The following is a 144,179-nucleotide window of genomic DNA, read 5'->3' on the forward strand; positions in this document are numbered from 1 at the left end:
TGCAAAGGCTCACAAAAGAAAAGGCCACCAAAGCTACCAGAGAGACCACATTCTATTTGTGCCCAATAAGGAGGCTACTGTAGCATAAAGAATTACCTGCATCTGCAATACCACTTATTGCTATTATAGTTTTCATTAGACATTTCCTATTTTTCATTGTCAGAGGTGTTATGATCCATTTGAATCGCTCAAATTTACAGGTCCTCATACTCTGTAAATTAAACTTTATTTTATGAGCACACTAGGAAAGAAAATAAACACTTCAAACAAGGGCTATTTTGTGCAGAGTAGCCTAACTTGTGAATTCACTGATTCATGCCTTAATTCATGATATTTCTAACTCACAAGTTCTCCAGTTCATAACTCGCAATTCATGCACCTGTGAGCAAAATCGTTACCTCGTTGATGGTGCGAGCACTCATTCTTCCTCCTCCATCACCTTGTGGGTGTCCCCCATATCACACATGGAAGCACAAAAGCCTCAGCTCTCTGCCTGCTGTTGTATCTGCTTCAAGCATTGCAGCTCACAGCATACCTCGGGCCCTTGCGTGAGCTGCGTGTGAGCCAAAACCTGAGCAGGAATTGACTGAGCAGTCATGAGGGGTCACTTTTATTCCCAGATTGATACTGAGGAGGCCAGATAGATAAACACAACCACATTTGGGCTGGGCTGCAGGTGACTTAAGGAAAATGCTGAGCCCAGCCTGGATCTCCTCATAGAGCACACTCAGCCATGCCGTTGGTTTATAGCTGCTGACTGCCTCACAGTGCACAGGTTTCCAGTACCCAGCCCACCCTTTGACTTTCCCTTCCCCAAGGTTTGCCAGCCTTGCAGACAAAGCTTGCTCCTGAGCCTGGCCGCAGCCCTCAGCACAGGCTCACAGACCCACCTGTGCAGGGGGAGAACCCCTCTGCTGCCAGCCCATGTCCAGCTCCGGTGACAGACAGGAGGCCTGCCTCTGCCACCACTGCCAGTATCTCCTGTTGATTCCCTGCATTAGTCAACACAGCCTTGGGGCTTTCCTCTCTTATAGCTTTCTCTTCACCCCCCACACCTCCCCCCCAGGAATCTTCCCTTTGCCTCATTTTGGCCATGTTTTCCCCTCTTTATCATGCAGTCCTTGTTTTCTTTCTTCATTATTCAACTCAGCCTTTTCAACTTCGCCTTTTAGCAGCGAATAAATTCCTCTCATCTACATGTCAAAACCTCCTAACTTCTCTCAGGCACCGCCTTCCATTACAGATGCTACTCCAACGTATGTGTAACACCCCCACTCGGTACCAGCTCCCACACCAGCTCCACTAGACAGGACAATCCCTCTCCTTCCCCCAGCACTCACAGTATACTTTGACTTTCCTCTTTCATAACGGGGTTATTAATTTTGGTTTGCACAAGCTCAGACACTTTTCCCACCCCCTCAGGCCTGCTCATCTTCTTCCATTGCACCATCACTCAAGTTCAGAAGCCAGCACCAGCAGCCTCCTCCTGATGGAAAACAAGGGCAAACATGAAAGCAACATGCTGAGCAAAGGGTAGCATTGTCCTGGTTTGAGGTAAAACAGAACCAGTTTTCTGATCTGCAATTTTACTTTTTAGCTGGGCCTCTTCTAACTGACTAAAGTCTGAAATTAACAGCATATTGTTCAGAAACTGTTCACTCTCAGAGTGATAAGACCTGATTATACCAAGGAACGGTATGCACAGAGGCTCTTGCTTAGACTTATTGCTATAACAACCAAGGTCAGCTAACTTCGCTGTTTGCCCCGTTAGAGAGTCGGAAGTGGAGAAGCGTAGAGGGGTCCCACCTGCAGGGAGGAGCGGACGGGACAGGTGACCCAAAACTGACCAACAGGGTATTCCACCCCATATGCATCACACTCAATATAAAAGCTGAGGGATCAAAGGGGCACGGCTGCTCTGGCTCGCATTTTCTTCAATGGCTGACGTCTGAGGAGGATCCTGTCTGTTCGTCTGCCTTTGATACCGATCCGAGCACTCCTGACTCTAGTTCCGGAATTCTGCTCCTGTCCATCGCTGACTCCAGTCTGGGACTTTCCCTGCGTCTGCTGGTGACGCGATCATCATCCTGGGAGTTGGATATGGTTTTGTATATATTGTATACTTTTTTAAAAATTTATTTTATTCTATTATTATTTACTGTTTTCTTATTTATTATTATTTTCATTAAAATAGTTTAGTTTTTATTCTAAACTTGTAAATCTCCTTATCTCTTCCTCTCCTCTCTGAGGTGGGGGGGAGGGGGCATCTGTCTTTCTGATTGGCCAATACGGCCAAAACCACGACAAGTATATAACTCCCCATCAGGAAAAAAGGGTGGGGGGCCAGGGGTGTCATCCACTTGACAGGGCATTTATTGATTAGTTTCAGCTCAAACAAATTATCACTGGCAGCACCAGCCATTAGAAAAAGCCAATGCTTTGGCACACTCTCTGATTCTGGTTCACAAATAAGACGCTGCCATTGCTTGTGAAAGGTCACAGCTTGGTGATAAGCTAGCAGCACAGGCATCAGGGCTTGTCAAGCTTTTTCTGTGCTTTGTTTAGCTATAAAAGCAATTATCTAATGACCTGATGTCTACCACTGGCTATGTTTTTGCTTTTGCTTTGCTTTATCCAATCGCATGGTGAAATGTTTCCTATTATATGTACTTTTTGTAACTAATAGACAGTAATAGCAGGTAGTTATTCTGTGTAGAATGAACTATTTATGACCCTAAAATAAAATGCAATGTAAAGAATCAGTAGCTTGGGATGATAACAAGGGCCCTGGCGGTACAGGTGTAGGATGACCTCGGAGGCCTCAGGCTACAAAGAGCTCATCAGTAGTTAATTACTTACATCAAATGGTGCAACCTTAGCAGGTGGGTAAGAAAAATTTTAGATTTAACAAAGAAGAACAAACAAGTGCACAACATCTGTAAAATGCATCACATATAGCAAATTTGGATCTCCTGTGGAGTTGTGAACCAATGAAGAAAGAACAAGATGTGGAATGTACTAGTAAGCATGTAAAAATGACCTCTGGTGGATCATACAGTGAGAAAGATGAAATTTTCAGTTGTGCTTATCCCAGCAAAGAAGAAAAGAAACTCTCCATGCTAATGTCAGACTCTGCTTGCTGGAGGACACCGATGACTTGCTGTTACTCATGCCCTCACCCCAGACTGAAGACTAAGAGGGGTAGCGTAGTAGTGCATATAAGAGCTGAGAAAAGGGAATATGCTAGAAAGTTCAAGTGTATCAGTTTTCCTTGATATAATTTGGACTATAAGTGTCAGTATCAATGTAAGAAAAATGCATGAATATAATTTCATCACCTAATTATCTCAGCTAATATTAATTTTTTTGTTAGACTATTTTTAATAAGACTAACAATATATTCTTCCTAGGTTTACATGTAAGATGTGTTTCCTTTTGCCCATAACAGGATTTTGAATCTGACAAATTTATGGGAATTGAAGAAACCCGCTCTGTAGCTTGGATGTAACACATTGATAACAAAGGAGGCGTGCTTTCAGGAGTGCACAGACTGTTGTTTGTACTTGTCTTCTCTGAGCTGCTGGAGTGCGGGATCTGTGGAGACAGGAGTTTGGTTTTAGACTTTTTCCTCCCCAGCCCATGTCTGAGATGCGATGGCTGCATTGAGGACACAAGCTGACCCCACTCAAGAGAGACCCTCAGATGAAGAGTTTGACCTCCGTCTTTTTTCATGTTCAAAGATCCTCTAGATCTAAGGTTGCCAATCTAACCTTATTATTGATTATTTCCTATGTGTGCATATAGTGCTATCACAGCACTCACTGCTTCTTCAGTCACTTTTTACCCATGATTCATGCAACAGCCCATCCACAGGGTGACGAGTGGCTGAAATCCTAGAAGCCATCCTTGTTTTGTCCTTAGGTTTTTGTGAGAAACACTGTACAGAGTGAGTGGGCTGGTGATGCCAAGGGCTGTTGACATCCCTGGCCTCTATTCCCAGTTGTCACTTCTCTTTGCTCCAATATACTCCTTTATAAACTATCAATAAAAATACTTCCTGTCTCCTGGTGAACAACATTCAGCTTAATGACTGTTAGTAAAATGCCTTGAAATATTTAGCTAAGAGAAACACACTTTAGCAGTGGGTTTCACTAGGAGCATACTGGCCACTTAATGGGCTCTGACATGTTAAAACAATTTCCAGGGGAATCTGGGGATTCTCTTTGCTGGTACTGCGATGTTCTCTGGAAATTTTCATCTTCTCCAATGTATTAGGTAGTCAGTTGTTAGAACAGAAAGAAAATGAAAGGCAAGTAGTTAAACTGAGCCTGTAAATAGTTGTTTGGTTTGTTGTTTGGGGTTATTTTGTGTTTGTTTTTTTTTTTAAATAAAGATAGGGTTTTCTCCTTAGCACCAGAAACGGCACCTTTATTAGCATGGCTTAGAAGTAAATTTTTTCACTTTTACAATTAAGATGCAGCAAGTGGTTATAGTGCTGCTATGTAGAAGTGATTGACCAAAATACAGAAAACAAGACACAAGTGCAATCACACATGCTTTATTTCAAATTCTTATTATACTGTGGTTATAAAAATGGAAAGCAGGTTTATATGCAAGAGCAAAAAATTGATAATTTTATTAGATGATGTATACTCCGGTAGGACTGCTTAATTACTAAACAGAGATTGTCACCTTGCATTTACAACACACTGTTCAGTCCCTAGCACCCCAGAGGACTTACTTGGGAAACTTTTAATTGCAGAGTTTCTAATGTAGTCACATAAGCTGTACCAAATGAGTGTGTGCCCATGCCTGAATTGAAAGCCCCCAAAAGCCCAGTGTTCCAGGATCCAGGGGTACTCATTGAGCATACGAGGTGGTGTGAATCTTTGCTTTGTTCCACATACTTCAGCAAAAGAGCAGCCTGCATTTCTCCCCTGCCTGGACTTGCTTATTTTTAACAGCTGGTCACATGTTTTGCAGGAGGCAATGTATGGCAAGAAGAGGATCAGAAGGCAAGTCATCTCCGTTGCTTTCTCACTAATGAGACCACAAAATGACACAGCCATACACAGCAAAATAAAGCCCCAGAATTAAATGAGCATGAGGCTTCTTTTAACTTCTTTGGAAGCTAAGTTATCTCACCTGTCCTGTTAGTACGGGACATGCTCTTACACACCGTGGCCAGCAGAGAGGAGTTGCCGCGGATTGTGGCACGTGCATCTTTGCTTCATGGAAAAAGATCCCAAGAAGGATTTCAGGGGAGATGAGAGATGAACACGCACACACACACACGCTGTCCTACTGCCCTAGGATGATGGGGTACATGGCTTAGGATACAGCGGCACGCTGCATGAAAGACTCGTGGAAACCACAGATTCAGAGCAGATTCTGGGTCAGAAGGTCCTCAGGGGAGGAGCAATGCCTCAGGAGGTCCCACTGCCCCTAGCAGAGGAATATGCCGCAAGAAAGGCAGGAAGCAGATCCAGCTTGTGGAGTTTTTGACTCTCAGGATACATCTTTATTCCTTTTGCAGGTGAGTTTCTGTCCATGTAACTTCCTGGGGTTGCTCGTGTAACAGGACTTCATTCTGCAGTAGCTGTGATTCCCAGGAAACTTTCAGGCATGGCTTAGTCTAGACTCATCCCCAGGTGGCAGCTCCAGTGCAGGATATTTGCTAGGCTTGTGAGGCTGGCAGGAGAAGACCCTCATGCTGCCCCCTCTACTCCTCTCTCCTTCACCCTGTTTACCAGCTGGCAGAGCCTGGACTCTCTTCCCTGTTCTGGGGCAGGGAACACCCCAACACACACATGGGAAATGGGCTACAGGGTCAGCTCAGGAGAGAAGAAAAGGCAGAAAAGGATGAAGAGAGACCACACCGTACAAGAGAGATGTGACCAGGAAATGCAAGTTTGCTATGACGAACTCTGAGCAGGGCCTTGAAAAACTCTGGATTTTCATCATGCAGAGGAGAAGAACAGCATATCAACAGTATATGGGGTGGAATAAGGGCAAGAAATAAAGGAGTGTATGTGTGGGTGCCTGTACACGTGGAAGAGTAAATGAAAAAGTGTAGGGAAGTGGCAAGAGAGAACAAGGAGCTGGGAATATTCTGAAGATAACACAACCTGAGAGATGCTTCCAGCAAAGTGAGCTCTCCATGAAATGGAAAATTATAATACCATAAGATAAAGCAGTCCCTTTAGCTAGAAATACCTGTTTTTATTGCAGCCTGAATGATCTACCACAAGGTTGAGTAATTCAGTCTAAGAATTTATAACAGTGGGTTCTTTTTTTTCTCCTTTTCAGCGAAATATCAGGCCTTAATTAAAACTAAAGTTCAGGCTACTTGGTGAATGGAGCTTTCCAGATTCCCTTGCAGCACTAATGCAAAAGATCATAAATACAAGTGAACTATAGGAATAATATGGCCTAGAATTGCCTTTAATTACATGTATCTAATTTTAAATCATTTGCTAGCCAGGTGCTTTTTCAAATTCCCTCCAGTGTTACTGATTACTTTATCAAATTTTGTTCAGCACAAGGATGACCAAATTAACAATAAGTAGATTTCTACCTCTATATTTTCCCCTTCTAATGTGATATTTTGAAATATAGCTAAATGAGAGACAAAGGCAGCACCTTTGTTCATGGTTTCTGAATCTGGACGTTCAGCTCACCATAGACATGCCTCAAAGCATCACAATTCAGGCTTGCAATCAGCTTTCGTAACCCTGGTCGATTTGGGATGCATTTTACTTCCCAGATCAAGGTAGAGTTCATTGGGATTTGCCTGTAGGGAAAAAGGAAAGTAACAATATTGTGATCAGTCATCCAATGCTCCCAACCTCACCCACAACTGGAGAAACTGAAAGTGGACAATATAACAGGTCTCAAATTTTTTATGTTTCACTCATTCTCATAAATGTCCTATAAATTATTCCCTCCATCTTCTATTTCTCACAGAACTGACTCTGTCAAAGCCTTTTCTTGCCTTTCCTCCAGGCTAATTTTAAATTTCAAAAATGAATCGGTTTTTCTCTGCCTCCTGTCACTTCCTTTCACAATCACTTTCAGAAAGATCTTCTTTATAGCTAACGTTTTTTTCTACTTTGTAATTCCATTTTACCTGTTTATTATACCCTCTAGCCTGTTGGTGATTCCTTAAATGGTTAAATAAGTCCTTGTTACGAAGTGTCCAGGGCATTCCCATGCAAACCCAATGCAGTATGGATGAGTTGCTGAGCCCATCGCCAGCTGCTACTCTGTACCACCCCCCCACGGTGGTAACATCAGCAGACCTCCTCAATGGGCACTTCAGTTAACTTTTTCACGTCCATACAAATAAGTCAAAGTGTTCTTGCGAGTCCTGCTGTTAGCAGTTACTGTTTTACATTATGCATAACTCTTGATAACTCATACTACAAAGAAACTGTATTCTGTGCTGCTCTTGATTTCCAATTTTTCCTGCAATTCGAATGCACAGAGAGCCTTGAGTATCAGGTTTCTCTGTTTTCTCAGTGCTTTCACTATGTTCTGTGTGCAGATTTTGAAGGCTAATATTGATTGATTGATTGATTGATTGATTGGAGGATGTCAGGAGGTATGTGAAGGTTTTTTTCCTCAGCATTAAATAAGCGGATTATGAATTTAGCCAATGTTCTTATCTGACATGGCTATGGTATTCTGCAAACAACTGAATAAAGTAAGAGTAAAGTAAGCCTAAACTTTACTGTTTCAAATTCTCATCTGGTAGGATTTGGCTCTCAGATGCCATGTCCTATGCCAGGGTCAGGACAGGAATAACTGCCCAGTCTTAGTGTAAGTTGCGACAAGACAAGAAACATTAATTAGCTCTAAATGAGCAAGCCTGGCATCCTCACACCTGAATCTTTGTTTCAGTCCAAGTCTGACCCTGCTAAAATGAAAGGTATTCTAGCTCCATAGAGGTTACCTTAGGTATCTCCACATGGCGCTGCACTGCATTTTGCATATACAGTCATAGGTACCCTGGGGCATGTACTCAGTTTTAGAAAAGAAAAAACAGAGAAAGATCACATTTTTGGTGTGAGCATGTGTAGACCGCTTCCAGCAAGTGTTTTCCCTCTTTTTATCTTTTCTCTTAATGAAAGATATACTGTTCCCCTCAGCTGGCCTGCCTGCTCCACTAAATAGCCACTAAAATGGTAGCATGATAAAACAATGACTTCAGTTGCTGCACAAGGTTAAATACCTTTTTAAATTTAGAGTTTATGGGAATAATCTGCAAGGGTTTATCTGTATGCAAAGTGAAGAAGATATTATAAAAGTCTGCTGTGCAGCAAGGTTCGGTCTACTTTCTTGAGCACTTGGGGGCCAGATTCTCTAAGAATGGAGGTTTCCAGACCATGTCTTCACAGTGCCCCAGTGAGAGAGGGTAGCACCACCATCTCTGATTTATAGTACTATTATCTCTGCATATATATACATTTATATATGTGTCTATGTGCAAGAAATGTGCTACACCAGCAAACCAGACACATCTTTTCTTGTTTCTCTACTGTCCTACTTCTAGAACAACTTGCTTCTCTCTACAAATGCTAATACTAGCTGAACTTTGACATGTAGAAACACCCGAAGTGACCTACCTGCTAGTGTGAATGCATGCTTGGCTGAAATCCTTTTAACACTATCCATCACTGCCTGGTTAATTCTCATTTGTCATGCAAAGACTGTGCCCTATGTAGGAATTCTGCTGCCAAAGGCTTTTCCATAAGTCATGATCCTCATCTGTCTGAGCCTAATAGCTACATATCATTATACATATAGATATAGTCTTCATGAATGGTCAAGACTGAAGCCCCCAAGCCACTTCCTTACCAGAATAATGTTGAATCAGCTGGATCACACATACCTGTTTCATGGAATCACCCAAGTGACACAGAAAAGCTACTTTAAAAATACAGAGAGGTCAAAAGTCTCATCCCCACAAAGAATTGCAAAAGCCACATTCCATATGTGACAGTCCTTGATGGACAGGGAAGCAGTGGAAGGGTGGGGAAAGCCTAGAATAGATTTAATTCTCTTTGCAAATGGAGTAAAGCCACCCTAATCTGATTTTCTTGGGAGAGAATTCAGTGATGAATGGTTCTGCGTAGTATGCTGAGCCATCACCACACCAGAGCCATTTATCACTCTGAATGCATGGAGGCAAATGTGATTATTATTTAAATAAACTACAACTGCCCCCTGCGCTGTCCTCTGTGTGTATAACCCGTGGCCTTCATTCATCTCAGAGAAGTTAAATCTTAAAATGACTAAGCTGATCCGTTTCCATTTTAAACGATGCCAAGGGCACTACTGAAAAGGGGAAAACATGGTGACTTGAAGGAAAATGACGTTTGTTCCGTGAGTCATTTGTCTCCCTAACTTCTGTGCCTTTGATGCACGTGACAACTTCTGCATCGCTGAAGGTGAGAGCAGCCCAGGGCAGCTTTTGGGTGGAGAAGGATGCAGAACAGCAGGGGAGGCTGGCACGGCTGGGCGGCAATGAGGGCTACCTGCTGCAACTTGTCTAACTCCTGTGGACCACGCTGAGTCATGTTCAGCAGCATCTGTGACATACCACGTGCACAAAGCAACACAGTATGATGCCCTTTCACAGTCATTTTTCTATCCAGCTCTACTCTGGAGACTGGTTTTGATCTTTTTATCCCTGGCCCAGGTGCAATTGGGCTCAGACCTCCCCTACTGGCTGCAGATAATGCTGACAATTTATGCAGCTGCTGAAGCACAGGCAATTTTTCAAACTCCTTTTGCACACACCTGGGGACCATCAGCTCAGGTAATGATAGATAACATTGCTTTGGCTGCCCAAGACTAAGCTATGGCTGCAAAATTTTCCAAGAATCCCAGTTATATATCCTGGAACTCGCTAACGCTGAGCTTATATCACTGAACCCAAATGGAAAGAGGGTTTAGGAAACAACTTGCTTAGCATACAGGTACCACCATGTCAGCATGAGGTGCAACTCTTGAGTATAATGAAGGTGGCTGAAGGACTTTCCTTTTCCTCAGGCTGGGGAGCACCCTAATCCCTACACACCTCCATGCGAGGGCTGCCCTGTGCAGTGGTGCTACCAGGGGAGCTGTGTGCTCACACACCAGCTGCAGCCATCATTTGGGTCTTGACATAAGCTTGCAAAGATCATCTGAAGTACCTGAACATCTTATATAATCATAATTAACGTGAGTGGAGAAAAGCCCCTTTTGAAAAACAGCACAGGACTTGGTTTGCACATACTGAGCAAGTGGCAGTAAACGCTTCATGTGTAGGATAAATCTTTCTGTGACAGCGGCTCATAGGTGCTATTCTCAAGCGCAAAAAATAATGTAATACAGTGAAAAAGTAAACCCAGGCTGCATTAGCACCTACCCACAAACACTACCCCTTCCTCCAGCACTGGTCCAGAACAGATGAAATGCTCTCACAGTCTCTCTGGACAGCCTGACTTTTGACTATTGAGACCTATATCTCCTCTGTGTATTGAATTTCAAAGCAAGGAGAGAGCATCTGAATTGAATTACTCAGCACTGGATTACTTAAGTGACTCTTGGGAGCTTCCTCCTGTGAGCAAGCAGAGGACGAACTCCCAGCTAGTCATGCTTTCTTCCCTACCTGAACTCCTTTTTCATCGTTCTCAGCACGCCGGGTCCCTCGAGGCGGAGCGTGACGTTCTCCAGGGTTTGTTTCAGAGGATTGGTGAATTCCACAGTCACGGACATTTCTTTACCAGCTACCATCGCACCTTGCGTCTGCAAGACAAGGAAAGAGCAATTCTCCGCAAGCTGATAATAATAAAATGCCCCACGGTGAAATCTGTAGGGCTAAACGCACAGTAGTTGCAAGGAAGGAGAGGAGGGGGAATGGAGCACGCAGCAAAACACCGTAGGGCAGAGGAAGCCTAGTCAGAAGAAAATTGTTGGATGAGCCCATAGGCACCACTGCAGATTTTCCTACCTGTTGCAATTTTCCCTCAGGCCACGTGGCAGGTGAAGAGGCAGGCCCTCATTTCCATAGAGAAACCAGAAATCTGCCCGCGCAGTCCTGGAACTCAGTGCCCAACTGAGGGGGCCTCTCTCCCAGGTGATTCCCCCCTCCCCAGGCTCCCCACCAGCACTGAAGTGCATGGCCTGCTCGGGACGTAAGCTCCAGAGGAGAAGGGCAGGTCTTATTACACTACAGTAGGAACACCGGCTCACGTTGCTTGCACTCCCCAAAAGTGTTGTGCCCGTCTTCCCCCTGCCTTGCAACCGTCTCCCGTGCTCTGAAGGGTTTCAAGCCCTGCTCTCGATGTAGACCTGAGAGACAGCTGTTCTCCAAAACACTCACATAGCAAAAAAAGCAATAAATTTTACACTGGAAAATATAAAACTGTGAGACTAATGATCAGCAGTCACATTGATTTCCACGTGTATTACAGTACACAGCCGAAGGAATCTGTCTGTCCCTTCAGATCAGTGCTGGTAGTACAGCTGCCAGGAAAACACCTCCAAACGAACATGTTTTTAAAGAAAGACTACGTGCATGGGGATTTTTTTTTCTTCCCCCCGCCCCCCTAGAAACACAACATTTCTCGCAGAATATAAAAGGCTCAGGCAAGGGGTTTCCACTTATGGCTGACAGATCCCAGCTGGTCCACGGACTACTTTAAAGGGCCTTGAGAATGGTAGCTAAGAAAAACAAATATCTTGACAATAAATTTAAAGTGCTATGCTGGGGTCTGCAGCCCTACTGCAAATTTTTTAAGGAATATGACAGTTGCAAAAAGGTGGAAAGACTCTGGTCTAAGGAATCACTCTGCACCAAATGCCAATATATTGACTGGAGTAAAGAATGAGGTACTCACAGCTAAGCTTTCAACAGTATTTGGCCACCTGCATTTGCAAAAAGTTATCGGTGACATTTTCACAAGTCCTAGCCCAATTAGAGGTCTAATGTCCTCCTTATTTCAATTGCCCTTATTGCCAATTGCCCACTGTTCCACGGGGGGATACAAAATCATCCTGAACTCACACACATGTGACTGAGACCACGATCTGTATTTGCTGAGTTTATTTTTGTATACTTGGTCTCAAGCTAAATTAGAATATGGTGTAATTTCTGACATTGTTAACTCTGACAGTCTCCTTAGACCAACAGAGAAAGATCAAAGGTGTATCTGAAGACATGAGAGGAAGTACGGTTTTTAATTTTTCTCCCTTACTCTCACATTAAGTACTCCAGTCTGCCAGTCAAATTCAATGGAGAAATCTGACAAGAAGTCTAGGGAGATAAGCTTCTTCAGATTTCTTAAAAAAACAATAACGTAAAGTTTCCTATATAAATACATAGGTATATACACACGCGCACACACACATACTCTTAAAAAAATCCAGCTATTAAAAATTCACCTTATTTTTACACATCACAAAGAAGCAGTGACGAGGCAAACTCAGTTTTGCTAGAAGACATGGTTATTGGAAAACCGCCTTTCTCATATACTAAACATCCTTTCTTCATAGAGCAGGGAGGATAAACTATTTTGAAGCTGAGATTTGGGATCCTATATAAGATGTTCTGTTTAAGTATCGAATTGAAAGAACTCTCTACTTTCAAAATTTGGTTATTGAAGACAGGTATTTGAAGTAGGTTTTATCTGTCTTGTTTACCTCCTCTCTAGAATGCTCAGTAAACCAAAAAACTTTCTCTTGAAAATACCAATAGTCTGATCAGATCATAGTGACATTTCTGCAGACCATGAAATATTTTGCAAACTTCACTGTAGTTTTGATCTACATATTTTAAAAAGCTTTTTCTGCAGAAGGCTGCTGCTTAAGATTACTACATATATTATTAAATGGAAACATGAACATTTGTTCAAATAAATATTCAGGGAGGAAAATGTCTATAAACTTAGATTTCTTTCAAGGTCCTGAATTTTAGGGAACTGCATTCATGTTCATGTAAAGCTTCCTGAACAGGTGTTCTGATATTTTTTTTTTTAGTATTAGGAAAAAAGCAGATCCAAATGACATCATGCAAAGCAGATGAAGGCTCAGCACTTGAAAATGAGGCAATTTATTTGGATGCCCAGTTATGAATTGAGATCTCTAAATCTCAGCCCTGCCTTTGCCATATGACATAGGATCCTTGTCCTACACAAACATTACACTTCTACATTTTCATAGGTACCATGCCACTGTCTGCAGAAATCCTTGAACTTTCAGGAAACTCCACTGACGGTGCATTCACAGAGTGGCAGTAAAGCACTGAAATCCTGAAAGCATCGTCCCAAATGGATGCTGCCCATCCAAGTTAGGAGGAACTTTCCACAACACCTGCAGGAGCTTTCCAAGCAAATTCACAGCAGTGTCCTTCCTTCTTCAGCAAGAGGCCTCTGTGCTGTGTTGCTTTAAATGTAATAGACTTCTGAAGTAGTTTAAAGACTTGAGTGACTTGAGTGAGTAGTCTCTCTTACCCTTTGAGTTCCTCCAGCTTTTCTCAGATCTTTTTCCTTCCTTCCTTCCTCCACTGTGATGGCTTCAGCTCTCTACTACCAGTGATGCTGTCAGCCTCAGACTTCAATGTAGGAATACTCGGTACAATCTACAACATACCTATACACCCTTGTACGCTCCAGCCAGCTGCTGCTTTATAAGGCCCATGTTAGCCTGAAGGTCTAACATGCACACACACCCACAACACACACACCCATCCCAGAAGTCAATAGGACAGCCCTGTAGAGAATAGCCCATGTGCAGCATTGTGGTTGCTCCCCTCCACCCTAGCCCTGAGCTACCTTGATCCTCAGGGAGGGAATTTCCAGGACTGTTGCCTTCTGTGTGGCCAGAATCTTCCCTGTTTCATTGATCCGCGCCGTCACAAAGAAATGAAAGGAGGCTTGGTCCAGCAGGTCACTCAGGTACTCGCTTGATTTGATCACAACATCGAAAGCACTAGCTGAAGAGAGAAACAGGAAAGAAAAAAGGCATCTGAAGCAATCTAATGGATAATTGCTCCTCCCATCATGGCCACTGCCAGGTACCTAAGTGCCTTGGAAAAAAGGTGGCCCACCACCAAAGAATTACTTCGATTTTTTTGCCCAAACCATCTTAATTTCTTTACCTCACTGTTCCCTGTCTTGTCTTGCCCTCTTTTCTTTTAGCCTGTGAGCTCCCTAGGGCAAGGGCTGGGTTTGTGCACAGCCTCTACCCAGGGCCCAGGTCACTGTTAAAGGTTTCTAGGCACTACCACAAAATAAGTGAGAAGCAAGACCGGCAAGAAATAGCTACTGGGCACAAAGGTCCAAACCAGCTATTGAGTGTCAGCCCTGTAAACATTTGCTCTTTCACTTTATTCCTGCTCTTTCTCTGCCCCTCTTCCTGGCAGAGGGTTGCCACCAGGGATGCCACCAGAGCAGCCACTGGGGGTTGCAAGTCCATGCAGGCTACCTAGGAGACCACCAGCTCTCCAGGACATGTCTGGATATCTGCCTTTGTCCTACACTGAACTTGCCTGCAAAATTTAGCAAGAAGGTCATCCTGCCACCGGCACGCCCTTCAGAGAACTTTCACGTGCTCCCTGACGATATTTATTGGAAAGAACTGAGCTAGATGGTTGAGATGCAGGGAATCATTAATTTTAACCATATTGAACTGCAATTCCCAGGCCAACAATGGTGTGAGAACGTGATGCAGAGAAGCAGACCTGCTAACTAAGTGACTGGGCAGAATATACAGATCTGGAGTTCTTGCCTCTATAAACATTCATTATAACCCTAATAAACATATCAAGACCTCCCATCTGTTAACTATGATTATTACTGTTGTCCATTATTTGTACTGTATTTGTGACATACACTGTACACACTGAGATAACTGAACTCAGTTGGGTAAATGACATTCACCCCTTTTCACTCTTTTGATCCGCTCACATCAAAACCAGTTCCTTGATTTGGTTTCAAAGCTATTCCCTTGGTGACCACCTGACCTGGATTTACCAGGCCAGCCTTAAATTTACTTGATGTGTTCCCCCTCCCTCCCTCTCCCTCTGTATCTCTTGTAAAAGAATTTCCCATAATGCCCCAAACTGTAATTTATAAATCAGGCAAGGTATTTCTCATCTGTGTAAAGAAAGTAAATAAATAAATAGTTACAGTCAAAGAGAAATTTACTTTACAGTGGAAGGAAAGATGAACTTTTCTGTTTAAATTTAATCACCACAGGGAAAAAAAAGGAAAATACACTTCCATTTCTTTAGCACTGGCTGTGCTGGTAAGTTACCAGTACCACTTACTGCCCTTCAGAAAGTCAAGGGAGACACAACACCAAGCTGCCTTACAGCCTTGCAAAAAAAAAAAAAAAAAAGAAAACTAAATATAACCGAGTAGATGTAAGAGCACCTTTGAAGGCACTGGAAAGTTTAAGCTATTCAAATCCTCAAAGATGTTTTCAACCCACACAATTCCTTTAATCATTATTCTGAAAATCATGCATTCACTTCCTGTTCGAAAACTTAGTTTGCTTCATTCTTTCAGTAGCATGAGCTGGAAGAATGCCTCTTACACATCTTTATTATATTGTAATTTTTTGTTACCTCCAGATATATATACACTCCTTGCCATCAACGAAGCCTACAAATTCTGCCTGAGTGTCTCAGAAGGTATCCAACCATCACGCCCCTAACAGAGCATTCTCACACAGTTGCAAATGATCATGCTGCCTCCCTTCACACTGCCCATCTGCTCAGACACTGTTCCTGATCACGTGTGTAGTGTACTCCTTTCCAAGGCAAAGGCGAAAGAATTCATGCTCAAGACTTATGAATCACCCTCAGAGATGTAGTAACTTCTGAGGGGTTTTTGTCCTCTTGTGGGACAAAAAGCTCCACGAGTCGATGACTGCAGCTCAGACGTAAGGTAATAATTTCCGCCTTGAAAGATGGTAATACCTTAAAACATGTCTCCTTGGCCAGAAGCAGTGATGGGCACCTAAGTTTGGCACACATGCAAAAAAAAATCCATGTTCTGTTCTGTCAGGTGTCTCTCTCTAGTCTATGTTCACTCACCATCAGTAAATTCAGAGTTTCAGCACAGCTTCAAGAAGCTTTTTTACAAACCATTTACTTAACTTAGAAAAAGTGAATTATGAGGCTCAGTGATGCTTAAACGTCTATTCATTTCATTTATTGCAGAGAGGAGCTAGATGAGCCTCAGAGCATTGCAGAAGCTGTGTTTTAGGTAGTAATACCTTACACAGACCTTTGATGCAAGAGCAGACCTATGTCCTGGAACCAAGCACAAATTACAACTGGAAAGTGTAGCAGGCATTTGCACATCACCTACAAGATGACTGAATTTTCCCCCATCGAAGAAGTTGCACAGAATTTAGACCAGGCAGTTGAAATTAATTTTTCTAATGTACCTAGCCAAGTCTCAAAAAGTTTTGCAGTATTTCAGATCAAATATTTTGTAACTGATGAAAGCCACTGTAAACCCCCACAATGTGTTTTGATAGGCTGTGTTGGAACAACTCAATGCCCATTTCCAGCCTCCCCGCAAATGAGTTGGGGAGTTAGAAAGAACCAGCAAGCAGCTGTCAGGGCTTTGTTATAGACCAGAGGTAGAAGCTTCACCTGTAGGTTCCTGTAAGTGGACTTCTACTTTACAGAGATTAATCAGCTCCAAATAAAAATGTGAAATTTTAGATGATGCTCAAAGTGAGGAAGAAACCAGAGGATTTTTTTTCATGGCACAGCAGGAACTGTGGTTCCATGGGGGCTTCTCACTGAGAAAAAACTTTATGAAATGAGGGCTATGAAGGTTATGAAACCTCATGAGAGAAGCCTTATGAAATTCAACAAGGGCAAGTGTAGGGTGCTGCACCTGGGGAGGAATAACCCCATGCACCAGTACAGGTTGGGGGCTGACCTGCTGGAGGGCAGCTCAGTGGAAAGAGACCTGGGAGTCCTGGTGGACAACAGGATGACCATGAGCCAGCAATGTGCCCTTGTGGCCAAGAAGGCCAATGGCATCCTGGGGTGCATCAAGAAGAGTGTGGCCAGCAGGTCGAGGAAGGTCATCCTCCCCCTCTACTCTGCCTTGGTGAGGCCGCACCTGGAGTACTGTGTCCAGTTCTGGGCTCCCTGGCTCAAGAAGGACAGGGAACTGCTGGAGAGGGTACAGCAAAAGGCTACCAAGATGATTAGGGGACTGGAACACCTCTCTTATGAAGAAAGGCTGAGGGACTTGGGTCTTTTCAGTCTGGAAAAAAGACGGCTGAGGAGGGATCTTATCAATGCTTATAAATACTTAAAGGTTGGGTGTCAGGAGGATGGGGCCAGGCTCTTTTCAGTGGTGCCCAGCGACAGGACAAGAGGTAACGGGCACAAACTTTAGCATAGGAAGTTCCATCTAAACATGAGGAGGAACTTCCTTACTTTGAGGGTGGCAGAGCACTGGAACAGGCTACCCAGGGAGGTGGTGGAGTCTCCGTCTCTGGAGACATTCCAAACCCACCTGGACGCGTTCCTGTGCAACCTGCTCTAGGTGACCCTGCTGTGGCAGGGGGGTTGGACTAGATGATCTCCAGAGGTCCCTTCCAACCCCTGTCATTCTGTGATTCTGTGAAAATCTGTCCTCTTTGAGGAGAGAGGGCTTACAGTGTCTCTTGAGCTGGGATGAGATAGGCAAGATGGATGAGAAATCTCAGAGGTCAGCCAGGGTTGCAGTGATCCAGCACCAGACCTAGATCAAGAGGCCCATCCTTCAGCCTCCCAAAGTCTTGCCACTGCCACTGTACTCAGCAGAGGTTGCTTTTGCCCAGTAGCAGTGTCAAGAAGGCAAAATCATTGCTCCTGACTCTCTCAGTAGGGAACTCAAGTGGAGGATCCTCTGACTTAGCCTCCACAAGGGCATGTTCTCTTCACTTTTGTAAGCTGGAGGCACTGACCCAGGAGCACAGGCCTGTCAGGAGAACAAGTGATTGGCAGTCACTTGTCACTAGAGAAGCCAGGGAACTACAACCAGCCTGCTCCCTAGCACTTAGGAGTACAGCAGGTCCTCAACACTTGCTGACTGATTTCCAAAGGGGGATGACATGGCTGCCATGAAGTAGATTGGTTATGTCCAAAATAAAAAAAGAGAACATCCCTCTTCCTTACTTTGAGCAGTGCAAAATCCTGCCCTCAGACGTGTGAGCTAGGCTGCCAGGAACTGCTTTTTTCATAAGAAGAGGGAGGCAGGGTCTCCCCACTGCATTCCAGAGGACACTAGGAAAAGCAAATGCTGCATCTGTAAAGATAACTCGCCTTTGGGGTGCCTGCCAGCTGACAAATTCCCCTGCTCTATAGCGGCACATTCTAGTTAACACACAAACATTTTAGATCACTGTAAACACAAAGTCCTGAACCACCCAGTCCTCCAAAGCCAGATGTGCCCTTGAACCCACTCAGAGCTTGTCAGCTTCTACCGGGTAAGACAAGATACTCACCTTTTTGTCCCTGTAAATGACACCCTGGGGAACCAGAACTTTTCCTTTGCTTGCTGAGATACTGCTAAGAGGCCATAGGCATGAAAAACAATACCTTGCAACTTAATACCTGCACTCCTTTGCTTTCTTTTGTACTAAGTAAGAAAAATTCCGTTCCCAGACATGCAGCTCAGTGTAAGAGAGCATTATGCAGGGACCAATACACTGAAGAAAACAGCCTTAGCTCTAACCGACACTGGTAGCAGGTCCAGAATTCGGAGTGGAATCTCCTGATACCCAATAGAGTATCCTACCCTTACTAGCATTGTCTCTACCTGTAAGTAGAGGCACTGGACAGTTAATGACACAGAGAAAAAATGCTAGCAGGTTTGAAAACAACTATGCAAGTCTTACATGAATAGGGTTCCAGTTTTGCACTGAAAGTGTGCTTCTTGAATTCATTTTTTGTGACTCCTGTATAAAACACTATGTTGCCTGAAAGGTAGGTAGTAGCAGTGTAGGTGTTGCGACTTTTGTTCCTGAAAGTTATAGTGACTTTAAAGTCACTGCCAAGGACTGCCTTTTGCGCTTGGAACTCCATGTCAACATCCGTTTGTGGCTGATACGAGGTGCCTTGGGTAGTTTGCTTTTTAACGCCGTACATCACAGCAGTTTCAAGAGCCAGTCTCTCTTCCTCTGAGCCTAGAAATGAACGACAATCAAATTTAGAAAAGAAACAGGGGTACTGCATTAGCCCTCTCACTGATCCCAAGGGTGCATCTTCCATAGTTTGTGGTAGCTGAAATGAATAGATGAGGACAGTGAACCTTTCTGTGGTAATTAGGAGAACTTCACAGCTTCCAAGTGAGCTGGTGTTAAAGATTCAAGTCATATCAGATAAATTGAGGTAGCTTAATTGATATTAATGGAGCTACACTGATTTACCCTGTGCAAACATCTGGCCTGAGTAAGAAACGTCTAAACAGCTGTACAGAAAGCCTTGAATGGTTTTGAATGCTTTCATTTACTCCATGACTACCTTTTATTTTCACTGCAGCTTACTCAGTCCAAAGCATTTCTGAGTAGCAAAGTCTGTGCTCTCAAGGCATCTGCAGTGTTTCTGCAATGGAATTACAAATAAAGAGTTCCAGAGGGCAGTTTGGCAGCTTTTCATGAAGCTCCCTCATTGTCAGAGTTTTGTAAATCCACCATCCAAGATCTGACTGAGGTAAAACTACTTTGGCATGGTCCCACCCCATTTCAGGTTACCTTCTTGGAACTTGTACTCCTCAGTAATCTCCATCATTCCATCACGCCCAACTTCCTTGGTCACAATTAACTGCCCAACATGGGTTGTGTCAATATTTTCTATCACTTGGGTTCCATTCTTTGCCCTTCTTAAGTAAACAATATCACTATTCACCTATAAAATTAAATGAAAAAGAATCAAGATACGTGGAAGTAGAAAGCAAGGGAAGCCAGCCTAACTCCCCTCAAAACAATGACATGCTGACTGGAAGTCCCATTAATTACTCGTGTTGAAGTCCCATGCGTAAAATTAGTCATATGCTACAATAACGACTAGAGGCATTTTACTATTCGCAGCTCCAGAATGACAGACAGCGTAAACTTGAGTAGGCTACGGAGATACCGTTCAGATTTGGGGAGCACGATTACACATTCCTTGCACCAAAAAGCTTTAGACCACAGAGAGGGGAATTCTTCGTAGATAAAATATCTTTATTCTCTTCTGTCCTAAGCAATTCAATTCCTTCTGTCCTAATACAATTCAATTAGAGAGAGAGACTTGCTCTACAGCTACTGCAATTCTGGGCACACCAGCTCTGGTGGTGCAAGAGGTTAAAACTCCAGACCAGGCCCTCCCGCTCCTCATGGAGATATTTCCCTCTCAGATCTGCCAGTCAAACCACCCATGTGAGCTCTCCTTGACCCACTGCAGCCAAAATGAACACGGTAAGCAAGAACCTCTTTAAAATCACTGCAACCATTTTGACTGAAATAAGCAAGGGAACTTTAACATAAGCAGCTTTGCTGGCAAGCCTAAGAAGGCGGTAACAGCTAACAAGGGGTGAAGATGAGCAGCTAGAGCTAGTGACTCATTTGCCAGCACAGCTGGAATCTGGGATGGATAAACGACCACAGCCTGAAGTTTCATCTGACCCAGAGCAGCTTTTTCTGCTTATTACATTGGTGAGCAGAGATTAGAGAAATCTCTGTCATTCATTACAGCTGTATCACATCTACTAGCCTGCATGTCAAAATATAATTATGAGATTTTTCTTTGACGTGGAGTACATGTGAAGTAACTTCTAAGTCCATAAATTGCAGTGGAGCCCTATCTTCTATCTCACCTATGGTTCCACTGATATCACTCAACACACTAAAAATTTTCAAGTACGTACCTCAGCATAGACAAAAGGAGCATCAAATTGGAAGCAAACGTGACCGTGTTTAATGGCTTGAACCGAGGCTGGGCCACACCTGTACATACCTGTAGGGAGAAGACAGATACAATGAGAGATTAAATTAATTAAAAACCATGTCAAAATGTTATATTTTCTCAAAGAAAAAGAATTGTTGGGGTTTGGTGAACCCTTTTAATAGTTTACAGGAACTCCTGATGAAGAAGTGAAAAGCTTAAGTTACGTTGCCAGCCCTCTAAACAACACAGACTCAAGTCTGGAACTACTTAATGGTTCAGTACCTTTAGTCTCCATCTCTGTATGTCTCAAGTGCTTGAAATGTGGTTAAAGCTGGTTTTGCTCAAAGCAGATAATTTTTGAAGGGCTCAGTTATATCACAGGCTGAGAAAGATCTCACTGCAAATTTGCTAAGAATGTCTTTTAAGAACTGTAAAATTAAGGACTGGGAAGAAATAGCAGTGGCTTTTCACTTTTTCTTTCTTGCCTACCGCCTGCTCAGGAAGTTTACTAAGGGCTGCAGAAACTGGCTGATGTATAACGAATAAGAATTAATTTGATCAGGCTCCTCTGTAGGTTCTGTTAAATTTTAGAAGCCATCTATTGGCAACATCACTACATCTCTTCTGTACCAAGCAGGGCACTTCTCATGCAGGATTTGGTGCACTTGCATCATGAGCAGTGTTATAATAAGGACAGATTTATTTTAGAGCTCAAAACAAATCAGGAGAAGGCCTTCAGCCCAGGTGAGTGTGGTAATCTGGTGCAAGAACTTGTCGCTGGCCATATGGTGGCATTGGCTCAGCTCATTGTTTGCCACACAGAACCCAAGAATTGGAAAAAGAGCTAAGGAGGACTTCAAGGAATATTACCATCACTGGTTTCTTGGGGTGTCCCATCAACAACCTGCCACCCTCCAAAACCAACAGGAAGATCAGGTCTGGTCATCCAGGCTTCATTCCAGCAATGATAGTTCCTTAGACAAGAGATGAGACCAGAATATTAAATTCTTAGAAAGAAGTATACAGACCAAAACAAACCTGTGTATTTATGTCCTGCCATTGCTTCAATAACAACATTTGCCAATTTAGGGGTCAAAAAGTTGATTCTTTTTAGAGAATAGATTTTTTGGTCTAAAAGTTTGGTACCTATCTATTAAAACCTGAAGGCCACAATCTTTCATTGTAGTTTATTGACTGCAAGTTGAAGAAGCTTTTGGATTTGTCTACTGTGTTCTGAATGTAAATGTCTTTGAGAACACTTTCCAGTGCTTGGAGATTGTTGGGGTTGCTTTTGAAGAGCTACACAAACTACAATCCCTTTCCAGGCAGACACCTCCACTTCAGTCTGTCTGCTAAAGCAAGCTTTGAATCTTCTTCAAGCCACTGAACTTGGTCTGCTTTGTAACTATTAAGACTGAAGCTTTGGTGCCTCTTCTGAAGAGATTTCAGGATCAACTCCATAACGTACAGCATGTAGCTTTGTTTTCATGGCTCAAAACAAACATGCTTAGCTGTTTTCCAAGTTTGTTGAGAAAAAGACCCTGTATATGCTTTATAAGACTATCCTCATTCTGAATTCCTTATAAGGTCTTCCCAGTCTATCATGCCAATCAGGGAGGTCAGATGTCCTAGAACCCACCCCAGCCACTGGGAGAGTATGCTGAAAGGCGAATTTCTGAGAGCGGTTCATCTAGGCGCTCAGCATTGTAATGCCCTCACTTGGCTGGATGCTCAGGAAAAGCAAAAAACGCTACAGCACCATCACAGTCTGCCCAGGATGTTTCAACGATGAACAGAAAAGACAGACAAATCTTGTAACTTCCCGCAATGCTACCGGCGCTCAAGGGAGAGCACAACCAAGAAAAAAAAGACAATCTAGGAAGAAGGTCTTGCAGTAAAGCCAGCAAAGTGTTTTAATTTCTTTACTGCAAAAAAATAAAAGAAGAAAGAAGTAGAGAAAGGGGCAATTTTGCTTGCAAATTATACATATCCTCCAGCAGATATGAATAAAATTACATCTGCGTAGCTGCTGATACAGCCCCTAGTACATGCAATGATATTAGCAACCAAAATGGGGATTGTTAAACTCTGACCATTTCATTAATAATAGGTGAAAACCAGCCATGGAGCAGAGTCGGGAGGATCTGAGACTTGTCTAACAAGACATTTCAAAGTGGAAATGAAAGCTTGGATCAGGGTAAAACTTGTCAGTTAGGAGAGTTAATGAAGCAGCACTACAGAAAAAGGAATTATTCAAGGAAAATGACGCACACTCAGAGAATTTTTGATGCTGCTGAGAGTAGTCAATGCTGAATCATGCTCGCAGAGCTTTGTTGAGGGCTACCAAAGATTGGGGACATAATTTGTGGTAGCTGAGATTTTGAAAACTGTTATGTCAACATGTGAGAGAGACAATCCCTGCCCTGAAACCTTCACTGGTTCACTTTGAATCAAACTCAGATGTGTCATTGGCTTTGTGTTCTGTGAAAGAACCCGAAGAGCAGGCAGGAGGGAAGGATGATAAAACCAAAGGGGGGATAACAGTGTGGAAAATGGCAGGTCTGCTTCAATTCTGTAACTAGGTAATGCGTTTTTTCTACATTTTTTCTCCATTCATCCTAGGGGACAGGACCTTTCTTACTGGTTTCTACTGGTGTAGTGTTGGGCGCACCAGGATGGCAATTTCTTTAGGTTAGCTGCCGTGCAAATATCAAATACACTTAAGGATATTGAATGTGAATGGACAGAAAGACATTGCTTATAAAGCACATGAGCATTAAGGAAAGGAGGATGAGGGGAACATTTGCCTCTTCAAAATGTAGCAGAAACTTCTCTCCGGTAGAAGTGAGCAGAGCTGAGGAGCTGGCTCCGCAGCCATAATTTGTTAAACTGATTCTGTAGTTTTTGTATTCTACAGCAAGTCCAAGACATTAAAGAAAGCAAGAATGGCTACACAGATCAATGTTGTGACCATTAAATATTTACAGAGATAATTACGAATAGACTAAACAAAGCAATGGGGAAATAAATAAAAGATGACCAGGTGGGTTTTATGCCTGGAAGACAATTTAAGAAGGGTACTTCATATTGCTTATGAGACAGGCACATGCTGGAACCAGCTGCTGCCCTTTCATTAGCTAATAAGCTCAGGCATTGGGGTTGAGAGAGGCACTGATAACCTTAGTGAGAAATTAGAGAAAAGTGAGCTGGAAGTGAATGTGAGAGCAGAGGTCTCAGAAGGGCTTTCTCCATGGGCCTGGCCATGGATGAACCCTCGTGGGGCTGTGGGACTTCGAGCAAGTTTCTGCTGAGGTACTGACATCGGTCTGCTTGGACCTCACAGTAGGAGTGAGTCTTGATTCCCATCCAAGAGAAATATTCTTTAAGTGTCTTTATATCATCATTAAGAAAGACAAGGAGAACAAAGTGAGGGGACGGAGGCAGTACTGATGGGCCCAAATCCGGCCAGCTTTATAAAAATAACTTTTTGCAAAGTCTGTGTAATTCTGTATATGTGTTTTTTTGTTGTTGTTGTTTCCTATCCTGAGGGAGAAGATGATCTTTAATAAAAATAAGTAAATGTCAGATAACATTCAGGGGGAGCCCCACACTCAGAGATTGATTGGACTAAAAATTCTGGCTCCAAGTATCCCTGAAGTCTGAGAGAATTTAAAATCTAGACAGATCAGCTCCAGCAGTACAAGGCAATAGAAATAATATATTAATAAAGAAAAAGAGCTTTGCTTCCAGTTTTTAGGACATTATAAATAAAAGTGAGAAATACATTTAAAAAAATCATTATAAATACCTTGATCTTGTCCTCTTAAAAAAAAAAAGAAAGAAATAAAAGAGACATTAAAAATAAAATCAAGGTTAAGACATAAGCCATTTAAAGTCGGCATGTGGGCTACCATGGAGTGTTACAGAGTAATGAAGAGAAAGGACACAGAGGAGAAATGAAAAAAGGTGTGTAATATATTAAGTCATGCCCAAAGGGTTATGTGCACCATGTACTAATAAATGCACCAGGAGAATAAAAGGATGAACATGGCAGTTTGAAAAGTAATCAAGCCAAAGAATAGCAAATGTAAGATGGGAGGATGAGATGCTGGTGTGAAGTTGCATATGGATTTCAGTGGAGCTGGTGGTCTGGCCCTGCTCCAAAAGAATAAAAAAAAAACAGGACTGAATCAAGAAGTCTTGGGAAACAGCTGGGAAGTGGAGAGGTAAGGAAATAAACAGAAATATCAAAAGTGGGTGAGAGCTGTTTCACGGATCAGGTTAGAAAAAGGGGAGAAGAAGAAGAGATGAGATGGTGACAAGTCTGAAGCACAACAATAATCCATTACTGGGTATATATGGACTGAGCAGTGGGGCAGCCAGTCACTGGGTCTTGTTTCACATGATTTATAGGCAGAGGAGTTTCAGAAGAGTGACTGTTCCTTCACATCTCTGTGAGCTGTAGAAGGACCAATGCCATAAGACGTACTGAGGTCCTGCTGCCACATACACTAGATGCAGCTTAGAAAACTGGGAAGCCCCAAGGATTCTAACAGGATTGAACAAAGCAAATAGCAGGACTACAACCCTGGACTTCAGGAGAGTAGGCTTTGCCCTGTTTAACGTTCTGCTTGGAAGAATCCCATGGGAGGCAGCACTGGACAGAAAGATAGGTCTAGGAGAGCTGGTTGTTTTTCAAGGGTCACCTTCTCCAAGCCTAAGAATGGTCCATCCCTATGTGCAGGAAATCAACTGACAGTGGAACAAGGCCGTATGGTAAACAAGGTGGTCCCAACTAAACTCAAACATAAAAAAAAGTACATAAGCAGTGGAAGCAGGGACAGGTGACCAGGAGGAATACAGAGACACTGTCTGAGCATGCAGGGACAGGTTTAGGAGAGCCAAAACTCAGATCAAATGGGGTATGTCAAGGGATGTGAAGAGCAATAAGAAAGGTAAGTACATCAGTATCAGAAGGAAGACTATGGAAAACACGGGTCTCATGCTGAATGGAGCGGAAGACCTGGTGACCAAGGACTAAGAAAAGGCCAAAGTATTCAGTGTCTTCTTTGCTTTGTTTTTTACTGCTAAATTTTGCCCTCAGAAACCACAGCCCCTGAGACCAGTGTAGAAGTTTGGAGTAATGACAATTTATCATCTGTAGAGTCAGAACAAGAGGAGGAATATACAAACAAACTGGACACAAAGAAGTCCAATGGATCTGATGGGATAGACCCAAAAGTGCTGAGGGATCTGGCTGACGTCATTTTAAGATCACTCATATCTATCTTGGAAAGGTCGTGGAGACTGGGTAAAGTTCCTGAGGACTGGAAGAAAGCAAGTATCGCTCCTTTCTTCAAGAAAGAGAAGGAGTACCCAGAGAACTACAAACTTATCAGCCTCACCTTGATCCCTGGGGACATTTCTTCTTGCCAACATTTCCAAGCATATTAAGGACAAGGTGATTGGCAGTAGACAGCATGGATTTACAAGGGGCCAGCCATGCCTGACCAATCTGACAAGCTTTCTCTGATGAGACGAATGACTGAATGGGCAAGGGGAGATCAGTGCATGGGGCTTGTTTTCTCGTTTGACTTTAGCACCATCTCCCAGCACATCCTCATAGATAAACCATTGAAGTATAGACGAGATAAGTGGACAGTAAGATGTACTGAAAACTGACTGAACTGGTGGGATCAGAGGACTGTGATCAGTGGCGTGAACTCCAGCTGGAGCCTAGTCACTAGGTGTGTACCCCAGGGGTTGACACTGGGTCCGATACTGTTTAACATTTTCATTAATCACCTGGATGATGATAACTATTATGCCCTCAGCAAGTTTCCTGATACAGAAAACTGGAAGGAATGGCTGATGGACGAGAAGCTGTACATGAGGAGAGGCTGAGACAACTGGCACCATTCAGCCTAGAGATAGGAATGCTCAACAGGATCTTATCCATGTGTGTAAACACCTGGTTAGGGAGTTGGGGGAAAGAAAATAAAGCAAGACTCTTCTCAGCAGCCCCCCATGACAGGACAAGAAGCAACGGGCACAAATTGTAACACAGTAAACTCTCTCTGAACATCAGGAAACAGATTTTTACTTCCAGTCTCAACCATTCTGTGATGTTGTGTTACAAGCTTCCGATGTAAATGAACCTAGTTGTTTTCCTTAGATTCCCTCTTGGTAGCAGATGATGAAAGTCACATAAAAGAGGTTACAGCATCAGGTTCAGTCATTTCCTCCACCACAGAATGGGTTTGTTACAGTTTTAATACAAAGACTTCCAGAGATTCTGCTGTTAATGAAACATGCTGATGAGCAGCTATGCTGATGAGTTGACGATACCATTGACACAAATCAGGTATATTAACACTGAATAGGACAAGTATCTCCTGAATATAGGAATACAGAGGTCACATTCCCTGCTTCGCTCTAAGGAGGAGAAGCTTGAGGCCAAATAACCTCACATAATTTCTGCGGAACAGAGCATATAATCAATATATGCTACACTTCTCCTGTCAGACAGGAGACAGGAAGAGTTCAAAGAGCGAGTTAGAGATCTGCCTTCTCCAAAAGAATATGTAGACTCCATTTCTTGTTCCTAGGGAGTTTTCTTTTTACAAATCTGGCAAGAGCATTTCAGTAACTTGTTTCTTTTTCAGCTGAACTGGATTTGTTTTGGAAAGTACCTACTTGCGACAATGACTGCATGTACACAATGTAAAACCAGCCTACAAATACGGGAACTTGGCAGAAGCAGAACAAGAAGGGTGTTTTTCTATAGATATTGAGGTATCCTGTTGAGCCCGGATCCAGACTGATGGAAGTGCCCGTCCCACCCCTTTCCATTTGAGAAATGACCTGGCCCTGAGGACCACAAACGTATTCCAGCTCTCCTCCAGTGTGCTTAAATGTGCACTGTATGGTAACATTAGTAATGGGCTCCCCTAGGCTTTGTCTCCTTACATGACAAGGACTTCATATTGGTCAGCCTAGTAACAACCCATTCATTCTGTTTTACATCCACTAGCAGTGTTTAATGCACAGAGAAATAAATAAACCACAGGCATTGCTGTTATGTTTTTTCTACTTATATGGTTGACATATTAAAGGCAGTTGCTAGGAGAACTCACCAGACAGAGTCTTTTGTGGTGGTGGTGTCCACTTTCCCTTCGTCATCCAGAAAGAAGTCCAACTGTAAATTGGCGTTGTTGTCATGGGCAGAAGAATAGTTGGTAATGAGTCTTGCAGGTATCCCCAAGCATCTCAGAACTGTGGCAAAGAGACAAGTGCGATGAGAATGACAAATATGAAGACTGTGGATGACAGGATGAGTAGAGAGAAACTATTAATAACTAGAATAAAATGGGAAAATTCAGTCAAATCAACCCAAATAATTCCTCCTATCTGTCTTTATATAGAATATGTTAAATATTTTATTTGGTCCTAAAATGATGAGCATTCAAGATGTGTAAGGGTACAATGGTTATAACCTAAGCAGCTGATTACCAATACTTTTAGAATAGTCTTGCAAAGTGAACAAACTGTAGCTTTTCAGGGCAAATCTGGGTGCAATGGGTCAACTGCATGACCAAATGTGGTATAAAGAAAAATAAGTTTGAGCTTGCAAGAAATGCAAAGTATATTAAGTCTCCTAGTATCAGTAACCCAGGAGAATCATGAGTCTGTGCTAAAAAGAAAATTAATAGAAAGTATCTCCTTCTGGTTGATTTGGAGCTTTCCTGTTTGACATCTGCCGTCAGAAGGGATTTGGAGAACACAAAGAATAAAGCAGAAAATTATTGTTAACAAGGGGAAAAGCTGCATTATTTGCAAGTGAAATGTCAGAGTTAGAGAGCCTGAACAAAATGCATTACATAACTTGTATTGATTGCTAAGTAACAGTATTCTGGAGTCAATAGTGACTTCCCATAAAGGATCTTAAAAGGAGGATAAAAAAAAAAAGATAGCCCCTACCCCTAAATCTCAGATCATCACAATGTAGCACTGATGGCTCTCCTTCCCATTTGACAAATGGTAAATTTGGGAAATGTGGAAATGCTATAGCTACATCTGAAGTACAGTAGTGCCTCATTAAGCTTCTGTGTTTGTGGTGCACCCTGGCTGATAAATAGGCATGGAGCCTGAGGGGAGAGTGGGGCTGCAGGGTGACCATCGTCTCAGCTTCTCCAGCTGAAATAATTTGTGTCTTAGCCAAAAAAAGTTCCTGTTTTCCAATTCAGGAGCCAACAATGTTCTGCATAAAACAGAGGGGCATTTTTGGAAAGGGAAAACATTTTTATTGAAAAAATGTTTTTATTTAAAAATAGTACCGATGCTGCAATGTTGAACAGCCCTTGCTTCTACTGCTGGGTTTTGTATATTCATTAGTGTCACTACTGTGATTCCCAATAAAGTGTAAGACTGCACATTCATTTCAAGTTCCTGGATGACAAATTACCTGGATGCATCCAATACCATATGTACCTATTGATTAAACTTAATTCAAGTGCCCTCCCAGGCTTCCAGCACATGAGCCATCAGGGCTCATTGAAAATAATTTGTCTGACAATTTCAAGATTAATGACCATTTTTCAGAATGTTTTAGCATTTTTAACAGATGACTATCCAGAGTGTACAACATAGTAACCTTGGAAAGCTGGACTGGTCACAATGGTAAAATACTGTCAACTGAGAAAGACTCAAAATCAGCTCAAAACAAGCTTTTTATCTGTGTGCGGCTGTTTGGACCTTTGCTGTCCTCTCTGTGCAGTGGTCAGCAGCTGTATGTGTCAGTGGCTACGTGCCAGATCAGCCACTGGACAACATTTTCATTTCATAATGTTCAACAAACTTTATACTTCAGCAATCCTTGCAGTACAAAGTGGCAGGTCTCTGACTTCACTACCTTAGTCAGCAAACCGAGTCTAGTTTTGCCCCAGATAAATACGCCTCTCCGTTTAACTCAGCAGGCTCTGGGCCTCTGCTGCGTTGCCCCAGTTTCGCAGTGGCCTGCAGGCAAAATACGGCGAAGCAGTGATTCGGGGCCAGTGCAGGGGGAACGTAGGAGAGCTGGTGAGACGAAGCAACAGTCAGAGGAGACAAGGTGGCCCGTGGAAGCTGCTGCGAGGAATTGCAACCATAGGAAACATTTGCAAGAGCCTTTTTGAACCCATTGCGTTGTGCAAAGGCTGAGGATCATCAAGTACAGACCATGCGACCTCAGGCAGTGAAGTGAAGGAACCTCTCAGGTTCTTTGGATGTGAGTGATTGTTCATTATCCCACTGCACCAGGAATAAAATGAACCACTTCATGTGTCAAAGGACAGAGCACTTGCTAGCATCTCTCCAAATCAAAACAGGAACCTCTCCAGATACATGAAAGAGAAGCTGCATTCCCCGATGCAGCTGTGAGAAACACGTTCCAGCAGTAGGCTAGGTGGTCACAAGACAGCTTTATTTCCGAGGTCCTTACTGTTTTGAATAGCTTTTGAACTACCTCAGGTAACCAAATTGAGTTATGAAATTCAATTATCTAGACTGGAGGAAAGTTATGTACAAAATGAAACATAAACATACAGAACAGGAAAAAATAAAGTGAAAACACAGAGATGTCCAGGGCTGCCTGGGGGTGAAGAACTAGTCTTGTAACTTGTCATTAATTATTCAATTTCCATATTTGCTGCAGAAGACAGGTGACTAATATCCTTCATTTTTGATAGAAGTATAATGTAAAGAGAAGTATAATGCTATTCCTTGAGACAGCAACGTGTGACAGTATTGAATCAGGTGAAAAAGCAAAAGGTTTCACAGAGAGTTTTTCTGTAATTTCCTTTCAATGTCTTAAATACAAGGACCAAAAATTAGACCTTCATCTGTGGCTGAAAAGTACTTGATAAAAAGTAGGCTCCAAGCCTGCAGAAATACTCATTTTATCTCCCTAGTCCTAAGCTGATCTGGTCCCCCCTAGTTTGATACTTAAATGCATGTGTTGCAAGTGCCTCTAAGGAAGATCATCTGGGTTTAAGACATTTTTAGTTTCTGTTCTGCTTCTTCTATTGGCCAGTGCCATAAGCATAGGAATGGCTTTACTGGCTCTACATTGGCACTTGACAAGGGCATTGTTTCCAAATGTCTGGTCCCCATCATCTGTATAATGCACATTTTTTATACTCACAGAGCCCTCCTTGACTCATAATATGCTGCAGTGTGTTCCAGTGTATTAGTTCCTCTGGGATGCTGCTGTTAGCAAGTGCTAGACAGTAAAAAAAATGGGAGCAATCCAACACTGAGACAATGCATGTCAATTTTGCTAGGAACAATCCTTGGTAGGTGAGATTTGGCCTTTCTGGAGCAGAAACACCATCACATATCCCGTACTGGGTAATAGTTTCATGTTGTAGGTCTAGATAACAAGCCCCCTGTTCATCTCAGATTTCCTAACAGAAATGTGGAATGTGCCAAAAGACTAACTTTCTCTCTCTCAAACATACCCTCCTGAGTGACTGAATAGATTTTACTGAACCAATAAATAGTTAACAGAATTGTGTGGAAGAGCAGTCGAGCTGAAGGAGACGCCAAAGGTTTATTTAAAGAGCATCTATTTTAGCCATGTATTTTTAAGTATCCCTACCATTTACTCCTGAACACCATAGAGCCAGGAAGTATTTTAGTTAGTTTAACCTGAAAGCTCTCTCTGTTATGCAAGAACCACATAGCAATGTGGAGCTTTTCTCATGGATACCTACATGTGTTGAAGACACCAGCAAAGACCCAGCACTGGCCATATCGCACGGGTTGCTTAGAACTGTAATACTCCAAAAGAATGTCCGCGCTTCCCGTCCAGGCAGAAGGTGGGACCCCGTTAGTGTACGTATTGTCCCAGGATCCAGCAATCACACCATTATCATCCCTGGAGTTGATCTAAAGACAAAGGAAATGAGCATTAGGAATGTCAGAGACAGAATAATACAGTGCTCTTTAACCCAGCAGATAAAGATAGGATGGGAGAGACTGAATATAGCTAAGTTTAGGCTAGAAGTAAGACAGAAATGTTTAATTATGAAGGTAGGAGATGAATAGAACAATCTTGCTAAGGGCCATGGATTCTCCATCGCTGAACAATTTTGAATGAATGTCAGACACTTAAAAATAATGGTGAAATTAAATCACCACACTGAGTATCCATGATGCTAATTTAGTAAGTTTTATTAACATTAAACATTCTTACTGCTATGTATTTTTACTAAACATGGTCAGTTATACACTGAGAAGCAACCCTCAGAAATATTAAGCTGGATTCTTTCTTAACATGTCTTTTTTTCTGTCTGTATCGGTCCAGAGATTTTAATAAAATCACTCCTGATTTACAGTGGATTGAGAGGAGAACGAGTCCACTGTTATTTTTAGAGTAGAAACTAATTTCTTCGGTCCAGCACACATGAAAACGAGAAGGAATTTGCTGTGTAAGTTTTCCCCTGGTAAGATTATACAAAGCAAGAAGTTTTGCTGACTAATGGCTATACTGATAGACATTAACGAGCAATACAGCTCCTAGCTGCAATTTGAACCAAACCAGTTGAGGCTCTGCAAAACGCTCATTCTCTTTGTACCTTTTAATTATGCTAATGTGGAACAGCCACATGCCAGCCAAATAAATCACAATTCTCATTTAAAAGCTTTTGGCTGGATTAACTACTGTTTTATAATTAGAAAATCGACTTTCTGTGAACCCTAGGACTGAATAAAGATAAGTATTTAAAGTCATAACCTAAGGGTTAAGGGGTTGTGTCCGTCTCCCTGTTGTGGGAAACATGCCAAGAAAAGAGGCATTTCAAGGACAGGGCAGTGTGTTGATCTTCAGGCTCTCCTCTGGCTGTAAAGAGAGGAAAAAAGCGGTGACTCTACCTGCTCTGCAATGTCAGGAAGCCTCAGAAGGATCCCAGCATGGGGGCACCTCCTCAGATGTGCTCAGCTCTACCACGTTTCAACTTGAGGAAGATTGAGGGTAAGGAACACAGGTGGGATATCAACACTTCTTGGACACTTCTTACAGAGGTCCAGATTTCAGATGGCCAAAACTCCCACCCAGCTATGGCCTAATCCTGCAGATTAGACCTAAAGTCCATTGACTTCTGGATTTCCAGTGGTGAATTTCATCTCCCTAAAATGACTGAGTGGCTCAAACCCTAAGTAATATCCAACCCCTCTTTGCGTTCATAAACTTTGCACTATCCTGGCCTTAGGGCTACCGTGGTACCTGCACGAGGGATCCTTTACATCTACTAGCCCAGTGAAGAGGGAACCACATTCAATCCTTACTTCTATCTGAAGGTCTGAAGCCATATTTCTAATGTCTGCAATGAAAGCACTAACCAAAAGGTTAAAAGAGAAAAAAAAGTGGGGGTGTTCTCAATACTTCTTGCTGAAGCTATTCTATTTAACACGATGCTATGCAAGATTCAGCGTGTGACACCGAGGCTGGAGATCCCATTTCAATGTCATCTAAGACAAAGAGCTCATTCTCTTAAAGCCTGGGCAAATGCTGTAACAAGTGGGCTAAAAGATCATCCATGTCCAGCAGCCATGTTTTGTGGACAGTCTATTTTAGTAGATGACTTGGTAGAACATCTAATGACACTAGCTCGATAACTAGAATATTATTCTGGAAAGCAGAAAGCATCAGTTCAGACCTCTATAAGGCAGATGAGAGGACTCGGCCTCTGCATTCCACATCCTGCATGAATCTCCCACCTTGAATATTAGAGATGGGGCTGCTTTTGCACCCACAGCATGACTCCTGGTGCCTAGCAGATGGAAAGAATGGAAATGTGGAAAGTTTTCTCCTTACTCTTTGCTTCTGGTTATTTTAGGTACTTCCATTCTGAACATGATAACTTTTGTGGACCCCGTGTTTAAGAGAACAGCTCTCGTGGTGTTTCCTTCTGGGGCCAAGGTAGCACACATAAGTGTTCTCAGCCCGACTAGGCCATTCAGGGATTAAAAATCAGACACAGTAACACCCACCATTGCAGTGTCTTAAGACCGTGTTGAGGTTAGTGCTGGAGTCCACATAAAGTCTCTCAGTTCTCCACCCCAAATTCCATCCATCATGCTGCCTTACATGGACATGGCAGAAATACCTTTCTCAATTGTCTCAGCTACCAGAAAGTGAGCACAGTGTCAAAAGAAATTTTATCATGCCTAGAGTGCAACATCTAAGAGTGGTTTTCCTACCAGTGAGGTACCATTCTCAGGAAAAGGCAATGAGCCAACATAAGTATTTCACCTTTACCAGAGTGAAACAAAATGCCAGACCCAAGAGGTCAGAATGGACAATTGATCTGGCACCTGTTGGAGTGAGCACATCAGGGAATGAGGGCCAGTTAAATGAGACTGTCTTTGATTTACGAGTCGCTTCTGATACATATTAGGCATCTATTACATACCACTGCAGAGGCAACACGGCAGATTTTGATTGGGTTTCCACGCCCAGAGAGTTCCAGTTCTGCCTTGTCCATGAGGAACAGGCAAGCATCCAGAATGTTTTCTTCAAACTAGATAAAAAAAAAAAAAAAGGAAACAGAGGGAAAATTGAGTCACTTTTTAATCTGGAAAGCAAAGGAAAAGTTATTTTTCATTGTTGTTGTAATAACCAATCAGCATCAAAATTAGCTGGTCAAGTCAAAGTTGTGAGTTTAAAAATACAAGTTTTATTCTAGAATGATTGCCCACATATAGCAAAAAAAATGTGAGAGGCTGTGAGGGAAAAGAGTGTGTCATTTTCAATTCTATCTCAGTCCAGTTTCCAGAAGGTTAAAATGACAACACAACCTTTCCGACAGGACATAAAATTTTAAGTGCTAACAAGTATATAATAGGAAGATATTGTAATAATAACTACAAGAAGCTAGTCTGCTCGCGAAGGACTTCATGTCCTTCACAGATTCCAGACCTGTTAATTTCAGGACTTCTCTGACACAGCCAGTGCAATGCTGGGAAGTTGAACAATAAATGGTTTGCTAAAGTTAATTTGAAGACACTTACATTTTAAAATTATTTTTTAAATACGTTTAAAATTGACAAGACAAAAGCTGATTATATGGATTAGTCCTGGTCTATGAAACTTAGACATCAAAAATACCAAGTGACCTAAAGTAGTCTTCTTCAAAAATAGAGTGAAAAGGTACAGTTTCTTCGATCCAGCATGAACAAGCACAAGAATGAATTGAGGGCAGAGGTGCCTAAATAGACCAGAAACCATTTGTCACAGAACTTGCCCTGTGATGTATTTCATTTTCCTTAGGAGAAACTGCATAGCAAAGGAAAATACCTCTGTCCCCTGGAAAACAGCAGGAGACAGGGACACACACGCTAATGAAACAAATATCTTCTAGATTCACTGAAAACACAATCTTATATTAATATTCAAGGCTATGACAGAAACTCCACAGAGATCATCCCCTTGTCACGTTACGCTTTATGTTCTACGTTTGCATCATTAAAGGTATGATTCAGGCTAACAGGATTTTTGCTCTCATGTTGCTACTAGAGATGGATTGGTTTTGCAGCTGTCCCGAGCTTGGCTTAGGGCTCCTTGACAGATGAAGGTAATCTGAGTTTTGCCTCCTGAAGAAAGTGAGCAAGATCCCAGAACAAGCTGCTGCTTCAGCAGCTCAGGGAGTGGCAGCGGAGAGAGAAGGGTGAGACCAGAGAGCTGAAAAGGAAGCCCTGAACAGCCAAGACTGCTGCCGATGCCACAGGGAAGATGGGAGGGATGGTGGTGAAATCCCAGGGAGCCCACGTACCCTTTGGCCTCTCCCTTACAGGCAGCAGCTGAGCTCTGGCATAAGCCAAGAAAGCAGAGGCACCACCGTTTTTCACCACCCTCAGACATTTCTTTCCCAAGGAAAGTCCTCTCTTTGCCCCTGCCTCGAGCCTGCCTGGCTCTCATCGCTCAGGGTACCCCCGCAGTACGAATCCTCTTCAGCAAACACCTCTCTCATCATCACCCACACTTGCACTGAACTATTTCCTGAGTGAACATCTGGAGCAGATGTTCACTACGAAGTACCACTTTACAGTCTGAGCAAAACTGAATTAATGGTGTTTGGGCAAGAAGGGAAAGAGGGGGTCAGTGTTCTGAGGGACCTACTTCCAATATGGTCCAGTCTCTCCAGTCCACTCCACTCGTATGTGATGCAAATAACCTCAGGTGAATGACCATGCTATGGAGACCTTCTCTCCCAGGGAGAATCCTCACAACAGACAATGTAAACTCTGGGCCCTCATAGCCGTCCTTCCTGCTTCAAGTTCCCTTTTCTTCTGGTCTGGTCCAATGATTTATCACTTTCAACAGGATCAAAATCTGCTTTCTGCACTTCAAGTCATCTGCAGTGCCTAAGACCTGAGTTAAATCAATAAGAAGTTTACCCTGCAAATTAAGTCTTTCTCATCTATGGTTTATGAGACACTGTCAATCTTGCCAGCAGATACTGGAAGAATAAAGAGGAAAGAAATTGCTATCAGGGCTGTTGCCTTCCACCTTAGCATTTACGAAATGACATGAATGCCTGTGGAATAACTGGATTAACAGGAGAAGAGATATAGGACAAGCTGTAAAGTCTGACTGCCTTACACTACTGCAGTAGTGTAGGATGCAGAGTAGCCTTAACTCTAAAGCCAGTTTTGCCCTTCTTCAATATCCAGAGGTTTAAAAACATTAAATCAAACTAAATCAGTTCCCTGCTCTCAATCTTGGCATGAAAATACTAAGTGGAGGGAAGTGGAATAGAAACATAGCACTTGTAAGGCTGGACAGCCCTGAAATGTCAGAGGAACTGGAGCAGCAGCGGGCAGCCAGGACGGGAGAGTGAACTTGGGACAGGAGCAGGTTGTCTACTCAACACAAGCGGAAATGGAAATAAACCAAAAGCAGAACGAAGGAACCTTGGCAGAGCCACCTGGTAAAGACTACAGACAGAAAACAAGGCATGAAAACACATAGAGGCAAAGGGGTTCTTCCTACACACAGACGTGTACTGTGTTACAGAGCAACACATTTAGTCAGGCTGGCCTTCATGGGCATTCTCTTTTCATGCTAACCTGTTTCTAGTAGATGACCTTCCAGTTAAATCAAAGTAAGAGGGCCTGTATCACCTTTTGCACTGGTTGAATGAGGACTGTATTTCTTACAGTCAGTTGCAAGCAGATCTGATCTCGCGTTGCCTGATCTGACCAAATGCACGTGCTGTAAAATTACATTTGCACAGTGGGCTGCAAAGCTAATGCAGCTCGATGCGTGGACAGGAGACAACTCACAATGGCAACAAGAACTCTATGCCCACCTGTTTTATTTTATTTTTCTCAGAAAAAAAGCAACGTTAAATGTTCAATACGGCATCCAACTTCTGACATTTCTCAGATAGAGAATTCCTATGCACCTACATTTCTTCCAAAGCCAAATTTCCCCTGAATCCCCTGTGGGCTTTTCTGAGTGACTGGCTATTTACGCTTTCTTAGAAGAAAAGAATCACAGTCACGTTACAAAGAATACCTCCATCCTCATTCATTACAGCCATGTTTCAACCGGTCTGTTGTTTTTTCTTCCTCGTTCCATTTTTCTTGCCTTTCCTCCTCTCATGTTGACGTTGCTTATTAAAGAGAGCAACTGCGAGAATCATCTCCCACTAGTAACCCAGTTTTGAACTGTATGTTTTTTTTCAATTTGCAACCTGAGTTAAAGCTTCCAGCTGCCATTGTTCAAAGCAAATTTTTAGCCTAAGAATATTACCATGCATAATTCTATCTGTATTTTTGTATATGACCATATACCTTTCACTTCTATGACTGTATGTGGCCTTATGCTTTTCACTTACACTGTTGTACAGGGCTATATGTCATAAATACACGATGCATACTTCTATGATATATGCATAATATAGGCCTTGCTGCTCCTATTTTTACTTGCTCACAGAAATGCTCTTCTTAACATCCAGGATTGCTGAAAATGAGGGAGATGCTTGTCTTAATGCTTGGAAATTGTCAGGGTAAGATCAAGAACATCAAGTCCTCCATCTTACTGAAAGCGAGGGAACCAGAAGAATATTTCTCCATTGCTGTGCAGTTTGAGATATCTGTTACACCCATATAAAATGATCGATTCCTTTAAAACTGTTGGCTTGGGCCCCCTTAGGTGCAGCTGCCACACTCAGTTTTCACACAGGCAAGTGACAGCAAAAGGTGCACCACAGCACAGTGTGGAAATCATGTCCTCCAATTTCACACAACACAGGAATGAAAGTACATGACAAAGGGAGATGGAACAGCCCTAACCTCCCAGCCAGAACTACCTCCTAGCAAAACCAAATAAATAATGCAGTTTCTCAAGGGAGGTTGGTGTTTGTGTCAGGAAGATGCCAGATTTGCAGAATATAAGCACCTCAGGCCAAGCCACCATAGGCCATAAATTTAGCATCTTAGGACATAAATCCAGCACCTGGTTTAAGCAGCACCGTCCACCTCCAGCCACTCATTCCCCTTTCTCCCTCCCCCTCACATCTGTCAAGGAGTGTATCCCAAATGTGGGAACAGAGCAAGCCCGAAAAATAACCCAGGGGAAGAAAAAAAAGGAAAATAAAAAATCAAGGAGATGCTTATTCAGCTAGATCAGCTCTCCAGTCTGATTCGCTGCACAGCTGCACAAGCACTTGCAGGGGGAAAGAAGGGCCAGGAGGGGGCATTTTTGGTCAACTTAAATGCACACCCAGCTTTGGCCTCAGGATCTGGTTCCACATCTCTTCTATCAGAGGCACCATCGGTTTATGGAATTCCTCCCCCCCTCCACCTTGTTTAAAGGTTATATTTAGCTCAATCAGGATGACAGTCAGACCCCGCAAACAACAGTGATGGCACAACCAAAGGAATGGTGCAGAGGCAGGAACTCCCTAAGGCAGTGCTGCTGCAGGAAAAAAGATGAAATTGTACCCTTAAATAAAGAAACAAGAGAGAGGTGAGTTCAAAGAGCTCTCCAGGGCAGGCACACTGGCAACACATCCCGCTCAAGCTTGGAGATTGTCTTTAGCTGAGGGAAAGAAAGCAAAGCAAGAAGGCCTCTTCTGCAAGGCTGCGCTGGGGTGGTGCCACGAAAACTGAATGGATCTGTCATCATAGCATTAGGGGAATACTTCAATACTTTCTTAATTATGCTGTTGTGAAAATCCAGGAGGTGAGATGAGCAGAGTTCACCATGTCCAATAACTGTCCATTGGAGCCCCTCTGAGTGACACCTTAGGGTTAGTTTTGCTCGTTTTAATTCTGCTCGTTAATGCCTTTCCCCCCATTCTCACACGACAATTTAACTCTTTCCTCCCGTAGGGATTTTCAGGCTCGTTAGTGTTTACAAAAAGATTTAGGTAAAATAGACAAGCAAGCACTAAGAGTCTGTTGTTACTGAAGGCACACCAATTGCACGCATCAGGCTGGAAGGGGGGGCTTTCCCCAGGCTGCAAGAGGCCACCGGAGATTGGTGTCGGAAAGTCCCCAGGCAGCAAAGGGAGAGGTTCCCCCCTTTGTCACTGTGGCAAGGAAATTGAAAACTCTGGGATTAAATCACAGTTTGCCATAGGAACCCTGTGGCAAACTGACCACCCCACACCCCATACCCCTGAGCAGATGAGAATAATTTCCACGGAGTTGCTAGGACAAAAAAGAGTCAAAACACAATACAATTTATTGCTGAAAAAAGTGAAAAAAATAATCTCTCTACTCTTTCACCAAATCGACTTGATCCTGAAGCAGCAATAACATAGCAGCAAAAATACCACTGCACTGTGGTAATCTCAGCTAATGATTGTAACTTTCAACGGGAAGCGTCTTAGTATCTGAAATATGCCCCGAAAACAAGATCTTTAAATATTAGCTATTATAACATTGCTTTTCTGGATTAGGCATATACCCACTTCATACAATTTTAAAATTATGCCCCTTGTTTTTTCTGAAGGAGAGACCAATAATGCACTCCACAGCCCACAGTCTCAACCACAGCCTGGTGCCAATTAAACTCATTTGCTGTCCTGCTGGGAGCAGCCAGAGAAGGTCTAAATAGCTCACCTGACCGTAACTCCAGCTTCTTAATTTTATGTCATTGATGTTTCCATGGAAAACAATACCAACATCATTCAGGACGTATTCTTCCCTTTCCTTCTCGTCATCCAGATACACGGCATCCTCTGCACCAGTTTACCGAAAATAAATGTTAACACGGTCACTTAAGTTTTTATATAGGACAGATAAAAATTCTTAGCATGTAATACAGTCATCTTTGATGAAAAGTACCCCTCTCCCATCAAACAAAGCATTACTTGCTTCAACAGAGCACAAAAATAAGGAGGTAGTGACCCCAGTTAGGAATATGGTACACAAAAGCATGCAAGATGCAAAAATGCTGACAACTCCTGCCTGTTTTCTCAGGATCTGTAAAGTATGATTAAAATGTCACATCTTATCAAGAATTTTATGATTACTGTGTACCACAAATTTAAAAGTTGGAGCACCATGACGCAACTCGCATCCGTACAAACAGATCAAAGAACAATTTCAAACCTATTAATGTTAATGGAAAACAGCTCAAGTCAAGAGATCTAAAGAAAAATCTGTAGCGCATTAAAAAAACTGGAATACAATTTTTATAGTGTATTAACAGCAGGGTTTGATTGCTTTTTCTGTACATAAGTTATAGACTGGAGTCCCCCTTCCCCATGTAACTTGACTGCCCAGCTGATATGAGGAGAAATTCAAAGGGTATATCCAGATTGGTCTTATACCAGCATATGTGTGGCCCCTCACCCTGCAAGCATGATTCACATATGTAAATAACCCATCATTAATATTCATAAATAAACCTGAGTGATGTGAAACTATTCAGAAGTTCACAGGTAAGTACGAAGCACGTTATGATTCTGTGATGCTAGAACAGTTGAGGATTTCTTTCCTGTGCCAAAGTTTGTATTTTCAGACTAAGAGATACAGCTTAACAATTAATGGTGTGGGAATTAATCAATTTGAGGAAATCAGTAACGTGGTACCAGATAGCAAATTAAAGGGAAGCAATAACCTCTGATAGCTTGATATGGGCGACTGCAAAACTACCACTCAGCACTGCCATAGTGGATTTCTTCAGCATCCCACTACAAATTACTAGAGGCTCATTTCACTTTTAAAAGCTTTTAAAGATTTGTTGTATTTTGTTGAAATGCAAATCAGATTTGTACTTCCTTGTAAACCTCATCCTCAAAAGCTTCTTTGCCCATAAAACTGCAGTTTGGATGAAAATAAGCTAAAATCTGAGCCCTCTGAAAAAAAAAATGGTGGCAAAACTCACACTGGTTTCAGCTAGGTGAAGGGTTTTGCTAGTCTACACACCTGACCCTGCTGGAAGTTTTGTTTTCTCTGAAGAGATATTTAAATCTCTATGTCTACACATGCAGAAGGAATTACCCATAGGTATGTAACATAACGACCTCCACACTGGTGTGCAAGGAATGATAGGGAAGCAGGTGTCAGATGTAAGAAACCGTTATCTCATTTGAGGAGACCAGCGCTTGCCATTACGCTTTTGACAGGGTTGCTGTACAGCCTCTGCAGACTACATCTGAATCCGAGCAAGCGGAGAAGCGGCAGGTTTTATCGGGGTTTCCCTAAGGTGGGCAGCTCTGAGACCTGCATTTGCATTTGGCGGGATGGTGGTATTCACTCGGCTTCTAAGGGTTGGATCATCAAGAATTATCTTCCTAGGGCTGTCACTACCCATGACCTAGCCAAACTGCACACAGGCACAAAGTGGAAGATTACGTGTTGTTTATATTCAGAGGCTACCAGGTGAAAGAGAACATTAAAACTTGACAGAGAATCAAAAAGCTGTCGTCATTTATCCCAGCAGGGACTCTCACACTTATGAAACTGTATTATATGACTTTTTTGAGGTCCAACGCCCAGCTCTAGACAAGTTCTGCATAACCTCCCACCAAAAATGTTGCAGATGTTACACATCACGTAGGCTCTGTTTCATTAGGCCGGATCTGCCTGATTTGCTGGTTGAACAACTATATGCATTCACTCACTGAGCTTTGGATTGCGTTAAAGCACATCTGTACAAATGGTACAGAGAACACATTCAAAGGAGGACTCACACCTTCTTCTGCACAGTTACGTATTCAGTGGAATGTGTGCATATGCCTTCTTGACAGCTGTTGTTTTCTTTCAGGGATTAAAAATATCAATATTGATCTGGTTGGTATCAATAGAGATGCTTATGTTATTTTGAGACTGCGTATTCTTTGCTAAATCAGATGAAAATTGATTAACTTCTCTGTCAATTATTTTAAAATATTTGTGTTTTTTGACAAAGTAAAAAGGGCTTCTGTGTTTCACAGAGAAGCCAGCTGCTTTGATTTTTGACAGCTTCCACTACCCTTGAGACTGTTTAGAAAAAAATACGAGGCATTTGTGACGACTTTGATGCTAAGCGTGCTCTACATAGTACAACTCCTCATTATTTTGTGCAAGTGGAGGCTCACGTCTGACAAACAGAAGAATTCCATAGAAATGTGCTGGGTGTGTTTGTTCTTTTTCTCTAGCAGTTTAGGAGTTCTTTTACTCTCTTCTTTTATCCTGGGAAATTACTAAGGCACTCGCAATGCTACAAAGAAGCAAATTAGCCTCTGTGCTTCTGTGTTTGAAGATGAATAAGGTAAAAACACACTTCACTTGAAGGCAATACTGCAAGCGAGGAATTCCCACTGAACATGGGATCCTTGTAAGAGATGAGGAGTGCAGAAACACCCCTTCAATTGGGGAAGGTGAATGAGCATGAGAAGACCCTACCCAGTATGGGGGGACCCCATCCCCAGCACAGCAACTGGCTGGAGTGGGAAATGCTATTTCTTCGTGCAGACAGTGACTGCTGAGCACAGCAGCAGCACCAGCAGACGAGGGGAGGTGGAGGTAGCAGCCTTGCCCTGAGCACCCAGCCTTCCTTCAACACACTCCCTTGGGAAGCCAGGAATGCGAGGCTGGGCTTCGCTGGAGCCACAGAGCTCCCAGGGCTCTTGCAGGGAAGACAACAGCGCTGTGGCAAACACAGGGCGGCGAGAGCTAAATACAGTTACCTACAAAACCCAGGACCAGGATCAGTATGCTGCCCTACAACTGCTAGAGCTTGCCTACATTAATGTAGCAGAAGGACGAAGCTCTGCATGAATTTTACCCATATGGAATCTATGAGACAAGACATCAAATTTAAGTTTTAGCTACAGAAAGCCAGAAAATGTTATTGGGACAAATCTGGACAACTGATAACAAATAAAAGGAGTCCAAAGTCAACCACATGTTACTAAACTTCAAACTATTGGGACATTTGAGGCACATAAGCTGAAGAAATATACAATTGACTCAATAAAGTTGCAATATATATATAATTGCTTAAAAGCGATGCACCTTGCAGAAGGCTTGGGTGAATGAAACACATGCCTCAGTCCACAGAGTCTGCAACTTACTCAGATACTCTGTGCATCTACCCCTGTGAGAGAGACACACAAGTCAATGCAAGGTCTCTTCCCAAGAAGAACTGAATGTTCCCCAGCAGAGCGTTGCTGGGGTTCGGCACCTCCTTGGAAAGTGCTCACAGCACCCAGATCAAAGGAGCCCTTCTCTGCTTTTATGTAGTCTGGTACTGCTAAGGGTTAACTTAAACTCCAAGAAGTTATCCTTAATTACTTGCCATTTGTATCTTCTGTTTCACAGCTGAAAAGGGCTCTGCATGCCCAAAAGCACACCTGTTTTTCCCAACTGTGTCAGCTGGCTGAAGAAAGGATGCTGCCTCTCCTCACAGGCTTTACTTTGCTTATTAATGCAAATTTCACCTGAGTATCTGAAGTCTCAATCCACTAGCTTGTTGAACTCCCAGATGTTTGGGTCTGGTGTATATAATTTTGCAGGATGAAGCCCTGCATCTGCGTCTTTAAAGTATACTTGCTGATCAGCCTTAAATGTAGCTAAGGGGATTAAAACGTATATAAGCATCTGATGATTTTGGAAGCAAAGTACTCGGTAGCTTGACTGGTAAAGTACTCAAACTTGTTCTGAAACAGCAGAAAAAATGCCACATCCCTGACTGGGAAGATATGTCAAAACTGAACTACAGTAAGAAAAGGAGTAATAAGAAAGGGCACAAATGCCTCTGTCTTAAAGAAAAGCTTATACCGACACATTGATGTTCCTCCAAAATGATGAGTCGGAAAGCTGCGATAGACACTGACAGAGCCCATGCTCTGCTCCCTGCTATAACAATCCCCATTCATTCCTGGCATCAGCCTTCTCTCTTTAATGAGGCTTTTCACTCAGACTTTTCTGCTTAGCTATTAACCCAGCAAACACGTCTAGGAGATTTTCAAACTATTGTTTTCTCTGCGCTTTAACTGCCTGAGTTTTTATACCCTTTTGTCACTCCACTGAACAATCTTTCCAGACAGGGGATAAAGCGTGGAGAAACGCTCCCTGGTTTTCTAACACAAGGAAAGAGGGAAAAGGCAGATAGAGGAGCCAATTAGCCCAAACTACCTAGGAGGAAGAGTAAGGGTAAGAAATGAGAATAAATCTAAATCCAAATGAAAAATACAGAAAATGAAACCTACAGTAGTCAGCAAGGGCCAATACCCAAAGTCATCGAGACACACCTGAACGTGTAAGCTGGAGACAAAAACGCGGTCCTCCAGGCGTGACCCCGCGTTGCCTCCCCTGGGCCTGTGGGCACATAGCACATCCTTGCTGCCTGGAGACTCTCTTCTGCTTTCCTAAAGCAGAACTTTTCCATTGGCCTTGCCAATGGCTGCTGCTGGAGGCGGCTGCAGCATGTCTTGCTCCCTATGGGTTTGCTCCCATGCTGTGGTTTTAATCTTGCTGGGTTTGGGCTCCCTTCAGCTCAGGTGTGAGGGAGGGAGTGCACAGGAGAGCAAAGGGCCCGTGTGCCATGAACAGATGTGGACCAGTCAGCGCACGGAGCTGATGGGGAAGGAGGTGAGAAGAAGGGATTGGTTTTCCCCTTCCACTCCCTGACTAGCACCTTGAATCAGCCTGTGTGGTCCCAGTCACACCACAGTGGGCCAGCCAAGCCCCTCATATCATTTTTTTTCTCCACATTATGGCTGCATGTAGGCCAAGCTGGTTGTATTGCTAGTCATTGTATACTAGCAATCTGAAGTAATTTAAGAAGCTATTTCTTTGGGGTTTATCCCCGTTAAGGAGGTGCTGAGCTACTGCCTAGTCACTGTGCTGGCTAACAAACTGTTTGTTATGACACTCACGACTAAAGCCAAGGAATGCTCTATCTTGGGGTGAAGAATTGCACCTCCCTAGCTGGAGCTGTGACAGGCTGATGATGCCTTCACAAACCTTGAGCAGTTTTGTCTGCTCACAGTGGGTCATAACTTTGGCAATGATTCCTCTCTTTCTGTTAAACGCTCTCCCTCCTCTCCCAGAATAAACTCTTGGCATGCTGCTAAGAGGGATCTACCTCTACGCTGCTTTCAAAAGTATCTCATGGTGTCGCGGGGCCCTGGGCCCTGCCCTTCCCTCCTGTTCCCACTTAACTAACTCCGCTTTACTCAGCATTAACATATATCTTCCTAAATAATGCATAACCTAATCATTGCTTATATTCCCTTGGACCAGGGGCAAGTAATGAAATCAGCACAAATCATTCCATGTACTGACAGTAGTGCAGCTGAATAATGGACTCTATTAATAATGCTAAACTTGCTCGTCAACCGGTAGGATGGCCCTTGTTTGGTATGGGATTATTTGATGCAAATACTCCGTTCAAAACATTGCAAGACGAAGGAAGGGTGGCGGGAGAATATTAAAGTTACCTGGTGACCTAAATATATAGCAACGTGTATGCCAGACTGGGAGCCTTACAAGTGTTGGAGGCCGAAACACAGTGCTACAGCCTGTCGAAAGGCTGAGCCAAACCTCTGCAGTCCTCCTTGCCCTCTCCTTAAGGCCACACTTGGAGTTCGTTGGGTAAAATATAATTCTGTCAGTGTAAGGGCTGATTTTACCCGGGATCCGGGGAGACTGAAAAAAAAATAAATTGTTCTTCAACCCACTGGAGTATAAAAAAAAGGCTCATTTGCAAAATGTTCTGTTCCTCACAGAGGACAGGGTTGCTGGTAATTAGTCACCACTAAAGGGGAAGTTATAAGGGCAAATATCGTGAAGCAGTGGGAAGGCACCACCAGCGATGCTGCAGCAGGTTGGCTGCATCCAGCCTGTGCAGGAGAAGCAGCTCCCACTGAAATCCTGCAGGCTTTCAGCTGCAGATGCTAGATCCTAAAGGTGTCAATCATCAATGTAACTCCGCACAGTATGGGACACTGACACATCCTGCCCCGCGCCAAATCCTGGGAAAAAACATGCCTGTATTGACTTGCCAGTTTAAGGCACACACGGGCAGGCAGGAGGCTCATGCTGATGCCTATTAAAGTCAGAGGAAAGTCTTGGAGTATATTTACTACGAGAAACAGAGCATCATTGTGCTGCTCGAGCTGGTAAACACAGGCTTGGCCTCATAAACCTGCAGGGTGCAGCTACAGCACAGGCACAGCTCTGCAGCATGGAGCCCTGCAGGGCCTCACGCAGGGCTATTCCCCAGCCTGAAAGACTTCCCTCTTGGCAGAGTTACCATATAATTTTGGGACTGAAACTGGCTTGTCTCCAGTCACCTTGGTACCAAACTCTCCTTCCTGGACCACCCTCTCCCAAAAAATGATGAGCCCAGCAGCAGAAAGTGCAAACCTCTGACTGTGATAAGGTACTTACGCTGGCACCAGGGATTGAACAGGATGTAAGTGTCGGTTGCCGAGTTTCTGTGTGTCCGGAGGATGCCAAAGGGAGTCAGGACGGCAACGTACAGGCGAAACTTCCCAACAATGCAGGTGGCAGAGGACATAATGGACAGGCGAATGGAGTTGTTCTCCTTATGGGTAATCTTGGCTCCCCACTCGCCAGGTTTCAGCACATCACGCACTAGGATCGGGATGTAGGTACCTTTGTTTTGCTGTGGGTAGCGACCTGCAGAGAGAGAGGGGGGCGTAATTCCATGAAGAGGTTCACTGTGTTTTGACAGTGTCTTCATTTCCTTGCAGTCCTCTATCCCTTTTGTCCTCTTCCAACGGAGGTGGCAAGTTTTAGTGGGCGGAAACCACCTACTCTCCTCATTGCTTCACACTGTGCCTGGTCACTTGGCAGTACAGCCACATGAATACATGCAACACCTCCCAGCCGGCAGCCTGTGCAGACATCCCACCCATCTCACTCCAGCAGGCCTCAGTCTTGCTGGCTCAGAGTGGAGCCCTGGCAGCGTGAACAGGGGCTGTCCCAGGATTTCCTTGCTCACCACTGTTTATCCTAGTGCAGCAAGCTCCGCTACAGCTTACTCCTTGCCTTGGTGTCGGCTATGCTGTTGGTAAGTGTGGGTAAGAGCCCCTTCCCCAGCTCAGATGCACCCACCACCCTCGTCGCTAGCATGCAGGTGCCCACTGGGGCATGGACCTCGGTTTTGGGGCTCTTTAGCAGAGCAGAGCCTCGTTCTTCTCACTGCGCTACTGCGCCGACAAGCAGAGACCGAGTGCTCTTTCACACAAATCCACACAGATGGAGGAAATCAGCAGATATCCAACACTCAGTTCCTCCTCAGCATCTACTCTTCACAGACGGAGCAGGAACCAACTCCGGACACCCGGAGTATAGGTGAGCACATCTGGGCTGGATAACCAAACTTTCTCTGCAAGCGATAAGTCCCAAAATATGACATACCTCCAAAGTACCGCATATGATAGTCTACCTCTTAGTAAGCCAAATCACACTGCAGAGAAGCCTATTTTATTCTGCCAACTATAAAAAGCATCTAGACAGATAGGCTACGTGTAAACATGTGTACTGCCAGGATTCAAAGTTGTGTGAGGATCTACCCTTTGAGCCTGAGGTAGAGCCAAACTATATCTGAAAACCAACCAGCAGCATAGACAGAAAAGACACTTGCGAGAAGGCTGAATTCCTTATCTCATTCTCAAGTCTATTCTTTATTTCATATTTTAGGCTGAAAGTTAGAGTCTCTTATTCAAAAATAGGGTAATGAAAAGCAACGATGGCAGACAGAGAGACAGACTTCTATATTTTTCATTCCTACTATTTAAGAACTTCAAAATTAAACTCACAAGGGCGTTGATTTCCCTGCTTGCTTATTTTTATACAGCTGATGTAAAGATAATCCCAGATCTGAACTACATTCTGGGAAAGGACAACTCCAGCTTTGACTGTGAAGCTTGCGAGCTGCCACAACATCAGTGTTTCTAAGAAATCTGGGGCTACTGTGTTTCATCCAAAAGATTATTCAGTGCACGTGAATTTCCATTTTGCAGATGTTCCGTGCACATAAATAGCCCACTTTGCCCCATCAGCCAGAGATGCTGTAACCCATGAAACCGTTGAGATCAGTGAGGGACACAACAGAAGGAAAAGACCAAGAGAAGGAAAAAGGACTAGAATAAGAGACCAAAATCAATAGAAAACACTAGAAGATAAAGCACTGGACACTTCAAATATAAGCCATCAAAGGGAAGCCAGTTTAGAGAGAAAAGCCTATAGAGGTAACAGAGATGAGAGTCTTGTGCCTGCTAACAATTGTGATCTGAGAGATGAACGTGTTCTTGTTCTTTGTAGTGCAACTGGGTAAGACCCAGCTTGCCTCTGCAGTTGATATTTTCCTTCTAGTTTTGACATAACTGGTTTTTTAAAAAAGCAGACCACGCAAACAAAGCAGCAGAGCAAACCAAGTAATTGTACTGACATCCTTGAAAACTGTTAACAAGTGCTACTTTTTAAAATACCTCCCTTACCTCCTTCAGAAAGGCAGAAGTGGGGAGAGATTACTATTTTAACGTGATTAGGAACTGACATTGTCGTCTTTGCTGGAAGCTGCATGTTGGTGTAGGAGTCTATAGGGGACATAAGAACCGGTGCTGTGGCAGGGGCTTTGCACCACCATGTCCATGTGCACCTTGTACTGAAGAATCACTTCCTGGTAAATTTGCCCATAGGAACCAGATAAGATCTCAAAGAGGGCATGAGGTCTTTGCAAGACATCTTTATGGAAACCTTGTCGCTGGCACCTCATAGCAGGTTCAGCAAAGTACCAAGCCTCTCTCACTTTTCTGAAACCTCAACACACAAAACTCCATTTGCCCTTCAAAACGAAGGTATCTCTTGCATGCAAAGCTACCTAATAGAAATGTCGCTTGACAAGAGAGCACCTGTAGCCCGTGTATGCCCCACACAGCTGCTCCCACGCAGGTAAGAGAGAGAAGCCACTGCAGTATCTTGCTTACCCATGAGGAGAAGATGCTCTGGGGTATTGCCTGCATCCCTGCAGACATAGCAAGGATGCCAGGGAGGGGATATCCTAGAAGTCAGGATAATTTATAGGTGTTAGAAACAGTAAATACAAGAGAAATTGTTTGCTTCTGACAGATGAGCAGGGTTTGGTGTTCTCTTACAGTTGCATAAATCCTGAACCCATGAGGAAGCCTGGTAAGATGGGCAGAGCCCTCAAGAGCACTGTGAGCATTTTCCAACATTTTCTTTGAAGAGAGGACAGGTTCCCTCATCTTCTGAAACAAAGACCAAAATGTAAATGGGAGAGCAAGGGAATTGTTACTTCTGACAGGAGCTTGTGGAGCTGAATTGTAATCACACATCTAGACACCTGAAAGCACCAGCCACGCTAGTCTCATATACACACATCTGTTGTCTTGATACTAGAGCAATATAAAGCTGAATAACTTTGGCATTACACGCTAAGGTTGCTGGCAAAAGAATCCTTATGTAGGTTCAGTCCTATGTTTATCAACATTATAGGGAAGTCCTCTCAGAATGGCTTGGCTATTTGACTTTTTTCCACATCTTGAGCACGCATTTGTGGCTGCAGTGGAAAAGCAGGGACAGCTTTGGCTCATAGTTGCGATATCTGTAATGTCAGCCCTTCCTCAGAAGGGATAATGTGCAATGGTGATTTCATTCCCTGGGTTAGAGTCTCTAAGGAAGAAGATTCAATGTTATCCAAAGACTCATTACCAAAAGCCTGTGAATGGCTGGCAGAGCACTCTCTGCAGGATATCTGGTGCTAACCCAACCTGCGGAGAGGCAGGAGGGTGTTTGGGTGCATGTCAGGACCAGGAGCCATGTGGAGAAGATAAACTCTTTTTATGCTGACAGGAGGGTGCTTCTGCCAGCAGCATCAGCTGGCTCAGGATCCCTCTCACTCCGATTTGCTCCAGGAGCTGGCAGCCTGAACCATGCTCCACAGCCAGTTCTTTGTGGTTGCCTCACTTCCCGATGCTCACGTGTGCTTTGGGGGAAGGAGGCCCTGGCCCTCACTCGAGGACATTTCACAGCCAATTGCTCTGTGAAATACAAAGTCATTGCATGACATCACGCTGTTGGGATGTCCCCATCTGCTCTCTCTAACAGCACATGGACATGGGAAAATCCAGCCTGAGGATTCAGAGAGGTGGATGTTGCTGCCCTGTTACCACCAGGCACAGGGTGAATTTTTTATAGGTTCCATCTGCAGTTCAGAGGATGTCAGGCACTGAATGGGGTCTGCTGACTGTCTTGCCTTCCAGACAGGAGAGAATTCACGGTGGCCCTCTTCATGGGCCTCCAACTCTTTGCATTTCAATCCTAGGTACTGAGCCACGATACTGCCAGAAGACAGTATTCACACAGAAACCTCCCTTATACAGAAAGTTTAATGGCCCAAACACATCTGTTTCCTGTGCTTCACAACACACAGACCTGCAGCCCTTTGGTACTTCTTTCTTATCCCACCTTGGTTTCTGTAGCTATCCAAGCTGGGCTCCTAAAGATCCTGCTCACTTTTGTTACAGCTCAGCTCTTCTCTACACCTCCTGGGCTTTCCAGGCACCCAGAAAAAGAGGAGAAAAACAGTTGCTGTTCTATTAAGGGAGATCAGCTCTCCCTCAGTCCCGCATCACAAGGCTTTGAAAGGAAGCAAGCATGAGTGAAGGTCTACATGGCGAAATGCGTCATGACTGAAGCATATGTGGATGTGGGCACGTATGGATGCCCCCTGCCACACACACACACACTTCACAGGGGCAAAAAGCAGAGTGCAGTGTTTGCTAAAGTTTGCCAAAGTCTTATTTATGCAGTAGCAAAGGGATGAGCCGTCTAAAACACATAACTGTAGCCACACACATATGCATTCAAAGTGAGTTATTTTTAACATATGCCTCAGATCCTTAGCATGTCAGCTCTGGGCCCGTCAGGCACGGAGGCAAGCTGTGTTTAATTCTGGGTAAAACTGCCACACCAGAGAGGGATTTACAGCAACAGAGGGAGAGCGAGAGAGAGGTACAGCAAGTTCAGTCAGCAAAACACGAACGCTCCTCCTCCAGCTATCCAAGTCTGCTGCTGTTCCTTCCAAGTGACTAACAGGGACCAGGCCTTGATCAAACCACACTCCTCCTCCTCCCCTGCCCAGTCCTTGGAAGCCCCTATCTCCATCTAGTTTAGTTTTTCCTTTGATCCCCAGAGCACATACACGTTGCTGTATGTGTACGTGGATTAAACAGCTCCTAAATGCCACTGCTGAGCTGGCACAGCCAGCGGAGGGACCGACGGGTCCTCTTGGATAAGGCCCTACACAAGCGAGTAGATGTTTTACTTTCAGCAGGGAGGAGGGCAAAATTTTGTAGCACAGAGATTAGAAATATAGTGAGCTTCGGAGGACATTTCCTCCCTGATGGAAGTAGGATACCTCATAAGAGAGGGAGGCGAACAAAGCTGTTTCTCAATAGTCTTATTTAGCAACCCTCCTTAGAAGATTGTTTTATAAAGGAGTTGAGGAATTTGTCTCCCTTTGGGACATAGATTACACACAATAAAGTTAACAATTTTCCTGTTACGTCCATTTGTTTTACCTAGATACAATCTCTCATAGAAAGGGTAAAGAATCTATTTCAATGCCAGCCCTGGAAGTATAACAATTGTGACAGGCTGATAAATAAATCTGAGCTGGGAGCCACAAGTAGAGCAGCCGTGCAGCAGAGGTAAGCCTTATTGTAGTGAGCAGCCTGGGGATGGGTGTTAGCATAATGGAACCATGCCTTATTAATCACTATGAATAACTACAACAAATGTCAGAAAAGGCAAAAGGGAAGAAGAGAAGGAAGGAGGGAAGGAGGGAAGGAGGGAAGGAAGGAAGGAAGGAAGGAAGGAAGGAAGGAAGGAAGGAAGGAAGGAAGGAAGGAAGGAAGGAAGGAAGGAAGGGAGGGAGGGAGGGAGGAAGGAAGGGAGGAAGGGAGGAAGGGAGGAAGGGAGGAAGGGAGGAAGGGAGGAAGGGAGGAAGGAAGGAAGGAAGGAAGGAAGGAAGGAAGGAAGGAAGGAAGGAAGGAAGGAAGGAAGGAAGGAAGGAAGGAAGGAAGGAAGGAGGAGAGGAGACAAAAAGTAGGAAAAAAGAAAAAAGAGAGATGGTCTAATAAAATCCCAAACAATCAAAACAAGCAAGAAGGAGAAACCAATTTTTGTAAAAAAAACAGTAGTGTCTTTAAGGCACTGCTTTAATATCACATCTGGGTTCCTCCCACCCTCAAATCCCATTTGCCTTCAGAAGTGCTGCATACAAACTTAGAAATGTAGGAAACCCAAATATCTTGAAATAATTTTTGCTTATGGCTCCAGTTAGGAATCCTTAACATCTGACCACTCAGTCCCAGGAGTGAACGTTTCTAGTACTTTACACTTGTAAAACACTGTCGGAGTCACGCACCCTAGCTATTAAAACCATTAAAAAATACAGCTAGATTTTATGTGCCAATTGATGCTGCTGCAGCAGTGCAAAAGGAGAGTATGATAAAGATTCCTTTGCATGAAATACTGCATCCCAGGGAAGCTGTGAATGCCCTATCCCTGGAAGTGTTCAAGGCCAGGCTGGATGGGGCTTTGAGCAGCCTGGTCTAGTGGGAGGTGTCCCTGCCCAGGGCAGTGGGGTTGGAACTAGATGATCTTTAAGGTCCCTTCCAACCCAAACCATTCTGTGATTGATTCATGGAGCACCTTCAGGGACTCTCTCCTCTCTGCTCCTCTGGATCCTGGCTGGGAATTCCAGAGGGGAGGAAAAAAAATACCCCAAGACCTTAATCTAGAAAGGGAATCTTGTTGTTCTTTGCTAAGAGCTGTCAAACAGGTCTCTTCTCTGTCCGGAGTCAATTTCTAGGAAATGTGTTCTACTGCTAATACACTATTCTTTCTTCCCCAAAATGGGATTCCATGTTCAGACTATCAGGTGTTTCTGTATCTTTGTTCAATTTTTATAATTCTTTGTTAAACAGAGATATAGTGATCTAATAAATTCTCAATGCTGGGATATGTACCAGCACCAACAGCGTTTGCCCCCAGCACCATAGTTGCTCTTGTATAACGCCAAGATGATTCCTAAAAAAATCAAGATTCAGGTTTTTCCAATGAGCGACTTTTTCTCAGAGGCAGAACTCTGCTCAACATCCCATCCGCAGTGCTGGGGGACACCTTATGTTCCAAACACTTCTTTAGCTACCAACTGCCGTGCCCCCAAGCTGCTGAGGAGGACAGGTGACAGCAGGGGTAGCAATACTTCCCACTAAGACAGATTTACTGTCTGACAAAAAGAACAAAACCTCAACCCTCCTGGAATAACCTGTGTCCCAACACTGCTGTGAAATTAGGGAAAGGCTGTGGACACTGTAGGATAGTATAAAGAACTCCATTGATTCTGGTGTGGGTGTCCTAAATCAGACCCCTGGTTATTTAGTTGTGCTCAGATGCCCCTCTGACTATAAGTGGGAATTTGGTGCCACCGAAATAAGCCATATGGGATCAGCTCTCACATCTTTATGTTCTTAGTTGCTTTCATGTTTTTATAACTGTTCCTCTGGAGCAGGCTTGGGAAGACTGTAGAAAAAGGAGCAGTAAGTCTCTGCTCTCATCTCAGGCCAAAAGCCAGTGATTTATAGAAGCCTGAGGAGTGCATATGGAGGGGTGGGTGGGTGTCCATGTATGCACATGTGTGGAAAGGTGATAGCAGCCTGGAGGACTGGGATTTATGATCATTCCAGAGGTATGCCAATGAATAAAGTGTTCATAATAATATTTAGGGCTAGACCAATATATATGGATTTATGAAGCCATTTAAGGAAAATACAAATAGACAACAATTTATGAGGATGTGGGGAAATATATCATTAGAGTAAGGATGCACCACATAAACTCATCAACCACTCTACGATTTACAGCCATGTACAGAAAACTACTACTAAAAGCAAGATTGAAGCCGTATAAGCCCATCTAATCATACATCTGCTTTTCAGAGAAATCACTGCCAGTGCAGCAGTGACTGTGGAAACTTTGCGGCACTCATGCCAAACTGGCTGCCGCAGGCGCAGGAGCTGTGCTCGGACAGGCTGAACCCCACACTGTGGAAAGCCAAGAGCAGCACAAAGCGTCCCCGTCATCACAAAGGCAGTAGCCAGGAGAGATCAAGATGGGTGAAGAAGTCATTGGGCTCCCTGGGGCTCCAAGCAAACTGAGATTGTTTCTGCTGTGGGGAACTGAATGTAAGCACAGCATCTACAGTTCTCTTGTGGCTCTTTCATCTCAACCCCAGACCAATAAAATGAGCATTTCCCAAGGGGTGATGCTCACCTTTCCTCTCATTAAAGCCAGGAAGTGGGCTGCAAGGAAGGAAATCTGTGGTGATGGAGCAGCTCCCAAACCACAGGTACTGAGGCAGGGCTGCAGTCCAGCACGAGAACTGGAATAACATCCCATTACTCTTTATAAATGGATATTTTTCCATGTGGATTTTTTGGCACATTGGTTGTTTTCCATACTTTGGCAGACAAGTATGGTCCTAATTTAATGAAGCATTATGTGGAAAACTGAATTATAATAATTCACATGTTAGCACTTCAGCCAGTTTCACCAATGATGACTCTATGGAAAGCAGTCTGTTAAAGCAAAAAGGACCTTAGCCATAAGGAACCGTCACAGAAGAGTATCAGTAAAAGTGACTTTCAAGAGATTGGTGTGAATTACATGTTTTTATATTTATATTTACTTATATATATTTGGTTATACAACTTAGCCCATGAATTCTAGACTCAGTGTGAATGGTCTTTAAATGGACTCTGGATTAAAAAGGGTTGTTACTAAAGATCATTCTGTGAGTGTGTCAGACGTAGTTTCACATGACGCAAGAAGCATTTGTCCCAGGTAACATTGATTCATTATCAATTAGAAGGATTAAGCAGTCTCTACTTGCTTTACTTGCTTCATTAATCATCTTTTTAATGATGTAAAAGAAGCAAAAATAGGAGCAAAAAAAGAGAAGTAAAACTAAATTTTAGGGAACAAAGGAAATAAATAGAATAGTTCTGCACACACACAAGATCAAGCCATTACCATTGTCACATTTTTCAGGAGGAAAATTAGTCTTTAATAGATAAAAATTCTGTGATGGATTAATGTCAAGGCTGGGAAATTTCCAGTGCTGGGAACTAATAATTTCTGAATAGCTTTATACAGTGCTGTTGAATAAACAGTCCTCACTGTAGGTACAGCCCTGCAAAAGAGAGGCTGAGTTTTCCCAGTTCCAGCTGAATTCCCTGGGTGCCAAGGCCAGCCGTCTCTACTAAAAGTACCTTTGTACCTTAGGAGAATAACACCTTGAAACACAAAAAAGTTTCTACAGTTCGTGGACAGCCTGGTCCACATTGCTTGGGGTAACCTCCCCACTCTTGGAGATACTCAAAACCTGTCCCTAGGGCAAGGCCCTGAGAAGCCAAAGTGAGCTGGACCTGCTTTGAGTAAGAGCTTGGACATGACACCTCCAGACGTCCCTCCAACCTAGGTTATTCTACAGTTCTGCTGCACCGTTTGAAATCTACTGCTCAGGCACAGACAGCAGTCCTTGAAAAAGTAATTTTACAACAACCTGCCAATATTTCTGTGTGTCCGTCACTTTAATCTCTCATACTCAGCACTTTCCTATGAGATATCCCCCTTGTTTCAGTGCAAAAAGACTCTCTGAGCCCAAGCTGCCTCTGCTGCAGGGCTTTTGCCTGAGCCAGTCCCCAGGCGTAGCTCTGGCCTGACAGTACCCAAGGGAGGGATTCACCTCCCCTGTCTTTGGTGATCCTAAAGTCAGAGCCTGGTCTACAGGAGAGAGTCAATGGAGGAAGAAAAAAATATCCAGAAGAGAGTTCATCCCATTTTAAGACAGCAAGGCTAAGCTGCCACCTGGAGGTGCCTGCCTCCCTCCTCTGCCCACAGAGGCAGCCAAGGCAACAGGTTTTGCACTGGGTCTGGTTTTCGGGTGGCTGGCATGATGAGAGGGGAATGCCTGCTCTTCAGACAGACAAACAGAACAAACCTGGATGTAAAAGGCCACGTCTCCCATCACAAAAGGTTTGAGAGCACAGCACTGAAACCTTGAGCACTCAGTGCCCTTTCCCAAGTACAAGAAATCTCCTCTTTCTCCCTTTCAGGGCATTAAACATTGGACTTGCCACTAAAAGAAGTAGTAAGAGTCAAGCAGATCATCTCCGGATACTTCCCTTCTCCTTTGTGGGCTGTTTTTGTTTTGCTTTCTGTTGCTAGCCTCTGAGAACAAATGTACTGCGTTTTCACCACGAGTGCGTAAAGAGAAACATTTGTGGAGCACTGAGTATCAACCAATTCCTAGAAGAGGAGCTTGAACAACCCCCAGTTGAATTTCTGTGAGCTAAATTACTTGTATCGAGAGGGCAATGGTGCTCACAGAAACAGACACTTAAAAATGAACCTGTACACACAGCACGTTCCCTCAGCTGATTGCCAGCCACCACACATGGGACATCAGCATCATCGTTCCCATTTCACAGAAAGGACAGTAACAGTAAAGAACCAGGAGGGAGAGTCAACCACAGACTCAGAGCTGAGTCCAAGTCATCATTCAGACCTGAGTTTGTTGCAAAGTCTCCCCTGTCTCAGGCTGCAGTTAACCCCATTCCTACCACATCTGAGGATGAAGGGATTTTGATCCATGCTTAGAGATTCATGGTACAGAACATAGATAGATGTGTTAGGAAAGAGCAACAGGAAAATAAGTGAATATATTCTCTTAAGTGGACTGTGCAATGTCAAAAGAAGTGTTAAATTTCTTCTTCCAATATAGAATATCTGATTAAAACAAATGCAAACTGCACACAATTCAATAAAAAACAAATGTTCCATTTTCCTCTTCTTCTTGCTACAGCTGTTTGTTTTAAACATATAAAGATTAAGGGAACAGTCTTGAATTTAATTAAATCCCAAAAGAACTAATGATATTTATGCATATTAAATTTTTAAAGGCACTTGTGGCTGTTCAGCCAATCATTCACTGGACTGTCATAACATGCCTCCCAACCCTAATTTAAATTAGAAAGAACAGACCCATGAAAAAAAATGTGCAGACAGTAACCTTTTCACTGCACATACGTTTAAGAGATAAACGCCCATCTAGGTTTAAAAGGCAACAAATCTAATAAACGGCCACATCATCATAATTCAACAGTGGAAAAAAATCAATGTTACAAATTTCGGAACTGCATCTCTGAGGAAAGTAAATTAAAACATCAATTCAAACCTACTTTAAAGAGTTTATAAGGGGAACATTGACATCTTAACACAGAAACTCCCAGATCACTCTAGATGAAGCTGGGGCTTTCCCAGACTGTGATGTAGGGACCAGTGTTCGGTGGGGCCATCTTTGGAGCACAGTAGGAAGCCCCACTCTGTCACTTGCTTTTCCCCTTCTCTAGCAAGGTCGTGCCCTTCTCTAGTCCTGTACCTTCAAAAAGTCAACACGCACATTGGGACCTGGGTCTCTGATAAAGATCTCTCAGTGAGAGGAAAAATGCTTTCTTGCTCCTTTTGCAGAAAATCCAGAAAGTCTCCGATGTGGCCCTGAGTAAGTCTCTGGTCTGAAGCTACAGTCTCTGAACCTTCTCCCTTGTTACCAAGTTGTCTGTAAATGCAGGCTGCAAAGTTGCAAGGCCTCCTATTCTTCCATCCTGCATAATTTTCCCCCCTTGCAGACTCAACATTTTGTTATCACAGTTCATACATAGTCATCTCTCCCACCTCAAACAACAGACTCCTCCTCCCTGCATCTCCTTTTATTATAAAAGATGTTTCCCGTTACACCTACCTTTCAGCATTGCCATACAGCATTAACCAGAGATAACTTTGAAAGCTCAATAAAGTACAACTGATTGTTAAACAGAAAGCCCAAATACTGCTCCTTCTCTCACAAGCAAGTCTGCTGACTTTCTTGAGTAAGGATTTAGACCCTGTTTAGAAAAGCACTTCCTTGCCTATGGTTAAGCCTGTTTTTATGGTTTATCAATTGTAACAGGAAAAGACACAGCCATTAAGTACTGCTTTGCTCCTGTTTATGAGTGACTCTTCAACCTTACTTTGCTGATATGACACAGCCTTTGCCAGGCACTTACCTATCAAATACTCCAGCCAGAATTGGTCCGTCTCTGGATTGTAGGGTCGATTGAAGTCAACCTGGATTTGGAAAGACTGTCCTCGACGCACTATCAGCTTGGGGTTGTAGTACTTGTCAGTGTGGTGCTGCTGCTTGTTAATCTCATGGGGCTCCTTGAACATGTGAACGTCCACAACACGCAGGTAATCTGCAGAGACACATAAATGAACAGAGAAGGAAGGAGTCAGTATGTTGGAATCTCAATATCCATATTAACATCATTAGGGGCCCTGTGCTCCCCTTCCCCAGTGTTGCCTCGTCGAGAAGCACTGTGCAATGCTGGAGCATGCTGGATCTGTTTGGGGCTTATGTCCTTCTGGCTGAGCGGGGACTTAAGGACTGACACTCCTCTGTCCACCTGCCATCTTCACAGGGGCTGCAAGGCTTCTAGTGAGTGGTGAAAGCAATTGCAGAAAGGGCAGGTTGCTTCAGGTGGAAAGCTGAATGTCCCCAAGGAGAGCTGGGCTCCCTATTTCCTTTGGCATCGGCTTTCTGCAAGTCTGGGTCTCGCTATCACAAGCTTATCAGTGCAACCAGTGGGCCTTCAGCAGCTGTGGCTTCATGTCTCCCTTCTTGCAGACCTTCATTTGTAAAGTGCAAATTCACAGGGGTTTTGTGGTGCTTAAATACATTAATGTTTGCAAAGCACTACTACTATCGAGTGCTGAAGAGCCTGAGAGGCAGTTAATGATCTTGCATTCAGCTGAGAGCTTGGATTGTCTGTATTAAATAAGGTTTTGGTGTACTGTATGTGTCTAGACTCAGCTTCTCAGTACACCTCCACTGCTGTTAGTGTCTTCTTATGAAAACTAAATATAACACTGCAGTATATAATTACAGCATAGAGTCACAGGCAAACAGCGGTAGGTATCTATAACATGCATGGGCAAAGCTTTGCTTTCTTCAAATTAGGGCTTTCTAAAGGGTTATAGCCTACCACTGCTAGAAGTTAATCTGCTCAGCTAATGGCCAGTGTGGGGTGACGTTCGGATAGCCAAAGGCACTTGCAGTCACCATGAGCTACATGACCATACCATACTGGGAATCTTCGTAAGGGGAGACTTCTCACACAACAAGCAACCACATGAAAACAAACTGGACATCTTTCTTTTGCCTACATGCTCGGGCAGATAATCATGAAACCTCTGCCAGCAGGACCATTACTGCTCACAACCAAGTGAGAGACAGAAGAGTAAAGCTTGATTTGCAGCTCTCAGCTTGTCTTTCCAGGTGCTGACAGTTAGAAACTAGCTAATTTCTGCATTTTATACTGACAATTACAGAGCCAAACTCATGCCTGGCAAAGAGAGGTGCACATTTACAGCAGCTGGTGGAGCTGTGTGTACTTGTGATGGTGGCTAATTTGGCCTGCCACTGAGTACACTGTGAGCAGGAATGATGCGCTCAGCCAGTGAGTCGGATATTCAAGTCACTGAGGGCTGAATACGGCCCATTTCACAGAAGCTCAGACAACAGCTTTGCACTCTGTTCTTCCTTGAAGGCGGGGAGACGCTGCCTAGAGACCGGCTCTGTCTCAGCTGTGTAGCCTCCAGGCTACAGCAGCCTGGGCATTAGCCCTGCCTTTCTGCAGGGATGTCTTCTAGACATCAGTAGAGCCCCGCAGGCAGCAACTCCCCTGGACGCCAGCAAGGTCCTTCTGCCACCCTGGCCAAGTCACCCAGCCTGGGCTCTGGGTCACAGCTAATGAGGGGGAGCAGGAGCAGGTCGTACTCGTGGGTTGCCACCATCAGCTGCCTAGCCCTGCCCTGTGGGAAGCAGAAGGAAAGGAAACTGCCTGAGGACAGGGCAAGATGATGATACTTTCAAGGAAAAGCCCTTTAGAACGGAACCCAAAACCATCCGCCTCCTGCTAACCCTAATCTGCAGAAAGGCTGGAATACCGTGTTGAAACCTGAGGTAGGCTTAAAGTCCCATGGCAATATTATTGATATTCTCTGCTCATTTCACCAGGCTTCTGAAGTAACTTCTGTAGATCCTCACTGGCTTTAGCACTGACTGAAGTTACAGAGATGGTTTTTTGTGTGAAACATTAAATGCGGTTTTGCTCAGAAATCATTCTCGTTGCCCTTCTGTGAAGTGGGGCACGTCTTTGCCTCCCTCCCTGCAAAACTTACCAACTCTCACTCACAATAGTGTAGAGAAAGCTCACAATTAAATCACGTGAGGCAGGAATTTCCCAGAGAGGGGTAAAGCAGGGGCAGGGGAGAGTCTCTCCCGTTTTCTCTCCCAATGCCTCCCAGGCTGAAAGCACTGCATGAAAAAGCTGCATATCTTGGGGCTCTGCAAGGGGTGAAGCTATTAGTAAGTTTGGCTCAGATTCTCCCTCCTTCTAAGGAGGCATAGAAATGGAGTTGTGAGTTTGTTGCATTTTCATCTCATGTTCTGAAATAAAAGGCATCAGTGCCCCTGCCCTTCGTTTGCATGTTAGCTCCTTCAAGGAACTGCAAAGCTAAGCCACCCTGGGCCATCACTTCAGTATTTGCTTCATTTTATCTCAGGACTTTACATGGCTCCTGTCAAAACATAGCCAAACACATCTGAAGAAAACACATTTCAATTTCACTGTGTGTTACAATGCATGTTGAGCTTGCCCGATGAAGATAACCTGCAACTGAGCCTCTGTTAATTACAGCAATGGTAATTACAGAGGATAAAACATGAGCAGCGCAACAGAATGTGCTAACGCCGCCACCAGAGTACGATCAAAAGGAAGGGTCCAGACGCTTTGCACGTCACTGCTCGTCTGTTCGTGGGGGACAGGTGGCCATCGAGGGCTCCTTTGAAGTCAGGTCCATTTGACAATTTGCCCGTAGCCTGGTGTGCTGCAGAAGCGGCAGCAATCTAATGCTTTCATAAAGCTTTTGCAACGTTAAGCTTGCATGGAAATAAATAAGCACAAGCTTCAGCTGTTTTCCGAATATCAAGAATAGCCTTCAAACATCAGGCTTTCTTGGAGGACCAGAGAGAAAGGGCTCTGGACTACAAACCTAACAGTGTGAGTTTCCAGAGGAGGTGCCCATCAGTGTGCTAACAGGGCAAGCACGATTCCCTGGCGAGTCACGGAACTTTGCACAGGAGGATGTATGGGGGGAGCTTGCAGACCGTGGGGGCTGCAGGGCTGTGTCCTCCCACCCAGCGGCTGTAAGCGCCAGGCCCACTCGTGACACATTGCGGCGAGATGAGCTGGCTAGGAAGAACCAGGGGGAGGACACAGCACAGGCGTGTTCACGGAGACACGGGCTTCTCACAGAAGAAGCGCTCGGGCGCTGCTCATCCTCCATGCCGAGCATCTCCCCCGGCAAGCAAGCCAGGATCCTGCAGCAGGCATCCCACTGACTGGGCTGGCAAGGCAGCCATCCCCGGCAGCCTCCACCGCTCGCTCTGGCTGTGATTCAGCAGTGTAGAAGTGGGTGTCAGCAGAGAGCTAGTTGAGCACAGGGTTTTTACCTCATCCTAGAGTAGTAGCTAAAATAGGTCAAGTGAATCACACCCTAAAAATGCCTGTTTCTCTCTGTTGGCTGCGAAGGGAAACAAGGGTGACTAGCTCAGCTGTAGACACCTACACTGCACAGATCAAGGGCAAGATTCAGTTAAATTTAGGCATCTAAATGATGTGAGCCTGGTATGTAACCTCTTATTATGGCCAGTTGGTGGCTGGTTGCTGCAGCCGGTGGAGCTGGGAAGTGACAACCGCTGCCTCCCCGGAGAGCCTGTGCCCTCACCTCCACTCACTGCACAGCTCTGTGCTGACTATGATCTGACACAGGTGAAGACACTGACGTTTGGATGTTTATAGCAGGTGTCCAAAGGCTAGAAAACACCTTAGTTGTAACAGCAAGGATAAAAGCATTTGCATGTTTTTTTTCAGTGTGTTATGGCAATGAAACTGTGGGAACCACTACAAAAGATTTGGATGGCCCAGAAGTGCAGAGGTGCGCAGGAGAAGGGGAAGGAGGTGGCACAAGCAGCCCTCTGCAAGGATGCGCTCGTGGTGCTAAGCCCTGTCGTGCTCTGCTGCTCCTGCTCTGCCTGCAGACGCTCACTTTATCCCCCAAGCACAACACTGTGAGTGCTCCGGGCAGGCTCAGCTCCCGAATGTAAGTTCCAGTCTGAGCTGCATTGGACTATAAACTTTAAATGTGGCCTGACAGGTGACTTAAGCATCCTACCCCAAAGCAGTGTGTCCAGGGACCACACTGGCAGCACAGGCTTAGATCACAGCTGACGTGCAGTGAAACAGGAACGCTGCTGCAGTCCCTTCCCTTCAGGTTACCCCTTGCACGTCGTTGCTACAAGCATCGCAGAGCTGAACTGCACAGCACAGCTGATCCAGCTGTACAAAAAGAGTTTTGCTGTTATGCACAAATTTCTTTTTCAGCCATACCAGTCCCATAGCCAGGTTTATCCTATGGCCACATGAACTCTTGCTTTGGAGAAGGGCTGTTTTTCTCACCAGCGGCATCACCTTAAGCACATGTTGGGTTCCTGCCTCAACTCACTTGACCTGACACTCCTAAGTTTCCATTGCATTTCTGAAAAGCAAGGGGCTCCCACCCACCAGCACCACACTTCATTCAGAGCCTGATGTGAAGCACATCAAAAAGCCATACGAATCTTTCTCCTGGTACTGGTGGGCTTTAGCTACACCCTTACACATCTCCAGCTTCTGTGAGCGTACTGGTTTTGAAACAATATCTAGTCAGGACCTGTATTGCATTACATTTGACAATTTAAACACACATACTTGCCCCAGAGCTACAGGGTGGTTTGAAAAGGTTCTACAAGCAAAGTTTCTACAGTCTTAACATGCCAGTTGGTTTTGCTCAGATATTGTTTAAAAGAAATGCGTTTTAAAGAAATGTGTGTGTATTAAAATGGGGGGGATGTGTGGATGAGGCACATGATTAGGATTACAGAAATAATGCTTTGCAATAAAAGTTTGAACTCATCACTTAAAAACTCTTTGCCTGTTTCCCAACGTGTAAAATGCAGTAATTAATGCTTGTCCACATTTATTAAGCACTTTTTCAACCCTGGATGAAAAGTCCCATACGAGCATTAAGTATTATTACTCCTGGCTACCCTGAGCTGCCACATTCAACAAGTTCTGCTGTTTGTTTCAAACAGGCCAAAAAATTACCATCGTTTGGTTGGTGACTTATTCAGGAGCCAATCCTAATTTCTTTTAAACCAAATCTTATCTATTTTTTTTTCAGGGTCACTCCACAAGGTTGTCACTGAGAATGTCGTTTGATTTCCCCATCCCCTACGTGATATTGCTTTGACTCCCCAGCCAAATGGTTGAAACGCTATTCACAGAATAATTAAAATTATGGGGATGCCTTTTAGTTTTGTGGTCATTTTTATGAGAAAGTTGAACATCTAGCAAAAGTTTTCCCCACCAGCCAGCATTTTGCAGTGGTTTCACAGTCAGTTTAAGGCTGTACAAACCAGAAGGGCCATTAAGAGGGGAGGGTCCTCCTGCCCCCTTCACCCCAGTGCTGCCACAGCCATGCCTGAAAGCAGCTGTTTCTAAAGTGACTCTGTGATGGTGATCAAACTTGGAAAACCTATTCTTGCCTTTTTTTTAACCACTTCCACAGTTCAAGCTGAAAACTGGTCACTCAACCTCTCCGCTCTTCACTTTCCCTACCCATAACCTGAGGTAACACTTCCACGCACATGGGTGTTTTTAGTAAGTTTTGTTCATAAGCAGCAATAAAAGCTGTCTGAGATCAAAACATGTAAGGAGCTCTAGAAGTATGTAGGACACAAATGGCAATACTAAGCAAAAAGTGATTTGGTTTTAATTCACAGACCTGGGTAGAGGTGAGTACAGAAGATGTAGAAATAGACTTATGTCTTAATTGTACACTGTACCTGTTGGATTAAATCCTCTAGGTATCAATCCAAAAGCCTCCATCTCAGGGACCTCATTTTCTTCATCATTGGAGTTGTTTGACGGGAGGGCTCTTCTCCCATTCAGAGGAGGTTTCTTCTCCTTGTCTGTTGTTTCAGACATCCTGTATATAAAATGTTGTAATACCATGAAAGAAAGAAAGAATGCAAAGAAAAAGCAAACATGAGCCAGTGTGGCACACGTAAGATGGGAGAAACCAAAAACAGTGTGGGGTGCCAGTGAGCTACACATTTTCAGACTCACATAAATAAAAACTGAGAGGCAGAAAACATCAGTCTAATGATAGAATACAGCTCTCTAAGGATTGGAAGGCATTTTGCGTTTGTCAAAACACATGAATAAGAGAAGAAGGGGGGCGGGAGATGGAGAGGGAAGCCTAACACAGAAGTATTTGCCTAGGAGAAGCAGGGCATTAAAAACATTAGGGAGTTTCAGGTAAAAGAACTGGAATATCATTCACTCTTCCACCCTCCAAAACAGCATTACTGAATCCAAAATAGCAAATTATATTTCCAGAAAGTGCATCACACACATACCTCCCCCTAATAAAATGACATTCTAAGTTATACTGCAATCATCCCAAATACTACAGCCTACAACACTCTGGAGAATTGTATTTTTGTCCCTATGCACACAAACACCCAATATCTAAAGGGGTAACTCCTGCACTCAGAAAAGCCACTTTTGAGAGAGAGAGAGAGAAAGGGAGAAGGGGGGGGGGAGGAAAAAGGGAAAGAAAAAAGCACATATTCGCTTCTTTCTCTCCCACTAATGACCTTAAGGGAAATCTCAGATGTAGGCTGATCAGAGACTTTGAGCTACTCAAAACTGCTTTCACAACTATTTCAGCGTAAGCATGTAGCAATGAAAGAGCCATGCCATCCTTCTAAGAAAATATTCATGGCTGAGAACACAACTTTTTCCCAAAGCTCCTGAAAACAGCAATTCAAAATGTAGCAATTATTTGATAGCAGTAAGCGCTTAAAGGAAGTTTTTCAGCTAGCAAGGGTACCTTCGTTTCAGATAGTCTTTTTTTTTTTTCCTTTTCTTGCAGAATTTCTGAAGTGCAATAGAAGCCTGGAAAAAGTTGAGGGCTTTTAAGTAATCTCTGTATATCCTCCTCCTTCCTGTTGCAATAGGACAGTGCTGAAAGGGTTGCCAAGCCCTCCCCACATCAGCTCGGAGGATCTGCCACCACTGCTGGCACGTCTTTGCTTATTCACTCCCTCTCCCTGCCTGTCTGACCCCAACCCTGCTCACCAGGAGCGTTTCAAGGCACTCGGGCACCAAAGTTTCAGTTCTTAGTGAGACAGAGTAGAGCTCCTCATGGCACAAGGGTATACGAAGTGGGAGACTGGAGGGGATTTCTGAGGAACACAGCCCAAGAAGCCATGCTCACCATGTTGCCAGTCTTTAAAGGTGTCTCTGCCTCAGGGTGCTAGTTTTCAGAGCGCTCCCAGGGAGACACAGTGATGGTTTCCCTACCTGGTGCCTCATGGCAATCCTTTTGGAGGACTGCGGGGCACATGGACATGGAGAGCTCATTGGTGGCCCAGCAGAGAGGATCTTTTTCTTGAGACCCTGTGCAGTTCAGGAGAGCGAAGGTATCTTCAGCTCTTGCCCATGATAATACGTGCATCACCTAACAACCAGGGTCTGGGCAGTACCTGGTAGAAGGATTTCAGCTCCATGTCAACTCTGTTCAGTTCCACCAAGCTCGAACATAACTGGGGATGGTGTGACACCTCCTCTGTCAGACATAACTCCACAGACCTGTGGAGTTACATGGAGAAAAAGCAGTGTACAGGGAAGAACTCAGGCCCACTGTCCTGCCAGCCACTGCTGTTTGGCAGCAGAGGTACAAATCACCTACTAAGAGCACGTCTGGGCAGTGGAGAGCCCCTCTTATACACATGGGAAAGCCATGGGCACTTAGTTGCCTCAGTTGCAGGGTTGATGGAGTGAGAAGACAGAATGAAGAGGACTCCTCTCTCTTTCATCCAGCTATGGCTTTCCAGACCCATCGCATCAGTGAAGCCTCAAACCTCTTCTGGCTTAACACCATTGAAATCATTGAATACGAATAGGAATATGAACAGGAATATGAATCGAGTCATACTTTTGTAATGGGAAGCAGCAGGTAAATCATTTGGAAGACAGGACCCCCATGCCGGTTCCCTGGGGATTTCCCAGTAGAGGCCACAGCGAGGTTGCTCCACACAAGCCAGGACACTTGCACAGCAGGGATCTGGGAGCAGAATGGCTGCACTAGCACGGCATTGTGGCCGGGTTAACGAGCCTGCTAGGGCTAATTGCCAAGGCACAGCACCAGGCTGCAGCGGTTTTGGCAGCAGTCTTGCTATCTACACTGCCTGCCTCACAGCCAAAGGGCTTGGGCTCTCTCCCACCTCCCCAGCAGGCTGTTAGGCATGGAGCATGGAAAGCCACCTAGCCGGGGGACTCCCCTTCCCCTGCCCTGCTTCCCCAGGAGGCAGGCACCCTGCAGGGACAGATCTGGTCCCATCGCTGGCATCCTGAGCTGTGATTTCCATTGACTCACTTTTAGGCAGATGGGCCCTGCGGTAACCATCTGGAGGGCAAGCGGCACCCCTGGCACACGGGAACACAACGAGCTTTCTGGGGGAGGAGGCTGGTTACCGATTTTCTTTTTTTATTTCCTTTTTTTTCTTTTTTTTTTTTTCTTCCCTCCACCCTCATTTCTATGTGGCGTGGTGTGCTTTGTGCCTCTCTCTCCACTTCCAGCCAGCACTTCAGTTCCCGAAATTGCAGCTGCCGCGACGACGTTACAAAAACTGATATAAATATTGCCTCGGTGCCATGCCTGCTGGAGGCCTGCAACACAAATAAGAAATGCCGTCTCTCGAGGAAGTCATGTGCTTCCCCAAGTGGCTGCGGTGCTGTCAGAGCCAGGAGGAAAACTTTCCGTCAGAGGGAGGAAGGGAGCAAGCGGATGCAGCCGAACAGATCCCGCTCCAGCCGTTGTGCTCCATCAGCCAGGGGTTGCAGATGTGTCCCTGCGCCCGTGCACATTTCTCCGGGGCTTTCGGCAGAAGCCCACCATCACGCAGAAAGCGGGCAGGCCAAAATTTTTGGCGGTCGTGGCAGGAGCAGGGCTTTGCACCCAGGGAGAGTAACGTTCCGCAGGCTGTAATTTATTTATTTTGTGGGAGTGATGTAAATTTGTGCTTATGACAGCTCCAGATGGCAGGTATTTTCTCATTACCCTGGCTTCTTAGCATTTGCTCTCCCTTGCCTATTAGACTGCTCTGACCTTAATTTAACTTCCATGGTTCGAAACGACTGACGTCAGGGCTGATGCAGGAGGGGCATGGAGAACACAAAGCCCTGGTTTTCCTGGAGGGCCTTATATTTAATGAATGATGCACTGGGATGACCAGTAAAAGAGCACTCTCTCTTCCTGAAGCCGCTTCCGCACTGTGCCCCGCAGGGAGCTGCGAGCCCGTGCCCATTTCTCAGAGGCAGCCTTCAGATACTTGTGGCCTTTGCCAAAGACCTTTGCAGTCACGGGCACTCTTCCCACTGACTGCAATGGACTTTGAATGATGGACAGCCTTCCCACTCCCACAGAAAAGCCCTGAAATGGCTGGAAAGCTTGCACCATAAACGTTTATCCAAAATGCAGTTTCCTGTTGTCGCCAGAGCCAGTATCGCTCTGTTCCAAGTCCTCCCATGCCAGACAAGAGTTTTGGGGGGGGGGAAATTCCTGCAAAACACAAGAGTCAGTAAAGCTTTACAGCCAGAGGAGAGGGCGTGCCAAGATCTGTCACAAGCGAACTGATTGACCAGGTGCTCACATAAATGGGTTGCTCTGCTGTGTGCCAGCGACTGGATGGGAGGGATATTTTGCCTACCACTACTGTAGCTACACCAAGCACTCCTCGGCAGCAGCTGAGCATTGTAAAGCTCTACAACAGGGTGACTTTTTTTCTTCCTTTTTGAATATATGACCCTCGTGCCATTTGCAGCCTAGACGGGTGTTCAGACGCACTGGGACATTATACTACAGCATGTGCAGAAGCGTACCTGCGAGGACATCCTCCTCACTCCCCATAAACCAGACTCTTTCAACTCTGATCTTCTATACATAATCATACAACATTACCTCTCTCTTGTCTTCTCAGAGCTTCACTTGGGAACGTGCACCCTTTCTTAGATGATCAAGTTTGTCTTCCCCCTCCTTCTGCATCATTACTCGTCTCCCAGAAACCGACGTTGCTCTTCCTACGATGCCCTGCCTCGTGAAGGCTGCAGGCAGAGTAGAGCAGATTCTAGCAGAAAAGATGAATAAAAAATTATATTTTTAAACAGAAGCAAATTTCAGAAATGTTCATTTGGTGGTTTTGTTTGCATATTTTGCTTCGCGTTTTTTTAAAAAACAAAACCAGCTAATATATCTGCCTGTGTGTAACAGCTCTGGCTACCACGTACAGAGGAGTATATTTTGAGTTAATGCTGAAAATTCAGAAGGCCCAGCTCTGAAACATGGCATGTGTACACACGTCTGTATGTGTGAAAGAGGGGCAGAGGCAGTAGATAAAATGGCAGCTCTTCAGATGGCAGAACATTTGGAGAAGGGGATGTAGGGCAGTTTTCAAAAGATATTGTTGCAAATGTTTCTGTTGTGGGAAGAAAAAAACCATATATATATATATTCGTACACACATTCTGCTGGGAATACGTGGCTTAGAAAATTTAACTCTTCTCTGAAAAATTGTTGTTCCAAACCACAAGTCTAAATTCAAACTGTAGATTTGTATAAGCATCTACATCTGAGCTGGCCATCTTCGGCTCCCTTTATCCTCCGCACAGATCTAGTCTCGGCAGTGATTCATCTCCTCCTACAGCAGACATGTAAATAGGTCAGATGAATCATGGCCTAAAAGTGCCTGTTCCCTGTACTGACTGCAAAGGGAGCTTGGGGTGATGGGTCCTACCATATGTGTCTACAGTGAGGTGAGATGAATCCTAAGTCTAGCCACGGAAAAAAAAAAGGATTTTATTTTGGTTTTGAGGCCTGGTGTTCTAGTGCTAAATTATCCTTTACTTTTATGGAAGATACTGCTGCAAATTATTATCAGTGGTACACAGTATACAGTTCAATACACTTTTTTCTTTCAGAATACACGTCTGCCACGGCCAATTATGTAAAACACATTTCTTAAAACAAGCGTCAGATGATGGTAAAGTACATACAAGCTCATGAGTTCAGGCTTGGGAAAACACATGCATCTTTTTATACTTGTCTGTGAAGGCGTTTAACTTCCTCAGACAGAAATATAACATGTAGTAACTGCAGCAAAATAAGAAAGCAATTGTACTGTCTGTTATGAACATATAACCCAGGTTTCCACTCCTATTCTTGCTGACATCTGAAGCCAAAGCATTCAGTTGGTTGGGTACTAGGGGCTACCCTAGTTTCTTACAGAAAGTGTAAGAGAGCGGCCAAGCTTGGGCAAGAGGGTCTTTCATAAGAGACGATATTCACAGGCTCCAGCTAAGGTTAGTGGTTTATGTTTTGCTGGAGTTGAGGCCTTAAAGGATGAAAGAACATCTCTCAAAAAATGGGATTGGGTAATTCCGCTGTGGGCAGCTGACCCAGAAGCTGACAGAGACACAAAGGCTGTGGACCGTAGATTTTTATTTCAACCCTGAAACAAAAGGACAGGACATCAAAGCAAAGCCATAACTACCCAGAGACTTAAGCAGGAAAAGCCATTTTAGATATAATATTTGTCTAAATAAATTTCACCACATGTGCTGCATGCTTGGGCCAAACAAAGAGACTTTTCTAAAGCAATAGCTTCAGTACCACTTTGTCTTCTTAACCCCATATACCCAAAGAGAAGCTCTTGGCCTAGGGATCAATCCTACTTGGTCCATCAGGCAAGGAGACTGAGAAGAGGGACTGCAACTTGAAAAGCAGGGGAAACAGATTATTTGTATGGTCCCCTTTCAGAGACTGTTGACAGATACCTACTCCCTTTTGAACCGCCATTGTGTCTAGAGGCAGGCAGAGCAAAAAATATATTCAGTCTGGTAAGCCTATCATTCTTGCTATATACTCACAGAGCTGCCTGAATTTTTTCCAATGCACCAGCCTCCTTATAGTGAATGCTGATTCCACAACACTGAAAAAGCTTGCAAGAAAATGACAATTGGTTCTGGTAAAGCAGTTAGCAAGAAGTTACCTAAACATGCTTATCTTTGATTTGGTCATTTTAGCTTTTACGTTTGCAGCCAGGCTGCAGTCTCCAGGTGCTGGGATGTCTATGGCAGGACAGGCTGGGGGAGCTCAGGGAGGGGAACCTTAAAGTTTCTGCAAAGAGCCAGCTTGGGTTTAAGTAGCTGCAGGTCAGTCCTGCACCCAGACTGGCTGCTGCAGAGCTGCAGCCCTCAGCTCCAGAGGGGCTCACCTGTCACATACAGCCTCAGATGCAAATGAGGGTCATCCATTTGTGGTGGCCCAAACTACCATGGCTCCTGGACAATGTGGAGTCATTTTGGATACATCTGGGCTGGAACCGACAAGCCAAGGAAGACCCAAACCACCTACAAGCACAAGCACAGGGTCTGTGCCCTGCGCCCCTAAAGCACTCATGTCAAAGACCTGGTACAAGACACTTGAGACAGAATCATAGAATCATATTTCAAGTTGGAAGGGACCCATAAGAATCATCAATTCCAAGTCCCCGAAATGCTTCCCAAATGCTTTTGGTGAGGTAGATGATCTATAAACTTGCATTCCTTTGCCATTCTAAATACACTCCAATACCATTCTAATACTTCTTTGGCATCTTTAAGGGTAATTATCTGAACTTTTAGTTGCTACCATTTACGTATAAATACAAGAGAAGAAATTCACCTAATAGACTAGTGGGGATATCAGAGAATGAAGTGCCAGAATTGTATTCACAATTCAGTCACTTCAGTGTCTTTCCCCCAAATACTATATAGTTATAGTCAAAAATAAAACCACAGAAAATAAAATTCCACTGACGGCAATCCTTACAGATTAAAGCACAAATCTTCAGGTTTGGATTTTAAACCAACATGTTAAACACAGCAGTTTAACACCCAAGGGAAGCAATCCAGAAATATGTTCGAAAAACTAGAACAAATTGTTTCATCTTTCATGTGTGCAAATCGATGTCTGCAATCAAAACTTGTTTTGTTTAGTCATGAAAGCAATAGCTTCATATGGGCTGAGCATACATTTCAGTGCTCTACGGAAAGACAAATTAAGGTTTTCATGGCATCATACTGTAGACCAGAATACTTCTGTCAGCTCCCTTGGCCTCCAAGGACAAAGCCTAAACTGATGTCCCTACATAAAGCCATTTGGGCTGAGGAGGGTTCAGTATGTCCAGCTGTACATCATGCACAGGTTGAACAGCAGTGTTCATGGAGCGCTGCACCTCATCCAAGAAGCTAGATCAGATCAGAGCTCTTCCTGCATCCAGAGGGAGGGTAATACACAACCCAGGCAATCCCAGCATGCTTAGTTGACAGTTGGTTCTAATTAATTTAGTAACATATGTGGACACGTAATGTTTCAATCTTAATGTCACAAAGCATTTCAACATTACTGACACACACTGTTTCACATACGCTCAATTACAAGATTTCTGGAATTAAAGATTTCTGGAATTAAAGATTTCCTAAATTTCACTTCAGGGTAAAACTTCCTGTTCCAGTTCAGAACAAAAATACATTTCAAAGTGCACGAATGTCTTGTAGAACAGCTTTTCCTCTTAATACAAACACAGATGTAGTGTGTAGGCCCATACACAACAAAACACTTAGGCACATCTTTACTTCAGTCATGTAAGTAACTCCATCTTTAGGCATATGCCTAAATCCTGTAATGGGCTCAGCTCAACCAAATCAAGGCTGTACAATATCTGTTTGTACAGAAACACTTAAGCTGCCTGTTGATGTTGCAGTTTAATAAGTCTCTGGTGCAACTGCTTCTTGACTCGTTTCAAAGATGGTTGCCAAAGTGCGTTGTTCATCCATCTTTCATTCCCAAGGCTGACCTTATCTTTGTGCAAATGAGTAATTGCTTATTTAAGGAAGTGTGCAATGCTTTGAGAAGTAGGTTCAAACATGGATTGTAAAACACCACAACTGGTTGGTTTGTTAATGGCGGATGTTCTGAAGGGACAAAGGAAATTGAAAGGATGAATCATTATCCAGATGAAGTTTAAAAGCAATTTAAAAGTAATTTCATAATCACAGATGTGTGCCAAATACACCCATCCAACACAAGCGGTAGGCTTTGATTTTTGTGAAGTCTGCAAGTTCTTTCCTTTGCTATTCCCGCTATAACCTTTTGCAGTCTGGTTCGAAAAAGGAGAATGTAAGAAATTAATGCCTTCTAAACACTCCACATAGCTGTCTCTTTCTATAGCGCTGTCCTGCATCCACAAAATTACTGTCAATGTGCACAGTGGAATACAAATACTTTTCCCTTTGTGCTCGTAGTGAGCTCATGGTTGGAGTAAAGATAAAAGTCAGATCAGCTGAGAGACACTGCATCAGATGGGCAACTCCAGCATGCACCCACAGCAAGGTCCCTGGATGCTCAGCTGATGGTGAAACCCTGCTTTAGGAACAATAGGCCTGCACAGTATTTCTCTCAAGCGTCAAGAAGCTGTTTAAATCCTGTCAAAGCCGTACAAAGTACAAGATAATAACCATGGTGAACAGGCGCCCTCTCCATTTGAGGCTTATCCATCTCTTCCGCAATTCCACCTCTGGTTGTGCGCCCCTAACAGATCAACCTCTACAAAGTTTTAGGCTGGGAGCCTCCAAGAAAACATGCTAGGACAAAGCTCTGCAGGCAGGTATCTTCTCCTTGACTCCTTGATCTCTCTCCGGCCCATCTCTCTCTCAGCTGTAATCTTCACAAACTTTTGCAGCTATCACAGGAATGGTATGATCTTTTACTCTTTTCCTTTAAAGCCATTTTCTTCAACAACCTTACACTGCTTTTTGATTTCCTTTCAAAACATCAATGGTTGGTTGCTGGGGGAGCATTTACTACTTCTCTAATAGATTGGAAACTCATCTGGAAAACAGCAGTGCAAACAAAATGGGAACTGATCTATCTTTTATATTAAATGATCATTTTCTCAGAAAGGCCCTTGGAATTCTTCATCTTCAGACTTGTAAAATATTATAGTTTGTTCAACTCGTACAAAAAGAAGGGGTTCACTGGCTGTGGCTCAGATGTCTTGACCCCAGCGCCTTGTTTGCCCGCGATTCCTCCTGAAACTCTGTAGTCCCTGTAACTTTCTTGGATAATTCCTTGGAGATGTGCATGAAAATGGGGTACAAGTAGCATGTTAGGAAATGATAAGAAAAGTGGTGGTAACATTAGGTTGAAGAAGTAGCCAATGTATTTTCAAGTAAGAGCATAAACATGCTTCAAAGGCATCCACTGGAATACACAGATGGAAATAGGTTCATTCAAAGTCCTGTCCCTTAAAATGATTCGTGTCACCATCTTGCAGTCTGATTTCCCACCTCTTGCTTGCAAGTCAGATAGCTAATCAATGAACAGAAACAATATCATAACACCATAAAGAGCAGTTACTAGTTAAGTATAATGAGAAGCAAGTAGCCTGGAAAAATGGCTTTTGAGCAACGAATACGCAGAATTTATTTGCATTATACCATAACAAATTTTAACCAAGAACATGCATTCATAAAAAGCAAAGCTGATTTGTGGACCTCTGAAGGAAAAAGCTGGGGCAAGTAGGCAAATTGTAATGACCTACTTGTTTAACTTTTCCCATCGTTCGGGCCATTGGCTGACTAACACTTCTGTTCCGTAACTGCTGACAGTCGGTCTTCAAATGTTGAATCTATAGCTTTCTGACACCACTGTTGCCAACATTTCTACTGCATTCAATGGTAAATATAATTTTTCACGTCTGTTACTTGAAATACCAGTAGCATCTCTTTAAGAAATGTGGCTCAAAATAAAATACATGATTTGTGGCATAAAAATCAGCAAACCCTTGGAGTGTCTACAGAGGCCATTGATGCAAGTCTTATCTAATGATTACTACTTTAAGGTTGTGTTTATTCTCACAAAAAACACAGCCTTTCATGAAGGTGACTGAAATACACACGCAAAGCTTCAGGAATAACGCAAATTATGATCTAAATTCACTGTAGCCATGATATCTTTTAGTATGAACTCCCATCATAAGTCTTCATCTTCTTCACAGCTCTGAAGGCTGAAAACATTACACCTTTTCAAGACTTTAACCATGCCAAAAAAAGAAGTGCTATCTCACTGTAATAATGTTGTCTTAATTATGTACAATACTTAGCACTAGTTTTACACCAGATGAGTCATAGTAGAAGCTTGTACTTTGCTGTTTGACTAAATCCCACGGCACTTGGAACTCCCTGCAGTGAATGCTTACCAGCTTGTGCTCAGCTCTTGTCTCAGACCACGTCTGCTGGATCCTTTGGGGGAGGCTGGTTTGAAGGGTGCTGCAAAAGGATGAGCAGACACTGTGGTTGGAAATAAGGACTCAGAGTCAGTAAGAACGTGCCAGGGAAATGGCTGAAAGCTGCTCAGCTGTTTATGCTTCTTTAGTCATATCCATTTTAATTAATTGGGATCCTAGAAATCATAGAGCTGGGTTTCATTCCTTTCTTTTTAAAGGCAGTTATCTTCTGAGTAGAAAGGTGATCATTCTTCATCATCTTGTGCTGTTTGTGGTAACAATTAAGACAGTGTCAAACAGGCAACTGCACTTGCAGTCATTTACAGAATCCCTGTTTACTTGCCTTACCCCGTCTAATACTTTACTAATAAAAATAATCCCACAAAAGCAGATGTCTATCATTTCATGGACAATTTTTACCACTGGGTTCTCCAATGAGATAGCATGGTCTGCTGGGCGCCTCTTCATTCGTGCAGATTTCTTCTTCCTACATTTCAGGGCTTGTTGAGCTCAGTGAAATCCCTGGTAAACACTGGATCTTCCCCCAGGTCCCTCCACACGCTCATGGCTTGGAGAAAGACAGTCATTCTCAAACCAGTTGTTACCTTGACACTTCAGCTCTCTTCATCTGAAACACGTGAATAATACCGCTTTCAAGCCTTCGTAAATGGTTTTTGGAAACTTCAAAGGAAAGACACTATTAGATAGGTCTTTTTAAAGGTATTTATAATGCTCAAGAGCAGATGGACTTGCAGCAAAGTATACTGCCGTCTTCATTCACAGCCAGCAGGAGAGGTAGGCTCCAGCTTCAGGTTCTTTGAATCACTGTCTGGAAGACCACATAGGAAATTTAAAGTTAGACATTGTGAAAAATTGTTCCCATCTGCCTCCCCTCCTTTGCCCAAAGGATAAGCAGAGTGCCTAAGTATCTGGCTATCAGAGATCACTGGGAGGCAGCTGCTGAAGACTCTGTCTATGAGAATGACAAATACTCCATTCGTTTAACGTCCCTGTAATGAACGTCCTGCTATGGCACCTTCCAAGAGACTCTTGATTAATTGAAAGATGTAAAATACTTCATGTTGAAATAACAGCTGGTTACGATACTTAGCAGTATCAGCTGGTAGTCTAGAGACGTACACTTCACCAGGAAGCTTTCACTCCTACACATTATTTAAATAGAAGTTGTTTTTTGCAAACTCAATACCTCTAAACTGAGGCTTATTACATTTGGCTAGTAGGGTCTTTCTACTTAACAGTCAGTGTTTTTCAAAGTGCAATGCTTGTCTTATCAAGAGCTTTACCCAGAAGAAACCACGAGGAGTGGCGTGTGCACCACACTATTGTGTGGTCCAAAGAGGATGCATCCAAGTGAAAGGACAAACAAATCATTCTGCTCATGAAATCATTTCATTTCCATTTCAGCCGGGAATGCACTAAATAATGCATCATTCTTTGGCTACTCAAAAGGTCACGTTTTGGTCTACAAGCAGCTGCAGCAGCTGTGTTCCCCTGAGACCCCGCTGCGAGCACAGAACAAAGCATGAGCTGACGACAAGCGCAGGGGATGCAGATATGGGACAAGTTTCTGCAGGCCTCCTAGCAGCTCCAGCAGAGAATCACTGCCAAATTTCCTTTCTCTCATTTTTCACTTCAACCCCAAATAGCCTCCTCCTTTCCCCTCCCCTTCCTAAGTAAATAAGTCATATGTAAAATATGAGAAAATAAGCAGCCAACTCAGATTTTGACACCACGCAGGGACAAGTATGCATGGCAATTAGGGATCTCCTATTCATCATTGATTTCCCATCACATTTGACAGGAAGGTACAACAGAGAGCCCCCCAGGAAGGCACTCTGTGAGGCTGTGTTCAGCTTAGAGGCTGCTGAGTCTCTTATTCCCAAACTATAACACAAACGAGCTGATTCTGTGACAAAAATACATACGCGGTAGAAGCATCTGACCCATAGCTGGTCTGGATATATCCTTGATATTTGAGACTTTCATCTAGTAGATCTGCATCATAGAAACTGGTGGCTTCTTAGACATTATCTCATTATTGGGAACCCAGACATGAGTTTCGCAGCTAGCAATCCGTTCAGCTTTGTCGACTAGGGTGTTGGTTATAATATATGCACCTTAGTTTGGAGGAAGGGAGTTTGAAGGGGAAAGAAAATCAACCTGTATTATCATCTAGTTCAGAGTCTGTCCTCCTGACAGATAGGTCGGGACTGTACAGAGGAGATGTCCTGACCAGACCTGGCTTTGACAGAATGGTGGGTGAAGTAACATGCTGCTATTGTAGGATTTCCACAGTGCCCTTTTCCACAGACGTAATCCTGTTCCATTTCCTGAACACCTAAATCAAAATTTCCTACAACCAGAATGGCTTTTGTTTCAAATTAAATCAAACAAGCAAGGAGAGAAATAACAACCGCGTGAGAGAAAAACAAGCGTGTAACTCACTGTAAGGGCCATCTTGCATTGATGCATAGCAATCCCTTCTAGACTACAGCCTGGGGAACACTTTATTTTTAAAGGTCCAGCACACAATAACAGAATCATAGTAGACATTCATCTAACCACATGCACCACTCGTATTCTTCCTTACACAGAAAAACAAGTAAACCTTAAAAAGAGATGGGGGGGGACACCTATATGCACAAGCACTGAATTAAATATAATGCAAAAAAAATCTAGTGTATATGTATTCCTTAGCCTATCCAGATGTGCTTTCATCTCCTCCAGTCACTCACGCATCAAGATTGTAGCAGACCTCCACGAAAACCCCCTGAGCTCTGGGATTCCCATCCCTGTTCCAGGGTGATGTCGGATTCATTAACTCCAGCTGCCGCTGTTAGATTTTCCCCACTGCAATGGCTGAGTGTCACTGCCAGCCAGCACAAAATCCTGCCCAAAAGCACATGCCATGTGGCAAGGCTCTGCAGTTCAGCAGGCTGCCAGCCTTGGAGCCACAGTGGGCACAGCAAGGTGGCAGACAGCAAACGACAGAAAAGAGAGCAAGGAGTGGACGGGCCCGTAGCGTTCTTGAAATGAATGGGCAAGCAAATTTTAAAATTTACATTTGAAAAAATGAACAGCAGAATATTGCAGAGTAACCAATTTGCCATAAACTTCTCTTTACAGCAAGCTGGAGGCTCTTCAGCTGTGATCAAACTTAAACCTGCTTGCTCATGTACCTCCCCCACCCCCGCCACTGGCACACAAGGGCCCTGAACAAGTAGAAAGCCCCCTACACTTCTGACAGCAGCTGTCTTAACCCTTTTCCAGCCACGTTACCATCAGGTACAGGTGATTACTGGAATTCAGTCTGCATCAACATTACAGTATATGCAACAACACTTGGTAGATACCCCAAATGGGGCCAGGATACAGGTCATCTAGCCAAGCCCAAGTCTGCACTGGCCTGCATGAAAGAAAATGAAGAAAAGCAAGTCTGTCATCAGTTGGCTTATTTTGTTCAACAGGAGCAAAATGTTCCTTTGTAAAGCATCTATGAGCCTGAAAGGTATAAAATGCTAAAGACACAAAACAATCAGGCACTGTTTATTTAAAATGTGTGATCTCAGAAAAACCGAGGGACATTTCTAGCTATAAACCCAAGTCAGAAAACGATGGCAGGCAGGAACAATCCAGGGTTTAGTATGGAACCAGCAAACGGCTAAACAGGAGCTCTTCCTAATGGCAGGAGAAGCAGGAATAGAAATGCACACCCTTGGCACTCCAACCCTAACGTTGTCTTCCTGTGCTCAAAAGCCACATGCTTTTGGACTTCCTTAACATGATTTCAGGGTCTTTGATGCACCCTGAATTTACCAAAGATCTTGACATGATTACCACTATTCTAAGTCACGTCCTTCCCTTGGGCCGCCTCTAAAAAAGCCAGCCTCTCTCCACTGACCATGTGGGCAGCCTGGTAGGAGAAGGCTTCCAGTGCAAATTCCTGCACAAGGTGCTTAAAGTCAAGCAGTGACAATACTGCTTCTGCCCCCAACCCTTCCATCCATGCCCTTCCCTCCCCAGATAACAAGGTGGTTTTCTTTGGCAAAGCAAACCGCACGCAACACGTAAAACCAACTGCCAGACCAGAGCAAGAGTGTGCCTGTGCTCCCAAATCCAGGTGAATAACCTAGCCATTTCCCAGCTTCACGCTGGAACGAGACCAAGAGAGCACCGGTGTCCCCCATCCCATCTCCCAGCACCACGAGCAGGACAGCCCAGCCCAGCCCAGCCGCTGGACTGGAGTCCCCCAGTGCTGCTGTGAGCACCGTACTGCACGTGGTATCTGCTGGCCAATTAAGGTACAACCGTGGTAATTTTTTTTCTCTTGAGCATACATTCAGAGCTGTCCCCTTTGACATAGGTATTTAACAGGCTGCAATCCAGTTAACACATATGCGCACGCTCACGGGCACGCACACAGAGCAGATTACATACAGCTTTCCTTTCCTTACAGTTCTGATAATCTGGATAATTTATTCAGGTTGGCAAAAGTTTGAGTGTTTTTCCACTTCCTCTGCAGAAGAGGAGCAATGTGATTGTTGCTGTGGTGATCCTTCCCTTAATATTTTTAGCCATGATCTGGCTTAAAGTCACAACTAGCTCTGGAAAGTGTCATTTTATTAAGGCATAATATTAAAACATTGGTGAATAGCCTTTTATTTTGCACACTGAATAGTGTATATATATCTATTCCTTGAAATTCACATTTACAAACAAAAACACATAGATGCTCCTTTATCATAAACAGGACCGGTTTTGGCCTTTATTTTGTAACCCCTGTTCTCATCCATCCCTTCAGGATAAATCTGGACCGTCGGTACCTCTGCCTGCCTGGGTTATGTTTTCAGGAGGGTACAAACTTACTCAGAAACATCAATGCTGACATTAAGAGTCATTGCATGTGTAATCCCTCAGGCATGGGGCTTTAAAAAGCTACCTCCTTCCCCATTAGCGAGGTTAATGACTACTCTGCAGAAGGGGAGCAAGGCGATTTCATTTTTTTTTTTTCCTTCATTCATGAGGTTGCAGAGCCAGCATTCCTCTCTCTGCGGAGAGGACAGCAAATGTCAGCTCCCTGCCTTCTTTTACACCTTGATCAATGAAGCTGTTGGCAGGGAAAACTGTTATGCACGGTAAGAAAAGTAGTACAAAACTTCTCCTACTGATGGAAACAGCTGATGGCAAAGTCATTCCCATTTGTAGCCTGAGCTGTAGAAACATCCTTGCAGGGCTTTACCAAAGAAAGGGTGGTAGCGGCACCACCCCCACCCCCAAACCTATAGCTCTGCCATTGCATGCCAGCAGCGCACAGCACGCAGGGAGGTGCTGATGGGAGGTAGAGGTTCAGCCCTCAAGCACCTTGTGCTTGTCTCCTTCCCTTCACTCCGAATGGCAAACCCAAGCATCCTGGGAATGGCTGTGTTTTTAAAGTTGCAAAACTACTTTCATTAGACTGCTTTCCCATAACCTGCTTCACATTGAATTCTCCCGTGGGATTAATCATGGAAAAGGATACCATGCAGTAGAGATGAAAATAAACTCAACTGGGCCAATGGAAAGCTGTCCTCTCATTTAGTCGTGATTTTCTGAAAATTATTGTTTGAGATGAAATTTTGTTTGTCTAGTTTAAAATCCAGGATTAATCAGTCGGGAAAGTTGACAATTCTGTTTCTCTATTTTGTATCTCCTATGGGTGTTTTCCAGCATTTAAAACAATCTCCAGATCATTATTGTTTGAGGTGGGACTGAACAAAGGCTTGTTTATTTTCCATTCAGGCAAATAAAAAATAGCATTTCAAAAGGTTTTATAATTTCCATCATTGCAACCAAATATGTTTGGTGTATCTGAATAAACCCGATTCAGATATTTGTTCTTGAGATGCACTAGCAGAAGCTACAACAAAACTTTTCTTTTACAATGTGATTGCAAATATAGGTGATATGAAACTACATATTTTCTTCGTTTTAATAAGAAAAACCCCAAGAAGGGAGAGAAACTACTCAACAGACAGACATGTATATGTTTATTCACACGCAGACACACAAACATTTACTATGAACTGCATTAAACATAATGACAGAATGCCACAGCACGAATATTCCTGTGTCTTTTGTTTCTCACTGCTTCTCTAGAAATTTCAAGATTTTTAAGATTTCATCTGCAAGTTTTCAGTAAGTGCTAGAAACTCATGCCATCCAAAAAAACAGCTCAATCCTCCGTGGTATTAACACTCTCTGGATAGACGCTGGTAGATTCAGCAGCCTGTTGATGCAGCAAACTACGTCAGAGGTGCAAAAAAACAACCTATGCCGCACAGATGGAATTAGGACACGGTTTCCTTCAATCCTTTCCGACCGCCAAGAGCCCAGGGAGGGCACTTGGCTTCTGCCTTCCCACTGATCCCTAAAGGCAACGCCTTGGACCGGGACGACACTTTTGTGTGGCTAGACTGCACCCTGCGTGATATTCTGGGGACACCCTGGACCCTGTGCAGCAGCTGAAAGGGGATGTTGTGCTTGTGTTCATCCGCACGATGCCAGCCGGCCTCCCATAGCTGCCGCCGGCATGCTGCCGCTCCATGTTAATTCCCTCACCACGCAGGGCACAACCCAGCTCCTGATCTTAATCATGAGCTGGCGTGGGGAGGGCAGGATTTGATGGCTGGTTTGCTTTCACCTTGACCCTTTCCATGCCCCGTCCCATACTGTGATGCCACTGCTACCGGCGCAGTCTGCAGGCAGGCATTTATTTACACACCTTCTGTACGTAGGTATTCTTGCACGAACCATGCCTTAGAAATGATAGAATTCTGCAAAGAAAGGAAATGACAACTTCAGGAGCTGGGAAAAAGCATCCAGGGTCAGCTGAACCCCTTTTCTGAGTCTTTTTAAGAGAGTCAGATTTCACTCCACAAACCCACTGTAATTTAAACCCAGTCACATTGTGCGAGAAACAAAACCAAAGCAAAGCAGACCCTGTTGGATGGAGCCCAGCTGCCTAGAGCTACTTTGACACCTCTCATTAGCCGTAAATGTCAGGTCTCACTTCACATGCTCAGCCAAAGGTGCTGGATTTTGTCTCACCTCCTTTTAGCGTGCACCAAGCCTGATCTGTCTAACTGCAGCTTCATGGGACCAGATTGGACCTTCAAAGTCCCGCTCTGCCACGCTCAGCTCCATTTCCATGCAAACTCCCCGCATTAAGGCAACCTTCCAACACATACTCTGAGCAATTAGAAGATTTCCTACCTGCTGTAAGGCAGCCTTATTGTGAGTGTATATCATAACATAGATTTTTATGTGTTATTCCACACCCGGATTGCTGTGTTTGTTGCAGGGGGCTGAGCTACAGCCCCTGTGGGAGCTATGAACGGTGTATTTGCAAGTAGAATGTAGGTTTCTGTGCTATTTCTGAAGCTCTGCAATTCACTTCCTGCATGGACTGGGGTTTTGCTTAGATGCAAAGCTTAGATTGAGCTGTCAGTCACAATATACTTCTCTTTTTCCCGTTTTAGAAAAGGGATTTATACCTGTAAAGGATGCACTCATATCAAAACCTTGTAGTCTTTACTACGTTGGCTTTGGAGCGAAATGCCAGAGAGATATGAAGGTGTGTGACAGAATTAAGTCTGTGCTATAAAGCAAGCCTAACCTATGTCCAAATCCCAGCCTTGCTGCAGAACAAACAGCGGTCTCCTTCGGCTGCACTGGGCTTGGAATCAAATCCCTGCAGAGCTTGGTAAAAAGCTGTCCAGGTAAAAACAAACTGAATTTTTTAACAGCATATTTCCAGGCAATTGTAATGATTCCTGCTGACAGTTTAGTTTTAAGGACCAAATTCTCAGACAATAACTCATGACCCAATTCTGAAGTCAAGACTACAGTTCACAAATAATTGTCCCCATACATACCTCAGCAATTTTGGAGAGAAAGGATGCTAAAAGAAGGCCACAGTAAGCATAAAAGACACAAAACTAGTTGGCCAGATATTTAAACCAGATGAACTCAAATTAGTAATAAATACAGATTTTCAGCAGCAGTTTCTGCAAACCGATAGAGGGGAGTTTAGTGGCTCCTAAGTCAAGGCAGGTAAGAAGTTGGATAGTCTTTACTAAGTTACTGCCTTACCACACACCATCTGCCCACCTCCACCCCATGTGAAACAAAGGCAGAAGGTAATTCACAGATAAAAACCACACTGGGTGTCTTCACTTCTGACTGCATTCCTCCCTCCTTCCCCACTACTAAAACGTATTAAGATGTTTATGCATCTTTAGTCAAATCAGTGTCACAAAAACAGGGAGCAAAATTTTGAAAGAAAGAAAAAAAAAAAAAGCAAGACCAGGATATTTACTGTCTCATACTGTTTCACCTTTCTCCAGAGCTTAATTTTAAATTAGCTTTGTGCCTTGGCTAATTAGCCTACACACTGATATTTTTAAATGATGATTAATTTTTCCAGCACCTTAGAATACAGGCTTAATTCTAGTAATCACAGCTGCTCACTGCTATAGCTTGTTAATGCTTATTTAATCTTTGAGGCCCCAACTTAAAGCCTTCATCTCTGGATACCTTTAAGAAGGAGTTAGGCACACATCTGTCAAGGATGAAGTTGATATAGTTGCACTTGCCTTCAGAAGGAAAGGTAGTTTAATGACCTCTTAAGGTCCTCTTCAGGGCTCATTTTCCATGACAGAGTCCAATCATAACACAACCTAATTGCGATATTTCAAGAGAAAGTTACCCCATGCCAGTGGCTCCCCTCCACTCCCCACTTCTCTTTTGTTCGTGTTTTAATACATCTGTTCTATGTAGTGCAGTTTGGCCATAAGAAAAGCAGGAAGAATATCTTTGAGAAACTTCCCCTATGCCAGATAGACAACTTTCACGTGACAGATAGGGAACCATAAGCTCTGTCTTTCTATTCTACCATCTATTGTACGTGACATAAAACTAGGATATTCAATACCAGAAGGAGAGTGGTAGAACAGAATCTCTCACCAGGCTTTCGCAGACACAGGCTCCAGGTCCCTCCACCAGCAGAGCACTCAGCAGTACAAATTTGATCTGGACCAGATCTGGGCGGAAGATTGCATTTCTATCAAGTTAGTCCTGGTACCTGCAATACAGGTAATATCCGCTCCAGCACAAAATCTGTCATTGCCATTTCCAACCTCAGGCAGTCTTTGGACATTTGAACCATATCTGGAGATACTTGAATGATAGCTATGGCAACAGTGCTCTGCGTTGTGTGACCACTATGCGTATAAAACACTGGGGACCTCTCTGATGGGTTTGCTCTACTGTCAGAGTCTGGTCTAAAAAGGCATGAGTGCCTTGGCATTTCTGACAGACATTTTGAGGCAGGTCCTACAATTATGAAGCGGTTCACAACCCACACGTGCATATTTTTGAAATGTAAAATGTTCCAGAAATTCCTGGTGTATTCTCCACAATTTCTACCTTCTGTGCTGCTTTTCTTCCTTTCTTAAAATTTCCTTTCTCTCACCACTTCAGTAAAGATCAGAAGTCATTATATTGTTCTGTTTGACGTATCAATTCCCTCTAGACTAATCTCTGCAATGGCACGCAGATCTGCAGACATATTTTTCTGGAAAAGTTAAAACACATTTGAATACTGTTCAGTATATTATAATCTTTTTTCTGTTCATTTTTAATCGCCCCTAGAGTGAAGCTTTATGTTTTTCATTTGAACACAAAGATTTCTTTTATGCCTAAGATGTAAATTAGCAGTGGGCAGAGCAACCGCAAAAAGAGAAAAGGAGAGGGGCTGAACATTTCACCTCCCATCACCCAATAATGAACCCACAGTGAGCTACGGAGGACACATGCCCCCAGCTGAAGCCCTCTCCATCTTCCCACCGCTCACTGCTGTGACTTGGCGCAGACCCAAGCCTATCCACTCCACGTAGGACTCCCGTTCAAGTGCTCTGGCTCTGGAGAGACTTTGGAGACCAGCACAGAAGCTTTAAACCTCCCACACTCAAACCGAGCCTTCCCCTTTGCTTCTTTGCCAAAAACACCTGACAGGACTTCAGTTGGACTCTTCTACAGATGCTGTTTACAGAGCTGGGTCTGTACAATGGGGCAAGCCATAGCAGCAGCAAGCAACTGAAGCCCTTTAAGTGCCTGTGTTTGTCCCCAGAAAGGAGTGCTGCAGGGGTGAGAAGACAGGAGATGACTTCTGGCAGCACTTGGCCTGGGTGGACTTACCAGTGTTCCAGCAAACAAGGTGAACTGGGAAGGGGACGCTTGGTTTGTAGCCTGCCATCCAGCACTAGGAGAAGGAGCAGAAGACTAAGGAAGGAGTTCCCAGGCCGCGGAGGAGGAAGAGCACTGAGTTATTAAAAGTGTGTGTGGACATCAGGGAATCATCTGGACCACCAGTTTGCAGCTGAACTCCAAGCATTTCATGAAACGCTGCTCCCCATGGGTGCAAATGTTTGCTCATCCTCACAGGGGAAACTGTAACATACAATTAGAAGTATATTTTGTAATACTGTGTTGTTTACAGACACACTGTATGGGAAAGGATGAAAGCTGGTTCTGGTTTTAAGTGATTTTGTTTTATATTTTAGTTCTCTAAAATTAACCAGGGGAAACTGACTGCGTTTGATGGTCTGGTATAACAAATTCAAAACCTTAACGTCTGTCTCTAAAATAAAACAAAACAAAAACAGTCCTTTGATTTCGGTTCTCTCCTTTAAATTTCTCTGACTGCAATTGCCTCTGACTCCTTAGATTAAAAAAAGGGTCTGATACCCAACCATTGCCTGTACACAATCTAAGGGACAGTACTGAAGACTATGGCATTTCTCTAAATGTATATGACCACCAACAAAATCCGGTTGGGTGAATTCAGGAAGAGTTTTCTTAGTGGTACGTCTGTGCTCTAATCTGCTAGGGGGAACAGCAAATCTCTCTTTTGGTACAGCACACCCATTACACAGCCCCAGACAGATGCATGTGGTAATACTGTCCTAAAACTATGTACTACAGACAATGTGTCAGAGATAGGAAAGAAGCAGTGGAGAATAACAATTTCCATTGTCTGATCCTCAGGTAGATGCACTGTCAGCACTGAGCTTTCCTTACCCAAGGAGGGGACCCACAACCAATACATTGCCGCCCTCCCAGAAAGGTGTCCTTTAGCATGGTGGAGGCCAGCCCATTCCCAACCCTCCTGCCACCCTCCTGCCAGCATAGTGTTTTAAATGGTAAGGTCTTACTGTTAGTCTGCTTTGTGCCCATTCTCCCCTGCAAAGGCTCAATGCTGTCTACAAATATGATTTCATCAAGAACTTTTCTATTTACGCTGAGAAAACACATGGCACAGTCCCTCAAGGAGTTCAGTTTGGATCTGACGAGATATACCAATGATGCTGCACTAATACACAGTCCTCATAGTCTTTCCCAAGACCTTTGGTGTTGCCAGAACATTGCCTGGTTTATGCTAAACCAAAAATCTCTTCATTCATTTCTTAGGTACAACATCATTCTTCTATTTTAAAATGTTCTGTGATTTGTCTGGGTAGGGTATTTAGGCAAGCACATGCCCTTACCTATTGGCTTTGTTCCAGCCTGAGGTGTTACGTTTTTCCTAGCATAGCATTGGTCACACTACAAAAAGACCTCACCTCAAAGGCTGCAGTATTTCAATGCTGTTTGAAGTCATTGTGTCTGTAATGCCATCCCTCCAAGGATCTGATGAAGGGTGCTAATGTACACATAATTTTTTAAATTGTACACCAGTTAGGAAAAAAATGACACCGCATGGAAGATGGTATTGTTGTGAATTAGATTTATAACATTTAAAGAACCGACAAGTGGATTGGTAATGTGACGTACCTTATTCAGATTCAGATGCTAACTGCTCATGAGATGGAGTACTTTCATTGAGTGCTGAAAACTGAACCTGGTTATAGAAGACCTCCTAAGTTTATGCCAGCTGGACCAAACATAAACCTTTGTCAAACAAGGAGTTACTGGATTTGTCAAAGACATAAAGGAAATGTGTGTTATCCTAGAAACCGCAACAGATAATCTAATGATAAGTTTCAGCCTGACACCGAATGAAGAACCTGGCCTACACTATAAAGTCAAGAGTAGTCTGGGTCAGACTATGGGTGCTATGCTATGGGCCTACGGCAGAGACAGCCATTTAACAATGCATTTCTGGGAACCTCAGAGCCACATTCCCTGCCTTGGGGTGCCCAAGGTTGGCTCTTAACTCCCCCTAAGCATTCAAAAAAAATTGGGTGATGTCAATGACAACCCTCTACAGTTTAAAAAAAAAAAAAAAAAGTACATTTGGACTGAGATGCAATTTGTTTTGATAGGGAACAGACTACAGTATGGTTCAGCTGCAAATAAAACCTAACTGGTCTTAACAGCACCCTGCAAAGCTGCTAAGGACCTATACACGGACACAGGATCAATATAAGATAAACTTGCATTTCATAGCTGGAATCAGAGCCACTTCATTCTGACAAAATAATAAAACAGCAAAAGAACAATGAGACACACTGGCACATGTGTACGTTTTCTATAACCACACATAATGAAGGCTTTAGCAATGCAGAACTCAACCTCCCAGCTCAAAGTTTTATTGGATATTATCTCGCTGGATTTGGAGCAACAGCTCTGAACACAGTAAAAGACATTCATTTTTCACAATGTTTCCCCATATAACTGACAAATTTATTATTGTTATAAAAAAGGACACAATTTTGAAATCCTCAGAGTGCCTGGCTTGTAATGGTGCCAAATGTGTTTCTCTTTTCATTAGCATTCAGGGATCACTATGTCGAAACCACTCTCATCTACTTTTTCCACCCACATAGATGCAGCTGATGCTGGATCACCAGCTACCTCGGTTCTGGTCCAAGGTAATAGCTTAGGACCAGAGCAAGAAGATATACTGAGAGGCTTTTCAAATTAGAATGGAAACTGCTAGATGTCCTCAACATAGCCTCCCACTGGCCTATTTCAGTATGGTGTGAACTCTGTGAAAATCTTGTGGCTACCCCACCACCCTGGTTGAGAATTATAGACACTCCTCTCAGTTTGTAGAATGGTTACAAAAGTAGATACGTTCAGAAATTCAAAAAAATGATCAAAGAACTCACAAGCATTACCTAAACCTCTGGAATGCATGTATTCTTCAACAGGATTTGGCACATCTTTCACCTCTGCAGAAAGAAAGTGAATGAAACAGCAACACAACATGTTCCAGTTGGTAACTGTCTGAAGAGGTCACAGGCAAAAAAAAAAAAAAAAAAAAGACAGAACTCAACAGGACATCAAAGTACTTGGTGAGCCAAATTTTGCTTCTCCCAAGAAGAAGTACAGTCCTCCCTTCATTTGCAACCCTTGTGAGGGGGGCAGGAACTTGAAGCCAGAGACGACCTGCTTTCTCCCGGGGTTCCTCAGCTCTTTAGACCTCAGCCGAATGACCCAGATCTCAACACCACATCATTGTGAAAATCTTTGATACATTGTCTTTCTCTTTCATGAAGTCACCTTGTGGGCCTGATACATGACACAAACATGGTTCCCCTCAGCTGAACATACCTAAACTTCCCTACTGGAAGAAGGCTTCTTCAGGAAGGCTGGACTCTTTTGCTTCCCTGACTTCACTGGACACTTCCTCTGTCTGCTATTTCTCATCCTGTCTATCCTCCTTGTCAGCACAGACCTCTGTCTCCTCTTTGCCCACAATGCTCTTTTCTCTCAGAGGCCCACCCTGGAGTTCACCACAGCCAGTGACACCAGGGAATGAGATGTGGTGGCCATTCATATTATCCTCTGGGAGCCCCTTGAGTAACTCTTGCACCAGTTGTATCCCTACCCTCTGGGATAGCCAGGCTTCAGCAGGCAATGGTATCACGGTGAGTACCATTAACCCAGTCACATCTACATGTCACATTTTACATTACAGAGCCTGCAGGAAGGATTTGTCGTCTTTATTTCCACTTAGCTTTTTCTCACCCGCTTCCACTGTAACCTCACTCCTTTTTTTATTTCTTTGTCATACTCAGACCTAGACCCAGTGAGCGAGGGTTGGATACTTCTCTCATCACAGCCAGCTAGGAGCTTGACATAGCCTAAGTTGCATGTGCTTTCTCTGCAGTAATTGGAGACTATTTATCCCGCTGTATTGAGGTACACCAGAGAGGGGGGAATGCATCATCTTATAGAGAGCAAGAGGTCAGGCAGCAAGGTCTAAGAAGAGAAGCTGAATATTCAGATGATCACAGTTTGGCAGTGCCACCCTTACAGCATGAATAATAAAGATTTGAAAGACAGTGACCAACCGATAAGAGCTTCACTCCTCTGGAAGCCCAGATGTCCTCTCCTTTCCATTATCACTTTCAAGTTGAGGGGTGGGGCTGGTGATTTCTGGTGTCCCCAGGAGGTTGTGAAGACCCTAAGGGCATGTTCAGCACTGGTCTGTGGGGCTGACATCAGTTCTGTGCAACACCATGCTCAGTGTTAGGTTATCATTTGGGTCAACAGCCACAAATGTTTCTTTCAAACTTCTTTTCAGACTCTGCATCAAGGTTAAGCCTAGTTCTCCAGGATCCACATCAGCCTCCATTTAAGGCAAGGAAAACAAAGGAAACTGTTCCTTTGAAACTACTAACGATTGAAGCCTTTTAATTCTTTTCCTGTTTGCCATTAATTTCTGCCCCTGTGAGCCTCAGAGCTTGCTTCTTTATCTTCTAAGCTTTAGAAGCCTTGTTTTCCTCAAGGACACCTTGGATTTATGAACATTTCTTTCTTTGTTCACCATGCCCTTCCAATTCTTTTTCAGAATCAGGAAGTCATTACAGCACCAGTTGATTCTCTCTCCTTGCCAAGTGAACCTTGAGTTTGGAAAGTAAATGTTTTCTGTATGCAGGGAATCCTTTCTTGATCATTTTCCAAGTAATACAGAATGCCTATTACAAGAAAGAAATCTCTGTATATTCTTACAAAAACACAACATTAATAAAAGAGATAAATCTATATTGGTCCTCAATTTCCCCACTCCAATCTTCAAAACAACAAAACAAAATTTATATATTGTCTTCATTCAGTGAAAAGATTGCCTCCTTCATAAATCAACAAATTCACCTTTTCTCAAGCCTGCTTCTCCTTAATAGTCTTGTATATACTTTCCTCCTCACCTCGATTCTTCTCTCTCTGCTCATTATCATTAGGAGTCCTATTCTTACCAGGCATGTAAATGGGAATCTTGAAAACTTTACTGATGTCCACATCTACAGTCTCATTTTTCCTTTATGTCCTTCCTTCTGAATCCAACCTAAGCAATGCACAGTCAAGTCAGAGACTGCATATCTTCATTGAGAGTGAGTCCTACTTATAAACGCAAACGAATTCAATCTCCCCTCCTGATTTCACAAGTCTGCCTAAAATGATATTCCTTCACTTCAGGATATACCCTGATAATAGAGTGGAAAGTTATTTCCGGTCTCTTAATTCCCCTTGCCAAGTTGTACAGCTTTTCAGGCAGACATTGTCCAAAATACTGTTCAAAATATTTTTCCCCAGTTGTTGAGACAAACCCCAAACAAACTAATAAACGCCTAGCCTGCTGAGCAAGCACGAAAAAGAGTCTGTATGACAGACCACCAAAATATGTTGTCACACTATCCATACTGGCAGGGAAAAAGTAAGTACTGAAAAAAATGAAACAACACCAGGTTGAGTTACCATACGTCGTTGTTAATAAAATCATGTTATCACTCATAAAGTGAATAAAAGAAAGGCCACCCTCATGTACCTCACTGATGTGCTGTGGAAGGCAACAGTAAAACAAAGGGCAGAGCCTGGCCACGTGCATGAAGACGATGGGATCCCACTTGACCTATAAGAGTGAGATATTTCCTCCTGGACTGCTGCATGTGATCCACTGGGAAGGACAAACGGGGAGAGGATTTCTAGTGAGTGATCCCTGTGTTTACCAGAAGGCTGGAAAAAGGAGCAGCCTTCAGTGCACTCCTAAAGTTGCCAGTGGTGGGTGCGAGAGTCTATCCACGATGAGTCTGTCAGGAGAAGGGGAGGGAGAAAAAGAAGAGAAACTAAGAAATTGGTAAATTTGCAGTTTATTCCTGGCTTAGAAGCCCACCTTGCATATTGCTCCAGATCACAAGCCCAAACCTGCTTCCAGGGAAGTCAGTGACAGCCAAGGATCAGGGTCCATTCCAGTTAAGTATTTTATATCCTTACAAGGGATATTTGGAATATAAGCAAACATACAAGTTCCCAGTTCCTTTTAGCACAAATACCCGCGTTCTTTTAGAGTATAAATATTTTAAAACTGTTGATCCTTGCATCTTGCTCTTACCTTTGTGGTCTTCAGAAGCTAAAATATAACAATCATCAGCTGCACTCACTTCATTTATTTAAAATCTCATCAGTTTGTCTATACAACACAGGTTCTCAAATGAATGAAGCCATGATGCTTTTTGATATCCTTGGGCTGCTCCTCAGAGCTCTGAGGAAAGCAAGGCACAAGATGAGTGACAATCTCGGTCTGAGAGCCTGTCCTGGTCTTCCTGCTACACCAAGGTGCAGCAAGGCAGTACAATCTGCCTGAAAAGTCTTCATAATGACAGAACCAGCAAAGAGAGATAAAAGTCAGGAAGAGAAACAGAGTCCTTTGGTTCTTTTCCCACTAGAGTCCATTTCAGAAGCACAGGCAGAAGCCCAGCCAGAGGTTTAGCTAGGAAGGTCACAGGCAAACATTTGCCAGTTCATGACATCTGCTTGCATGCAGGTCATCCTCTGAAAATTACAAACCTGTCCTTCATGATGAAAAAACCAAAAAGTGTCAAGACTTACATTCCTGAGAGATTTCCAATCCCTCAGCCACACTGCTTGGGGTTTTAGAAAGCATCAGTCCTCCATTTTTTTCACAGTGGTATTCTTCCCAGTAGTACCTTACCAGCAAAAGGGAGCCCCACTGCATCCCTCCTACTTGTAGCACAGTGCAGAGGGACCACTCCTGGCCTCATGATCATTGCCTCAGGCCACTAGCGGTCCCTGAGACCAAGAACCTCAGAAAACAATTTTTGGCAATCAATTTATGATGTCTGATCCTGTTTCTCAGCAGGAAGGGCACCCCAAACAATTGCCAACAAAGCTTTTGAGCTGCCACCCAATTTATATATTCCAGAAGAACTAATCTAAGCAAGTTTTTCAGAGCATCACTTCTGTTTTACTAGGGTGATTTCTGTAACATGCTGCTTGTCTTACCAACCCTACAGATCTTAGAAAGGGAAAGAGGGACATAATCAAAGACAGACTACCAAAAAATGAGCTAAAACAGGTTTTCATTTCAGAGTCTTCTCTTGTGATACAAAAGCTGTACAGCATGTTGTAATGTTGATAATCTCTGCTTTTAAGCAGTATTACACTCTCATTTCTAGCTCTTGCTCTGGATATTCAGGGATTCTTAAGAGACCTAGCAGGTTTCAGACTGAGTAGATATTAGGTATTTAATGGTGCAAGATAAGTGAACATAATTTCACAGCTCTGCATTTTAGTATATCAGTATTTATTAACACCTATAGAACACAAACATTTCTGTGTCACCATGTAGGAGGACTCATTTAATATGGAATTAAAATGCATTCAACTCCATGACAAAACAACACTGCTGTTTGACTACGTGTAATCGTAGGTCAAGAAGTGAAGAAGAATATCACATCCAATTAATGCTTCTTACAGCCTGAAAGCTGCAGAGTGGAATTTAGTCACTTCGCTGAAGGAAGCACTATTATTCTTATGAAAAAGAGACAGGAAATTTCTTCATTACAAATACAGCTAATTAAAAGATGAATTTTCCATCATGCAATCAATTTCAAGATACCAACACCTAGATTTAATTCAAGATTAAAAAAAAAAAAGAAACAAACTTTAAAAACAACTTTTTAAATTCAAAACTTCCAAATGTTTCATGAAACAAAATCCTCTATAAATATTTCATTTGAATGCTTTTCAGAAAGCCTAAAAGGACTGTGTGGATAAAATCATTATCTTTTTGACTTTTACATAAATGAATGGAATATAATATACCTGAAATGAAAATGTCAATGGAGCCAATACACGTTTCTGTGGAACATTTCAATTTGTCAGCTGAACACTGCAACATAAAGTTTTCCACCAGGTAGATGTACAAGCAGGCGTCAGGAGATGGGATTATCTGTAACACAATTTGGACCATTATTTCATGGAAAAAAAGTATTATCAACTTAGAAATAGCAGTCAGACACACACTTTCCCCCAAAAGGTAGCGAAAACTAGGTCACAAGTTTGTGCCTTTTAAAAGAAATTACATACTCTCTTTCCCTACTTGTGTCTCCTCCTGAGTGTTCTTTGAGGGGATGAGGAGGTGCAGGAAGGTTACGGCTGTCCTGACTGGGGTCAAGCCTGAGACCGGGCAGCTTATGAGAGCTGAGACTCACAGGCCAAAAAGGCTGCACAGCAAATAAAGTCTGGGCACCTCGTCTTCCCCTCTCGTTACAAGTCACAGCATCAAAATTAAGTCAGAAGTTGCGAGAGACAAATTCACATCAGTTTCAAAGACCTACAGACAGAAAGGTTGCAAAGGAAATTGCCAACCCTGGAAAAGATGCAGCCTATATGAAATTACATTTAAAAAGGAGAGAGCACAACATATTGATCTGAGCTTTACCAGAATAAAATATTAACGATAAGACCCTTCCTTCACACCAACCACAGCCATTATACTGATAAAAAACCCATGAAGATAACAAAGTCATCTCACAAAACAAGAGAGAAAATAGCCCAGGGCGATTTAGAATAGCATTTGCCCCAAACATGTTTTCTGAAAATATTTTGCCACAGATAAAGGGGCTTCACTTAAAGAGCTTCACTTCCTTTTCTTGGGCAAACGTTTGTAAATCAGTGAGGAAAATGGCTAGTAACAGTCCCTTGCAGATTTGTAAGAGCTTTTTAGTTGTACGTTACATGACCCTTCTTACCGTGTGAAGGTGATGTCCGTTGGGTAAGCTGGGATCACAACACAATACATTGTAGAGATTTTTAATAAGTGAATCTCTCCTGTGCCTTCCCTGTCCTCTGTCTAGTCATCTACCTCTCTACGATTTATAGAATAACACATCCCAGTCCTACAGGTAACTCCACATAGCAGCAGTTTATAAATCAACATAGGTAAGAGAAGCTAAAGCTTCTGTCCTCCTTGCTTCAAATGAGCTGCCCACCCTCCGGTTCAAGAATTAGGACTTTTTCATAGTTTCCTCTTTTCCCATCCAAGCAACGCCAAAATAAAAGTTGTATGGCAAAGGCTATGGGGAATTTTCAGTATTTCCAGGGAACAGAAAGGACTTAATGGAAGTCCTGGAAAGTCCTGAGGCTTCCATTTAGTATCATAAGGTTATTTAATTTTTTCTGGGATATTATGGTCACCTTTTAACTCTAAAAATCAGAACTTCTAAATAAGCATTTGTATTTATGAACAGATAAAAGCAGTTGCAACATATTTTCCAAATCTGTCTAAAATAGTTCTTGATTACTTCTACTGAGTTATGTTCTAGGAAAATCCACACAGTTTATAAGCTGTACAACTGGCAAAGCTACAGCTCAAATAATACATATAATCCTACACCAACCACAGGACCATGCAGTCCCTGAGTGACTGAGCGTGTTTGCATGCACACGCACCCACAGGACAAAAGTACTCCACCATCGATACTCTTTCCATACAGACCACGTATGAATGCATGGCTGGTGACTAACTCACAGTGGCCACATCTTGGCTTCTCTTTCGGACCCCTCCTGAGAAACGCCCATGTGATGGTGCTCAGGAGCTCAAGGCACCCTGAACAGAGCACCTAAAGAGGGCCAGACACTTTTCTATCCCAACAGGTGCCACCTATTCCACAATGCCTTGCTGCACGCATGAAAAAAGGAGCTGTCACGTACCTTAATTGTAGCCATCAAGGTAAAAAAACAGAGGACTTCAGGGACACAAGGTCATGAAGAGGCAGTCTTCAGCAACTTCTCACACAGCCCTTCAACAGGACTGTAATGCCCAGAAAAGATCTACAAATACAGCACCCAAGAAGAGGATGGAAGTGCTGCCCAACACAGGGTATTTAGTGAGACACAGGGTCAGTAATGTCAGTAGCAGTGTAGTAGTAGAGAGTATTGAATGGGAGAAGCATCAGCCTGATACTCAGCCTACAAAGGAATTCAGGGAAGGTGGCAGAATTTAAACAGCAAAATAAAGCTCAACACTAGCAATTTGGGGAAACCAGTGATAGCACAGGAATGGGACAATCGAGAGATGCAGTTTTCTATAGCTCTTAAAGTAGACCAAATATTTTGCCTGATATTTTTTTCTAAGCCCTCACTTATACAAGTTCTCAAACACATTTCTGTGGCACTTTTCCCCAAATGAAAGCTGAGTAAGAATTTGGCCTAGCCGAATTTGCAACTAAAAGAGCCATGAAACCACAATAGGAGAAACTGCTTTTGGAAGGATTGACAAGGAGCATTGATACTATTGCCAAGGTAAGAAAGATCATTCAAACATACTTGATGAAAATCAAATATAATTCCAGCTGTTATCATTTCAGCATGATGTGGTCCAGTACTCCCAGCAGAGAAAAGTCCACGTGAAGTCAATCCACATGTGGTTAACATGCCCCAAGGGTGGGACTTGGGACAAATATGTCTCATAAGCAACACACCTTCTCCAACTGTCTCTGCACTGGAGATATAAATTGCTTTGTATTTAAAATAAGTTTAATAAAATAAATATGAACCTGCCTTTAACTCTTAAACTAGAAGTTGACAATTTGTCAGACAAATGAAGCTTGTTCTAGAGGGCTAAGGAAAACTTTATGATAAGAGGACAGTTTCCTTACTGCCAAATTATTTAGGAGTTCTCTCTGCCTTCTCCCTGGGTCCTTTGAGACAGCATGACAACCCTAGCATGTCGGGGCTAGGCAGAGATCATCTTCCATATTTTTTGTCTGGAAGGAGTTGAGTTATTTTGTTCACAGCAAATGCTTGTTTCACCAACATGGGGCCAGTAACTGGAGTACTGAAAGAGTTACTTCATTTGGATCATCAGCTATTAAAGGATTAATTTTGGCCTCTGAGCTACATGACTGCTTCTAGAGGAAAATTTTGGCTGGTGCTGTCTCTTACTGACATGGGAAAATCCATGACTACCTAATCACACAAAGTGTTGTGTGCCATCAAATACAATGGAAGAAATCAGGGAGTAGGCTGTTTGTGAGATCAGGCTCTCCATAGCTGTGCATGTCTCCCTGGGTTATGCTCAAATGAAATTTTCTAGGTGAAAATTCCATTAGAATCCTTCTGCTTTCTGCATGTTTCTACTGTAAGGCTTATTGCTCAAGGGATCAACAAATCCAGTCAGCAGACCCACTCCAAACCTCGTTAGCCACAGCAGTAACGATTATGAATCAGCTGAAATTTTCAGTGGAAATTTCTATCGCATTTTCAAAATCTGGGGAAGAAACTTCAAGCATGTATTTATGACGTTCAGATTTGCATTCAAATGATCCAGTTTCACCATTGTGAATCTTCTGCTGATGTCTTCAGGTCTGGACTGGAGTTCATGTAGATCACTTTCATTGAAGCCGGGTAGCCAGCCTGCCAGAACCAGAAATGAAAACACGCTTCAATGATGACACAACACAAATGAATCTTGACCTCAGGGCAACAAATTTTTGTGGTACAGCTAGAGATTTGTGAAATGAGCAATTACGCAAGAGTTCTCAGAAGTCAAAGGAGGTTAAAGGAAAAACACAGAGGTATCTTCCAGAAATACATCAACCCTGTACCCTCTCTGGGATGCCAAACAAGAATTTTGACATCAGCTAATATCCTCGTGTGCAGCTGGGCTAAGACTTCTTAATTTCTTCATCACCCGTTGACGGCTTTGCCTTTTAGAATTTGGGTAGGTGTGAGTGTGCTTGTGTGATGAAAGGGGGGAAAAGACAAAGGAGATCATTTCCAAGAAAGCAAGAGATGTTGTGGGTTTTTTTTTTCAACTCACATAATATTTCTTCTTCCAATAATTACAGTTCTCTGTGCTTGTTTTAGTCATATCAGTGGAGTACTGAAATATTACCACTTTGGCAGTGAAATTGTCTTCAGAACGGAGAGGTGATGGTGAATGTGTTGCCCATGATTTTAGTTCACCCCTTAGAATGTTTCTTATTCCAAGCTCCATCATCCACTTAGTTTTTAATATTTCTGCTTCCTGCATCCTCTCCTAACATGATTTTATAGGTCTCTGCAAAATAAGTATCCTCAGCTGTGTCTGAGACATGTCAAGAGAGCTGTGTGTAAAGCACAGGACGTTTGCTGAAGCTTTGGGGTGTCTGAATGTCGAGAAAGAATAATAACAAAATCAGAAGTCACCTCCAAGTCACCAAGCAGCTCAGACTCACGATGTTATCAGTCTCTGTCATGGCACTCCATCACTGGATGAAGAGTCCAACTCTATTCAGCTGCTGCTTGTACGGAAGTTGTTTCATACCTTTGAACAGCTTTGGTCTCCATCTCCATACTTTTCCCATCCCTCCCCAAAGACTCCTCCAGTGAGCTCTACAAGCTGCTACATGAGTATTTCTCCCACCAGTTCTATAGATTTTCTGGAGTAGTTTCCTGAGTCCTACATCAGTGGTGTCTAGCGAGGCCTAACAGCTACCGTTCAGGCAAGGATACATTTGAAGACTGAATCCCTTCAATTACACGACTTTAGAGCAGGCAGAGACAGTGTCAGTATCATAGATCCCCCACATGCAATGTGGTAGATTAACTGACCTGAGCTACTCTTTTTCTTGGCTTCTAGTCAAACTCTGGCTCTGCTCATTTCAGCAATCTTTTGAGCTGCAACTACCTCAAAGGACGTCTTGCTGGCAGCAAAGTCCTCTCCAGTTTGCACCTGAAGTCTGGTTCTCTGTTTCCCATCACAGTCTAAGAAGGGCTTTTGAATCACCCTGTCTCCTCTGGAGGGTTGCAGGCACGCCTGTGATTTTCCAACCGCAGGATGTTCTGAACAGAGACATTTCAAAAGACACATAGAAATAAGAAAGAGCTGATTTACAGCTACTCTACAGCAGGAAAAGTGGGAGTATTTCTTTAGCACACTACTGAAATGTCTCTCTTTTACTTCAAGATGAACATGTCATTTTAAATACCATATTATGAGTCCATGTGTAGGTCATAAATTCCTTCCTGATCTCCAGGGCTGTGGCTATCTGCTCGCCGCTCTGCTACAAGCCACAGATTTTTCCCAGATGTCATTAGCCTGCAGAAGACACTTTTTCCACCCCTGATGCCGGTGAGATCAAGTCCCAAACCAGGCTGTTTCTGAAGACCCTCATCCTGAAAAAAAGTGCACTGGGGAAATGAGTACACAGTTTTGATTTTAAAGAGCTTAATTTAGGACATTCCATTGCCATACATATCTCATGTTATTGATATCTTGCTATACTTTAAAAGTAAATGCATACAGAAGGAATAAAACCACTGAAAAAAAACCAAAGGATGTGTTTCGCACTGTCATATCCAAATACTTTCATATCCCTTACTTGGCAACCAAGTAATTTTTGCTTTCCCAAGAAATACACAATATCTATCTTTTTTTTTTTTTAAGAATTCTCTGTGGAATTGCTGATCTTACTTCAAGGAAGAACTCTTAAAAGCTCAGGAGAAGGCCATCCCCAAGTCCCAAAAAATGAGCAGACAGGGAAGACGACCAGCCTGGCTAAATAGAGAGCTTTGGCTGGACCTCAGGAAAAAAAAGAAAGTTTATGATCTTTGGAAAAGGGGGTTGGCTACTTATGAAAAATACCAAGATGTAGTGAAGCTATGCAGGGTGAAAATTAGAAGGGCCAAAGCTCAAGCAGAACTCATCTTGGCCACCACGATTAAAGATAACAAGAAGAGGTTCTTTCACGATATCAATAGAAAAAGGAAGACTAGGGAAAATGTAGGCCCACTAACGAATGAGATGGGCGCCCTAGTGGTGGAAGACACAGAGAAGGCAGAGCTACTGAATGCCTTCTTTGCTTCAGTCTTCGCTGTTAAAGCTGTCCCTCATGAATACCAGGCCCTGGAGGCAAGGGGGAAGGTCTGGAGAGAGGAAGAGTTTTCCCCAGTAGAGGAAGATCAGGTTAGAGACCACTTGGCCAAAGTGGACACCCGTAAGTCCATGGGCCCTGACAAGATGCACCCGCAAGTGCTGAGAGAGCTGGCAGATGTTATTGCTTGGCCACTCTCCATCATCTTCGAAAGGTCATGGAGAACAGGAGAGGTGCCTGAGGACTGGAGGAAGGCCAATATCACTCCAGTCTTCAAAAAGAGCAGGAAGGAGGACCCAGGGAACTACAGACCGGTTAGTCTCACCTCTGTCCCTGGGAAGGTAATGGAGCAACTCATTCTGGATGTCATATCCAAGCACGTTCAAGAGCAGGAAGTTATTGGAAGTGGTCAACGTGGATTTACCAAGGGTAAATCATGCTTGACTGCTCTCATAGCCTTCTATGATGTTATAACTTGTTGGCTAGATGAGAGCAGAGCAGCAGATTTCATCTACCTTGACTTCAGCAAGGCTTTTGACACTGTCTCTCATAACATCCTCCTTTGGAAACTGAGGAAGCGTGGACTAGACGAGGGGACAGTGAGGTGGATTGAGAGCTAGCTGTGTGACAGGACTCAGAGGGTTGTGATTAATGGAGCAGACCCCCATGGAGGGTTGAGTTGGGGGCCTGTAACCAGTGGTGTCCCCCAGGGGTCAATACTTGGACCAGTATTGTTTAACATATTCATCAACGACCTGGACGAGGGGACAGAGTGTACGCTCAGCAAGTTTGCTGATGATACCAAACTGGGAGGGGTGGCTGACACCCCAGAGGGCTGTGCTGCCATCCAGCGTGACCTAGACAGGCTGGAGAGCTGGGCAGAGAAGAACCTACTGAGGTTCAGCAAGGACAAGTGTAGGGTCCTACACCTGAGGAGGAAGAATGCCAAACACCAGTATAGGTTAGGGGTGGACCTGCTGGAAAGCAGCTCTGAGGAAAAGGATCTGGGGGTCTTGGTAGACAGTAAATTATCCATGAGCAAGCAACGTGCCCTTGTCTCCAAGAAGGCCAACGGAATTCTGGGCTGCACAGGGACGAGTGTGGCCAGGAGATCAAGGGAGGTCATTCTCCCCCTCTACTCTGCACTGGTGAGGCCACAACTGGAATACTGTGTCCAGTTCTGGGCTCCCCAGCTCAAGAGAGACAGGGAACTACTGGAGAGAGTCCAGCGTAGGGCAACAAAGATGATTATGGGACTGGAGAATTTCCCTTATGAGGAAAGGCTGAGAGAGCTGGGACTCTCTAGCCCAGAGAAGAGAAGGCTGAGGAGAGACCTTATTAATGTTTACAAGTATCTAAAGGGTGGGTTTAAGGAGGATGGAGACAGGCTCTTTTCAGTGGTTCCCAGTAACGGGACGAGGGGTAACGGGCACAAGCTGGAACATAGGAAGTTCCGATCAAATATGAGAAAAAACTTCTTTACAGTGAGGGTGACAGAGCACTGGAACAGGCTGCCCAGGGAGGTTGTGGAGTCCCCTTCTCTGGAGACTTTCAAGACCCGCCTGGATGCAGTCCTGAGTAATGTGCTCTAGGCAATCCTGCTTTAGCAGGGGAGTTGGACTAGATGATCTCTAGAGGTCCCTTCCAACTCTGAAAAGTTCTGTGATTCTGTGAATTTATATTTCAGTTCCTAAGAAGCCCAGACTTTAAGTTTTGGATCTCTGTTTTGCTTTGTTTTCTAATATGACCAGGTATTATTTAGATAAGATACTCAATAATAAATAACTTTTTCCAAAATAAATAGTTAATATAACAATAGTTGAGCAATTTATAGTGATTGTGGGGCCTTTTGAAGGTAACTGAATTTTATGTGTTAATCTCTAAGCAAAGTAACAGTAAAAACCCAAAGATAACCTAAACCCATTTTTGTCCCTTCAACTGTTCAATTTCCCAGAAATATTGCCAAATTAGCGCTACCCAGTTCTTTAGAATGAGTAAAAACAAGGTTTCGCAAAAATTTTCAGAGTAAAAATATTTCCTTTCATGTTTTTATGAGCAAAACTTGAACTAATAAAGTGAAATACTCCCTTTACTTACCAGTTCCTGTTTTAATAGAGATCCTTTCAAATGGGCATTATTCCTTCAAATTGAAAAAAAAGGTTCAGGCTTATTTTTCCATTTCTCATTTTCATATACATATATATATATATGTATGTATAAAGAGGAGTGAGCAGGGAAAAAGCAAGGAAAAAATGGGATTTTAAATGGTTTTTCAAATTCAAAGTGAATTTTTTTTAAGAGAGAAGTAATTTTTTGGACTGCTTCTCAATGCAAATACTTGAAGATATATAGAAAAAAGACCTATAGTCCAACATGTTGTACAAAAGAGCATGAAACATTCCCACTTTGCCCTGTCATGTGCTTTTTCAAGCTCTGTGTGAGATTCTCTATGTAGGCCATCACTGGAAATAGCTCCTTGATGTGAGGTGGTCTATGCCAGATAAAATTTCTGCCCTATAAGAGCAAGAGGATTAAAGCCTATGGCAAACACATTGCTCAGCTTCAACTGCAACAAACACAGAGAGGTAAGAGGGCTTTGACATGTGGCACATTAGACCTCAGAGTATGGATTCACGTGAAGGAAAGCAGTGACATACTATATTAAGAAGGGCATTTTAGGAAAATGCTGGGAATCTACCAAAAACAAGAGAATAAGTTAAGGAGACAAAGTCACCAAGAAAGCTAGCCAGTGTGAGAGGTTAAGATGGTGGATATGAGAAGGTACGGAGACTTTGTGCCTAAAGCTTGCACCAGCAACACCCAGTCCCGCATGTAACCTGGCTGAGTTCAACCTTTTAGACGAGGGTTGCATCTCCTCCTGGAAGTGCAGTGGCTTCTGCAAAAAGACCGACGCCTTTTGAATCACATGCTGTTAGTAAGAGTTGTGGGAAGCCTGTTGTGGCTGCCGCTGCTGTTGGCATCGCACAGTCACCGCTCCAAACAGACATGTGAAGCGTGCGAAGGTCTGGAGAGGCATAACAGCACCGGTAATACATTTATTGAGTCAATAATGGGGTGCTGCCCAAGGATACTTGACAAATGGTGGTTAAAAATTAACGTTTAAGACACAAGAGTTTCCACAGAATTCCAAAAAAAGTAAGCCACCTCGTTTCACCACCTGTTTATTTTCTTTCAGCTTTTAGAGGCCAACAACTTCTCTGCCTGTCTGAGATTTTATAAAAATTACTGTTGATCAGAAGAGGTGGTAGAGGTCTGGGTATTTTTTCTCTCAGCAAACCATCACAGTAATTTTTCTCCAGCTATGAAACACCCTAATATTAAGCAATGCAGTCTTGCACATTGTGATGGTTGCATTTTTTTGCCTAGTATTTGAAGCCTGTTATTTTCTTCACTAAAAGGCGAAAAGATGCAATTTCTTTAAAGACAACTGTTTCCATTAACACAATATCATTTGGTCAACCAGAGACCTAGCCTTACAAGGCTGGCCTTGACAAGCACCATTTGTATGAATAATCTGGAGGCTCTTTCTAACAGATCGTAATGATAATTCTACCCAGTGACTACTGCTCTCACGTGTATTTGCAAGAGATGTGAGAAATAGAACTCCAATATGACCTATTACATAGACATATTTTCCTCACATGGACCTCCAAGTATGATTGTTATTGTCATTACAGCCAGCACTGTTCAAAAGAGATGTTTGAAGCAGCACTTCAGCATTGGGACTTCAGGCTATTATGTTATTATCAGACTAAGAATTGACCTAGAGGTGCTTTCTAACTACCTACAGCTTTCTGGAAAAAACAAGAAATGCTCTTGATTATACTTCATACAAGAAAAGGAAATTGAACGGGATATGCTCAGACATTTCAGATACATTTTTTGCTGTTTATCAATTTTATGTTTCTAAATTTGTCTCCTCAGAGAAAATTTGTCTACTTTAAATCTGCTCCCCTCAAAATGATTTATAACCTTCATCTTCAATGATGCCAAGATCTTCAAAAAGATCTGAGACTTGAATTAGAAACCAGCCACCATTGGATCACAGCTATTCCATGGGGCAACGCTGCATGATATTGTCTGAAGGTCCACTCAGACCTTCCATGGTTTGCATTACTTAGAGATATGTTGCCTTGGTGGAACAAGAGCTTGAGAAGGACAGCAATTGTTATTTTTCTTCAGAGGTGAGAAAATGCTGGGATGGCAAAGGTCTGCTCTGAAATAAGTACCGGGCATTTGCCTCTAACTTGTTCCAAAAGCATTGCGATCCATCCTCGCATCTCTCATCCCCTGGAACTATAATTTGTCTTCCAGTTATGGCCAGGACGCTTTACTCAAGCTATTCATCTGAGAGATTCCCAAAAAGTTCTCCAGAACGAGCTCTGTTATTTGAATACACAAATTGGTCATCAAAAACTATTTCAGAGGAAAACATCAATTCTGACAAAATCATCCTCAAAGTTTCTCATGTGAGATTTCTTGACTTCTAGAGCAGCAGTTATTTGCCAATTTTCAGAGAACTCATCCAAGACATGAAAGAACAGCAGCACAGGAACTTTTCCATGGGTCTCTCTCATGAGTACTTTAGTCCAACAAGCCACTCTTTATCTGAGGAAGAGGATAAGGAATGCTGGTTTCTCCTTTGCCACCATGAGAAGTATCACCAGTGCAAGCGAACTGAAAAGTGTCACTGAAATGAAAAACACTTTTTTGTCCAGCAATAACATATTTAAATATTCAATTAGTGTAAGTACAGATATGACTCAAAGACTGCAACTACAATGAGTTTCTTGTGAAAGGTTAAAGCGAAGACCTCAGAACACCTAGCACAGATCTCAGGTTTCAAGAAAGCTTCAGATTGAGGAAATGTACACCACTGATTCCTAGTAATTAGACACCTTGAGAATGTGACATAGATTTGTGAGTGGTGTGACCTGAAGTAGCTCTAGATAGAGAAGAAAGAGATCTTGATATCGTGAAGGACAGAAATCCTTCTTTTCGTTACCTTTATCATTTAGGCTTCATTTTAGTAGGCTCATCTTAAGTCTTTAAGTCGTTGGCTGAGCTTCATTCAGGCTCATGAAGGACAAAGGGAGACAAACTGATGTGGTCAAAATCTAGTGGACCCTGGGTATAACACAAAACTCCTTAATTAACCACCTTTTTGCATTCTGCTCATTTCCATCTTCTGTAACTTTCTTCTCCGTTATTTACTTGCTTTAAAGACTCAATGCATTTTCAAAGTTCCCTAGAAGCTACGTTTTCCTTTTCTCTTTTCCTCAATGTATTTATCTGAGCTAATAGTGCCAAAACAGACACCAACAGAGAGAGATGGCACTATGGAGAAGCGAGACATGAAACCGAGTCAAAATAGCAGGTGCTAAGATCATCCTCCTCCAGCAAAGAGTATTGGAAAGAAATTCCCCAAATGAAGGCATTTCCTGATCCTTTCTCCGCTTCTGGAAGGTATTACCAAGAGAGGCTGTAATTCAGCCCTGAAGGTATTGACTCCATTAACATCATATTATTACAGTACTAATAGTGCCCTCCATTAAGACAGCTATAAAACAATTTACTGTATTTCACCATTATCCCATTTTTGGTAAGTAAGCTGGATAACCAAACTGGGAATTTGAACAGGACTTGAGGCTTGCCATAATAGGGAGAATTAGAAGAGTGTGCTTCAGAGAGGAAATTCTCTCTCTTCATACTTCTATCGTACTAACATATACTTCAGAAAAGGCTACAGATTCACATTAAGACCCAAAACCTCGCATTTGTTTAGAAAGGCAGACAGCACCTCCTTTTTTAAAATTTACCCTTTCTCTTACAGAAATAGTGTAAAGTGCTTCTGAGAGACCGCAGTAGCCTCCCTGCCAAAGAGCCCAGCACAGCAGATTAAAAGGAGAGCTGTGCAGAGGCAGTGATGTGTTGTACCACCCATGGAGATCTTAGGTATCCATCAAATGACCCCAACCTTCAGTGTGTGGGTGTACTAAGATTTTAAAGAGGTTCCAGTTGAGGAGAAAGAGGAGTCTCCATTTTAAGCTACAAGCCACATTCCATGTGCATTAAGCAAGCTAAATTCTTGGATTTTAGGGAGCCTGCTCAGGAAGCAGTTAAGGTATTTGGACAGATAAAAAGCTCTCTCTGTGCTGCATTTAAAACACAACTAGTTGAGAGACTGACCTGCGCTCTGCTCATGGTCCTTGATACCAGCAGCACAGCAGGGAGACCACAAGGTGGAAAAACAAAGTAATGCAGGAAACCAGCCGCTGCCCATTGCAGCGTAGCTGGAAGTCATTTATTTGTCGGCCTCATTCATTTATGAGCCACAGGTCTAAATCCTGGCGCTCTGAGAAGCTCGGCTTTTTGGCACACACTCAGAGCCGTGCCTGTGCTCCTGCTTGCCTTCCTCCACGGGCTCCCAGAGAGCCCCCGCGTCCACGCGCTGTGCAGCACTCAGCCACGGTTCCTCTGCGTGCAGAAATGGATGAGAAGGAAGGTGTGCAACGGAAATCCTCAGACCTGGCTTGCAGCAACACATTGCTCTGCCAGCTGAGACAGCACACTGCAGCAAGGCTGGGGAAATAAATAAAAATCGCCCTGCATGCATCCTCCCAGACCACGGGGAAACCCAGCCCTGCCCGGGCGGGGAGACAAGTGACAAAGCACAGGTCTCGCGCTCCTCTTTTACACTCAAAGTCGGGATGGCTTTATAGCATTATGTCACAGTAAATAAAAATAGGGACACTACTGACTTCAGATCCGGGCGCCATGAAGATGCTCAATAGAAATCTTTTTTCCCTTGTCTCAGGATCTTATAAAAGATAAGAAGGGTAAGTCCTTACAAGCCCTCACTGGCATACAAGTAGGAATGTAACAAGCGTATCCCTCTATCAAAACTACCAACTTTTTCTTTGTAAAACCAAACCAAATACCTTGTGAGGGCAAAATAAAGTCTACCTTATTCAGTAAGATCAGCCAAAGGAGACTGATGTTTCAGGGTGGCACAGAGCTGTACTTCTGTGACTTCAAAACAAAGCTGTTGATATAAGGTGGCAGAGACTCCGGCTCTTCCCTCTAAATACCCATATGATCTTCTAAACAATGTTTTCTGGTTCTCATTCATGATTAACCAGCATGCCTGATCAGCCAAGAAATATTTGTGGCCAAAATTGTGACAGTTGAAGATCCCATTTGAGAGACACATCACAGGTCGGCACAAAGTCAGACTCTTCACAGAAACTTTTCTCTTTACAGAAACTCATTTTATCACACAGACTGTGATTACCTGTCAGCCCTTCTCTTACCTGTGCAAGTACACACACCACTTCTGGGCTTCTCTTTACCTCAAAGTCAAAGGCTTCAGGCACCAGAAGGTATTTAAAAGATGGGTAGATATAGTGATTAGGGACATGGTTTAGTGATTTTGGCAGTGTTAGGTTGATGGTTGGACTCTATGATGTTAAAGGTCCCTTCCAACCTAGGCAATTCTATGATTTCTTGTCAGGAAGATTTATTTTTTCACAGGCAATGTTCAGGTGGGAATCAAACTGAAACAATGTTGAGCTACTTCATTGTTCAGACCTTCTCCTTGTCCCCATGGGAAAGGCATGCTGGTGAGGTCCTGGAAATATAGAAGTAACAGTGGAGAAGATCCCACCCCTGTAGCAGCTCCTCAAGAAAATACGGCGTGCTCCACCAACCACTCCATTTCTCTGAGGGTTTTCCCCCCCAAACCCAGCACTGGGATGCCTCTATTTCCACATGTGTTGAGGTCCCCCCCCACCCACCTCAGAGATGAGGGCCATGCTAGGAAAAGGCTGGATTCTGTTTTCTGGGACCACATGCTGAGCACTGGGCAGCACCTGAGAACACTGCTCTAGCTCACGCCTGCGGTAACCGGGTGACTGATACCAGGCAACACTGCTGTGTCGCAACTTTTGCAAGAATGTGCACAAAAACTGCCCACAGAGGAAAAGTCTCAACTTTAAAAAAAAACACATGAAAAATTTGTATTTTTACCTGTCAATAACAAGGTACTAAAATCCTCTGAATTGAGGCACCTTGGTGAACAGTGAATTGTTCCATTTTAACAGCTGTAAAAAAAGAACTATTCAGTCTAAATAGTTGTTAAGAGATATACAGCAAAAAATTTTAAACAAATCAACAATTAAAAATTACATTTGTTGCCTTGAATCTTCATTTAACACCTATTTGTAAACTTCCAAAAGTTTAACTTTAATAGGAATTTAAGCACCACTTAATGACTCGGCTCCATCTGAATGTATCCTCATTATGCAAATGTGTCTTAATTTGTCCCAATTAAGTAACAGCCATTGCTATTCACCACTGTTAGGTGAAAGAATGCCTAGGAGGGTGTCCAGTAAAACAGACATCCCAGCTGAACATACCATTCTCCTCTTAGGTTGAACCCAGGATTTTTGGCCCGGGGCCTTCTTTAATGGCCACAAAACGTTTAATCTGATATGATGATTTTTTAAACAAAAATCCATGTTGCCAGTGATAACATCTCACACCCAAAACAATGTCCCCAGATAAAGCAAAAGGAACCTCTCAAAACCTTTGATGTGTCCCTGAGTAAAGACAATAGAGAAGATATTTTAAAGGCTGAGGAGGAGTTAATCCTCATAAACCCTGTTAAAAACAGTAGGTAAACCCCTCGGGAGACTTTGAAAATTTCAGCCCAGACCTTACATCTCATTGCTATCGTGCAGGATAAGCCACAGACCGTAAGGGACAGCCCCACTGCACAGACAGGCGCTCCTGCCAGCCCTCCATCCAGGAGGAGATGTGCTACAGCTTCCACAACACTGTTATTTGACACAATGATATTACTCAAAATGCAAGTTAAATATGGGTAATACGCTATGGGATGAAGGCCCTGTGTTAAACCTTCCAAGGAAGGAAACACCTCCTGCTGCATTTCCAGAGTACCGTGTAATTTACGGTCAACTGCTGTGAGTTCTCTTAGGAGAATATTAATGTCTCCACTTCCCAGACAGAAATATCAAAGAGTCATTATTACCATCTGAAACTGTAGACTGGAGGCTGAAAAGAAAGGGTGTACTCTGCAAAGATGTTCTTTCCTGGCTAGGAGCTGAGTGTAATACACTTTTTCTTATGATTTTATTGAAATAGGCTTCCACACCGTATTCAGCATCAGCCAAGTGCCCTATTCACATCTCTTCATCACAAACACACGATCTGGAAGGGAACAAAGCTGATTTAAGGAAAACTACATTGTTTTGGGGTTTTTTTTGGGGTTTTTTTGGGTTTTTTTAAAATAATATTTTTATCAAAAAATCTGAATTTCAAAGGACGCAGATTTTTACTGGAAAAAAACTTTGTTCGGAAAATTGAGATCTTTATCCAGAATCTGCTTCTCTAGCACACACTGAAGTAGAAATGGAAATAGCTGCTTAGGTAAAGCATTGCTGAGCATGAGTTAAGTCCTATGGTTTTAATTCTCCTCAGTAAGGTAACACTTTCAGATTCCCATTTGCTTCTGGGTACCTAAGACAAGGTGCTTTTGTGTTTCTGTTCAATTTGATGTTTCTCTCAGTGAGTAGAATATTACCTACACAATTCAGATGACCTTTGTATGATGAGCTAGTGTGATAACGGCATAAAATTTGAGACCGTTACCAGCAATAATATTCTGTGCCTCGACAGAGTCACTGGCCTGAAAGGTGACAACAAGCAGGTGCACCTTCTGCGTGCCATGCAGCAGGGCTGTGGGAGCAACTCCAGCAGCTGATTAATTTAGCCACAAGGTCTCATTAAGTGAAGGAGGAAATTTTTCTTTTAGCTTTTTAATTTCATCTATGACCACACAGTCACAAAATGGGAGAGCTTATCAGCCAAGCAAAGCAGCAGACCTTTGCTCTGAAGAAACTTTGTTATCTTGGTAACTCAGCCATCAACTATACCATCAGTATTTGATATTCCCAGCTATTTTATGAAGAAAAGTGTGTAAATGGTGCCTTTGTATTTTATTATGGATGTTGATATACTCAGATGGTAAACTGTGAACCCAGTATGAAAAGGGAATTTTTAAGGTGAGCCAAACCAGAACATCAGAAATAAACGTAGCAAGTAAGAACTAAAACAAGTGAGTCTCATTAAATTTCTTAACTGATATTTCTACAGAAATACAAACCGACAATACTAACTTGAAGTGTGGGGACCATCCCAGTCCCAGCACAGAGCTGTTTCACATTAGTGTGTTAACTTTTGTATTCTATTAGCAATAGACCAAACTGAGCCAAAAAATGCTGGTCTCTCACATGGCAAGACACTAACAACAAATTGGAGAATTCTGGCCACAAACTAATCAAACATGAAAACGGGTATTTCTAGGAAAAGCCGGAAGTACAGAAGTGAGCCTAGAGTCTTGCTTGACCAAAGCGATAACCTGAGGAGTTCTGAGGAAGAAACTGGTGGAAGTAAATGGCTGAGCAAAGTTCAATGAACAGCCAAGCGTGTGCATGACCAAAAGCGGTTTGTACGGTGTGATTCAACATGTCTTACGCAAACTGTAATGGTCAATACAGTCTTGCATGAAGATACCGGAATTTTTCATAATTGCAAGAAGCCACAGTTAACAACAAACGACATATATTCTGGGCACCTAAAAATCTTTACTGGAAGAATGGGCCACTCTGGCTGAAAAGAGCTTTGCAAGAGAGCCCCAAGCCACAACGTTAGCTGGCAAACGTAGAAGGGCACACGTACACAGACTGTCGCAGACTCAAACTTTTCACTACCTGTGCTCCACGATGGCTGGACATGGAGCAGTGCGGAATTTACATAGCGCTCAGAGTGGGCAGAGGAGGTGAGGCTGTCAGCCCTAATTTCTGTAGGTGTGCCCTCAGACATCCTGCTTCATTCAACATTTTACTCTCTGAAAGCCAAAAAAAAAAAATGCATTAGAGAAACAGCAAATACTGTGGTCATCTCTCCTTTAACTAAATGTATGTTCATAAATCATTCAGCACTCTGAGATACTCGGCTCCTGATTCTTACGTATGTCAACAAAACCCATTGTAGCATTCTTGCAAGGGCAAAGGGCCTTGTCTGTTAATGATGACACAGCAAGTGGATAGGAAAGGCCACGTGTACAAATAAAAATTGAGTCTACAGGTCTTTATGGTCAAGTCTTAGCTCCTGACCAACAGTGAATGAATAATTTTTACTGGGGCAGATTGTAATATGAGAAAACTAATTTATAATAGGTGTTTGTGGCTCTTCACGGCCATGTACCCAGAAGCTTGCACAGAGGGTGAGGATTCCCCAGGCAGAGGTATATGTATGTACACAACCTGGGGCGTGCATTGTGAGTCCAACACTTCCAGGACGCACAGAGATGTACCCAGGCAGAACTGCAGGCAACAGCACTAGTGCTATACAACGGGTCTCCACTTCTGCAGGGGACATGTACCGCGTTTCCACACGGTCTGCAGTCCTGTTGGAACTATTACAGCTCTTTTTGCTGCTGCAATTGCTTTTTCTCCAACAAGGCTACAAAACCACTTTGAATCCTTGAAAAAGTCTGAAGTCCTCAAGTTCTGGGTAGAAAAAAAGACATAACTGAAGAACCTGAAGGTAGTGTTACATTAGCCAAGGGTTACATCCAAGCATTAGTCTAAACATCTCACAGCCCAGGCTGAGGGTGGGGTTGGGAGGTTTTTATTTTTTTCTCTCTGAACTAAATAACAGGGTAGAAACCCCCAGTGACCTGCAGAAAGCCCATCTACTTGAATGGTTAAATCAAGATGCCCACCACTTGTAGTGGCTGAGGGCAGAAGTAGCACATGCTGAGCAAGAAGTGAGAAAGTGTTAGAGTTTTTTTTTTACCTCAAGTTGGCAGTAGTTGGTGTTGGTGTTTTGAGGAGTCCTTTGTTGTTCCCACATGGCATAACGTACTAATCATCAAATATGTTTAAAAGGACTAAAATTCTGAAGAGCTCTACAACTAAGGTTTACAATCCTTAATGTTCCTCTTTAAAGTGTCCCTGAAGTGCAGAAGGTCGCTCTGTAAACACAGAAAAGAAATTTCCCCCTGCATTTTTATGTCAGCTTTGCTGCATTTTATAGGACTACAATTCTAGATAACACCCAGCATGGTCATACCAGCGTGGCTTACAAAACCCAACCTAGAAATATATATTTTTTCTTCTCAGAACTATCCTTACCCTCTTTAGAGACCATTCTGATAGCAAAAGAGAATTCCTAATTCGATATCTAACAATTCAACTTATTTACGTACAGAAGAGCAAGGATAGGCCGCAAACAGTGAGCCAAGCAGAGCAGAGGGCTAAAGAAACATATCTGGAATAAATGCTTCAGGAAAAAGAAGCCTCCCCTGGTAATCACATTAACCTGAACAGCCAAAGGGACATTTTGCCTAAGTCTCAGGCTGTGGAATTTCATTTAGTCTTTACTCACCACTTCCGTCACCTGTTTTCAAGGTTATGGGTTTGAAATCAGTTACCTAACTCCACGTTTGGGCTCACAAATAACGGGGATGAATGACAGAAGCACTTAACCCTGCCACATTTTCGAAAGAGCCCACAGGGTTAGGTACAATAAAAGCTGTAATGGTAGAGTCTCGGACAAAATATTCAAAAGTGAATTGAGGTACTCAATGACCATCTTAATTTTCTTTAAGTGCAGAGCACTCGCCTTAAGTAAAGCAGGCTCTTCTGAGAGCATAAGTTGAGCAATTGATATCACAGATGGTTTTTAACATGTTGGTCCATAGCCTGAAAAATGCGGTTTATATTTTTAAAACACGGAAGTATCTAATGAACTTGTTTAAACATTAGGCATGCAGCACACATGAGGTGGAAGTCACAGAAGAGAACGTGATAGGATACAGACATAGAAGCCCACGGTGGGAATGTACTGCGAGCCAACTTATGTTTGGGGCCAAAACTTAGTATTGCCTAAAAACAGAATTTTCACTTAACCCATTATAAAGATCCACAAAGCTACAAACTTCACAGCTAGATCTAAACCTGTGAGCAGGGCTGAACTTCCACCAAATTTAGGGGGTGGCAGAATTTAGTTTTCAGTCCAGGTCTCCCACTAACAGGTACACGTACAGTAAATATATGCACCGTTACATATTCACTTTTCACAACTTTAGCTGTACCTTAAAGTAGGAGGATCCTTTAAAAATGCATTAAGCTTGACAACTGGAAAAAAAAAAATGAGGCTGATCTAACATTTCAGAGTACAGAAGATTTTACCTCGACTTTAGAGAGATAGCGAACTTCTGCCATGGGAGATCAAGACCGTCACTGCCAAGAGATGGAAAAAACTGGTAGACAAAAGGAGAGTGTTTCTGAAATATTGCTAGATTATTAAAACTTTAAGTATAGTTGACCCACATGCAAGGCTTGAAACTAGAAATACAAGCTGTGTTACAAGAACGACGTATTATGTTTAAACAGGGCTCAGCATTACCTCTCTCTGTGGACTGGTAAATTAGCTGCGCTGTTCCAGTATGAAACAACTTGCAACCAAAAAAAAAAAAAGCGTTCCTGCAAAACCGAGGTTTTTGTCTTGTTATCACTCATAAAATGAGAAGCTTGCTCTCCCACCCATTGTGAACTATGCCAGCCACACCACTCCTCATGCTTCCAGGGAGTTTTTTCCTCAAGGTCACAGTGTTTTGTCACTCTACTGTGGGGCAATGTGATCAGTTTTTGCTGCAGCACAGTGAAGGCACATCCCCAGAATGCAAAAATGTGCTGTTGCAGCACATCACAAAAGAATTATGCTTTCCCTGGGGCAAGTACCAAAAGGTCTTAACCTCAGGGGTTAGCTCTACTAGGACCAAACATTGGCGAGCACGTTATTGCTTTATTCCCCATATAGCAGAGAACGTGAATAGTAGATTTGTCTCATCCCCCAGCTGCTTGTCAAAGGCTGAGCACAAGCTAGTACTGTTCAAAACTTCTGACGTTCAGACTGGAGATAAGATGATTGGAAGTGTGGCAGGCCAAATTCAGATAGACTGACAGACCCTGAAAATGCACGCACACAGCCTTTTACCTTAGGCGCACTCGTTTCCAAAGCAAAATTATCAATCCCACAGACACCAAACTCAAAACGTGCTTTGAAAAAATTCTAAATAGCAACATTACATCACTGCAGCTATTCCTGGGCTGTGAGATGTAAAAAAAGAAAGAGAGTCAGAAATATCACTCTCAAACCTACTCATTAAAACACCCTTTTCTTACCTCACCACACTGTCCCACTTGGAATTAGCAAAACCAGTGAGGTTGACAGGACTAGGACCCTCCCTAGGAGCATGACTACCCTGTTAAAGTGCTCATTTCCTTTACCTCACACACAGTTTCTTGGCACGTGACTTTGGTACAAGTCTGCTGCTCTTCACATCAGTGCAGAACACGAGTAAACTCACTGAAATGGAGACGTCCCGTTTTCAGATCTCTAAGCAGTGTAAGATTCCCAAGACACAGGCTGCTTTATATCACTACGGTGGCCTGCCAATTTCATATGCCACCACACCTCTAAGTAACCCACAGATGCTCTGAGTCCATGAGTTCACATAAAAGGAGGCAAGTAAGTTGCTCCTCAGCTTGGCAAGTGGCTGTTCACCTTCAGACTGTTCCAGTACCAAAGCAAATAATGGGAATACACTACAGGTATCCCACTTTACTCCTCAGCAGGGTGTCCAAAACAGCACAAGTCACCAAGACTGCAAATGGGGTTTCAGAATTTTGCATTAGACTTGGGGCAGGTGGCTTGGCTGGTTCTGTAGCTCTGTGGGAGACAGCAACTTGCCCATCTCTGAAAATTCAATTATTTTCAATCATGTAATCACACCCTAATGGGGCCAGAAGAAGCAGTGCTGACTGCTGGGAACAGCCAAGCCCAAAGACACTTTGCTCACGTTCCCGCTGGTGGTGGCTCTGGGTGTGATTTGGGAGCAGCATACAGGGATGGAGCCAGTATTTCCTAAGCTACTGATCCATCCCTCACTGACAGACTGGGTGAGTTTGAATGGGTGAGGAAGCCATACCATTCACTGGAGAACCGGGCCCAACTAGAGAATTGGGGCTTTATCTGTTTCTGACTAGTAATACAGACATTTTTGCTAGAAACCACCTTCAGGCGGTGGGCAGACACCTTACTGCAGTCATCTGCATGAGCTGATTTAAAACGGTACAAGTGTCCCTTCCAGTGTCACTATGATTTTAGATGCCAGAGTTTGCTATTTAACAGGTCCTCACGACACGACTTCTCTACGTGTCTGTAACACGTACACTCTTGTTCCACATTTCTGTTTTCTTTCAGTTGCCAAACAGCCCTTTCTCCACTCCTCCAAAACATAAAAATAACAAAGCCAACCCCGCTTATCTTAAATGGCAACTTCATGCAAGGTTTCAACCCAAGGTTATTTTTTTCTACCAGTTGTTTCTTTGAGAACAGATGGCATTTGTAATGGTTCAGGATATATCCTATTTTTAAGTGTCATGTTTTTAGTCTTCCGCAGTGGACCTAGCAATCAGAGGAAAATGCCATGGGAGTTGGGCTTTTTACACGATGAGCAAACCACTCTGTCTCATGCCACTCGGGAAATTATCTCCCCTTGCAAGTGCCCAACAGCCAGGGTCTCTGCATCCACCCTTCTGGTGCAACGTTTCCTGTCAGCACTTCATAAGGAACAACCTGCATCCGGCAGTGCGGACTCAGCAGAGCACTCAAACTTTGACATAAAAAAACTGGCAGCGAGAACGTTCAAATAAAAGTTACATGCCATGGCGTGATCTCTAGTACACGGCATCACAGGCAACAGTCCCATCTTCCACCACAAAACTCAACGCCATGAGAACATCCCATATGCTGCTTGATTTTCTTTTTGGTATTTTCTCCCGTACACATCGTGTTTTGACAAGGTAGCAGCTCCCTCAGAACAGGAGAAGCAATGAAAAATGGTGTCAGGAACTGACATGCTATTTAGGTTTGTTGTTTCTTATACTGCAAATTCATAGGATAAAATCAGACTTACTTTGCAAGTAACTGCAAGCTCAGTCTGCCTCTCTTTTGATCCATCTGCACAAGAACTCACTCAAGAATGGAAAGCCAGATAGGAAAATCTGAGCTTGAGCTTTTAAACCCTGCCAGAGAGATCAGGCCAGGTTTTGGACCATGCTAACCTGGCTAAATGGCTGCTGGGTCAGAGCTGGCTTCTATCTAGCAAAGCAGAGAGAGCTCATACAGATTTGCAAAAGCCCACGTGGATGTATCTGAAGTCAGTATTTGGAAGGAGTCATATGAACAGCGAAAAAATGCTGTTGTGAATGCTTAAAAAGGGAAGATGCACAGCCACAGTGACTCATCCACCACGGAAACACAAAAGCTGACATCTCTAATCCTCTGCCAAAGGCCTCTGGGTTCCTCTTCCACCAGTACCAGGAGCGTCTCCACTTTGGTTCGTGCTCCTGACTAATTTCCATTTTGTTTCTCTGTCAGGCTGAGAGCTGAAGCAGTAACAGCTCAAAGGCGGCGTTGTCTAAGGTAGCTCTGGCTGACTCCCTCACTGCCACCCCCTCCGGCAAGGAACCGCGCCGGAAAAGCTCCTCTCAGCGGCTTGAGGAAGTGATAGTCAATTACATTGGTATGGATCCCCCTCGAAAAGACTTTGAAATTGAGGAGAAAGGAAAATGGAATCAATCTGGGATCAGACTTAATGCTTGAATCCAAGCAGGAGGATTCTGAAATTGAGGAAGGGGAACTCTTCATATGCGTGCTTCACACCAAGTTAGCAGGTGATGGTGTGCCTCTGATTTTTTTCCACTAGTTCCAATGATGAAGGTATTCATCTGGGACACTGAAGACCAGGATTCTCAATTCTAATGAAACAGCAGCAGGTTTGGATATTCTAAAGAGAATTTCTCACCTGGTAGACCACTCTGAAGTTCTGGCTTCTGAATCCCATCTAGTTCCTCTTCACCTAACATACTTAAACCACGTGTCTCTGTTCCCTGCTAAGAGCCCCGACTGGTACAAAATCAAGTTATTCTCACTCTCTATGGCCCCATGAATATGTTGTGTTACCCAAAACCCCAAACTGATCTTCAGCTCTGTTTTCATCCCATCTCTCAGAACACTGTGAGATTTTTAAATGCCTACCAACATTTGTAAAAACACAATGGAAACATTTCGGAGAAACTGTGTGTTTACTTATTTCTGCATAGTTTCTTTAAATCAACACTTCTTATAACAGAGAGGCCTCAGAAGGAAATGAAATAAGACGTATTCCTAGAAAACTGAAGCTGCTTCATCATAAATATCATAGGCAAAAATAATAAAACCTCTTGGGTACCCTTCCAACCTATTTACACAGTCCATTCCCTTAATGCCAAAGTTTAATGTTTCTGCCATTAGGCTGAGTCCCCAGGCTATGTCACAGTAAGCTTGAGTGAGCACATATGAGAATTCCTAGTAGGACAAATGGCCTTCTGGTCTCACATATGCTTATTTCCTTGCTATTTTTCTACAGCACCTAAAAATAGCCAGTCTCACCAGATACTGATCTCCATACTAGTGTTGTTTTGTAGCACATTGCTTTGAACTTGTGAGGCTACTTGTCAAGGGAGGTGCTCAAGTTCAGGAATAAAGACAGTCCCAAGAAATCACATAACCACAGAGAGCAAAAACCTGAACCAAAGACCCATTTTCAGATAGATTGCAGAGGCCATACCCTCCCTTTCAGAAAGACCAGACACATTTTAAGCAAAACTTACCAATGCTTTTAAATACTTAAAGGGTGGGTGTCAGGAGGATGGGGCCAGGCTCTTTTCAGCGGTGCCCGGGGACAGGACAAGAGGTAACAGGCACAAACTTGAGCACAGGAAGTTCCACCTAAACATGAGGAGGAACTTCCTTACTTTGAGGGTGGCAGAGCACTGGCACAGGCTGCCCAAGGAGGTGGTGGGGTCTCCATCTCTGGAGACATTCAAAACCCACCTGGACGCGTTCCTGTGCAACCTGCTCTAGGTGACCCTGCTCTGGCAGAGGGGTTGGACTAGATGATCTCCAGAGGTCCCTTCCAACCCCTATCACACTGTGATTCTGTAAATTCTAGCCCCTAAAAGTCAGAAGATGCCTGTGCAAACCCTAATTCATTCCCACGGACTGTATACTCCAGGATCCAATGTTCAGTTACATAGTATTTTCCCCACAGTTTCCAGCCTTATTCAGTGTATAGGATGAACTCTGCTTTAGACACAAAGGGGGCATATTAAAGTGGACTCTGGTCTGACAAGATTCACAGTCGCAGAAGCTGGGAGACATGTGGTGCTTCCCTTTGAGGATAAACCTGGAGATAAGGAGGCTTTACAAATGAAAGATATCAGGGATTGCCTTCCTGCATACCTACAACTTGATCGTGTAGAGCAAAAGCTCCTCTTCTTGCCCTAAATCCCCTCCTGCAAGGTCGGTAGGAGAGTGTGGCAGAGGAAGTAGGAAAAATTGCCTATGTGCCAAGTCCCATAGATGGGAACCTCTGGGGCTGACTGCAAAAGGGTGAAAAGAGTCCACAGGGAAGACATGGAAGTGTTTCAGGTTTTGCAGAGGAACTTCTCTTGTTCAGGCCCAGAAGTCCTCACCCTCCAACTGAGCAGTGGAGAGAGGGGCTGACAGTAAAAGTGCCTACAAAGTTAATAGCCAAAACACCTGGCATGGGGACAAGTCGTAATTCCAACAGCAGATTTGACTGAGAGAGGTCGAGCTGTCTCCCAAATTGCCTTGAAAAAGTGGGTTTGTAATACTGGAAATTCTGTGCCCCCCTGGAAAACAAGATTTTCACCCTTCTTTGGGCACAGCTTTCCTACATCACAGAGTTCCCCAAGACCCTTCCTAAGCCAGCATCCTAAATGTACCCGTGTTTCATTTTCCAGGTGTCCAGTTTGGGACACTTGGTACGTGGATAACATATTAAGAATTCCTACCTCCCACTGAAGGTCAATGGGAGCTGTGTTTTAAATGCAAATACAAGAAGAGAACAAAATGCTAAGTACTCTGGTCCCCCCTATCCCAGATACAGAACACAAAATAAGTGGGCACATCAGGCAGTAATGGCTTTAGCATCTGCATCTCAGAGGCTCACATACAAGATGGGACTAACACCACTTCACCTCATGGAGTGCCAGCTGCAGGCGGAAATCCACCTGTGTTCGTGAACAGCTTAGAAACTACGTTCAGAGTATTTGCAGCCGCTGAGGAAAGCCTGTATTCAGTCCGGGGTTCAGAGGATGTGTATAAAGTAACGTAAAGGAGAATAAAAGGAAATGAAAAAGTACCATCCGTCTTGATTGAGGTGAGAAGTCCAAAGTAAGAAAATACAGTGTGACCACCTACTTTAAGACTGTCTTAATGCAAACTCACACAGAGCAGAGAAAAAGGATGGGGGGCACAAATCAGGGGTTTGGACAGCTAAATTTAGATCAGGCACATCTAAACATTTAGCTTTCAGTGCACAGACATACGAACACACACATACCTGTGTTGAAAATTGATCCAGCCACCAGATAAAAATATATATTTACATGCTACCAAATTTGCAGCCCAGGTGACTCTAACCTTAGCTTCTCTCCCCTGTGGACATAACTGATACATGGTATACTTAAATAGCCCTAGGCAGTGAATTAAAAATACTGCTTTATTTACAATTCTGTAGCAAATGATTTACTGTAGATATACATCAACCTTTTCATTAAATATTCATCATTTAGTGGTTTGCTCCTGCTGCCACAAGGCAACGCAGTGGCAGTACCTGTGCTTAGATAATAGCGTCTTAGAATTACTGAAAATACCTTCCTCTGCAATAAGGCAACAACTTGGAACTTATTCACCAGGAACACATATTTGAAAATCACTTACTTTTCATTTTAGGCAGCACTTTGACCTAAAGATCACCATCAGGTACGGAACCCCCTTTGATGCTACAGTCATCTAGTTCACCCCTAGGACTGGTCAAGTTTCAATCTGCAGCGCTCCAAAGGGTTTGCAGGCACTGTGTACGTCCATCAGAGCTATACAGACTTTTTCAGAGGAGGCATCCCCTTTCTTGAGGAGCCACCTGGAGCCAGATACTCACTTCCTGTCATAAAACAGTTGAACATTTAAAAGTAGGTGTGACTCAGCCTTGCATACCATAATCCCCAATTTTGCAAAGTAACAGATCAAATATGATCCTTTTTATGTAAAAAAAAAAAAATGTATATAGTTAAAAACATATACTGCCTCACTCACTACTGAAGTACCAATAAACATATACACGTTTCACATCTCGATGGAAGATATTGCTTTTGTGCTGGACTTGGAGCTAACCGTGTAGCTGGAGAGCCTGGAAATATTTCTGCCAACTTTTAGTTATTCTACAGAGAGATTTTTTCCAAAGGTTCTCCTTCTTTTTTTTCTGTGGGGCTTGCTCAGCCATACACAAAAGTAGGGAGCTGAATTTCGTGGGTCAGAACTGAACAAGGTCTTACTTCAGGTGCTTACATACAAGCAACTTGAAGCCGTTACACCTGAAATCTCACCACAGTCAACAGCAGAGCTCCAGTGACCTGGCTTTTTCTCTTCGTATGTGAAGTGTCACATGAGGATTATTACACGGAAGAGAGTCAGGGAGCAGTTTACAGGGAGCTAACGTGTTTTCCTTAGCAGTTGGGATAGGTTACAAGAAGGCATGCGTTCAGCAGCCACCGCTCAGCTAACTGATGATAGCTCATTTGGTCAGCCACAAAAACTAATAATTTGCAAATGTAAGGAAATATCTCTAAAAGAGATGCATAAGATGTTTAAATACAATGCTCTCTTTAATGCTGTCTTTTAGAATAGCAAAGGAGGAATCTTTACCTTTTCTTGCTGCTAGAAGAAATTCACTTATAACCCTGTATTTGCCAGTCTCTGGTACTCTGACACCACTTTCTGCCAGTGAAACTGTTACGGCAGTCAGATGACTATTGTGACAACAATTAAAGGAATCTGGGTTAAAATTGGTCAATATATTCTGCCACACACACACTTCTGTAATCATGGGAAAAAGGGGGAAGTGCTTAGAAAGGCCACCACCTGAGCAAGCCTTGCCTGGAATGTTTTCTCCAAGCCCATCACGCTGCCCCACATGGCAGTTTTCAGAAGTAATGGCATCTGTCCTGCAGCCAAGTACAAATTATTTGTGGCTTTGAAACTCTCAAAGAAATGCTTTCCATTCTGTTCCTGAAACCAATCAATATTGTAGTATCCACAACTGTTTATAACACAACTGCCTGAAGAGTATGTGTAGGCACTGGGTGAGGATTAACAGAAAATGACACCTTTCCAGCTGGAACATAACATTTTCTGCCTGATTCTGTTAACTCTTTGCTTCAGCTTCTGAGTACACTGTACTTCTGTTTCACTAAGAGTCCTTACTGAAGGGAGAAGTCATGAAATAAGATGGTGAAAGTTGGGCATGTCCTTTAGAAAGCCACTCTGAACAGCTGTTTACTCTATGCAGAGGGTTCTATTTCCAGAAACCATAAAGAGGTTTCCCTTAACTCTAGTTTGCTGCGCAGTCACAATGTTGTGAAAGATCGTGGAAGACGCAACCATTTTGTAAAGGGGAGTCAAATAATTGACTTAGTTAATTATCAAGATTTATCAGTGTGGACAGAAAGGGCCAAAGCAATATGAAGCCTGACAGCCACAAGTGACACTGACTCCGGAACTTCGGATCCATGTCTTTGAGGACCTGAACTTTTAATAACCTTTTTTTTCACATGACAAAATTTCTATTTACTGTAACAAAACTTGCTTTACTTTTACTTTGACTTTCACTATAAAAGGTTCTGACAAATCCATACCTTTATGTGCTGAAAATATAACCACCCTGCACGCACTGCAGAGCTGTCAGAGCTCCAAACTGTGTTGCCACGTCCCATCCATGGGAATGCCAGGCACTCATACAAAATCCAGTTCAGAGGACAGAGGAGGATGAGAAAGGTTATGGCCTCCAGCCGGGCTGCACCACATGCTGGTAGCGGGGACGTAGCAGAGACTCTACCCACACTCACACAGGCTATGGATCTTGCAGGATTTGAATAAGCCACCAGGATTGGTAAGGATTATGTCTGTGTACGCCAGGAAAAAGCATCCCCTTAAATCATGACCCCATACATCTCATCTCAGGCGGCTCCTGCTCCCAGAAGGTAAATCGCCAGGCAGGAGCTGTGGCCGCCAAAGGCAGCTGGCCCCAGCCTCACACATCCTCATCCCCTCCCTGGCAGCAGCAAACCTGATTTCCCTGGGTGCTGGCAGAGGCAGAGCAAGCGATGAAGAGATGACCATTTTGCTGTGCCCTTGGCAGGCTGCCGCTGCCCAAGGCAACAGCCTACATCACCTATGCTCCCAGCTGGCCCTATTTTGCCATCAGTTCTCTGTTATGTCTTCAAATGACTCCATTAACACCTCAAAATAAGCCATTTGGGCCCCACCTAAGGTTCGGAGAGATTTTAACAGTTGCCTTGACTCATGGATCTGCAGACTAATTGCAAGACTATCCAGGAACATTAAAGCCCACGCACAATTGTGACAACTTTGATATTATTGCTTAGAACAGTGCCCACTTGAGTCATGCTTTAATTCAGTCATTAGTATTTTCATGAAAAAAGTCTTATTTCCCCTCAACCCCACTTCACAGAGTGGGAAGCACACAGGAAGGATTTATCCCACATAAAAATAAATTACTATTTGCATGTCAGAAAATGGCTGTGGAAAACAGAAAAACATCAATTATTCAGAACACCAAATAAACAAAAGGGGAAATTTTCCAATTTTTAAAAAGAAATAGGTTATCTACAAGCAATGGCTCCATTTTTTTCCCCTCTCACAAAGCAATTGCTATATCCTTCTCTGTATGGAGTATACTTATCAAGTCTGACACACTGGTTTGATTACTGTGAGAATGAGCAAAACAAAGAGCTTTTACAGCCAAAGAGCCTTGAATTCAAACAGATGCCAATTCAACTTGTAGAGAGGTATTCTGTTGAGCCTTTGAAAACTTGCCTCAAAAAATAAAATTAAAAAAAAAAAAGAGAAACTTTCACACTTTTTTTCTGAGAGGGGAAGAGAGGTTTTCCCTTTTAATCAGTGACCTGAGGACGTTAGCTCTGCTCTTACACATTAATGTGCCATTAGCACACGAGTTCAGGGCAATTATCCTGGTGAATGCGACTAAATACAATCTAAGACACCACAGTGAAAATGCAGCCCGTAAATTTCACTGTTAAATTATTTACGCGGCTGTTGCAGCCAGATGTGCCCACTGGGCAGAGATGAGATCGCTGCCATGCTGCCTACGCGCTCAGGTTGTGAACATGGGTCAGCGTCTCAGCATCTCTGTCTTCTCCACCACTTTTCCCCATACGAGATGGGATGAACAGCTCGTCCTGCACCACAGATGCCTACTGATGTCCTGGGGTAGTTATTCCCCATCTTGCAGCAAATAGGGTCCAGCCTCAATTCGGCCACGCTCCCGGCCTCTGCTGGGTGGAGCAAGAGCCTCCCTGCTCCTGAGACAGAACGAGCTCACTGCGGATTTAGCTCATTTTTTTCTTATTCTGACAGGTTTTAATGAGTCTGGGAAAAAGTAGTGAGCACAGATAATGAAAAGGATGGTTTTGTGCGGAGAGTTGCTTCAGTATTAGTTTGACAGAGGGATAAAATAGCAGACTGTGGATGGTGGGGTTTTTTGCTTCATCATCTATTTTTCTTAAGATGGCAAACAGCTAGCAAAGTGCTCATTAATGGATAGTGACAAGTAGTTTCCTGTGGTCTTAAAACAAACCATCAATTACAGAGAGTGCTTTCAGTTCTAGAGGCTAAAAAACATTCAATAGCATTGAGGCGGTTGTATGTTTTTCAGGTGATGAGAAATCCAAGAAGTGAAAAAATATAAAACCAGAAAAAGAGAGAAACTGTTGCGCTTTCTCCAGACCAGCATGCTTCAAAATAGCCTTCAGCGGAGGCCTAGATAGTCAGTGTCCCTGTAAAAATAAATGGCTCTTATGAAGAGCTGTAGCCTCATCTTCATTTGACCCGATCATCTCTGTTCAGCCGGTTAGTAAAGGCTCAGGACACGTAAGGAAAAGCACGAAATGGCAAGAAGGCCAGGCTGTAGCTTTAATGGATACTGCCAAGAAGGTTCATCCTCATCACTCTTTGGTTCTGTTTTCACCCTTATGCATTGACAGGTCAAGAAAGAGGAGACTTCAAACCAGCTACAGAAAAATCACATATGAAAGGCAGGAACTTTTTCCACCTCTACAGTGGCAGAGAACACCCCATCCTCCTAAATCAGCCCATTTTTCCTTCACTTGAAACAATCCTTGGGAGAAGACAGAAACTGTGTTAGCAAATGTTATAAGACTGGTTCCTCACTGTAATAAGTAGAAAGGGGGACCAGTTGCACCACTGGAAATATGTGAAATAACAGCAGCCTAAAGCTGTATCACAAAACAGAGCACTGCACATTATGGGGCTATTTATAACATCTAAAGCAAACCAAGAAATCTTCCTAGATGTCCTCGCGGGAAATTTACAGGGTCTCAGGGAAAACACAGCTAGTGTATTTGAAGTGGTGACCAAAATGCGTTTCTGATCTGTGGGCACAGAGTGAACTATCTGGGTGTTCGAGTACATCTACATCTTTTGCGCAACAGACGTGAGGTTTGGAAAACGTGGCTCTAAAAAGCACAAGGTCACGCCCAAGCAAGCTCTGGTATTACAATCTTGAGAGACCATTTCCAACGCAAGAAGTAGTTCCAAGTTCCCTTTCATAAGCAGACTGCAGCACGTTATAGAGCAGGTCTGAGAGGCCTCTGCATTAGGCATTAGCTAGTGTTGTACAGTTAAAAACAAAATTTGACAGCACAACTGGTTTTGTGCATCTATCCTGATGCCCAGCATTAGAGCTGCACCATCAGCCACGACCCAGAGCCCTAGAGCTCAACAGGGAACTCAGACTTTTTCCAAAGTTTCACAGGGTTTAGATTCAGAGGTCCGGTTTAGGACCAAACTCTAGTCACTCATCCCCTCCTTCACCAACAGAGACTTAGGCACCACCTTTACGATGGGCAAGCAGTACAACTGTAATCTAAACTAATACGAAGGGGGTTCAACAAAAAAAACTATAAGCAAAAAAGCTTTTTCTGGACAAGTGTAATGTAGATACAATCTTTTTAAACATGCTACATGCAACTCCAGCAAGACGACATCTGCCAGCCCCTTGCACCCACCCAGGTTGCTCAGAGACAAAAGTCCTGCTCATATTGCAGCCAAGTGCCTCACAGCAATTACTGACCATTCCGCCAGCACAAAAGAGTGAGCATGCACCCAGCCACGGCTGCTGGTGGCAGGTTGTGTACGAGGCAGCTCATCATGAAGGCTTTCTCTGCTCCCTTGTCTTTGCATGCGTATATACTTGTTGAACTTACAGAAAACACGGAAACTTATGAAATACAGCAAAAGGTGGCTTTCTGCAAGTGGAAAGCTCTCTCCAGAAACCTGACTTCTCGTGACGACAGAGGTGCTTGTTTGCTTGCGCTGTTGTGCTCCCATTGCACGCCCAAATGATCCCCCCTGTCCCAGCTGTGTGCTCATGTCCTGACCAATAAAATACGGCCTGTCAAGCCATTTCAGATGCAGACCATCCTTATTATTCACCCCGGCGGATACCGTGTCAGTTAGATAGACCAGTGGTTTCACAGGAACCGCACGGGTTATCTTGCTATAGTGTGACCACAGTACCAACCACAAAGAAAATATTTCCGCCCATATAAATGTTTAATGCAAGCATTATCTTCATGTAGAAGAAAGGGTATTGGGGACCGCTTTGAGACTGTCCTGAAGGATTCTAACTACAACAATACCAACTCACTTCAGTAGAGAAGTCCATACCTACTATCTCTTAGAGCCAAGCCCTGTCGATACAAGCTTTACAACCTTATTCAGGATGAGTTTACTGAAATCAGGAAAGAGATATAAGGACTCCTATTAGCGTGACTTATCCACATCTTGGGTCAGATCCCAGGAGAAAAAAAAAAAATCCTGTACTTCCTTTTCAGCCATAAATTATGTGCTTAATTATCCAAATGTCAAACTGTGCTTGCAAATAAGTAGGAAGGTCAGATCAGAGCAAGTTAGACCTTTAAAAGCCAGTTTCAGGAGCCAGTCCTTTCCACAGCAGACTTGTAGGTACATTACAGTTAGAACTCCCTGTCACTTTTTGCAAGCTGCTTCTACAAGGGCCACGAACAAGGAGTGAACTCTTCTTCCCACCTGGAGCAGTTAAGGAGCCCGTGATACCAGGGTCTGTGGTATTTGCACTTGCAGGATGACAGGATTTCAATTCCAGGACTCCCCTATGTGAACATTTAACCATATGGAGCAGGAGGTAACAACCTCTCTCTCATTACGGAGAATTGTTCAGACTCCTCATGACCAACTACCATTTACACTCAGAACAATCTCAACCTGGAGTAAACCCAACAGAGTGTGGTACAGAGGACAGATTAAGGCCCAGGGTGTTTTCTTTGAACTATTAGTCACAGTAGGAAATTACTAAATCAATATTGGATTGCAAAGGGCTTCGGGCAGGGGCCATGGGCTAAATTATGATGCCTGTAGGCAGAGACACACTGAATGAAATTCGTAATGTGAATAAGCATTAGAGTGCAAGGGAGATGCACCCTGAATTTGACTCTTTAGTTTTTCATCATATGTGGCTACAAACAGGCTGGGTCCAGCTCCTCAGACTCAAAGGAATCCTATTGACTTCAGTGTGATTTGGATGGAGCCTAAGGTGTTTAATCAAGACATTAACAAACAACAGGCAAGCACACGTTTCCTGACTTCCTCTCCTGTTGGCATGATGGGCCTGGAAACCACTCAGAGAGAGACCACTGGCCAGATGCATTGGCTTTGGCAGCAGGCAGCCAGCCTTGGTCACCACCCGACTGTAAGCCTGGGGAATCTGGACTGCTCCATGCATGCTGCCCAGGCGCCCAGCCCGGCCGAACCAAGGAGCAACTGGGCAACCACTGGGGCAGAGATCAGATGTACAGTATGGCAGGGCCACCAAAAAGCCCCAGGTCTTCCACACACAGGTTTCATGTTTGTTTTGTCAGATACGCCAGACCTCAGCAAATACCATGAAGCCCATCATGTAGTAACAGGAAGGCTACAACATGAAGCTTCCCAACCCTGATGCCACCAGAACAAGCTTCCTTGCCTGGCTAAAATGAAGCCAACCAGTCCTGCAGCAAACTGCTTCGCATCTCCAGAAAACACAGGCGCCATTGCCTGTCTGCCCAATGCTGTTCTTACTCTTTTTTCTCCTCACAGGGAAGCAGCACTCCTGGTTCTTCCATCGACATGGGTTTCTCCTGCTCTCTCCCAGAGCAGGTCGCTGCATGATGTTCTTCACATCCTAATACTCCGCTAATTTTCTGTATAACTCACTCATTGTCTCCAGGCTGTTTCCTTGCTCCCACCGAATTCAAACACCACCCTTTTTGACAGCAAGGGTAGCAGGAAGCCCCCAGCCTGAGCACTAGCTGTGCCAGCCCCTCTGCATGCATAAAGAAGTGACCGTCGAGCTCTGTATGCCATCACACAGAGGTGCATAGGTTGCCTCTACAGAGCAGAATTGGTTTTAGCACCCTGAACAGGAACTGTATCCGGGCCATTTCTCCTCCAGCATCAGTTCTCCTTGCCCCGACCCAGAAAGAGCAAATCAGGTCTCAGTGAACCCAAATCAAACCTCCCCTTTCCCATGTGCTTTAAGGGGCCATGTGACTGACTGAAGGGATTTCATTGTGACTGAAAGCAAGAATAACATCCCTTCACCAAGGAAAAGGCACTACCTTCTACCATTTCATGTGTAAATAGTTGCCGCCTCTGCTTCCATCAAACCTCGAAGCTGATTACAGCTTAAATGCTAACCCACGAGAAAAGCCCAGAACACAGAAATGTGGCACGGAGACATTACAGCTTTAAGCCTTCATAAGATTAGCATGTTTAAATTTGATGAGATGGAAGGGAAAATAAAGGATACACATGAAAAAGACACCTGCTTACATCACCTCAGCAGTTCCATGAGTGTATTTTCTTGTACTTTTTTTCTCCCCTTTCTTTTTTTAACATTTCTAGGGATCTCAAGTGAGTCAAAGTGTCCTTTACTCTCACATGCACAAGAGGAGCTGCAAATCATGTCACAGAAGTTACATCTTTGAAGAGCCAGACACAAAAAAAGAGATTCTGTTGCAGCGCCAAACATAAATTACACAGCACAAACCCTGAATTTTCCCCTAGAGCTGGCACCTCGCTTTTCTTGTCTCCAAACATGCAAGCAACGCTTGGATGTGTTTTGTGCACCCCTGTCATCCATTCTCTAGGAAAAAGAAATATTAACTCAGGGGAGAAAGGGTTCATTTAACAAACGAACAACAGAGAGAAGGAACCTGGTGAGAAATGCTAGCGTCAGATATGGGAAAATGAGAAGCCAAAAGGGAAGTATTGTGCAAAGTGCTTTGGGTGTCCAGGAGCAGTGAAGGAAAGTTGCGCAAGACCAAAAAGCAGGAAGAAACATGTAGTCTCTACGCGTGTATGTACTGGGAGAGGAAACAGATGAACGCAAAAGACACACACGTAAACTTTTGTCAAGAATAGAGAGACTTGAATGCCTTAATTATTTTTTTTTGTTACTTTTTATTTCCCCTCCCCACCATGAGCTACAGTATGTGTTTGGACCACGCAGTCCAAAACCACAGACCTGAGTGCTACCACCTCACATCTGTGTATGTGACCCTTTTCTTATAGGTGCTGGACATACAACTTTCCCTAATGACAGGCAGAGGATGAAGATTTTAACTTTCTGTAAAACCATTGTTTTTCCAATTAAACTAAGTGTAGGTGTTCACCTCTGAAAATTTAACCTAGGGGCTTTCATTCCACTCCCTACAATAAAATGGATACAGTGAAGAGGTTCTCCAGGGCAGAGTGCAACAGTGAGGAAAAAATAGCTGGATTTATCACATCCTTCTTCACTTTTTAATTAGGGAAAAAATGGAGGAAAGACACTGGAAGCAAAATCAATTGGCTGCTCTTTTTGTTTAGTGACAATTTGACTCCTAAGACCAAATTATCTCTAGGGAAATAATTTCACTTACTTCAAGGCAATTTCTCCAATAGGTAAAAGTTGCTTACCTTTCTTTCTTGGGTCTGTGTGCTTCCCCCTCTTTGTTCTCTGAACCTGAAAATATCTTTAATTTCAGGGCATTTCCCATCAGCCCTTCAAATAAGATCTTCAAAGCGAGAAGCATTTTCTCTATACGACTAAGCTTCCTTCCATACCTGTAACAAGTTTTAAAGCAAATTAGAAATTACTTTAGCTGCAAAACACCAGGGAAAAGAGATTTTGGAATATGCAGCATCCTGATTAGAAGAAAGAGCAAGTGAGACACAGTGACTGATTTGAAGTCTATGTGATAGGAAAAAAATGACCTTTCATCAGACCCGTAATTCATAAATACAGTTCCCCAACTCCCATCTGGAAACCAGTCATATCTCCGGATATATTGTGCATCAGCACAACTATTTAAACACTCTTAACTCAAATCATGATAGAAAAATTGTCATTTATTTCTGCTATTTTTTCTTTACTTTTCCAGGCCTTTAACTTAATTCGGAACATATGTCAAAATAAATTTTGAGGATCTTAACTGTGGGTTTAGCTGAATCTAAGCTGTTTGGAATTTATAATTCTACTTCTCTTTTTCAGCCCTGGTATTTCTTTTTAAGATATCCCACTGGGAAGTAAGCAAGTAACCAGAAAACCATTTCCTTTTTTTTTTTTTTTTTTTTTTTTTTTTGAGAGTCTTAAAAGTCACGTAAGAAAGATGAAATGACCATCAATAGCTCCCAGGGGAAGACTGGAAATAGAGGAGATTCATGAGCAGTTCTTAATGCATCAGCTTCTCCCACACATTCAAAACCCACATGAAAATCGGAACCCACACAGTAAAAGCCCTTATGAGCTTGTGCACCACTTAAAAATTTAAACAGTCTTCTAATGGAAAAAGATAACCTATTAAATGCAACAGTGCCCATCTACCAACATAACGTTCATGCTGCTCAGACTGCTAGGGCTCTCCATTTTGCGATCAAAACCCTTCCTGTTTTTTCTTTTGTGTAGCACCAACTAATATAGAAGCCTACCAAAGGTGTCGTTTCCCAGGAGGGATTCTCCTCTTCCGCACTTGCCTGTACTGAGGGAACTGGGAGACACCTGGATGTAACTGCTACACAGTAGGGATGAAACGCTGATAACATAGCAAGATTAATGGGAGCTGATCCACTAGTGTTGTCTTTCATATCTCTCTCTGCAGTCCTTTGCAATTTATATTTGCTAATCCAATTTTCCACTTCCGACACGGGCAGCTCCCTTCTTCAGGTGACTAGCATCACCTCAAGGCTAACCATGGAACAATCGGTATCAAAATAACCTCTGGAAGGATGAAATTCACGTCTCCTCTACCCTGAGAAATGCCCTGAAGGAATACCCCCATCCACACCCAGGGGATACCCTGCTAATAGAGAACAGTTGCTGTAAGAGCAGCCCTCATCCTGGTGAAATGTGGCCAGAATACTCTTCTCACCTGAATGATCAGGATAGTATTTCTATGTGAACACATCCACCTTTCATTCCTAAGGCAGGCTGAGTCTCCACACGTGGTGAGTTACTATGGCTCAAGTGGTGAGTGACTCCATCTCAGCGGAGAAGCAGCACAAGACAGCTGAGTCCATCCAACATTTCTCTGCCACTGTTGAAAGGGAGAAGTTCTACACCCCCTGTGTTCACTCTTAGACATGGTCTCTTCCTTACCTTCCACCAGCTCTGGTGTTTGCTGGGAGCCTCTGGGAACTGATACAACCCAGTAATCTAGCAGCAAATTATCTCAGAAAAAACAACTCGGTTTTCTGCCAGGATAGGGGTGAAATTGGTTCAGTAAAACGTTTTATAAGCTGCAGAGTCAGCACAAGACTGCACAGTTGAGAGCAAGAGCAGGGACAGGGAGGACAAGGGGGAAAGAGGATCTTTCCCCCTTAGCAGATGTAACTTGTTTTTTAAAACTCAGCCATAACAGGCAACTCCATCTTTGGGATCACATGGATGTTGCCTTCCATCACTGCAAAGGCACGCAAGCCAAGCAGAGTGGTGAGGAAGGAAGGGTAAACATTCTTTGGAGTACAGTCTGACAGAAAAAAGAAAAATGTGTGTGAGTAAAGTTGTCCAAACATACATTTTTGTGGAAGAAAACTGCAGGATGAGTATTTTAGTAGAGAGGATATTTTAATCCTTTTTTTTTTCTTTAAATTTGCTTAACATTATCACAAACAAACATTTGGCACAAAAGATAGCCTTGTTAATGATTCAGAGCCTTGGTTCTTCTAGTGAGAGGAAGCACTGAAATCCGGCATTACAGGCTGGATAACAAGCTGTTAAAAAATAACTGGGAAAACTCCTAACCTTTCTAGGGAGGAATAGAAAAGGGAAAGGGAAGGGGAGAGGGAAAGGGAAGAGAAAACAATAGATCATTATACCACAAAAATGGATCCAAAATTTCATTTTTTTTAGTTCTTTGCAGGTTCTTTTTCAAGCAAAGGATGTGACTTTTAAAAAGCCTGTAACAGCACTGCTTTGCACTTTTAATAACGACTTCTTAAAGACATTAAATTTCCACAAGGCCCACAGCCGTTTCCTGTGGGGGAAGAGACGAAATGGCTGTTCTGGCAGCGACCGCTGCTCTGGCAGACGAACATGTCCCCCTGTCACCAGGCATAGCTGGGTGCTTACCCAGGAGCAGTGCCCGTGGGGCTCCTCTCGTCACTGCGACTGGTGAGGCATCGATGACCAAGAGCTTCACACCAACGGAGTCCTCAAAAGTCATCCCCATCCTGGGAAGCAGGCCTGTGAGGGTAGAAATTGCATCCTCCCAACAGCATACACCTACCTGCACTCAGGAAAAAATCAGCACACTAAGGGTTCAGCAACAGAGGCAGGCAGCCAGAAGTTTCTCTCTGCACGCCTGCTTCACAGGTTTGTATCGTTACATGATCTCCTCCTCTCATGGACCAAAGACGAGCTCTGCAGCACCGCACAAAGTGCCCGCGGTGGCCTGCAGGTATTTATTATTTACTGCGATCTCAGGAGGTCCATGCCAAAAGCAGCCTGGGAAAGAGGGCTATGTTTCATCCGCCACATGACCCAGTTTCCAGCAGCTCTGTCAAGCACTTTTGTCACCAGTGACAGGGCTGAATAATGTTCAGTGAAGTAGGTGATGAGTTACGTGAAACTAGCTTCCAGAGGAAATTAATTTCCACAGAGAGGCTCTGGCTACTTGAACTTTATTTTTAAAAGCTGTGTTTTATTGCAACCTAAGTTAATGAAGAAAGGTAGCTGACAGGCGGCTGCACTGCCTGTGTTATCTCTCAGCCACCCTTCTTCCAGCAGCAGATGCAGCAGTGGAATAAGAACATCCACTGAAATGAGCTTCCATTTGCACTCATTTTACTGTTTCTCTTCCTACTGCCACATCTACTGCTCTACTATCATCATGAGAAGTAATCAAACCTACATTTAATACAATGCTGTGCATATGGCATCTCTGCCAAGGCCATTCTCGAGGAGAACAGATTGCAAAAAGTACTGCATGCTCAGCCTTCTGGGCTGGGAACCTAGGTAGGGAGTAACATCTATATAACACCCAGCACTCCTTACGAGCACTTTATCTCCAAAACCCTTCTTTTTCCTGCTTTTATTCTGCCAGATTTACTGCAGTGGATCTCCCTCCAGGGTTTTCATCCCTCTGCCCTGTGCTTGACTCAGTCTTTGTAGGCTGAAAGATTTTGAAGGCCCTCAACTGAGGCCTTAATACTACCTTTATCCTACTATCTGGACTAATTCCATCAACCAAAGAACGTATTCTCCATATTACATCTATATTACAAAATTTACCCTAAAATTTAAGGTAATCTACTTTGTGGAACCTGCGTACGGTAAGTACTGCATTGAAGCTCAGGTAGGTTACTGCTTCTAATAGCGCTTACCTCAAACATCTCAGTTACATCTGTTGGCTCTCAACATGTTCAAAAGTAAGACTTTCTACATTTCAAAGACATGTGGGAAAATGTGAGAAAAATGCAAAAGAGTCTTTTGCTGTGGAGCGGCTGCTATTCCACACTGTTAATCTTAGCACAGAAAATCAGGCGCACTTATCTCTGCTTGGGATCCTTTGCATGAATGTTGATGGAAAATGCACTTTGATGTGATCAGATGTTTCGCGGTAGTTCCTCACCGAGCGTATCGGGAAACAGCAAATGGGTTGAAGCAAAGACTTCACAAGATAGGATTTCCTTGTGGTATTTTCTGTTGTTATTTTGAAGAAAAAATGATGAAAAACATGAAAAACTTGAAGAAGCTTTAGTTTACATGCCTTTGAGGCCCCATGTGCTTGCAAAGAATCAGGTAAAAGCATGTGCAAACTGTAAAAAGAATTTTAAAAAGCATTGCTCAAAAATTCCAGAAACTGAGAGCTGTTTAGGCATATGCCTTAATCTAGGCACACTCACAGGCAAGAACAAACAGGGATCTCTCACTTACCTTTTAGTTGCCCCAGGAAATGCAGATACAAGACTAACAACTTCTCAGTCTTTACCTATTTTCACCCTACTCTCTCATACAGTATTTTACATGTTTGGCTAGATGCCATGAAAACTTCCCACACACTTCATTAGCTGAAAAGCTTCTCAATAGCATAATGGCAGGGTTTCCTACAATAAAACCCAAATGTGCAGCAGTTTTCCTTAACATTTCTAGATCTTCTGAACAGCATTAAACTCAGCCATGTCTGATTCATTCAAGTGCACACCCATCCTTCTCACCAGTACTTGCCAGCCATTAGCATTCAAAATTAATGACTCAGTTCCTCATCAGACTGCTTTAGAAATAGAAGAGTTTTTGAAACAAATATGAATTCTGAGGAGATTTATTTGTCTTCAGATTTTTGACACTGATGAGTTTTGGTTCTCAAACTCTTCTTGGTAGCCACCAACATCAGAATCTTACTTTTTAAAAACAGACACATTAAAGTCTCATGAAATAACATGGCTCTAGAAGTTTATAGACTATATAGTCAAAATAAATGCATGAAGCTTGACAGCTTTGTTTATTTATTAACTTCACAAGCTTTGTAGACCTTAGAATCATAGAATAGTTAGAGTTAGAAAGGACCTTAAGATCACCTAGTTCCAACCCCCCTGCCACTGGCAGGGACACCCTTCACTAGACCAAGTTGCTCAAAGCCCCATCCAGCCTGGCCTTGAACACTTCCAGGGACGGGGCATCCACAACTTCTCTGGGCAACCTGTTCCAGTGTCTCACCACCCTCACGGTAAAGAATTTTTTCCTAATATCTAATCTAAATCTACCCTATTTCAGTTTAAAATCATCACCCCTCATCTTATCAATACACTCCCTGTCAAGGAGTCCCTCTCCACCTTTCCTGTAGGCCTCCTTTCATTACTGGAATGCCGCTACAAGGTCTCTCTGGAACCTTCCCTTCTCCAGGCTGAACAATGCCAACTCTCTCAGCCTGTCCTCATAGCAGAGGTGTTCCAGCCCTCTGATATCTTCGTGGCCCTCCTCTGGTCTCACTCCAAGAGGTCCATGCCCTTCTTGTTAGACAATCTAGTGCAAAGTGTCAGGATCAGACGTAGGCTTTTAGAGGGACAAGAAGCATCAGTGGGGTAAGAGGTGCCTGCCCTCGGGAGCAGGGAAAGCAGCAGGTAAGAGCGGAACCACAACTCTTCGCACGAGCACTCCACTGAGGAGCAGGGGCCGAGCTGCACCTTTTGCAGATATAGGATGAGGTCAATAAATGATGCATTTGGTTCCTAAATTTCCTAAACCAGAAGTAACAGCCAGAAGCCTATAAGTGAGGGACAAAATTTTGATTGCCTTCTTAAAGTCTAGGAAATGGAAATGCACACAAAGTCCCAAGTCTTGGTGTCCCACAGAATGCACCAGATGCACAGGTAGTAAAATTCTACCACATAAAAACTAACTTCAGATCTTGGGAAACCTCAGGGTGCTATTCTTCCAATAATATATTTGCACCAAATAATTTATTCCTGCTCTAAGCCATTTAAGCTATTAAAAAGTCAGAGGGTAGGGGACACCAAAATTTGTTTTATATAACAAAAAAGAGTTTTCCTTTTCTGTTCCCCTTCTAACTAGAAACATCTGACCAGTGTTGATCAAACTAGACTATATTTACTTCCAAGAAAAAGATCAAGTTAGATTTTCACTGGCAGCATAAATGGTCTCAGAAAAATGTGCGAGTGACAAAAACAAAGTAAAAACCTGAAAAGACACAGAGGAATAGAATCAAAACATGTATGTCGCTTTAGCCTTCAAAGAAGAGGTGCTATTCTCCAGGTCTAATGGGGACCAGGCTGTAGTCCTGTTGCCTGCCTTGCTCATCTACAAAACAGTGGTGGCAAGACAGCTCACAAGAGAATGCAATTCCAGCTGGGCACTGTAACCAGGTGGGGTGCTAAGACAAAAATACTAAAATAGCAGCCCAAAGTAGAGGAGTGAGTGAAAACCCTGCCACTGCCCTGGAGAGATCAGAGGTCTTGTCTATCACAAAGAGGTGAAAGGCTACTGTGTGCGGGCATGTGCGTAGCCACCAGAAATAAACATATATCCAAAAAATAAGTCCCCCTCTTGCAATTAATCCCAGTAAAACTTCTTATGTGTGTGTCTGTGTGCTTATTTGCATCATCTTACCCAAATCTCCGTGCTGCGCATCGACTCTTGGTCTGCACAGCAGGGGCAGGTCACACAGATAAAAATCCCTGACGTTTTGCAGCTCCTTTTAAAAGTCTGCATCCACGCAGGGACCGTGACAGCTGCTGGACTAACACCTCCAAAGCGGCACGTTGCTGCAGCTCAGAGCAGCTGCGGCACAGTGGGCAGTGCCACACGTCCCCCGCGTGCCAGCCCCATGCAAAGGGACCACAGCGGGGGGGGAGTTAGACTCCGAGCCGGTGCCTTTTTAGCTTCTCTGCTGAAAGATGCCAAGTTTGCAGCCATCGATTAATTTTATGCAGGGTCTCCCCCCTGAGCAGGGGCAGGAGCCACCACCTCGTGTCACCATCTGGTGAGCAGGCACCATGGATTTGTACCAACAGTCAAGAAGTGCAAAGGCAGATTCTGCTCTGGGCTGCGTGGGTAGAGGAGAGCTCTGATCTGACCTGGATGCTCTCCAGCAGGCAGCCTCAGCCTGGCCCCTCTGATTCCAGCAGTTCAGAGCCTTTTCCGAGGAGATAAATGTTTTATTTGCCTTTCCCTTTCCCATCTCAGGTAAAGGGAACGTATTCACTGACAGCGATCATGCAAGGCTGTACATCACACAGCACTTCTGAGATCTCCTTTTGTGTGTTTCACAAAAAAAATACTATGAAAATCCACAGTGGCACAGGTCACCCTCCTCCAAGTCACAGCGTTTGCTAAGGGAAGAGAAACATGCAAGGTCTAACGTTGTATCATCCAGCGCAGCCCTGACTGCATGCTGGAAGCTTCCTTGGCACAGTAATTGGTAACACTTGAGGGTTGGTTTTTTTACAAATTGTTGAAACTGCAGTTTAAGCAAAACACACCCGCTAGCAAAGTTATAAACCATTTTTGAAAATACAGTATATATATTACAGAGCCAGAATATACCTCCGTTGTACCACCACTCTTCTTTGAAAGGTGTGTAAAGGAAAGGTCAGACTTCCTGATCTAGCAAGCCAGCCACATAGTAAAAATCTTCATTTACCATGTAGCAGCCTCCTACTGCTCACCCTGTCTCCCGCAGCCAGGCCCTCATCCTCAAACACCTCCATTTCTGAGACTCTGGATCCATCCTCAAACGTCTCTGCATCTGGGGGCCTGAAGGACCCCAGCCCTACCACAGCTTTTACCGAGGTACTGCTTGTCCCTCCAAAAGCAGGCACAGAAGACATGCTTTGCTCACTCACACAAAAGAAAACTCCCGTGCTGCGCAGAAGAGCTGCACTTCAATGATTTGCAATCCCCAGGAAGCCCAGAAGCAGCTTCTGGCCCACCTCGGGGTTGGATGTCATTAAAAATAGGCATGGACCACGCCCCATCTTTCCTTTGCAAATGCACAGGTTTGATTCTTGTGATCTTTTCATTTGCCTCCAACTCAGAAATCATCCCATTGCTTTGAAAGCTAACAGAGAAGTTGTGAGAAACTACAAACATCATACATCCCCTAATATCACCTGTGAGCAGAGCTAGTTGGAAAGAAATCGGCAAAGGAGATCTCCTGGGCCTGGGAACCTGCGTCGGGAGAGCAAACCAAGCAAGCTGCTTCCCAAAGGACCTTTTCCATGCACGTTTGAATGGATGGGGCTGAAAATCAGCACAGGCAAAGGAATCTTTTTCTCAGAATAATCCTTCGGTTGTGAAGCACTAAAGATAACGCTTTCAGAAGTACTGTTGTAGGCTTAATCTTCCTAAATACCATTTCGCAGGAGGCCAGGCACCCTGCATTTTTAAGGAGATTTCGTGGACTGTTTATCTTAATATCATCTCCCACAAACGTTTACGGGGAGAGTTTTGTTTAATGCAGTCTGGGATCTGTATAAACATCACCATGGTATTAGGCTAACCAAGCTCTGAGCCGAACTGGAAGTCGTGTGGGAGCTTTATTTGGGATATTAAAGTAGCACAGTTCAATATATGATTTCATTTGCAGTAGACTGCTGGGAATTAGAGATTAGTCATATGGGGATTTTAACAGTTGTGTAGTTATAACAGGCTGACTCAATGGTTTTCGTCTTGTAAAATGTCACCCAACTGTCTTGTTACTTCAAATTACAAGATTAAGATGTTAAATACTTAAGTCTCCAAAGAACTGCTTGAATTTAGGGGTGGGAGGACAGGAGAAAAGCACAGTAGGAGAGAAGTAGAAAGGTATCTGCAAACACAGCTCCACACTCTTCTCACAAGTGACTAGAAAAATGGCACTAGTGCTTCCAAATTTAATTTTCTCTCTGTGACCCTGTGTCAGATTCATTCAGTTTACAAGTCGATTTCGTATTATTAATTGTCAGCCTTGAAAACTCCACTTGGGATCCACAAATCAAGTTGTGTCTCTTTATGCCTCCTAAATCACCAGTAATGAAGATTCTGCCCTTTGTGATTTACCTGTCGGTGCTTTGGAGATCCAGACCCAAATCCATCTTACTCGTCCCTGCAGTGCCTGCGCGTGCTGGCTCTGGATCTTTTCTGAAGAAGGGCTGTTGTTTCAACGTGGAGGAGATGAAGACAGACATTTCCCAGGCTGCGTCGCTTTTTTTCTCTGCTCTCTACAAACAGTCTCTGTACGTTGTATGCATATTGCTGGGATGCACAGAGGTACTGTGAAAGATGGGTCTGATAATACTGGAAAAGATGCACCAAGTGAAGAATCAGCTAGGATTACCCGCTGCTCTGCCCTGACCTATGCTTTGACTATCTCAGTACCAGAACAGGCAGAGGATAGAAACAGAAAAGGATGAGGACAACCTGACCACCAGAGCAGGATTTCAATACACCATTCATTTGCTAGGTTTTATTTCACGTGCACACAGGAATCCAGGTTTCTGTGACATCCAAATTCTTGGCCTTTTGCTGGCAGTATCAATAACTACCATTTATTATTAGAAGAGAGCACTTATCCTGTTAGAAGTCCATCCTTTTTCACGTTCTGGGCTTAGTATTGATTTCATTTACACAATCATCCAGACTATTTCAGCTTGTACTTTTAGGAAAGTGATAGTGCTTTACATTAGGAAGTGTCACTTGCTAGATTCACATATGGCAATTGCATGGTGAGTTGAAAAAGAAGCAATCAAGGGCTGTGCGTGGGAGTTCCTGATTTGTGCCTTGGAGTTACTGCCTCTCTGCCAGGTATAGAGGCAGAGACAGAACAAACTCTTCTAGCAAAAATAACACTTTTGGACTGCTCGCACATAACCAAGATCAGGGATCAGATTTCTTATGTCAGTCATGCTATCTTTTTAGCTAACTCCAGAGTCTGTGTATTGAAACCTGTATTTTACTGCCTGTAGTCCAGTTTCTGGTAATTGTTTTGCCCCAGAATGAGTATTCAGATAGGCAGAAATTATCTGATCCCAGAACCTTTGCATTTATTCACCCAAACATGAAACCAACTCCAAAATCCATATTATCAATCATAAACTTAAAATTTTGTCTCGTACCACTTTGGAGGTCAGAAAAATGCCAATGGTCTGTGATTGTCACTCCATTCATTCATCAAATTCTTGGGGCGGTGGAGCCAGGAAGAAGAAACTCACCATATAGACATTAAACAAATGCCACAGAAAACTACAAGCTGTTAAGAAAAGTTATCTATGTAAGACTTCAACCAATCCTGAATGTAGTCCATTCTCTACTGAACCAAGACTCTCCTTGCAAAAACACCTGCTTGAAAGAGAACTTATATAGGATGTTTAAATTGTTGCAGAACTGAAGCCTCATATAGGTTCTTATGATCTTGGCTGTATCTCATTTTTCCCCTGCCCTTATTTCCAATTTACGGGGGTCTAAAATAGCCACTGTAATTGATTAAACAGAGCAATCCTGATGTAACTTTAATCTTGGGAATTCCCTAAGCACCTGACTGTGGGACACAGGGGAGGTATGTCGGAGGAGGCATCAATCTCTGACACACTGTGGCAGTTTTCATTTTCTTACAGCCTTTTCAAACAGGTACGGTTATGATGCTATTCTTCCTCCGGGAGACTGAGTGAGCAAATACACCTCAGCCAGTAGTGTTTTGTGTCTTTCTCCCTTGTTCTTCAATGCTTTAGCTTAAGAACCTATGCTGTGTAAATTGGTAGTTTTGCTGTCACAGTCAGAGCCAGCTTAGTGCCTAGAATAACCTAGCGGGTTACACAGTGATGCCAGCAACCACTCCTAGAAGGACAAAGCATAACAACTTCTTATTATACCTTTAAGATGAATAACCCGTTTTTACTTTCCTTATTTCCACCTACTAAATCCCTCAATCACTGCTGATCTACCATCAAGGTAATTACCTTCATCCGTGTCATCATTTTAACTCCTTTTAAACATTTGGTCTTGCCCACACACTGTGGCAATGAGTTTCACTGCTTATCAATCGCTGAAAGGAGATTCTCCCTTGAAGACCTTTAAACCTGTAACCCCAGTGAACTTCACCAGGTATTCTTGCATCGTAATAGCCCAATAGCAGTTCCTTACTCACTTTCTCCTTGCCGGTCATCATGGCAGACCTCCATGGCACCCCTCAACTGTCTCCCCACAGTCACTTTTTTCCCCCCATAGACTGAAGAATGTGACTTACTCTCACACTATAAAAGCTACAGCATCTATCATCGTTCTTGCCCTTCTCTGAGTATTTTCCAGGTCTACTGTAGCCTATTTGAGATGGTATAATCAGAACCACATAGATTTATATAGGGACATAATGATGTTAGATCTCCGTTCCTCTTCTGATCATGTCTTGCCTTCCATCACAAGGTCATGAGGGAATTGAAACAATAGATTTTATAATGCAGAGGCAGTATCTTCTGTGGCCCAGCTGAAACAGATTTGGTTACACAGGATCCAGGCTCAGATGAATGAGAGGATGCCACCAATAAAAGCAAAAAAAAAAAATGAAATAAAATGAGGCAGTCCAGTTAGAATTTATTTTAAAAGAGGAGATAGTGAGATAATAAAAAAGAAAAATGTATGCAAGCTTTCCTAGCATACTGTTTTGGAGGGGCGAAAAAACCCTCATAACTTATTTTCAAGCTGTGGTTTGAAAAAGCGTCACTGAGGAAACTATACCAGAAATTTAGGGTATGTCTATGCTGCACAATGCTAATTTACCCAGCTGAGCTCCGTGCTAATGCAGCTATATTGCTTACAGTACTTACAGCTAACTAGTTTAGAGTTCTCTCTGAAATCTCTTCACCAAATTGCACTGCGCAATAGAGAAATATTTTTATTTTTTTTTTAGTTTTCATCTCTGCAGGGCACCTTGACCTTGAAAAGGCAAGTAACACACTACTAACTCCTTCATACCAGTGGAATAGTGGCTGTGGTACCCTTGCAGACATAGGGTACGTTGCAGAAATATACCTTGCAGAAAGACCCCAGCCAGGACCACCTATGCAGCTTAACTGTGCATAGATGAATATGTCTACAAATTTCAACAGAAGTGCACAAAGTTAAATCCAGGCATATGGGTCTTCTGCAGCAGTAGGGCCTAAAATTGGTAACCCCCCCACGCAATGAAAACTAGCTCTTCAACAGAGCCTGTGCAAGATATTATGGTATTGGGGCGACAGTGCCAAACACAAGTGGGTGTTGTACCTTGGATACGGCACTTACCACACACTCGAAGGCACCTTACTCTACACAGGCTCAAAACACAAGAGCTGGACTGAGTCTTGCACAGTCAGAAATGCAGCTGCAAAAGGGAGACTGACTGCGTTAGCTCTGATCTAGAGAGAAGGGTTGTTTTGCCTGTAACAACAGAGCAACACCAACTCGTGCATAGAGAACTGGTGCTTGCTGAGGGCCCAGGTCCTCCTCTGGAGAGTAGTCCCAGGCTGTTACAGCCTGCTTGCTGCTCCTACCTAAAGCCCTTTGCAATAGGAAAGCCCATAGGGGCAGCTCTGCCTGCCTTGTGGGGAGCCATCTAGTGTGCCCCTGAATCCACCAGGGATGGAAAACCTCCGAGCCCCAGCCAAGAACACTGAGCTGTGCTTGGAGGGGACAGACCTGAAACATTTCCGAGGAGCTCTCCACTGAAACAGGCACAGAGCAATCACATCTCCTGGACACCAGAGCAGTTATCCACAAAGGCTGGTCTGGGAGAAACGCAGTATTAAATTAACAGCTACCCATGACACACACAACTGACATGATGGATGATGTATTTTTGGCCCGATTCCAGTCTGTCAGCTCCCTTTAGTGAATTTTCTCCTTAGCTAATTTTAACCAAATTTGAAGGAAGGGCTGGAGTCTCACAGATAATTATATTTTTATAAGTTTCAGGGATCTGGCAGCTGGAGAGAGAAGAAAGACCAAAATTAGTGCTTTCCATTAAGGGAAAGCAGGCAAAACTCAGCCGCTATATATTCTAGCAAGCCTGAGACAGCCAACAAACCCGTACACATTCGGCACCAGACTAGCATCACTGGTGTTTTCTCTTGCCCAACAGAGTTAAGAAGGACACAGAGATGAGCTGGTAGTTTTACATAGGTGTGTGGTTTAGGGCACAAACTTATAGGCATCCAGGTTTAATTAGTTCTACTATTCTCATAACGGTTTCTATTATTTTGTTGAGGTACTGGTAATAGCAGAGCATCCACTGAAATTAGGATGATTTGTGAAGGAGCCGTCAAAAATATCTACCTTATTTAAAAAAAAAATGCAGTTATGACATCTCAGCAATGACTTCTATTCTTGAGCAGTCTGTTTTTTTCAACTTTTAATCCTACAGTTATTAGAAAGTAAGATTGGACAGTGAATTCTGTAATTATTAAAAAAGGAATTCAGAGCATCTCAGGCCAATCTGCTGTTATGTGTCAAATTAAGGGAAATTGTGTTTTGTCTTTAAATTAAAATGAAAAAGAAAAACAATTTTTGAGAAATAAAAGTGTCATTGTTCAAGGAAAAGTAATAAAGTATGAATGCTTCTCCTTCAGCTGACTGTCTTTGTAAATGAGCAAGAACACTGAAGTCAATAAATTACCATTACCCAAGCTTCATAAATCCTCAGTGGTTGGAGTTTAACGCATAGTTTACATTACAAGACCTCAGAAGAGGCTAAGAAAGATTCATTTGGTTCATTTATAGGCAGAGACGAGGTCTCCAAACTTTTTCAATTGTTATTTGCAGTGTCAACATGGAAAAAGTTGCTTATCATGGAAACCGGTGGCTCTAAGACACAGCTCTCTGCATATGAAACCATAAATAAAGGCCTATGGTTACATGGTTACTCTATAGAATGAGAGGTTTTATCTGCTCACTGTCAATCACAACTTTGCTAGTAGATATCTGGAAGAAGTAATGAAAAAAAGCAATACAAAATTAAGTTAAAAGTAGGGCCAGCATAGATACAAATAGCAACTACCCTTGAAACCTAGAGCATGATCCTGAAAGTAAAAAGTGGGAGAATTGATCAAAACAGGAACTAAAATATAGCCACGTATGCACTAAGCTGCGTGAATCTTACAGGGAGCTACCTGAGGATCGGTGACTGCAGATGGGTTCCTCCCGTAAGGATTCAGCCCCTAGACGGAACAACATCCGGAACCATAAAGGAAAAGAGAATGGGGGAAACATCTACATTTGGGCACAGCAACCTGAAAAAAAAATTAGTCTAGTTCTCATTAACTATCAGTGAAATCTGGGCTTCTAGGTACCCTAAACTCCTTAAATTTGGAGCCTGTGTCATTTACATGCTTCTGATGATTTTTACCTTTGAGAAGTAAACCAGTGGAGAGAAACCTCTATGGCAATGGACAAACGAGAGAAAGCCACCATGACTGAGCCCAGAGCCAGACCGGAGGGGGACAGGGGCTGTAGGAAACCTGTTAATTAAACATTGCTTCTACTATTAATAGGCTGATGGAGGGCATCATTATCAAAAGGAAACACGTGCGTCAATTCAAACAAGCTGTTTCTCGTACTTGCTTGGTTAACAAGGAAGCCACTCGAGTATGTCAGATTACGATTACTGTTACACGCTGTCGTGGGGAGTCCCCTCAAAGCAACCTATGAGGCTCAGCGACACACAGCATACGATAGCATTCAGAGCACAACTTTTACTGTTCCCATGCTTTTGAACAGCACTTGGTGACCTTGAATATTCTGAGCAGGCACACAGGAAGCCTGTATTAAGAAGAAATTATTAAATATTGATTTATTATTTTTTTTCTTCTTCTGGCATTGGGCCTCAAGATAAATGCCAGAAATTCATCTATCCTGTTGAAGCTGACCTGGAAAAGGTGCTTCATCAACTTCAAATGCATAGTAAAGGAGACAGGGACAAAGAGGTAAGAAACATCCAGCTTATCAAAAACCTAGCTAGTCTTTGTCAGTGTTTGGAGCAGATGCTTCAAAAAAGCTTCTGCGACTGGTCTTAGCTCAGACACCATTAACCACACTGTTCTACGCTCCCATCACAGATCCATTCACTCATGAAAGTGGTGCTAATATTGAGACCACAAAAAGTTTGGCAAAGGGGACTTTGGGGACTCACAAAAGGGACTTTGCAAATGCTTACGCACTGCTCAGAAACTTTGCTGGTCCAAAACCTGTCAGTTGTCTGGCTTCCCACAGACTGCAGGCAATAATCTTTCGACCAGGAATTCCTGGGTCAAATTCAGTAGCTTGTGGCATCTTTCTTCTAAGCTGGCATATGCTGCAAGGTTCCCAGCTCACGGCAGCTTCTGCAAAGAAAGTTCACAATTAACATATCTTTGCATGAGATCTCAAACAGAAATTCTGAACCTTCTTACTTTGCTAACAAGAGAGTGCCCTTCAATTGTTTCTCTCATTCACTCCAAATTAGAAAAAAAAAAAACAAACAAAAAAACCAACAAGTCAACCCCATGTTGCCTCCAGGGTTCAGCTCTGGATTTTAAGGCCAGTGTGACTTTGTCTAGGATTGGATGAGTTCCAGGGCTG

General features: G+C 43.3%; 1 protein-coding gene across 4 annotated transcripts; it reads right to left on the minus strand.

Annotated features, from left to right (window-relative positions):
- Nucleotides 1-4,542: 4,542 nt before the first annotated feature.
- On the minus strand, nucleotides 4,543-88,325 carry F13A1 (coagulation factor XIII A chain). 4 transcript variants are annotated; one of them, XM_054191115.1, is made up of 19 exons: nucleotides 88,256-88,325; nucleotides 85,332-85,583; nucleotides 84,099-84,216; nucleotides 75,048-75,903; nucleotides 68,711-68,876; nucleotides 64,527-64,669; nucleotides 58,585-58,773; nucleotides 46,811-47,062; nucleotides 40,046-40,164; nucleotides 34,384-34,491; nucleotides 31,684-31,858; nucleotides 28,069-28,207; nucleotides 21,803-21,906; nucleotides 20,913-21,001; nucleotides 19,759-19,912; nucleotides 18,904-19,191; nucleotides 13,821-13,981; nucleotides 10,658-10,794; nucleotides 4,543-6,793 (listed from the first exon to the last, which is right to left on the minus strand). In XM_054191115.1, exons 6-19 carry the CDS (start codon nucleotides 64,666-64,668, stop codon nucleotides 6,649-6,651), a joined length of 2,202 nt encoding a protein of 733 aa, XP_054047090.1. In that variant the 5' UTR covers nucleotide 64,669; nucleotides 68,711-68,876; nucleotides 75,048-75,903; nucleotides 84,099-84,216; nucleotides 85,332-85,583; nucleotides 88,256-88,325; the 3' UTR covers nucleotides 4,543-6,648. The 4 variants fall into 4 exon arrangements, with proteins under 4 accessions (XP_054047090.1, XP_054047091.1, XP_054047088.1 ...); XM_054191116.1 differs by lacking the exon at nucleotides 84,099-84,216; XM_054191113.1 differs by lacking the exons at nucleotides 68,711-68,876; nucleotides 75,048-75,903; nucleotides 84,099-84,216; nucleotides 85,332-85,583; nucleotides 88,256-88,325 and adding an exon at nucleotides 65,579-65,720.
- Between the last annotated feature and the right edge of the window lie 55,854 nt (nucleotides 88,326-144,179).

Source organism: Rissa tridactyla, chromosome 2 (assembly GCF_028500815.1).
Source record: "Rissa tridactyla isolate bRisTri1 chromosome 2, bRisTri1.patW.cur.20221130, whole genome shotgun sequence".
In the NCBI taxonomy this organism is placed as follows: Eukaryota; Metazoa; Chordata; class Aves; order Charadriiformes; family Laridae; genus Rissa; species Rissa tridactyla.

What these genes read in the sequence shown, in the direction of transcription:
- F13A1 (XM_054191116.1), bottom strand. Translation starts at nt 64,668, where the DNA reads ATGTCTGAAACAACAGACAAGGAGAAGAAACCTCCTCTGAATGGGAGA. An exon ending in ACCACAAAAGACTCTGTCTG is followed by an intron (nt 21,907 to 28,068) that starts GTGAGTTCTCCT and finishes CTCTTGTCTAAG; the next exon opens with GAACTATCATTGCTGGAATG. An exon ending in ACCCCAAGAAACCAGTGATG is followed by an intron (nt 21,002 to 21,802) that starts GTAATATTCCTT and finishes TTCTCCCTACAG; the next exon opens with GTATGTACAGGTGTGGCCCA.